The sequence below is a fragment of the Colletotrichum fioriniae genome, assembly GCF_027942845.1.
Source record: "Colletotrichum fioriniae strain IMI 355084 chromosome Unknown scaffold_21, whole genome shotgun sequence".
NCBI lineage: Eukaryota > Fungi > Ascomycota > Sordariomycetes > Glomerellales > Glomerellaceae > Colletotrichum > Colletotrichum fioriniae.
This window is the reverse complement of record NW_027076857.1, coordinates 3,946-106,404: the sequence shown is the minus strand read 5'-3', so window position 1 is coordinate 106,404 and position 102,459 is coordinate 3,946. Positions and strand designations below refer to the sequence as shown.

General features: G+C 50.0%; 16 protein-coding genes and 3 non-coding genes across 19 annotated transcripts; 9 read left to right on the top strand and 10 right to left on the bottom strand.

The window, feature by feature from the left end:
- Positions 1 to 3,188: 3,188 nt before the first annotated feature.
- N0V96_012078 (uncharacterized protein) lies at positions 3,189 to 4,784 on the bottom strand (the record flags this gene model as incomplete). Its single annotated transcript, XM_053193731.1, has 4 exons — positions 3,189 to 3,657; positions 3,740 to 3,950; positions 4,089 to 4,118; positions 4,355 to 4,784. The coding sequence occupies 4 exons, from the start codon at positions 4,782 to 4,784 to the stop codon at positions 3,189 to 3,191; spliced, it is 1,140 nt and encodes a 379-aa protein (XP_053048676.1).
- An 11,197-nt stretch (positions 4,785 to 15,981) lies between these two features.
- Positions 15,982 to 17,499, bottom strand: N0V96_012077 (uncharacterized protein; the record flags this gene model as incomplete). Its single annotated transcript, XM_053193730.2, has 1 exon — positions 15,982 to 17,499. The coding sequence occupies one exon, from the start codon at positions 17,497 to 17,499 to the stop codon at positions 15,982 to 15,984; it is 1,518 nt and encodes a 505-aa protein (XP_053048675.2).
- A 2,717-nt stretch (positions 17,500 to 20,216) lies between these two features.
- Positions 20,217 to 20,898, top strand: N0V96_012076 (uncharacterized protein; the record flags this gene model as incomplete). Its single annotated transcript, XM_053193729.2, has 2 exons — positions 20,217 to 20,446; positions 20,532 to 20,898. The coding sequence occupies 2 exons, from the start codon at positions 20,217 to 20,219 to the stop codon at positions 20,896 to 20,898; spliced, it is 597 nt and encodes a 198-aa protein (XP_053048674.2).
- A 472-nt stretch (positions 20,899 to 21,370) lies between these two features.
- N0V96_012075 (uncharacterized protein) lies at positions 21,371 to 22,681 on the bottom strand (the record flags this gene model as incomplete). The annotated part of the gene is made up of 3 exons (XM_065759491.1): positions 21,371 to 21,829; positions 21,968 to 22,414; positions 22,646 to 22,681. The coding sequence occupies 3 exons, from the start codon at positions 22,679 to 22,681 to the stop codon at positions 21,371 to 21,373; spliced, it is 942 nt and encodes a 313-aa protein (XP_065611874.1).
- Positions 22,682 to 26,988: 4,307 nt separating this feature from the next.
- Positions 26,989 to 27,942, top strand: N0V96_012074 (uncharacterized protein; the record flags this gene model as incomplete). Its single annotated transcript, XM_065759490.1, has 1 exon — positions 26,989 to 27,942. The coding sequence occupies one exon, from the start codon at positions 26,989 to 26,991 to the stop codon at positions 27,940 to 27,942; it is 954 nt and encodes a 317-aa protein (XP_065611873.1).
- Positions 27,943 to 28,659: 717 nt separating this feature from the next.
- N0V96_012073 (uncharacterized protein) lies at positions 28,660 to 29,989 on the top strand (the record flags this gene model as incomplete). The annotated part of the gene is made up of 2 exons (XM_065759489.1): positions 28,660 to 28,663; positions 28,776 to 29,989. The coding sequence occupies 2 exons, from the start codon at positions 28,660 to 28,662 to the stop codon at positions 29,987 to 29,989; spliced, it is 1,218 nt and encodes a 405-aa protein (XP_065611872.1).
- Positions 29,990 to 31,139: 1,150 nt separating this feature from the next.
- Positions 31,140 to 31,951, bottom strand: TFS1 (carboxypeptidase Y inhibitor; the record flags this gene model as incomplete). The annotated part of the gene is made up of 3 exons (XM_053193725.1): positions 31,140 to 31,177; positions 31,237 to 31,748; positions 31,821 to 31,951. 3 exons carry the CDS (start codon positions 31,949 to 31,951, stop codon positions 31,140 to 31,142), a joined length of 681 nt encoding a protein of 226 aa, XP_053048670.1.
- A 3,839-nt stretch (positions 31,952 to 35,790) lies between these two features.
- N0V96_012071 (uncharacterized protein) lies at positions 35,791 to 38,365 on the top strand (the record flags this gene model as incomplete). The annotated part of the gene is made up of 3 exons (XM_053193723.2): positions 35,791 to 36,620; positions 37,070 to 37,119; positions 37,392 to 38,365. 3 exons carry the CDS (start codon positions 35,791 to 35,793, stop codon positions 38,363 to 38,365), a joined length of 1,854 nt encoding a protein of 617 aa, XP_053048668.2.
- A 1,097-nt stretch (positions 38,366 to 39,462) lies between these two features.
- Positions 39,463 to 40,298, bottom strand: N0V96_012070 (uncharacterized protein; the record flags this gene model as incomplete). Its single annotated transcript, XM_053193722.2, has 2 exons — positions 39,463 to 39,751; positions 39,829 to 40,298. 2 exons carry the CDS (start codon positions 40,296 to 40,298, stop codon positions 39,463 to 39,465), a joined length of 759 nt encoding a protein of 252 aa, XP_053048667.2.
- A 717-nt stretch (positions 40,299 to 41,015) lies between these two features.
- On the top strand, positions 41,016 to 41,120 carry N0V96_012069. The gene has a single exon. It is a non-coding gene; the product is annotated as a tRNA-Val (tRNA).
- A 6-nt stretch (positions 41,121 to 41,126) lies between these two features.
- N0V96_012068 lies at positions 41,127 to 41,198 on the top strand. Its single transcript has one exon. It is a non-coding gene; the product is annotated as a tRNA-Ala (tRNA).
- A 909-nt stretch (positions 41,199 to 42,107) lies between these two features.
- N0V96_012067 (uncharacterized protein) lies at positions 42,108 to 43,406 on the bottom strand (the record flags this gene model as incomplete). The annotated part of the gene is made up of 1 exon (XM_053199426.2): positions 42,108 to 43,406. One exon carries the CDS (start codon positions 43,404 to 43,406, stop codon positions 42,108 to 42,110), a length of 1,299 nt encoding a protein of 432 aa, XP_053043135.2.
- A 12,068-nt stretch (positions 43,407 to 55,474) lies between these two features.
- On the bottom strand, positions 55,475 to 56,737 carry N0V96_012066 (uncharacterized protein; the record flags this gene model as incomplete). Its single annotated transcript, XM_053199424.2, has 1 exon — positions 55,475 to 56,737. The coding sequence occupies one exon, from the start codon at positions 56,735 to 56,737 to the stop codon at positions 55,475 to 55,477; it is 1,263 nt and encodes a 420-aa protein (XP_053043133.2).
- Positions 56,738 to 72,461: 15,724 nt separating this feature from the next.
- On the bottom strand, positions 72,462 to 72,542 carry N0V96_012065. Its single transcript has one exon. It is a non-coding gene; the product is annotated as a tRNA-Gly (tRNA).
- A 7,831-nt stretch (positions 72,543 to 80,373) lies between these two features.
- Positions 80,374 to 82,445, top strand: INDA1_3 (Amino-acid permease inda1; the record flags this gene model as incomplete). Its single annotated transcript, XM_065759488.1, has 6 exons — positions 80,374 to 80,641; positions 80,700 to 80,755; positions 80,809 to 80,985; positions 81,059 to 81,251; positions 81,302 to 82,116; positions 82,185 to 82,445. The coding sequence occupies 6 exons, from the start codon at positions 80,374 to 80,376 to the stop codon at positions 82,443 to 82,445; spliced, it is 1,770 nt and encodes a 589-aa protein (XP_065611871.1).
- A 1,237-nt stretch (positions 82,446 to 83,682) lies between these two features.
- N0V96_012063 (uncharacterized protein) lies at positions 83,683 to 85,017 on the bottom strand (the record flags this gene model as incomplete). The annotated part of the gene is made up of 1 exon (XM_053199422.2): positions 83,683 to 85,017. The coding sequence occupies one exon, from the start codon at positions 85,015 to 85,017 to the stop codon at positions 83,683 to 83,685; it is 1,335 nt and encodes a 444-aa protein (XP_053043131.2).
- A 1,197-nt stretch (positions 85,018 to 86,214) lies between these two features.
- N0V96_012062 (uncharacterized protein) lies at positions 86,215 to 87,123 on the top strand (the record flags this gene model as incomplete). The annotated part of the gene is made up of 3 exons (XM_065759487.1): positions 86,215 to 86,231; positions 86,328 to 86,884; positions 87,056 to 87,123. The coding sequence occupies 3 exons, from the start codon at positions 86,215 to 86,217 to the stop codon at positions 87,121 to 87,123; spliced, it is 642 nt and encodes a 213-aa protein (XP_065611870.1).
- Positions 87,124 to 87,760: 637 nt separating this feature from the next.
- On the top strand, positions 87,761 to 89,514 carry N0V96_012061 (uncharacterized protein; the record flags this gene model as incomplete). The annotated part of the gene is made up of 4 exons (XM_065759486.1): positions 87,761 to 87,768; positions 88,171 to 88,191; positions 88,369 to 89,006; positions 89,072 to 89,514. 4 exons carry the CDS (start codon positions 87,761 to 87,763, stop codon positions 89,512 to 89,514), a joined length of 1,110 nt encoding a protein of 369 aa, XP_065611869.1.
- A 1,519-nt stretch (positions 89,515 to 91,033) lies between these two features.
- Positions 91,034 to 92,895, bottom strand: N0V96_012060 (uncharacterized protein; the record flags this gene model as incomplete). The annotated part of the gene is made up of 4 exons (XM_053198745.2): positions 91,034 to 91,467; positions 91,543 to 92,142; positions 92,227 to 92,281; positions 92,533 to 92,895. The coding sequence occupies 4 exons, from the start codon at positions 92,893 to 92,895 to the stop codon at positions 91,034 to 91,036; spliced, it is 1,452 nt and encodes a 483-aa protein (XP_053043866.2).
- Positions 92,896 to 102,459: the final 9,564 nt, after the last annotated feature.

Below are 102,459 nucleotides of genomic sequence, written 5' to 3'. Positions count from 1 at the left end.
CTTACTCTCATATCTTGCAGGGCACTCAACGTGATCCCTTCGAGTGGAACATGTCTAAGATGTGGTTTTGACTGGTCCTCAATCGGAATTGCTGGTTATCAAACACTGTGCGAATGCTTGTTAAGATCTTGGCCCCTAACCAGTGATGATCAAGTTTTGATTTGTCAATGATATTCCGGATTCGAATTTGAAGAAATACAGGCTAGGGTGCCGTCTGACAAGAAATGGGGCAGATGCGAAGTAGGGCAATCAACATGAAGTCTTTATTCACTCAATAGTGGCTCCTGTATCCGTAGAAGAGAAAATGATTGCGCTTCGGACTCTGTTGCCCCTTTACGAATTCATTTCACAACTGCGCGCTCTTTGACTTGCAAAGTCGCGAACATTGCATGACTCGTGCTTTCGACAAGAGCGCTCCATATCTCGCAACATCTCAGGGGAAGGAGGGATTTCTATTACCCAAAGTCTGAAGTATAGAGTGTCCGGAACTTTAATGGAGCTTGGACTCCGTTGCATCTTTGGCAAACATTCGATCTGCTTGCATGATGTGCCGTCAAGGTGCTTTGCTGGGACCCACTGAGAGGGTTTTCTGGAAAAGGGCTGGAGCTGAAGTGAAAGATAGGAGTAAGTATTCTCAATCAAAGGATAGAGGTTTCTGGTAAAAGGGCAAGTGCGTAGATGAACACTTGGGTATTTTGCTGCTTCTCCGGTTGAAAGCATCGTGACTCAATTTTACTGTGGCCCTGGGCTACTCCGGCCCTTCTCCCAAAGCCAGGCCGCCATGGCCATGTTATTTTGTCAGCCTTCTGGGCACATTATCATCAACCTGAGTAATGAATCGAAGGTGCACATAGCCTGGAACTTATGGTCTTGTTCGACTTCATGCCACAGAAATATAGTCTACAGTTTCCTAATTTGTCAAGTCTGCATGTTTCACGACCTTCAGATTCTCAACATGCTATAATTTGCCGTGGAACTTTTGGAGAAAGACACATCATCAAGTGGAAGTCAGTGTATTATGACCGACTAAGTCGGCACTTACAAGGGGTTTAAGTGGTAGAATCAGATATTGACAAGAGACCCAGCGTAGAGCACCTGTGTTGCAAAAAGAAGCGCCGGTACTTTGCCATCCAGTCTACAAGGATGCTCGCAAGCTAAGCTACCCGCAACGCATTTGAGGTTAAACAATAGAGTCTTGCTACATGACCCTATCAAGATGCTTAGTGACTTCATGCTATCATTTACTTTATGTAGAACCCATCACCCCGGATCCTGGGTTCCTAGCCGGAGTACCTCAGCACCGACTGAGCCACAGATAAAATGGCGTTGGTCACGAAAGTGGTGCCTTTTCTAGGCACATTATCAATAACAGTCTCATTTTCCCAGGTATCACAGCGTATGATATTCAGAAAGCTCATAGAGAGTGAAGTAGTAGAAGTAATGAGAAGCAATATTGCGAGTGAGAGTTTTGGTAAGTGACAACTGGAACTTGGCACATGTTGAGCGGCAGATCACTGAAGTCCACTTGAGCATCCATCAGACGTGTTCGAGGTGAGCCAAGTGTATCTATCTGAGCGGTAATGGCAACAGCCAAGGGCCAACATGATGTGAGATGTTTTCCAGAGAATCAATGATGCAGCCATTCGTGGTACCGAGGAGTCTGTAAAACCAACGTTCAACCTTGGGCCAGGACAAATGAGGCAATCCAAATCAGTTCAGATTTGGACATCCTACTAACTTGACTTAATCGTACACAATAGATTCAAGCTTTGATCCAGCGAGCGTTTCTCACTCTTCAACAGTGAATCGTTTGAAGCCTACCTAACTTACATTCATCTCTCAAACATTCTTGAGGGAAGATACCTTGCTGGCTGAAGAGAAACCAATACTGGCACTCATGTTTCATGATGAATGAAGGCTAATTGCTTAGTATACATAATAATTAACGAGCAACGTGTATGTCCCAACTTCACATCGTGAGTTCCGATCAATACATCACAACAAAGTCCATGAAGGCCCAGATGCTCCAAGAGTCTGGGGCCTGGGCTTTCTACTCTGTAACCCATTCAAGAACTTTGAGAAGCTCGCCAGAACTTCAACGTCCTGACAGCAGTGCCAACTTTCGCTATAGTGGTACGCACTACGAAGCACGATGTTTGTTTTTGATTTAACATCCCCATCGCCTGAGCTCAAACCTCATATCTTATACTCAACGACACCAGTCAGGCTGACAAGAAACAATTCTTTCCAGAAACAATGAGAACAGCCTGATCGTGTGTTCAAGCCTCGGCTAGTGGCATACAGTAAAAGATAGCTTCAAGTTAACGTGACTTCATCGAACGCGTGCGAATCATCGTCCACGGACTCATCACCGTTTAGATAAGTAACTCGGCAACTAAAGTACTGTGTCTATGTCTCAGGCTTAGGCATATTCTCGTTTGACGCCACTGTGTTTCGAATATCACCATTGCACGTTTTTGTGGAATCTCAGAACTCCAAGTTCCTTTCGTTCGTCATAATTGAAACTTCTATGGTCTAATCAGAGAGGGATGGAAGTGTAGAAAACTAGCAATGAACCCTCGGGGATGAGGGACTTTGCGATGTATTTTCCTAGGTAATATAGACATACCACCTCCGCGATATTCATCCGAGCTCGAGGGATCTCTCTTTAAACCCCTTCGATAGGACTACTCCAATATGGCAGGATAAAACGATAAGGTACACTAGGTCTCAGAACCTGGTGTAGTTAATGAGGCCGCCATGGTCCTGATAATCTCATGACTTCCTCGAAATAGAAAGTCGGCAAAAAAAACTCCCCCATCGCCCGCTACAGTCCAAATGTGATGATGGCATGCCAAAGCCGAAGCTACCTCCCGCTGTCCGTAGACCCCAAAGCCCACCAAGAAACCCCCAAACCGATGCAGTGCCGTTGTGATGATGATGATAACGATGATGATGCCAGCCCGCCAGCTGGTCCCTTTGATGCAATGCCCCAGTTACACCAAAGCACATGCAATGCGGGAAAGGAGGCGTCCAATCCCAGGAAAATCAAAAAACCCAAATCTAAAAAAACCCTACATCGCCTTTAGCGGTATGCAGTGTTCTCATTCGTACTCGTCGCCTTGCTCGTTTCGTGTCGTCAGTCTTTGCTTCATGCCAGTGGATCTTTTTCTTCGTAACTTCGCCACTCATGGCTTCGGCGCGTCGAGCGGTTTTCTTCCATAGACTGTCCTGTGGTTGAGATAGGAGTGGAAGTCCCTTTCCTTGACGTGCGACCGGACATCCAACAAGAACATCTCGATCTGTATCTCGGTCCATCCCAGGGCTCTGAAAGGCCTTGTTGCCAGACCCTTTAGGCCTTCCAAGATCGTTTCCCGCATCAATATGCCACACTCGCGCAACTCAGGCCTTGCTGGCCAGTCGCCGATGGGACACTTCCTCCTGTCCTCTTCCACGTTTTCAAAACCAGCGGCCCGCATCTCATCGGCGGCGGCGCGAATTCCATGCATTTCTGATCCAAGAACTCTTAATCCGGCGTCGAGGTACTGCGTAAAGACTCGGAAACCGTACCCATCTCCATCTGGGCAAGACTGGTCGTCGCATAGAGGGAAGAACTCGAGTTCTTGTATTTCGAACCAACCGCCGGGCTTGAGGTGCCTATCGGAGTTTAGCCTCTCATCTTAAGGGAGCATTGTTCGATAACTTGAGGGGGGACATGAACATGAGATGAGGCGTTTACCTGTAGGCCCGTTGCATGAGATCGTTGCGGTCGCGAATAGAGTGCAGGGTATGACGCAAATGAATGAAATCAAAGTACTCCTCGTCTAAATCCCATCCATTTTCGTGTTCGATATCATCGACCATGAAGTGACAGTTGGGAGGCACTTCACTCGGCTGAATCGGAGACAAATCGATGCCGAGAAACGTAGAGTTGGGATGCATATCGGCGACTACGGGGTCACATGTAAGTTTTACCGCTTATCATAAAAGTAGTGATGATGGTGATGATGGTGGTGGTGTGAGAAGATTCGCGTGAAAATGAGTTATATAATGGGAAATGAAAATGATCTTGAGGGCTTGGAACTTACGTTCAATAGGCCAGTGACCGGGTCCAGTTCCTGTGAAGCATGGTGTTAACTAACTGCGATTCACGGCTTATCCCAATATGTAGATAAACGGCTTGGTAGTGACGTCGCAAGATTCTGCCGTCGCTCTCTTCAATGCCGAGGCATCGGGAATAACGTCGTAATGCGTCTTGCAAAAGATAGCATTCATTACGTGGCGGTAAGTATTCGCCACGATAATCTCAAGTACGTCACCACCATGGCGCCTCACATGAAAAGCTCTCACTTACCCAGATCCAGGACTTCGGCGCCTCTTGCCATCAGGTCATCGACAGGGGAATAGAAGTACCTCCCACTCAGCTCTATGCTGATGATGTGCTTCATCTCGTCGCGGTCTTGCTCAATAGCATCGTTGGGGAATGCATAACGTCCTGCGCGGTAGGCGTGATATCGTAGTCGGTTCTCGTACATGTGCTCTCTCACACTGTCGGTCAAGCTTTCGGTATCGTACTCATCGCCATTATGAGAACCGACAGTGATAGCTGTATCGGTGGAACCGGGCGGTGACATGACGGCCGGGCCTGATGTTGCCGGAGAAGGGGGGCCGCCGAGTTTAAGCCGCTTTTCGGGCGGTTCTTGGTCTGAAGGCGGGCCGCGAGCGGACTTCACCAAGAGGTCTCTCAGTTGTTCTTCGCGTAATGAGTTTGGCGGCGAATTCATTGTGGACGAGAATTATCTGCTTGGTGCGCTTCGTACCCAACAGACGCCAGCCGGGTCAACCTTTCGGATTAAGCGTACACGAAGTCGAATGTCGTCGGGCGTGAAGAAAGGTTCTCAGCAACAGGTGTTCAATTTGTCGAGAAGTTGACGGCGATGCGAAATAGCAATGCGAAGCGATCCAAATCCAAAACCTTGGCTTTCTCAACGTCAGAGAGCTTTCCAGGGATGGAAAATTCAAATCATGGACCCCTCCACCAAGACCAAAATGCCGGCGATGACGTCCCTAATTGGCAGCCAGGCTTGTCTGTTTCCACCTGTCAGATCAGAAAAGTCCCGAAGCGGCGTGCGGCGTGGGGAGTGGTCGAGCCGCTTGTGGATAGAGAGACAATCTGGATAGGGAGATGTTGGACGAAAACGTCGGTCTATTTGGTGGTGTGGGAGCGGGGAGGCGAGAACGAATAATGGGAAAGCAAACTTTGCGCTGCTTGTCTTGGAGAAGAGGAGGATACTGAGAGGGGGGGAAAAAGGATAAAAAAACCACTGGAGCGGATGACAAGGACAGACCCGAGACAATGGGAGAGGGTTATTTGGGGGTGGTGTGCGTGCGCTTTGTTCGGGACGAGGTAAATCGCGGACGCGAGCAGCGAAGAGAAGGATGGGAGGTAAGGGGATCAGGGATCGACTTCAACAACTGTTTGTTCGGGAATTCTGGCATGTCTTGCGACGGGACAGGCTTGGTGTTAAGAGAGAAAGGGTATGGTGGTTTGAATGGCTCGGCATCGACTTTGACATGGCCCGTGAAGGTGCCTCAGAAAACAGAAAGACTTCCACGACGGGGGAAACGAGAAGGGGGTCGTCCCATACCTGGACTAATAAAGTCGCCAAGGTACGTACTAGCAAGGTAGCTGAAGGAGCCCGGTACCAGAGGAGGCGGCGGATGGCGGACAGGCTGAGAATGAGATGGTGTTTGTGGGTGACCTTTTGGTATCAGGGGTGGGGGATTCAGGCTTCGTGTAGAGCTATGTAACCTGCAACCTGTCTAGCAAACTTCGACCGTCGACTAGCGTCCGTCTAGAAGAGCGGTGTTCAAGTCTGACGCGACAAGACTTTGGTGCGTTCTCGGCCGTCGTCGTCGTGGCTAGGGTGTGAAAGAGCAACGATTCGACGCAGCGGAATGTGGTGAGATCGGGTTGTTCGCCGAATGCCCTGTGCGGGGGAAGAGGTTGTCGACCCTGGCAGGTATCTCGAATCCTTCAAGTTGACAGATGATCGATAGCTCGACAACGCTCCCGGCAGCAGATCAAGCAAGACTGGGAGACAAAGGTCGCAAAACAAGTCGCAGAAGGAATCCTGGGCTGGTAGATGATGATGTGGGGAATCTCGAGGGCCCGACAGTATGGCAACGTTGAAGAAGACGACGGCGAAAACAAAGGTGAAAAGGGAGCGATTATGTATGTGTTTGGTGTCAGTGGTCCGAAGGCAAGGGGACAATGAGTGCGAGAGAGAGAGGCAGGCAACAGAATGTAGACTTGAAGGAAGCATGGATGTTCGAGTACGGATGATTGGCAAGGTCCAGGTCTTTACTGCTCCACGTCCCGTCCCTGCACAGGTCGCTGTGGCCCTCTCCGTCTCTCTGTCTCTCTGTCTCTTTTGCTCTTAGGAAGCACGGAAGTGAACCTACTAGACACTAAGGCAGGGAAGGAAAGGTACATGAGGGTCGACGGGTCAAGGGAATGTACATTGCTTCGCCCAGGTACAAGTGGGAGACTGGGAGTGGCACTTGCGCTCTGCTCTGCTTCGATACCTCAGATGCTACAGCAAGGCTTGGATGACTTATACTTGCAGGGGCGGGTAATGCTTTCCCGCTCGATACCCGGGCTGTGGTTCTTTGCATGCCAGGGTTAATATTGGCCGCTGCCTGACGACTCAATAACTATCTTTTTTTTGATGACTTTACAGCTTCACAAGAACGATAAAAACGAAGATGGATGAGAAAGAGCTCGAGGAGTGTGTAACCTGTCGACTTGGCAGTGCTTAGCACCAAGCGAGCTTACCATGCTTACTGCGCAAGACAAGACAGTCTCGACAGCTCTAGTGAGCTACCATAGGCGAGTTGCCTCGAATTTGGTTAGCTCGTCAGCCGCCTACCTACTGTTCCTCGAGTGTGCCTAACGCCCATCGCTCTGCCCCTGGGGCCTGGGGGCCACTGGGGTGTGTGAGTGTGTGTGTGTCTCCCGTTCAGATACGACGGGCTGGGCAAGGAACGAAACAGGCAGGGTACAACATACAGGCCTGGCCACTGTCAGTGGGGTGGCTGCGCACATCAGTGGTGCGGGCAGCGGGTGAGGAGGGTAAGGGCATCGGCGTCGGAGGGGGAGGGGAAGGAATCCTTCAAAACAAGCTGTCGGGTCAGACCTGAAGACGTGGGGACCCGGGAATGAGGAACGAAGGCGTCGTGACGGGCCTATGATTGGCTCGACTCAGGGATTTGGGGGTGAAGCACGTCTGTTTTGCACCAGAATTGGCATCACCCTGCCTTTGCGTACGTGCACAAGCACAGCGCATACATACAAATGAATACAGCAGCGGGACAGGCAGGAGACACGGCGGGAAGAAGAGACACGAACGTGGTCCCATGTGGGAGAGCACATGGTCCGTCACAACATCAGCTTATTGAATCGGTATACGACAGCGCTTCACGGCGGTTCTCCTATCCGTCTTCTCGTGCAGCGCGGGATAGGATATAATGGGCCAAGACCAAAGGGAAGGTGGAAGGAAGTGAACATCGTGAGGGGAACATGGGCAAAGGGTTCCAAAGAGGAGACGGAGGGGGGAACTAGTGTATGTAGACAGTCTACCACAGTAGAAGTGGGATTGGGTAAGGTCGTAGCTGAAGTGGAGGGGTGTAAAGCACGTTGAGGTCAAGGTAAGGTGACTTTTTGCGATAGGTATTACCCCAAGAGTCAAAACAACGCCGAAATAGCTCTTGGGCTGTGAAGATCGAGGAAGAAGATGGGGGTTGCTTGCGAGCACTTCTGGGACCTCATGTCCTTGAGAGGTCGCCAAACTGCAGCTCAGAGAAACAATCCCAATGTGCTGTGCGCTGGCAGACGTGGCTTGCCTTAGGGCTGCGACCATGGCCGCGGTGCCGTGGTGCCACGGTAGATGGGCGAGTCAGGAGCCGTCAAAACCCTTGATGAGACGGGTGATGATGTGCGGCAGTAGGGCTCCTTTTCGAACCGGAACCGCATGTTGTATCTGAGAGATAGCCGTTCACCGAGTGGAGATATATCCATTGCCAGCCGCGATGCTCTGTACATATCCGTACAGAGTGTAGAATATCCTTACTCTGCTAGGCACACGGATGTGAGCCAAGACGATGCGTGCGTAATGAGCGGAGCGTCTACGGAGTACATGGTGGCCTAATGGAGACTGGACATGAATCTGCATGTGCTTCGTGTATGCGCAGTGTCAAGGCTCGGGAGGTAGACCGAGAGTCGAGAGAGAAGAATATGAGATAGGGCGAGATAGCAACGGGAAAGAGGAGCCAGAGGAAGACTCTGAGAAGCACATGATGAAGCGTGGCCAGTCGTGATGCCAATGATTGTCGACATGTTCTGTACTGAAGAGGGGCAACTGGAGCTGCTGATGGGGAACTCTCCTGCGGACGTCCATCGACCTGCTTATTAGGCGGACTATCGTCGGAAGGAAGTCCTTCGAGAGTCAAGCCGCGCAAAGATGACCTAGGACTGCTACTGCTACATACTGCTGCTAGGACATCATCTCGCACCGAACCTATCGTGTACCTGTGTCTAGGGGGGCCCGCCGACCCAAGGGAATGGGAACATGACTTCCTCAAGCAGCAACAGCAGCAGCAGCAGCAGCAGCAGACGCAAAGCAAGTGCCCTGTCCTGTCCTGCCCTGCCCTGCCCGCCTCGCCTACACTCTACCTTAGCTGCGCTGATGCACTGGGAGGAGCTGCGGATGGGAGGAGCACAGGAGTAACCTCGACCTGGAACGTGCAGCGTCCCGGCCGCCTCTCTGCCCCCCTTCTCGTGGATCCGGGCAGGCAAGGCAAGGCAAGCCGCAAAGGTAAAGGCAAGGCGGAAGTACCTGCGGGTGTCGAGGTACATCGACCATCTGTTGACCACTGTTCTCTCTCTCTCTCTCTCCCTCTCACCCAAGGGCCCCCCTCCCCCTTCCCAGCCCTCCCAGCTCCCAGTCAGTGTCACTCACTTGCCTTGGGCCCTTGGCTCGGACGTTTCCATGGTACGGGGCATGCTTATCTAATCCACTTGTTCTCTCCACTTGTGCTGGACAGGTACAAGCTCATTTTCAAAGCCCGGAACCGGCAGGGCCCCCAACACGAATCGAGGATTTTCGCAGGGACATCAAAGTTGACGGAGAGTTCCGCAATAATCTTCCTGACTACTCTAAGTCTATCACGGTAGGTGTAACGAGTCTAGGACCTTTCTAGTCTGCGATGCTATCAGTACATACGTCTGTCAAAAGGTCTGTCCATCACTTTGGTAGTGTCGGCACCTTCGCGTCTGACCAAGTCTTGGCCTTCGTTCACTACGCCATGCCATTCGACATTGTGGCAGGTTTCGATGGAGCCACAAAAGGATCAACACCTCGTCAATGAACTCTATTCTGTCTCGAACCAAGCTGCTGGGATGAAGCGCCATGAACCTGCAACAAGCGGCCGACAGCACAGTCAAGCCGCCAACCCGAGAGAAGGGGAACTCCTGGGAAACGTAGCACCCCACGAATAGTCAAGACTCAAGACCCCAAGGCCCCAAGACCCAAAAGTTCAAGAGTTGGGACAAGAAGCACGGAGCACAGAGCGCCGAAGCTCGGTCGAAACTGAAGACCGGGGCCGTCAACCCCTCGGCACCGTCATGATGGCCGACCGTCTGACGGTCTTGTTTTGCGGCTCTTCGGTTTCTGATGGGGACCCCCCGTCTATGAAGTCTCCAGCAAGATCGAGCCCTGAAAGATCACACAGATGCATCCGTTGAACTACGGGTCCCGCAGAGATTGCGTGAGATTGCGCGACGTCCCGAAGAAGAAGTATGTATACCACCATCGCTGGACCCCACGAAGCCCGTCAACCCACAGGCGAGGATCTGGATGGGCCACAGCAAACGAACTTGAGATGATCGATAGCGTTCCACTTCCAGTGCGGCATGATTCTCTGCTCAAAGCTGCCAGTGTTTTTCTGCCCACCGACTTCCCCCGACACATTGACCGAGTGCCGAAGCTTAGCAATCCAATCCATCGGAAAGGGAAGAAAAGCAAGAAAGTGTTTCGATAACTTGGCGGCCTTCATCCAGCTGTCAGTGTCACAGTTCAATGTCCGTGACCGAGCCCGCCAGCAAGGACCATCCATACCATTCGTCGCCCATCAAACGGGCGCAAAGTCCGCACTACCATGGTAAAGGAAGGCTACTCAGTGATCGATCATTCGCGCGGTGTGAGGAAAGCCTCACTTCTGACTCTTCCAAGGTTGCTTTCAGAGGTACATGCTGACAGCGTTGACGCTTGACGGATGCTACAATGGCACACAGTTCAAAGCAACCGACGAGCAGGGCAAGGTTTGGAGGTCTTGGCTCCCGAGAAGCGGTCACTGGCAGTTGTTGACGAGAAACCCATGTCCATGCTCCCGGACCCGGGCTGCCCCTCCTCGTCGGCGCTGCTTGGGTCTTCCCCTCCTCCTCCCAATCCAGCAGAGCGCTGCCCACAATTGCTCAAGTCTTTGTCAGATATCACAAAAAACCTTGCAGCAGCGGTTACGGTCAGAGAGGGTGGAGGGAAGAAGCGTCGCCGTCTGGTCCGTTTGTCCTGCATCGAGCTCAATCCGTCGATTCGACTGGAGAGGGCAAAAAGTAAATATGAAGCTTTTCTCTGGCCACAAAGATTTAGGGAAGCCCAGGTTTTGCTCGGGTGGCCGGCCTTTCCTGCTACGTGGAATTCCCCCCCTCGTCTTGATGTTCCACACAAAGCATGCGTCCAACCTGACAGCCCGTAACTCAGGTATGACCTGATTGATAGTCACCCGCCGCATGGAGGTTACGTTCGGAGAAAAACACGAGACCCAGCACGTTTAAAGAGACTTCAATCTGTGCTGTAGAGCATATCCCGTCCGTTACGAGTTTGTTTGTGTGTGTGTGTGTGTGTGTGTGTGCGTGTACTGTATACGGAGGTACGGAGACTACATCAGGTGCGCAGTGAGCGCCGGAAGAACACACAACCCAAAGAAAGAGTGGGACTTTAGATTTCGGGATTTGAACTTGTCCCTTCTGTGGGGGCTGAGACCCAGATTGTCCTTCTTGGCGGTACAGGGAGGGTCGAGAAATCGAATGGGTTTTGGTGGGATACTCAAAGAGGGCATGCCGAGGTCGAGAAGAGAGTAGACAGGTACATGGACAGTACTTGGATCTGCTGCTTTCTCACTGTTTTCTATATTTCTCTCTCATGGATGAAATGTCACAGTCTGGTAACCCGATACCCCTTCCACTCCCTGTCCCCTGGATCCTCTTTTCCCCTTCCCCCTTTGCCCACGGCTAGTCCTGCTAGATACCCCCCCCAGAGGGAAAGGGATATGAGACGGATAAAGCGCTGCAACTCTACGAATACAGAGCATTTTGTCTGCATGCCTTCAGTGGACAACAGGGCAGCTAGGGGCCCCAGCCATCATTGTGGATGTTCCCAGAGGAATGGCACGCTGCGCCGGGACTCAGGAGGAAGCTTTTCTTGGGAGAAGGGGGGCCGGCCCATCGAGGTCACTCTCTCCGAGTCTGTCGGATCCGCATGTATTCCGTATTCACTGGCTGGGAGATGTTGACGTTTACGAGAGGGGCTGATTTATCGCTCAAAGACTTGCTCAGCATTAATTGTGGTCAATCGTAGTTTATTGTGAAATTAGAGACCTTACAAACTACTTGGTATTTACATTCTGGGTTCAATAACTCAGTGACTTCATGCATTCGTTAGGACTCCTAGGCCTGCGTTGGTAAGCGACAAGGTCTGTGGAGGGGCTTCGATTGTGTTTCTTTCCAACCGAAAGTCCTTCCTTTGCAGCGAAGATCGCTTGCCTCTACGCCGCTCGTCACCCGGCAGTCGGCAGTTGCATCGTTCTAGTCTTTCAGGCGAGTGTTCGTTTCTCCAATAGTCCAATCCTGTTCCCTTTCTACGTCTAGCGTACTGCATCAAGGGCCGAAGCAAGTTGATACTTGATGATTCAAGTTCTCTCTTTACTGATACAAACCGGAGTACGGAAAGCGACCGTGACTACTCTATTCCATCCATCCATGTAAGTAGTTTTGGTATCACACGTCGTGACTTCCCGCGCCATGCAAGCGATTGCCATTCCATTGCATTATTACAACCCGTTGAATGCCACGTTCGGATGCGACCTCCCGGATCCCAAACGGAGCCCTCCCCCATGACCAACAACAACAACCCCGTCCTTTCCCATCTGTTGTTACTCACATCGACATCCCGTCCATCGACCGACACAGGGCGACATCGTCTCGTCTCGTCTAATCTGGCGTCGACCCAATGGCAGTTGAGGTAACTGTAAGTCCCGGGCTTGACCGCTGGCCGCCGTTACGTCTGGGTGCCGCCAAGGCAAACGCCGCGACTCTCGCGAGTTGCGACTCGTCCCTGTTTTTTTCCCCCCCTCCAGGGCATCTTATTCCGGTCCCGTCTTCTCGTCCACCCGACCATCTCCATCTACCTACCACCCGGGGCGAACGGGCGTTCGGTCGTCTTTTAGCACCGGAAATAACGACCACCGCAGATCTCCCTCAGCTCATTTCTCATTTTGCCTTCACACCGTCGGCTTCAGATCAACTCTCTTATCCACCCTGGATGGGACAAGAGACTAGAAATCATGAGATGACCCAGACAACCAGACCAAATCAGGACCAGACGGTACTGAGATGGATGGCAAGCTGTGGTGCTCTAATCCAACTGTGAGGTTCATATGATCTCTTAGCGTCCCGGGCGTCCGCAGCTTTCGACTTGTGCCTGCTGGTCCGTGGCTCAACCTAAGCTTCTCTCTCTCTCCCGCAGGAGGGGGATTAGAGTCAGTTGCGCTACTTTGGCCCTAGGTTGCGCCCCCATTGTGTCAACTCATCTTTTGTCGCCATCGCGGATCTTGATTCGTAGAGCATAGCGTGGTATGTCGAAACGTGGTCGACAATGTGTAATTTGCAAAGCCATATTTCTTTGCAATCCCATCTCAGGCGAAACAAAAGGCCTAAGCTACCTTAGCTGCTTAGTCTCAGCCCCCCTCCCATCCCCTCGAATCCAAAAGGGCGAAATGTGCTCGTTCAAGGGGTCTTCTGAGAGGGAACTTCATGCTAGTCACCGCCCGTGAGCCGGGGTCCCGAGCAAGTTCCACAGCTTTGGACGCGACGATCTGAAGCCGTTACTTGTTGGCCTAGACTTTGACTGTCGATCGCGAACCACTACCGGGCCTAGCAATGCGCTGTCTGCTAGTAGCCACGACTAAGGCGGTCAAACATCGCAGCCGCCGTCTCACACCCATACGTGCTAGACAGCCTCAAAGGTTAGATACCGATTACTGAACATTATCGTACTAGAAACCATCGGAATGGTCTCGCGTCAATTACGATACCAGTTACGTTACAGCATATGAGGGCAACATGATATTTCGGCCGTACAAGCGCAAGCGCAAGCATTCGACTCTGGTCTGACCGCATGCCACCCGATCTCACTACCAGATAGGCTCTTTGGCGTGCTTATCCCACAAAGTTTGATGACCCGACGACACAGCCATCATACCTGTCTGGCACGAGCTTACAGATACGTAAGGACATACATGTTTCCATGCTCAGCCGACCTGCAACCTCTTTAACCTAGCTGTTCGAACAGGTTCCAAAACGCCACTAGCAAATCAACCCAAATTGGCGCATTGAAGATCTTCGGAATCATCGGGCACTACCATGGAGTTTTTGGGCCGAGGGATCTCTCTCTCCCGAGCTTTACAAATCCTGCCAGGTCCTCGTTATCCTCGGAACATGAGCAGTTGCAGCACAGCATGATGACAAAAGGGGCACCGTGATGCTTGTGACGAACGCACGTCAAACTACACGCGCGCTCAGCCTACGTGTATGCGCGCACATGTAGACATGACTCAAACGACAGACAAGACAAGATCAACGCTGGGTTTTCCCAAGCCTCACTATATGACCTCGCTCTTGCGCGGAACAACGCCCGGCCCCGACATCATGCAGCAGAGGCGCATAAAAACTGCGTCTCTTTCTACGGAGACCTCTGCGACGCTCACCGCATTTGGCGACGTGTGTGTGTGCGCACGGGGTCCCAATCGAAGGGCTATTGGGTGGTTCCGTGTCTTGTGCCTGCAATTGCGGGCCACTATCCCCTCTGTCGGGTTACCTGTAGGCTGTCCGCAGATTGTTGTGTGTGTGTGTGTGTGTGCTGGTTTCTCTTAGTCCTCTCGCTCTCTCGTCAACGGACGGCTTGGCTGCTCGAATCCTTCGGGTTTCGCAGCCTGTCAAAGGTCTCCAGAACGGTGGATCGCATATCCGTTCGTACAGCTGTGGTCCTAGCTGGCTGGGGTCGAACCAGCATCTGGTGCTGGGCAAGGAAGCCGGCCGGCAAAATGTTTGTCAAAGTTACCCCTGTCGTTCTTCTTGTCTTTCCGTGCTGCCGCGCCCGCGCAGTGCGCGCAGTTGCGCACCCGCGATGCCCAGGACCGCATTAAGCACCTGCCTCAATACCTTTGGTCGAGCGGGGTTTCCTCACGGCCATCTTGGTATCTGTACGCATCGAGTAGGAAATGAGGCCACGGCTGCTTCTCAGAGTCACATTCGATGTGTGTGTACGGTGGCTCTCTGCAAGTCGTTCCACTCCGACAGCTCTCTGGATCGAAGCTGGCCTCCCCCGCTGTATTCCACATGATATCGACCCAAGGCGAGCATTCACGTTTCTTAGGCTCTGCTCTCCCGGTAGAAGCACCTCACTCAGAGGCTTGGTTTCTCGGGGATGGTTCGTTGAGACAGCAGCTACCCGTCATAAGCTGTGCTGCCTGTCATCCCTTTCCACATTAACCGGACGGAGGGTTCACTATCCGCAGACCTAACGAACGATGGCTGAAGTGCCGTCCAGTCCTTTTATCCAACAGGACGGCACACCAAGAACGCCACAGCTCTGCCTCTCGGGTCTGGCCCCCCGGGGATCTCTGCCTCTCATTGCCCTCAACATCCATACATTTATCGTGACCCCCCTTTCCCCGAGTGGGTTATTGTTTCCAACCGAGTGGTCCCCCTTAGACCTGCACCTGCAAGCGATCCCGAGGCGAGCAGTACCGTGCCAACGCACTGGCGAGATTCTTCCCGCTTGTGCCGCTCGATTGGGATGACTCCATTTAAGCAGAAACGGACGAACATGGCGGGACCTACTTCGTACGTATCCGTAGTGTAATGACCTAGTGCCTCCATTCCGAGCTGTGGAGGCGTGCCGCCGTCTAGGTGGGGTTTTCGTCAAAATGTTTGCTGGTTCAGCGCATTGTGCGACGTACAGATGACATTAAACGGCCGCAATTACGCGCGCGATTTGGAACCTGGCGTGAGTGAATATTTTGGATGCAATGATATCCTTGACTTGTTCATTGCAACACAAGAGATAACACCGAATAGGAACGTGGCCGGCTGAACGAGGAACTCCACAAACCGCCACGATAATCTGTCACAGCCGTATTCTATCCAGACATGGTCTGGTAATGACCCATTCCATAGTGTGCCATGTAGGTAGGTATGGCCATGCACCTCGTGATCGTTTTCCCTGACGCCGGCTCGTGGGAGCCAAGAGCAAACAAGACAGCAACATCGTTTGCCTATTCGTACGTAGTTGCCTCCATACGGCCGTGGGAAGCCGCACGAGACGCCATTTCCCCTTTCCTCCTCCCTGGCATACCTGTTCATTCTTTGACCGCCAGAACGTGCTCATACGATAGAATCCGAGGGGATGGTTAAGCTAAGCGGCCAGGACTGGCGCGGTCGAACTCTATTCTAGCCGCAACGAGAAAGCAAGGAAGCCAAGTCAAGCCAGCCCGCTACGCGCGTCAGGTGGGCGTTTGCGAGTGACTCTCTCGAGTCTCAAGTCTCGATATTTCCATGCCTTTCCGTGTCTCTATGTCTCTATTTTATGTCCGATCAGCAGATCCAGCCGTCGAGTGATTCACTCCCCCTGCAAATCTTTGCGCCAGGCGTGCGGATGTAATTCTAAACGCGTCGGGAAACCAGCTGCCCAGCTGCTTCTCCGCCTCCTCCGCCTTCGCCTCCTCCCCGTTGTTCTTCTTCTCCTCCTCCGCCGCGCCGCCGTCACTTCCTTCGAGCATGACCGCCAGCGCCCTCGCGCACATCCAGCAAAACACCATACCGTGTCCCTGAAAACTCGCGCAAACCCACAGTCCGTCCTCGCCCGGCACCTCTCCCACGAATGGGAACCCGTCGGGGCTGAAGCCCATGATGCCCGTCCACTCGGCGCGCACCCTGCCGCCGCCCTCGCCCTCGGGGTCATCGTCGCCCCAATCGTCGCCGAAATAGCGCGGCGTCGTCTCGCGTAGGTAGGCGCTGATGACGGGGTTCAGCCGCGAGTCATCCGTCGTACCGTACTCGCCCAGCCCTTGGTCGGGAGCGCGGACCAGGCCGCCGCCAATGACGATATCGCCGGCGAATTGCGTGCCTGCCGGTTTGGGGATCATGTACTCGTAGCCGGCCTCGTAGATGAAGCTGTAGGTTGTCGCGAGGCCCGCCTTTGGCATGTTGGAGCCCGGGCGGTGGGCTGTGATTTGGCCTCTCATCGGGACGATGGCCTCTTGAAAGCGCGGGTGGAGGAATGCCGTGTAGCCGTTTGTTGCTAGTATGACGCGGCGGGCCTTGATCTGCCCCTTTGGTGTCTCGACTACCCAGCGAGGGTTGTCCGTGGAGAGACCTTGTTGGATTTTCTTGACGCTCAGTGCTGGTGTCTCTGTGAAGAGCTTCATGCCTTTGTCGACGCATAACTCCAGCACGCCGGTGGTGAAGCGGTATCCCGAGATGCTTCCGGCTTCGTATCCGATGCCTCCATATAGCCCTTCCTTTGCAACGTGAAACCGGGTCTTCATCTCCTCGACGTCATAGAATTCGTACTTTGACGCGTCGTCGTCGGGCATGGCTTTCCTCATCGCTTCGACGGCCTTCTTGTCAGCTTCCCACTGCGCCTCATCGTATATCGCGTCGACCGTCTGACAGGGTCTGCTCTCCGTCTCCTTGTCTTTGAGATGTGACGCGGCAAAGGCGTGAACGGCTCGGATGTTTGCGAGTTCGAGACGGGCAATGAGGCAAGCTGCGTCTGTCCCAAGTGTCTCGGCGTGATGAAGGAATGACCGGTAGGATGCGGCTTTTGTGTGGCCGCCGTTGCGACCCGTCGCACCAGAGGTGAGGGTGCGAGCCTCAAGCATGGTGATATCTGGGGGTGAAGCAGATGCATGGTCTGAGGAGAGGAGGAAGTGCGCTATGGCCGCGCCGGTGATGCCACTTCCTATGATCAAAGTATCGGTCTCTGAGGGTGGTGATGGGCTGGAGGTGTAGGTTGAGAGACGGGAGGGTGGCGAGTGCCAGTAGCTGGGCGTTGGGTTCGGGACTGGGAGAGTAACGGGGATGCGGGCTCTCTCGTCCATGTTTGATACGGACGGACGAGTGGATTGTATTATGTTATTCTCAGGTTTGAGCTCAGGCTTGACTAGTTCCTTGGGCGGATATAAAGGCGATGAGAAAAGGGCAAATAAAAACGTTGAATTAGATGCGTAATTGATCGCTGCGGGGAGATGTGCGAGGTTGCCTTTGATGTCAGACACGAGAGGAAGAGTTCCCCAGTCTCGTATTCATGTTCATATGCTGTATTATGTTATTCAACGTCCCTCACGAATCAGATCGTTGTAGATATCACGGCATCCGGGGGTTGCGTTGGACCAGAGTGTATGTCTCCCGGTAAGAATCTCATCTCCCCCACTCATTGCGATATGGCAAGTCTATGCGGGCGATGATCGATGCGGGGTTCCGGGCCCGGTGGTCCGCATAAACCTGCCTGTTTGGGTATCAGCGCATTCCGGCGATGGCTCGACCACGGCGCATCTCATATCGATCACGTCTTCGACATGACTGTGAGTACTCAAGGGCTGTGTATGATGTTATAATCGATTCAGGAGCACCAAACCTGAGGGGAGAAAGCTCTTGGTGGTAAAGCGCACACGAAACCATAGGAAACTAACTCCTGGACCATCCCAACATCTACACTGGGAATGCCCTCAGCCACCACGTACGACCACGCCCATTGGGAAACTCGGAATAACCTGCCACTTGACCGTTTCGGTAGGTTGGCTGATTAGCCTTGTGGCGGCGAAAATCTACCGGTTTTTTCATTGTCATTATTGTAAAAACGACCGCAAATCTGCCCTTGCTCGAGACCGCGTCGTCACCACCCTCTCTTTTCTGCCCTAGCTCTTCATCGCCTCTATTTCTCCTCTTACGACTCACCTATTCTCAATGGGGCACCTTCATCTTTGAAAAACAATGTCATTACTTGTTCCTTCGACTAGCCTGTCTGCACAATGTGCCACACCCACCCTATCCAACCGGTCTACATGTACTGTACTTCGTTGGTGCAATGCTGTGCCGTGGAGGCGCAGTACAGACTACTCTGACCAACTTCTAATTTAAAGCAGCCATAAGCAAGGCTGCAGAAGGGTACTTCGTGTAGGTTCTAGGCAGGAAGGCATGATCAGTTCCTGCTTTGACAGGAAGTCCTTAAATGATAGCACGAACTAGCAGAATTAGAGCTTTGAACTGCGGGTACAACATAACAATATGGTGCTGACGGGATCAACCTGACATACCTCATACTTCTCACCTATTTCTTCAATGCCATTAGGTACGGAAGGCTTCCAGATGGAGCCGACAAGGCCTTGTATGGGTTAACTGCGGCTTTGGGCCTGGCTCAGGGGCCTCATGCACAAGCTTACTGCCTACATGCATGTGTAGGAGCCCAGCACATCTTCGCCGCCTCAGCCCCATCTCGACTGAAACAGATAAAAAGGCCTGAATGCCACCTCCCCGCTCCGCATTTGGACATTCCATGTTCATACTCAAGGTCCGCCGGACAAAGATCTAGCGTGCTGCCTTCACAAGTCAGTCCAGTCGCGATGTCAACCTCGGAGAAGGAGGAGGCGTCGAAAACCCAACAACTATATGCTTGGAAGGCTCCGCTCACAATGTGCCTCAGTATGATGGGCGGGGTCAGCTTTGCAGTCGGTCATCACTGCTTCTACGGGAGCCTCGCCGGGACGCCGCCCTCATCAGAGACCTACTACGACTTGGGCGGCGTCACCAGCCAGCAACTAAACATCGCCCTAGGGACGCTGTTAGCTTCAATGTCCAAGATTTTCCTTAGCATAGCCATATCGACGGCGCAGGAACAACACGCGTGGAGTGTTCTGAAGGCCCGCCCTTCAAAGCTCCGTTCAATTGACGGCTTGTTGGCCTCCAAGTCTAATGCTCTGAACATTTTAGATGCAAGGCTTTGGATGCTTTACCCACTTTCCATGTTCTTATCTCTTCTCTTCTGGTAGGAAATCGACTAGGGAACTGATTTTGCATGAAATCTTGTCCTAACTGGAACCCTAGGCTGCTCCCGTTCGCTACCCTTCTCACACCGGCGACGCTGACCGTCAAGGCAGCTGTAGCAAGGAACGTGATAGTTGGACCGGTCCCAAGTATCAGCTTCACCAGTAGGGCTTTCGCACGACTCACAGATGGCACACGTACCACGACCTATTCTGGGCCAAGTGATGGAGTTAGCAGAGCAGCAATCAGCTCACTTATATCAGGCACGATCATTCCGATGGCTTCTATCTACGGTAACGCCAGTTGGTCCCTGGATTTCGAAGGGCCAGCCCTCCAGTGCTCTGCGTTAAGTCTAGATGACGAGTTCCGCATCAACGTTACCAAATCAGCAAGAGAAATTTGTTCTTCTTCTGGTTATTGTTATCGGTACATTTCCTGGATGCCGGAATCAATTACAGATCTTTCACCATTTTGGCCGGACAAGAATGGATCCACCAGGAACGCGATTTCTGGGCCTCGGGATGCCCCGATCTCCCTATACATCGCCGACAGCAAGGACGACGGATTGAACAAGCCTCAGTTTATTTTTGATTCGTTCACAAGGTGCACCCTGTATAGCGCCTCATACCACAACAAATTCATATACCGATCCGGAGTTCAGAAGATCGAGACCATCACAAGACTGAATAAGACCAGCGAACCTTGGCTCCAGGGCGTAGGTCCCCCATCGACAAGATCGTTCAGTGACGGCGTTGGTGTTCCCTTCCAAGCGGTCATGGATGCCTTCTCTTCCATGCTGGTTGGAAGCGCCTATATCAGCCGCAACGGTCCGAGCGCCCAGAGGTTCATTCAGACGCAGGTGGGCATAACAAACCTGGCAAAAGACTTATATTTCTTTGGAAAACAGTCAGACAATCAGTCAGAAGGTAATCGCCGAATTCCTACGTTATTAGAGGAGAAGTTTGTCAACATCACCTTGAGTCTCGTATCACAAGCGGAGCTAAAGTAAGTTGCTTGCAACACGGGCCTTAGAAATATACTATACCGTGAAGATCGTCCCTGAAAACTATAAACTGATAACGTTGGGTAGTCCTGACGAGCCTATTCAAGCCAACATCGATACGGAGGCGTACGAAAATATCTACACTTACTCAGTCGCCCCCTTGTGGATAGCCTACGGGGTCGCCGTGGGAATCACTATCTTGTCCATCACGATCGGCACTTGGGCTGTGGTCGTCGCAGGCTCTTCGTACAGCAGCAAGTTCTCCACGATCCTGCGTCTTGCCTTCAACGTCCAACTGTCCGAGTACGTCGAGCTTCAGGACACTGGCGGCGAAGATCCGCTGCCGGATCGGCTGGAAAATACGGTTGTTGCATTCCCCTCACGAAATGCTAAGGGCGCAGAAGTTAATGGCTCACTGTTGGATAATGGCGAAGAGAGGACATCAGGGCTTTGATGCAGTGGGTGGGAACATGGAGAATGGGCGTTTTTATCCATGCTTGATAATGAGTTGATATTGTGGTCGTTTAACACTAGGACAACGATCCCTACAGAGAATAAGACCCGATTGTTGTTTATATGCAAGCTACCTATCATGAGTTTTCCAAGACTTGATATATAAACAGACAGGTTACAGGAAAACGCCTGATCGGTCAAGCATATTGGGTTGTGATAAAGGAACAGTAGACAGATAGAATTCATTCTCACTGGCCCCGAGGCTGTAAGTCTCAGCCTCTCCCCTCAATAGATAAGTATAAGTTTACATGACACGTATGCGTAAGAGATTCTCTACATGTAGCTTCGCACCGCCATCCGATGGCTTCTTGACCACCACGATAAAGTCGATCATTGCATGCTTCGTGAGCACCAGCTGTAGTATAAATACTGCTACATGGCTCCCTTTGCTGCTATCAATGCGTTATGGATTGTCACAGTCCTGTAGCTCTGCTACTAGCCGCAGTAGTCGAGACTATCCCCTTGGGTGGCACCACAGCTGGGTAAGGGTTGATGGACCCATCACCCCACGCATTGAGGGCCCTCCCACCGTCTTCTTCGTATTTGGCGGCCGCTTGGAAGCCTCCGTTGAAGTTGTCACCCATGTCGACCCCGATGGTGTGCCAGGTGAAGATACCGTCCGCTAGATCATTCGTCAAGTAGGCATACTTGACAAAAGGATCGTAAGCCCCCAAGTCACCAACCGTATTGCCGTTGAGAGTCTTGTTTTCAGCCAGGATATAATCGTCCACATTTTTGAAGTTGTCCTTATCGGTGTTGGTGTTATAAGGCCAGATGGGGTCAACGGCATCACGAAGCTTCTGCTCGTAGTATAGCTGTCCCACGTAACGGATAAATGTGTCGTCGGTTGCGAGACCACCGGCAATTGTACCCTTCAAGTTGTTAGCTTCTTAAGAATGCCGATCACTTCCGCGGCATCTGGGCGATGCTTAGCGGAAAAGGAAGGAAACATGACAAAACATCGTCAGTGGACTTACATTGGCGAATGTTGTAGCGTTTCCCCATGCTACAATATGTGTATGTGTGGCGCGAGGGTAGTAGTGTCCGGGGACAATCAGATCGAAACTAGCCACACCGTGCTCGTCCGTGATCTGAATGCCTCGCAAAAAGGTGGAGTTGAGACCGCCGAATCCGCTGATGCCAGCGGGGGATTCCGCTCCAGAGTAGCCGCCTGTTGCATTGGCACCCCAGATGTCGATGAACAAAGCGGGGACTGGCTTGCAAGTGTTGAAGTCCACGAACTGTAGCTCCATGTGCATCGGAATGCCGATCTGGTCTTCGGTGATGTTGCTGCGAAGGAGCTCGCCCTCCACGTAGTAAGGACCGATCGTCTCAGCCCGACCCAGTACGCAAGAGGCATTGGAACCAAATAACTCTTTGTAGGATCCGCTCTTGACCACGGAAGTCTGATTGTGGTTGAGAGAGTCGTAGTAGGCCACCTCCTCTTTGTTACGACCCTGAATCCCGGCTGGGGATGCGAAACCCCTTTCTTGTCGTAGGCGCTCTTAGGTTGTAGTGCGTCGCTGAATGGCGCTTTTCCTGACGGTTCCCAGGGTATCGGCACAACGGCTCATCTTTACAGCCCCAGATTCAGCTGTTCGCCTATGGAAGGCGCGTTCTCGCTCTAGATGGGATATGTCTGGATGATGATCGCCTGGGTGTGCAGCCGTGCCATTGACGAGAAGCACTGCAAAGAGTGTGATAGATGTGAGAAGTCCAACCATGTTGTTCTGCTGTTTGAAAGAATGTAGATCAGTTGATTTTGCTCTGGTGATCTGGGCATGTGAAATGACGAGGGCAAGCCGCACCCTTTATACGCATCGCGAAGCAGCAGATTCCGTATGCCTTGACGTTCACCTTGACCCTTTCCTCACTCAATCAACTAGTCCGTTAGCCATCACGCTATTATCTTGTTCATGTCAGCGGGATCTGAACTCGCCGCGGTGCCGACATGACCCTGAATACAAAATCAGAAGGCTGAACTAGCTGAGAATTATTGTCCCCTGTTCGGCACCGTATATTGACGCTGGGCAGTATTCTAGTTGCACCGTGTCGTAAAGACGTATGACCCACCAGAATGTACCAGTCGCTCTACATACTTTTCTCCCTCCCAGATAGGGGAACATAAAGTAGGTACTGGTTGGTGGGAGTGCAAAAATCCTCGTTAGTAGCCCGCGTCTACTACAACAAGATTCAAGTTTTCATCATCATAAGTTCGTCTTCTCTTCCTTACTCCCCTGAAGTCTTCAGCTTAGCGTGAAGCTAATGTAACGCACGAGGCCGTCCAATGACTAGTATTTCTCATCCTCGGCCTTCGTAATGCTCCAGCTCCGCAAGACGTGCTTCGCCATTTCTAGTAATGCAATGCCGAATGCCACCTTCCAACGAGGACAATCTCAATATACAGGACAATGCCTTAGTATCGCACCTCCCGCGCGCTGCTTCTCCGTACTTATAGACTTCCTGTAAACCCCGGCCCCTTAGAAGGCCTTGCACACTATTCTGGTTGGGCACGCAGTATTCAAAAAAGATCTTTACCGTACTGCTTTTGAACCGTGCTACCGACCAGGCTAGGACAAAGACCATATTCTCAGGATCTGCAAAGCAATGCCCTTATGCCATCTGAGCCTACTTTACAAGAGGGTACGTTGAACTACTTTGGGTAGATGCAATTCTATTGTAAAACCTTATTCTGTATTCGCGGGAGTGATTGGTAAAGTAAAACCTCTGATTTGAGACGATGGAGCGTTGAGAGGGCTTATGCAGCGCGCGCTAGGATCGCAAGATGTGTTCCTTGCTGCGGCGCACGGCATGTGGGGTTGTGAGTCTTTCCAATAACGCCGGGCGGACTTAATCATAGCTGGCTATTTAGTTTCTACATCGCGGACTTAATCATGATTGACCACTGCACCTATTGTCCGGACTTAACATCGTGTCTGGTCACGTTTTTTCAGATTACCTGAAGCATCCCTAAGAACATCTCTGCTCCATCTGTCCGTAAGTAATGCTGGTAAAGGCTGGGTTAGGTAATCTAACGCTTGCCTGCTTCGCCATCCTCGATACCTGCATTCGGCCGAACTTCAATCATGGTTAAGCTGGAGCCGCTAATTGATCAATTCGAATGTTCATGTCGCTACGATAGCTCGACGTCTGGCGTCTCTTCCACGGAACTTCTCGGTCTTGTTCCGGGCCGATCTCCATCCTATACTTCCATGCATCCGGACAGTCAGCGATAACTCTGCCGTACTCTCCGCACTACGATCAGATCTCTCTGGGCGGACTATCTATTCCTCCATGCGCAGCTGCGCTTAAGCATTACCAGCCCCGCCCTTCCGCATGATCATCCGCCAAACGTGGTACATTCTGAACTACTGCTCCCTTCAACTGCCGGTGTACCCGATCCGAACGCGATCGTGAAGCTTTTCTTTGCTATAAGACATGCCAACTGCAAAGGTGCCACTCAGCCAACGGCAGCGGTGCGTCAAGGCATGTGGTCATTGCAAGGCACCCAAAGAACGCTGCGATGGCCAGCAACCCTGTGGACGATGCGTCTCACGGAAGCTTCAGGCAGGATGCAGCTATGCGAGAGTCGTTGCCCAACGACGGCTGTCTCGACTGTCGTGGAACTTCCTACGAGAAGCTTCCTGTCCTGAGAGCTAGGTTGTAACTTGTAATTATGTGTTCCTCAGAGTTCTTGGCTACCTATCAAGTAGCTTGCCGAGCCATCAGCAGACGGAACTCTCAGGTATACCAAAGGGCTGGCTTTACCCAAGTCAGTACCGAAGCAGTGAAGACTGCCCATCTGCGCCCTGCCTCACCTATTTGGTACGAGTTCAAAAGGCAGCAGCCAGCTAGGGTGAAGAGTAGCGTGAAGCTTCCGTCGTTGGGTTCGGGTGCAGTTGGTCAGCTCATTGATGTTTCCGCATTTTGAATGGCAAGAGAAAAGGGCATCGAGCCTTTCTCTGGGAAAGGGAGTAAAATGTTTAGCATGGTAATGAAGCAAGGACGTTGGCCACCTCAACTACAGGCCCGGGTGTCATTTCCATATGAGCTCGATCTTGTTTGGGCAGCTACAAAGCCACTGCCGTTTTCTCTGCTGCTCTTGCCGGCGAACATTGTTACATGTAACTAAGTTCCTGCCGTAGTCATGTGCCTCGTCGCGGATGCCGAGTCAGCCCAGCAATACTTTCCTAGATCATTACAATTCGAGAAGCAGGAAAGGACATCGCTACTTGATGACTAACAGTATTCTTTGGTGTGTGGCCAGAGATGGTGCACTTCTACCAGACCACATCATCTTCTGGATTCTCAGCATCAATCAGAATTGTTCGCTAGTACCACCAGAACTACAAGAATCATCACCAAATTCATCCTTCACCAAACACAAAGTTTCCACGCAACCTTCCAACAATGTCCGGCTCCGGTAAACCGTTCTCATACGCGAATTATTTGCACCCAGATGACGCGTATCTAAACGATCCGTTTGATGCCCAGCCTCCCGACGAAGGTGTTTAGAAAATCAAGACGGACGAGGATATGTCTGCGGGCGACCAAGGCCTCTCCGTGGAAGAGGGACTTGCTTATCAAATGCCTCCACCGTATCCAGAAGTTCCCAACTTGTTAGATGGAGAACTAGACGGCCTGTTTGATGAGCAAGAGAAGAAGACAGGGACGAATCAAGACGGGGCGACGGGCGCTACGGCAGCCGATGGCCCATCCGACAACCTACAACAGACCACTTCGGTGAATGACACCATCGACGATACTGCTTCGCCAAGTCAGGCTTCAACTGATGACACTTCCAAAAACACTGCGCCGGGGTCAGTCTTGTCTAAGGCCTTCCGTTCCAGTGATATCGAGGCAGAAGATAATTTATCAAGCCCAATGAGCTCAAGCAAGGCCGTTCGAATTGATGAGGCCATCGGCGCTGAGACTCCTGACAACGAGACATCTCCCGGCGAGACCACCGACGTTGAGATGTCCGACACTTTCACTCCAGCCTCTTCAAGCTACAGTATCTTGAACGATGGTATCTTGAACGATGGCATCTTGGACGATGATATCATTGACGAGTCACCTTCGAAGGACCCCAATTCGGACAGAAGGGCAGGGGGAAGAAAGCGGAAGTGCCCTTGTTTGAGATGCCATGGCCAAGGCAAGCCGAAAACCAAAGAGACCATTCGAGCACATTTATCGGCCGACAAGATTGAGGGGCACAACATGCTAGAAAAGCCACGGGGCCAATGCACAAGATGCCGAGGGATTGATAGGCGCAAATGCTATCAATGGGTGGAGAATTATAAGGCTTGCTCAGAGTGCACCAGGTACAAAGAGTCATGTTCATGGGAGTAAATCAGGGGCTTGGAACGAGTCTGAAGGGGTTCTTCTTGTATCAATACCCCATAGAGTATTGCTTGTGGGCGAGCTGGGTTAAGAGCTTTCTCCGTTAAGAACTGTCTCCGTTGACCTCATTGCATACCGAACCAGTGATGAACTAAAGGATACGTCAACCGCACACCCACACTACCTTTTCTGAATCTATCTCCGTTGCCTGATAAATTATGTCTGCGACAAGTGTCACATGTCTAAATAAAAGACAGAGCAATGCGTTTCCTTCCACTCTAATGTTTCACTCACCCTTGTCATCGACTACTCTGCGTATTCGGCTTCTCATCCAAACCATATTGTAAGAGTTCATCCCATTTTTCCTACTATGACTGCTTGCCTAGTACTCATATAGTCCCAACTAACACTATAACAGTCCGAACTCAGATGAATGGCTGTTTCTATCGCCTTCAAGCCCTTGTTCGCGGAGGGAGAGGAAGAAAGGCTCAGAAGTTTCGCCATAGAGGGGCTAGCGGCGATGTATGTTGTGAAAAAGAACGAGGAGCGAGAGGCTCGCCGCGTCGGTCTTGTCAGCTTAACCTCGCCAATTCAAGATCCGCCTATTGAGACGATGGCTTCCAGGACGCCGGCAACGACTATTGGTAGTCGGGCTCCCTCTCGGGAGAAGACTCCAAGTCCCGTCCCGATGCGCATTCGTGGCTTCACTGCTATCAATAAACCCGCCATCCAACAAAGTCGAGAGGTGGGCAGCAGCAATGGTTCACACCCAGCACCTCGGCACCCGTTGCCAACGGGCAAGCCCAAAAAGCAACAGGAACAAGAGGTCAACAAAGAAAATCAAAAACCGCCCTCGCCACCGGCGGTAGAACCAGCGACTAGATCAAAGGCCGTCCCAGCCGCGAGAAAAAAGACGCAGACGAAAGCTACAGCAGCTGCGAAGACTAAGACGCGGAACAACGCTGACACACCCGGGGACAAGAAGCCGCAAACGAAGGCCACCAGTGGCGAAAGGGAAATCTGCAAATGTTCCAAATGCGTGGAAAGCAACACCGATGGCATCGAGCAGTGCGCCAAGACGAAGAAGGAGCATATTCGCTCTGACAAGGAAAGGGAAAAAGGCATGAGGCCCCCCAAGCCCTGCGAACGTTGTCTCTCTAACAACAAGGGAGATGAATGCTTCTATAGCGGAGGCAAAGTCTGCTCGAGGTGTATGAAGTTGAAGGAGCGGTGCTCCTTGAATCCGGTCCCGGGAAGGGGAAGGAAGAGAGATCAGAATAAACTGAACCGGGAGGAGAGGGAGAAGACTGGGAGTCCTGTCGAGGAAAAGGACACGGACGAGGCGGAGGAGGTCTTGGAGGTGGTGGAACCGCCGAGAAAGAAGACGCGTACGAGAGCGAGCAAGAGGGGCTTCCCAGCTGCGCAACGGTCGTCTGTTGGTCCTACTTCTGGAGGCAAGGCTAAGGAGCTGCCTGTTGCCAGTGGTCGTGAAGGTAGCTCTAGCGACGATGGCTCTCGGACCATTGGTGGGAGTCCGTCCTCAAATGACGCCACAGCAGGCGAGAGAGGGAAGTCGTCTTCGAGTGAACCATGCAGTTCTCCCTCCGGAAGAGGAAGATTCCAGGACTCGCCTGATTCCTAGACCTAGACCCATCCTAGGTTGGGAAGGCAGTCGGGGGATAGTATATACAGATGGTGTCTGAGTATATTGTTCATGTAAGTAGGATTTGCGAGATCATAAGTCGCCATGATCCTAGAGCAATATTTCAAACTTCGTCTCGTAGAGATTCAATACAACAATACCAGTAAAAGCTTGCATAGCCAACATGTTACAACACTTCGTGTGCTTGAAATGAGATTCAGCATGAAGCAGTTCTTATTCGCTGGGGATCTTGTGTGTCACACAATACTATGTCACGGAGACGACCAACTGATGCCTCAGCCTAGAGCATGCTCGCCCCAAAGGGTCTCGCCAGTCTAGCGGAGGTGAGCTTTCTGTGGCTCTCTGGGGATGAACTAAAATAATCGATTGCATATCGGAGAAAGGATAGAGAAGTAGTTGTCTGAAAAGCTTGCGATCTTTATTTTACTAGCGTGAGTATCGGAGAAAGACTAGAGAGGTGGGGAACCGCTTTCGACGTTCAATATCACACACACACACGCATACACACACCTAACGGAGAAAAGATAGAGAGGTATCTGAGGTGACGATTTGAAGGAGATACAAGGCCTAACTATCTCCAGGCAGACCTCCTGGAATATAAGAAAGAGGTTTGTGTTCTAATTACAGGGCAGAACAGAGACAGAAACCTGTACATTTCTCCATCCCCATCTGGAACTCACTGAGAAAAGTTACTGCATGAGTACTCCCCCCTTCCCATATTCAGCTGCCAATCAACTAACTCATCTATCCGCCAGATCTCACACTCACCACAGTATTCCACATCGAACATCATAGTGAGACGTAGCCGACAGTAAGAGAGATGGCGCCGATTCTTATTGCCACTGCCACTGCCACTGCCCCTGCCCAGCAGCAGCAACAACAGGTGGAAAATAAGCCGAGACCCTTTAAACGGGACTGGGACCCAAAGTGGCCAATATCCGATATCATGACGACCGATGTGCCGCCGATGTTGCCCGGGCGGAAAATCAATCCGGTCATAGTTCCGGTCATGTCTCCGGCCCCGGTCCCGGTAGAAGGTTCATTATTGCAGGCACCTCCGAGTCCTGAGTTGTCGGCGCCTGGACCCTCGGAAATCCCTGGGCCGTCAACTGTACCTAAGTCTTCGGTAACGCCTACGCCCCCACCGATACCGAGACTGAATGCCAGAGGGCGGAAGCTACTCCCGGATGGCCCAACCAAGAGATGTGCGCAGACTTCGAGCACGCCTCAAAACGGTGCACAATCCTCGATCTCGGCGCCGAAACAACGTGCGGGTCTAGTCTCAGCTGCGACTCCCGCTCCTGCGGCTATCCAACTTATCGCACAACCAGCGGTGGTCGCAGTCGTCAGCCAGAAGTCGAAGCTGAAGAGGGAGAACGAGAAGGTACGCTGCACCTGCAGCTATTGTGTAGAGAAGCATGGGCCGAGCGGCAAGATGATTGCGGAGAAGACATGGAAGGAGCACAAACGTGCCGACACGACCGCGAAAGAAGGGACGGTGCAGGATCCCAAATGCAAAAAATGCCAGAAGCAAGGATACGTATGTATTCGGAAGGAAAATGGCCCCTGTCAAGTCTGCATGCGCATGTCAGACGTGTGTTCCTTCACTGGCGATTCTCAGAGAAAGAGGGAGGTAGCCAGGCGGGAGCGCCAGAAGGAAAAGAAGAAGAAGGTGGCGAACACTGTCACTGGTACTCCTGCTGATCCCGCTACCCAACACGAGAAACAGAAGCAAGGGCATGTGCCGTCTTCACAGAATGGGAAAGATGACGGCCAAGTTCCTGACCTTCCTGTGGGTTCCGGGCAGCAGGCAGAGCAGTCCATCTTCGAGGACAATGTTGAGGATGTCGGCGAAAACGGCAGCCATGCGAGCAGGAGCTCGGGGTTGGGATTGAGAAGCCGCACCCTAAGTATCTCGCCTCCTCCTGTCGTTCGAAAGAGGTCGGACGAAGTCGATGAAGATGTAGGCGGGGACTCTGGCCCGAGGGCGAAAAGACGTCGTATTGCCGTCGACAAGACCGATTGATAGTGCCAGAGGCCTTCTTTAAGCTGGCACGGTAGAGGAAAAGGCGTCAGGGAACTCCAAGGCAGCCGTGAACAGTGTTGCTATGCCTGAATGGCGATTGAAACGATATTTTTGCATCTACTGCCATCTCTCGAAAGTAAGTATGAAACTCCTCGCCGCCGCTCGATCGATACCTTCGTATTGAACCAGATATCTAACAGATGTTGTTTGTCCAAATAGTCCATGGACCTACCCAGGTGAACAACCATACCATCCAGGCACCGGAAGCCAGGTCCTTGTGCAGATCTTCGGGCAAACCTACATTGGTCATAGGGAGAAGATGATCAAGGATTTCCTTCAAGGCTACCCAGGCTTCGAGCAACATTGTCGCCGGGGGTACTTCGATCCCCATATCAAGGTCAAGACTGAGGATGTGCCGCAGTCGCTTCTCTGGGCCTCGCAGTTCAGAGCGTCGTATCCCATAGACGCACCGAGGAGACCGAGATGTGCCGAATCGGCCTGCTCCCTCAAGGCATTCTTTTCTGGCCTGTCGGCATGGGCATGGTCCGGTGTCATCCAAGCGTGGCCATGATGATCGACGCGAGTCTTGAGATTCTTTAGAGAGAACAGAGAGAAGCATTCGGCACCATATACCGAGATGTTGGTTTCCTGGGCGATCGATAGCTGTGCCAACGAAAAGCACGTTCGAGCGACTTGTACAAGGTGAGAATCAGGATTTGCCATGTTCCTCCTAGATTTGCAACTGACATCAGCGCAGATCATCGTTACTTCGCGAACGTGAGCTCGTGGCTTCAGTTGTTGCGTTGGTCGATAGATTTATATGTCGTGAGAGGAGTTCGGGGTGCCTGTGAACATTCCATTTGTACGATGGGTTTCTGGCGTGGCGCGATGTGAGTCGACAGTGCGCCCGCGTGTATACCATTTGTTTTCCATTGGTTACTGTTACTGCGTTGATTCAGATTGAGGCTTGTTTGCGGAACTGTTTAGTTTCCAAAGTAGTCATGATTCAATCTGTATTAATAGCTATATTCTCGCATAACGAAGTTCCTCATAGTGGCGATCACGAACCCATTCTGACTTTTGCGGTTAGGTGCAATCGGCATTAGGGCCACGTCGGGCTGACATCGAAACATTGCGTCACTCGTGTGCATCACTGCTTTTCGTTCTGGGCATAAATGAAGTTGGCACCTGGGTCGCAATTAGTCTTCCTTTTTTCACTTGAAGTATGTGTTTCGGCATCAACTCACCGACAGCAACGAGGCCATTCTCTTTAGCCCACTTCTGTACTCCACGTCCCTCCTGGCCTCCCCAATGCTTGCGCTCCGCCGGCTTCGAAAGTTCCAGCTTCTCCTTGGTTCCGTTGGCAGGCACCCAGGCGGTGAAGACGTAGCGATGCTTGCCAGTCTTGGGCGGAGGTCCCGGCGGCTTGTACTCGATAACCTCGTCCAGATCCGCCGGCTCGATACCAGAGGAGATGGTCGGAGAGCTGCTGACGGCAATCCAGTGGCAGAACTCGGACCAGATGGGGTTGCTGCGAGTAGGCGCGTCCGGGTCGGTGAGAGTCAAGACATACGTCGTGGCTATGACGCTGGTCATTGACGAGCCGCTAACAATGGCAACGGTAGGCGCAGACTGGAGATCGGCAGGCTTCAGGGTGTTCCCGAGATCGGCCACATTGGAGGAGGACCACTCGGCCGCGACGCCGATGATGGGCTCGAAGTCGTCCAGGACGGTAGGGATGACCTTGGCTTTGTCCAGCCTATTGCCTGCAAGTCAGCGAGCTGTCAAAGGCACACATGGGTAGGGCACGGAGTCGGAGAGAGACACGTACTCTTCGTGAACGCGAGTCAGATCCGCAGCAGGCCTGAGAACGAATTGATCTTGGCTCGTCGGAGCAGCGGCAACAACGGTGCCGCAGACAGCCACCGCGGCCAGGAATTTGCTTGCAAGGGAGCCCGCCATTGCGGGTGACGGGTAAGACGTTGCGCGTCCTTGAGACGAATTGCGATACCGTGGGTGAACACCGAATGAAACGGTGGATATTGGGGCAGGCAGCAGGAGCCAAGCTCAAGCAAGTTTGCTGTGGACGATTGTTTGGTTGAGTATTTCTTCTTTGACGATTGATGCGAAGACAAACGCGTTGAAGAATTGTGCCATTGTTGCCGCCCCCCGCCGGCTTCGGTTTCCGCAGGGAGGGAAAAGCCGCGGACGTCTTTTTTGGTGATGTCATGCCGCTACGCTCTGGCGTGCTTTCCCCCGCCCGGAACCCCTGCTCCGCGGCGCCAACTGCAACGGCGCACCGGTCGCGCACTAACGAACTAGATGGGTCTCGCAACTTTATTTCAGCCGCTCTCACTCGGCAGTCTCATTCATCTTCACGACTTTTCGTGATATGTGAAGTGATATATGAAGTATCAATTGATGATCCCGTCTCCATTTTCATGTCGCGATGAAATTACCTTCAATCATTCAACTTTCACAGTCGTGATGTTGAGCAATATGAGAACGTGAGGTGAAATGGCGATTTAGGCCGACATGTAAGGGCCGGCTTTCCATATCAAAGTCATATCTCGCCTACTATCACAGAATTTGAAATCGCTCAATTGATTTCCCTGGTAGTAAGCGACATCTTGGTTCGTTTAGCTCTACGTTAATGCCCAATGCTGACAATGCCATGCTAGAAGATGGGACGCATGTGAGAACGGACCGCTTGGTTCATTCACATTGTCAATGCCATTCCCTCGGGACACACGGGCACACAAGAAGCTCTGGCTCTTTCTCATATCAGACTACAACTTCACTCATGGGGGAAGCTATTGCGAGGCTGGTGTGTGATGAGCCCGCAAGGCATTGGATGAGCGATCCGACCTCCGATTTGGAAAACCCGCCATGAACTAGAAATGAGTGAGAGGTTCTCGTTGAATGTGACCAATACTCCGAAGTAAGTTGCCGGAAGAAAAGGAGAAAATAAAGATGGAAATAAGAAGTAAAGAGTCGTAAAAAGTGAAGCAGCTAAATAATGAGTTTGAATCTGCAATTCTCGTTACAAACCATTCATTTCTATAGACAGAAATAGACTTCGCTCAGAGAACTCGTATCGTTAACTCCGGATAAGTCATCAGTAACGGTGAGTGGATCAGATACGGAACGAAGTCAGTTCGCCTGATGGCAGGCATCAGTACATGTACTATTCAGGAATTAGACTAAGATTAATTGCAAAATCTAGTCTAACTCCGCACTTAAATGAAGTTTCTACCCAATTTGAAAAGAAAATCGGTCTGCGACGAATCTCGGTACCATTTTACAATTGAGTTCCATCTTTCCTGCCACTAAGTACCCATTTGCACCCCTCTCACGTTCAGGTTGGTCCTACCAGGACAAGAGTAATTCTGCTGCCTGAATTCACAGCCCTGCTAGTACGCCAACGGCATTTAAAGAATCTTATGGTATGCAATGACTGAATCCTTCCCCCGCTATTTAAGCCTTGTCTGCATGTCAGTTGAATAATTGGATAAAGCAATTGCTTCCACGTAGTGCTCGCTATCTGCGCCATGCCGTAAATAAGGGGCTGGCATGGAGCAAACTCAAAAGGCCTCCAGTGCCGATGAAATCGTAGATCTTAGCCATTCAAAGGCATTCTCTTCCATTGGCCGCCTAGGCATTTTAATAGTCTGAATAAGCCAACCGCTGAGAGCCTTGCCCGGTTCCGTTTTGCAGTCATAATGTAACCTCGGGCGGCGGCTCAGCATCGGGCATCACGCGACGTGCCGTAGGCTGCATTATTGAACTTCTCTGCGAAATTTAATTGGATGCCACATGTCTGCTGTAGCCGGTTGTTTCTTATTTCTCTGTAGGAAGCGGGTGAGAATGGAGCTTGATATGTTGGTTGTTGTATCCGTAGCTTGGCTGAGCTTGGCTCTGTAAGCGAGCTTGAAAGACTAGGTAGCAAGATAGGGGCTGGCATCATTAGAGACTCCGCATATGGAGAACCGTGATTTGGTAAGTTCTCGCTTCGCGTGTTGATATTACATATTATCTGTGGGTTCACCTTTTTGCGTTCTCGTTGAGTAATTTGACTTGTCTTTTCCAAACACATGCCCACTGTGCACAGCACAGCCGGGCGACAGCCAAGGTGATCCTACTTGTGGGCTAGCCATGTGTCACAGCATCATTTCTTCTGTGCTCTCAGCCTCGAGGATCCCATTTATACAGGAAAATTCCGTGGCATCTATCTACAAGGGTCTTCCAATTCGGGACTTTGGGGTCGCCCCTGACGTACATCGTCAGCACTGGGTAGTAAATGGTCCGCTCGTGTCGTTAACTCGAACACCACCATCTGCAAAAGTTCTTTTGACCAATTTCCGCCCTGCGCGCGCACGTTTACAGTTTTCTAGTAGAGCCTGTACCCACTCGGGCGATAGAATAATCACCCGCTTGAAATGCTCCATCTACAACTACCAATCAGTAATATAGAAACCAACGGTGTGCTATTATACGCAAACTAAATTGCATCTGGCAGAATCTTTCGAAGTCGATAACGAAAAGTCTGCTTTCAGGCTTCGTCAGTGCATTGGCAAGATTATGATTTTTGGCAGTTGATAGATGTTTCGCAAGTTCGTCCCTCCGGAACCCAAAGTGAGGGACTTCGGTATTGATGAGGCTGATTGGACGCTCCGCCAAGGCAACGCCTCCGCTGCGGAAACGGGCAGTGCATGGCGCGAAGGAACGCCCAACGACTGAGAGGTAACGTGTCGCGTGGCTTCATATTACCGAATGAAGGAACAAGGATGATTGAGGATCTGCATATAGGCGCGAAAAAGTGTTGTCTCCATCAACCACCCTTGGAAAACCCGGGGTGAAGAGCCATGGCATTGCGGAATAACACAGACTCGTAGAGGAAAGTCAAGGGAAAGAGAAAGAGAAAAAAAAGTTCTTGGCGGAAATGCCGATCACGTATCAGAATCGGGTGCCCGCGGCGCGCCCAGTTCAAACAGAAGCCCGCAGCGCATGTTGGCCTGCGCATACCCTCCACTACCACGATTACCATCTGATGAAGGGATCCCCACGAGCCAACCAAAACATCACTGCCTGCCTTCCTGTGGGCTTGTTTCTCCGGAATGTGACCGCATCACCCCAGCATGGCGGTGGGTGGCTGCCCCAGCGCTGAGCAGGCAGCCGTAACCGTTCCCGAGTGACTTTTCGCCCGATATAGTTGCAGAGAGGGTTCACAAAATCTTGTCTGCAATGTCGTGTATCAGGGGGGTTTGGGGTTACTTCCCGTCCACCCCAGCTCGTCTCAACTTCCAAACTCATTTCTCTCTTTCTTTTGACAGCTCTATTCATCCCAGATTTCTTCCTTACTTGCTATTGCTTCTTGCAGACCGTTTGCGTTCGCGCAACTGAATGAGAGTGATAGTTGAGAGAGAGTGTGTGTGAAAAAAATCATGGCTTCCATAGCCTCATGCTCGTCCATGGCGATGGCGATATGGACGTCGTTGAGTCGATGTATCCAGAGGAGGTTCTTCCGTGTTTTTACAATCTGTTCCATCTTATTTCTCGGCGTTACTTTTCACCTTACTCATGATACCCAACGACCACCTCACCACGAGCCGTTCAAGGCCCCGATCACGAAGCCTATCGTTCATGGCAACCCGGTGGACGGGCTTCCAGAGCCATTATACGACCTCCAACCTTTTCCGTATTCTCCTCAGCAAACAGACACAAACAGAACCGATGACAGTGTGCTACCGAGACCCTGGCTGGCGGCGGTCATTTCTACAGCATCAGACGTTGAACGTCGGATGCTCATACGATCCACGTGGATGAAGACTTTTAGCGATGTCCCCTTTGACGGACGCTTCGTGGTATCGAATCCTGGGCCGCAGTGGATGGAGGTGGTGGCCAACGAGAACCGCACCTTTGGAGACATGATTGTGCTGGATACCATTGCCGAGGACGACATCACCGCCAACACTATCAAGACACTCGAGTTCTACAAGTGGCTCGCCGACCACAATGTCCAGTACGAATTTGTCTCGAAGATGGACACCGACTTGTGGCTCAATGCACGAGGGTTCTGGGACCGTTTCCTATCACCGAGACTTTCGACCGACAGCGCCACTGGGCTCATAAAGAGTACGGTCCAGAAGACTGTTATCGGAGAGCTCTACTACTCAAATTATTGGGACCTCGTCTTCCCGCACGGTGCCATGTATACCGTCACGTGGGATATGGTCGAGTTGCTAGCGGACCTTCAGAACAAGCACCACGTGGTGACGGGCGAAGACATGGCCATAGCGACTCTCATGCTCAAGGGGCACGAGAAGGCCAACTTTGTAAACTTCAGAGGCTCAGAAAAGTTCGATTACGACGACAAAGACGCGCGGCACGACGGTACGGCGTGGGCTAGGAAGAAGACGCATCCGGATGCCATCCAGCACGCGCTGGTTGGTGACGAGGCCATTGCCGTTCATCAACTCAAAGATGAGAGCTTGTGGTTCAAGGTGGCGGACTGCTTCGATGAGCAAGGAATCAAGGACGCGCCAACGGCATACCACTCCGGACCGGAGACGCAGCGGCCCATGTCGATGAAGTGGGATGACTTTTGGTTCTGGATGGGAGTATCGGACCGGTACGACGCTAGATTCGACAGGATACCAGACTTTTTGTGGTCGAGAGAAGATGGGCATTGGATATGTGATGGCATATGGGACTTGGGAGAGACAAAGACGGGGTATGCGGAAAAGAAAGCACCTCATAATGAGATGCAACAATTAGATTTGTCTTAAAAGCTACTTATTAATGATGTCCCCCAAATTTCGGCCCCCTTACTCGTCCACTCCAACGGAAGATGGTTCCCGGCACAGGAATCAGGTTGACCGTGATCTGCTCCCCGAAATTCTGGTCGCCCAGTTGGAGAGAAGGGTCACCTGGCGTGACTTGGAAAATGCTTTGACCCATGGCAGTGCATGTAGGTGTGTTGTCGGCATTCCTCTGGCATGCATCGGCTTCAAAAATGGGATTGGTAGAGACCACAGAAGAAGCGATGGCGTTGGACTGAAAGAAATACTGAAAATTTAGATTCGCGGCGCCGCCAACCATGGCCAAGAAAGTACCGTCAGCGGTGGTGAGTGCGCAGTCGGGCTGGATTCTGAATTGTTGCGCGAGTTGTCTGGTGGAATCGAAGCGGATCTTATAGCCTGATCCAAAGGCCGGCGATAGCGCGGCAGACTTGCCGTCTACCGCAGCCTCCTCGGTACCAGAAGCTTGGAAGACGAAAGCAGCGTTATTGATAGCATAAGGACCAGACGGAGCCGAGATGTAAAAAGAGAGCGTCGAGTAGGAGGTAGACTGAAGACGACTCAATATGGGGTAGGCTAGGCAGTACTCACGCTAATGCTAGTACTAATGCTGGTGGAGCTGCTGGAGCTGCTAGAGCTGCTCGAAGTGATGGTCATGGAGGTGCTCGAACTTGAAGAACTGCTGGAGCTGGAGGAGCTACTCGAGCTTGAGGAATCGCTGGAAGTCGAGGAAGTCGAGGAAGTCGAGGAAGTCGAAGTGGAACTATCGGTAGAGGAAGCTGAGGATGTGTCCAATGAACTGCTGCTGGAAGTGGTGCTGGTGATGCTCGAGCTATCAGTGCTGGTACTGCCGGTAGTAGTGCTTGTCGGAGCAGAGCTTGTGGTGCTGCTACTGCCGGTAGTGGTGCTGGTGATGCTCGAGCTATCAGTGCTGCTACTGCCGGTAGTAGTGCTTGTCGGAGCAGAGCTTGTGGTGCTGGTACTGCTGGAGCTAGGAACGCTGCTGCTGCCACTGCTACTGCTGCTGCCACTACTACTGCTGCTGCCACTACTACTGCTGCTGCCACTACTACTGCTGCTGCCAACGCTGCTGGTCGACAAGGAAGTGGTAGGTGTGCTCAAGACACTGCTAGTAGAGGAGGATGTCGTTCTGACAGTGCTACTGTTCCCAAAGTTGAAAGTGCTGCTGCTCGAAAGGATAGGGGAAGTGGTGGAACTACCCGGCGTGACGACAGTCGGAGCGGAGCTTGTGAGCGTGGAGCTCGGCTGCGGTGGGTTCAAGGAGCTCGTGCCAAAGGTCGAAAAAGACGACGAAGCGCCGGGAGTGCTGGCTCCGCTGGAAGACCCAGACGGGAGCACCGACAAGGATCCGCTGCTCGAGCTAGCAGTGGTCGGCTGCGAAAGGATGCTGCTGCTGCTGGAGCTGAGAGTGACGCTGAGAGACGACGTCGGCGTGGACGAGATCCCGGTGACCGAGGAGGTCGGCAAGCTGGTGGTGTTCGACACGGCGGCAGGAGGCTGCACACTCAAAACGAAACCAATGTTCGGAGGGATAGCGGTATTAGTCGGCGCCTGAGCATTGGCGCCGAGAGCCAAGGCCGCGAGTACGGCCGCGTGTTTGGTCCAGACCATTATTTCGACGTTGGACTTTCCGTAAGCCAAGAGAGAGAAAGAGAGTAGTCGGCCAAAGAAAGCTTCTAGCAGAACGAAAGAGTGGATGTCCAACTTGACTGGTGAGGACTGATGAACAAGGGGGAAAGAGAGAGAGATGTGGGCCAAGAAATAGGATCAAGAAAGCTTAGAAGGATCTGCGATGTCCCAGTTATTTGGTCCAGCAAAGGGTCATACTTCTGCTTGGAATTCCCAACGGGCGACAGAGTCAAGAGGCTGAACACTTCAGTGGACGCCATCATGCCGTTGAGCCATTACCCACCATTCCTCCTATGAGGTAGGCTCCTAGTGCACAGTAAACGCGTGCCCGGCCCGAGACAGTCCTTAGAAGCCATGAATTTCTCTGCTAAATGAACACTGTGATAATCCGAGTAAATCGGCTCGGGTTATCTACGGGGCCCAAAAGTTAGTTGGCTTGATCACGAACGCGAAAATTCCAACGCTCGTCTTGGCACATGTGGGAAGGAAATGAGGTTGATGTGTGAAGAGGAGCTCTCACGGCACTTCAATACCGAGTCCCAGGGCGATGAGATATCTCGTTTTCGCTCAGATATGCCGTACGACATCGAGGTTGAGACAGTGCGCCTTTAGGATCGTGCGGCTGAAGGATAGGTAGAGGCCAAGCATTTCGTCGTCTCGGGCGTCTGGCTTAGGGTCCAAGGGGGCTTTCGAGGTTTTCGCCGTTACACACAATTCCAGTACGGGCCGAATGAGGAATTTAGGGTTGACGTTGCGTGGCAGTCACGGGCCGAGGAATGTACTGGCAGCCGAGAGGTAATGGCATGAAAGATGCTGCGGTTGCGTCCCAGGCAAGGGAGGGATGATCACGACATCTGGATGCGACTCCCTCCCTGTGCAGCCCCTGACGTTGTCTAACATACATAATCAGTCGTGATTCCAGACAACCTCACGTTACACCAGGTAAATGAATGCTAAATATTCAACCCAAAGCCACCAGTTTGAACGGGAGCATGCACAGATAAACAGACCTAAACTGACTACCTACCACCCCGGGAAGTCGCCATCATACGCCACCATCTTGCCACCATACTTCTCTTTGCTCGCCGCCGCAAGAACCCGCATCATACCATCGCACGACTCATCAACGCCAATGTGCGCCTTCTCCAGCCCCAGGCCCCGAGCACCAGCGTTGCCGAGATCGGTCTGGACCCAGCCGGGAATCAGGACCCAAGCGTTGAGCCAGTCCTCTTCGGCGTTCATCCTGATCGTGAGCCAGTTCACCGCGGCCTTGGACGGGCCGTAGACAGCGTTGGGGATGGGAGGTTGGTTCCTTTTGAACGGCATTAGCTGACCTGGCGTTGAACCCCTTACCTCAATTGTTTTATGCGAAAGATGCATATAACTCACTCTATACACCCAGCCGTCGAACCCATCGGCACAAACATGGGTTCCTTGGATGACTTCCGCAGCAGTGGTCGCGTAGCTTGATACAGCGCGACGACGCCGTAGACGTTGGGTTCCATGTGCGCCTGGAGATCGGCAATCTTGAGCTCGGCGACTGCCGGCCAGGCGTACGAGATGCCGGCGTTGGCGATAATGATGTCGAGGTGGGTGATGCCGTAGGTTTCCTGCAGCTCCTTCACGGCGTCCTGGGCATCTTTCTCGACGCAGGCATCGATCTTGACCACGATGAGCTTGCTTTCCTCAGCTCTGGGTAGGTCATTGAGGGCCTGCGATGTTGGTTGGGTTGGGTCGCGGTTGCCTGCGATCACGATGTGGTTCGGAAGTGCGAGGTACCGCTGGAGGAGGCCTTTTCCTAGGCCTCTGTTTGCGCCGGTGATGAGGACTGTGGTTGGCGCCATGGTATCTGGAGCCATATATATCTCCGCAAAGGATACTTTGATTCTTTTGCTCCTGTTGTTGTAGAAGGATGAGCTATGTAGGTATCAAGGACCAAGGTCTCATCAAGGCAAGACTTTGATATAAGGTAAGTAAATCACGGTAAATCTCGGTCTTGATCAAAGCATGATGAATCAGAGGCACGGCCGGGAGGTTCGCAATAGAGTGCCAACGTTATATAACGTTACGGGTATGTGCGGAACTCTCCGTAAGGTAAGGTCCGTTACGTACCCCAGCCAGCGCGAACGGTAAGCACTAGTTAAGTGACCGATCCTATGCTTTGTTCACTCCAAGGGCGGTAGACGGTAAGAGAACGTGAACCCGGAAGAGGCCATAGATCTTCACTATGTTCTCAACAACGAGTTCATGGCCTTTCGGTACTAAGCCAACTATGCGGAACACATGCGGGAGACTTGCGGGAGACTCGCGGGGCGTTGGCGGGTCCTCTGCCGGTAAGGTGCCACGGCCCCACTAGTCCCGCCACGGCGTCCGACAGCGCGGAGAATGCAATTTCAAAATCCCCCTAGCGCAAATCTCTGATTGGCGGTATCCAAAACCCTCACCCGCAACCAGCAGATTTTGCACTCGAACCAAACCCTCGCTTCTCGCGCGCCCCGTTCACCACAACGCAAAGTCGATCCGCGTTCCGTCTCGTTCATATTCGTTCTGGTCGCTCTGCGTCTTCAATAATAAATGGTCTGGTGGTGTAGTTGGTTATCACGTCAGTCTAACAGTTCGAGAGCCGCAACCTCTCTCGTCTGCCACACTGAAGGTCTCCGGTTCAAGTCCGGGCTAGATCATACCATGGGCGATTGGTTTAGTGGTATAATGACCGCTTAGCATGCGGTAGGTCCTGGGTTCGATTCCCAGATCGTCCATTCTTTTGCTTTTTGCGGCTGTTGATTGCTTTTGATGTCTTTCTCTGAGCGCTGGGTAGCTTGTTCGATTGGTTTTGGACCTTGGGAGGGCAGCTAGTGTGGACGGATGATGGATGGCGGCCGACGCATCCATTAAATTCATGTGACTCGAAGCGGATATGGATCCGGACGCGAGAAGAATAGAGTGAGTGGTATGACGTCGATGCATTGGCTCAACGGCCTCTCGATGTACGGCTCATTGCAACTGCATAGCTGCGTTGGTATATCGCAAGCCTAGTTCCCCTCATCGTTCCGTCCCGCGTGTGTGGGATAGCATTTCAGTTGCAGGCCTGCTGCGCCCCGAAGCCATCGTCGGCAGTCGATTCAATCCTCCCAGCCATCTTCGGGTATCAATACTCTTGGTTTCCCTCCCCAGGCAGCATCCCAATCTGGGCTACATCCAGGGAAAGAATGGGCGCAGCAATGAAGTAGTGTCCTAGCAGCGTATCGACTCATGGGAGACTCGTGCCCGTAGGCAGAGGCCGTCCATGCACATCTCCCACCAGGCTCACTGCAGTCGTCGCCGGATTGCGCCGGCCAGGCCAGTCCCTATTCGCCGTATAAGGATCTCCGGGGTGTAGAGGAGCCAGTTGCATCGATGTAGTGTCTCTGAGAGGACTGAGGCTTGTCGATGAGCGGCCGGGCGATTACGATTGAACGTGGAGCCCGCAGTTCCGCACATCATTGGTCTGTATGTCTGTGTCGAGCGTGTAACCAACCACGGCGGTTGCTCTCGTCCCAAACGCGACGGTCGCTACAAGCCGTGAGCATCCCATCTTCACAGCCCAACGGCCTCTCGTCATCGTCAGATGGGTCCTCTTTCCCTCGGTAGAGAAAGAAACCTTTCTCGAGGTAGTCCGATGCTGGCGACTATGAGCACTTCCAGACTCCTTTCTCCTCGTCCAGCACGAATTTTGTAGACTTCATGCTGAAGAGATACGTAAAGATCCTCTCCGTCTCGCCGCCGAGCACCGGCAGATCAACGACATCTTCTTCGTGTAGAGCCCACCCCTGGCTGTCGACCTGGTTCCAGAACTCATTCTCGTCCGGATGACGCTTCTTCCACGCAATGTACACCCACGTCCGGAAAGACTCATTCGCGCTTTTCGAGATGTTATGCACGTGAACCGCCGTCCAGGTATTCACCAGAGACGGCAGCGAGTCCACGTTGTACGTGCAATCGCTCATGGCGATAACGTCCCACGTCTTCGCCTTGACCAGCGGCCCAAACACCCCCTTCCGACCGTCGTCCCAGTCGAGGTTCTCATACCGCGGATGAATACTCGCCGCCCCATTTGTCACGAGCCTCTTGATATTTGCGCAAGCTCGGTGCTCGGCTTCAGGTAAATCCGTCATGAGGATGGCACCCTCGCCCTTGGGATCCGCATCCGACAAGAGCTGCGCCAACCCGTTGCCCAAGATGCCAACACCGCAGCCCAGCTCGAGAATATTCACCAGTCCGTTCCTAAAGAGCAGGTTGTGAAACGTCTTCATGAGCCACGGGTGCTTCTCCGCAGCGAAGCCCTCCCGCGTGTTCACCTGCCACAGCCCAGACACGGCCATCAACCCGGCATCCCAGATATGCCGTGCAATGCTCTCCCCGATATCCTCCTCAATCTCAAATACCGGCTCCAAGGGCCGATCTCCGTGGGAAAGTCTCCGGACGCATGTCGTCGGTGCCTCGGTGCCTGGCGTCTGCACATCTGCCCAGAGGGGCAGGATCTTGCCGCACTCGCCCTCGAACCCCGCGAAGCTGACGCTCGTCGCCGTATCGGCTGACTTGTCTCCCTCGGCGCGTATGCGTACCCTCAGCGGACCGAGGTTGTTGGGGTTGGGGAGGGGTCCCCGCCCGGGGAGGTGTTGGGCTGGGATGTCGGCTTTGAGGACGCGCATGCCGGGGGTCCAGCGCAGGACCTTTTCAGCGGCCAACATCATGGATTCGCCCTTCTGCCTCTTTGATGATTCCTCATTCTTTTGTGGTTTCTGTTTCTGTTTCTGTTGCTCCCATCCGGCGGAGACTTTGATCTTGACGGGGTCATTGTCTTCTGGTGCGAGGAAGGAGTCGCCGAGGTCGGTTGTGATTGTGAAGACGACGTTGAGGGACCAAGGGTGTTTTTTGTTCTCTTCGCGTGTGAACGTTGGTGCTCGGAGGAGCCTTATGTAATGCATTTGGGCCGTTGGTGTGGAGATTGAGTCTGATCTTCTACAGACTCCTTCGAGATCGAGAGTGTCATAAGGTATCGATGAGACGGCGACGTGAATGAGCTCGCGGGTGAGGGACAAAAACTGAGAAGATGCTTAGTCATTCGGCTTTGACCAGTAAGAGCTCTCCCATCGTGAGTAAAGTGGGTCGTTGGCTTCCCACCGAGCACCTCCTTCCGCTTCCGAGTCTGATGGGATTGCTGGTCAATAACTTTGCAAGATTTCATTCAATATGTATTAAAAGACTTTATGGCGATTATGTGTTTTAATCTTTTGGGAAGATTGAGGCCGCTAGGCGTGGATGACGCGTCGTGAAAAGTCTGCTATACAATCAACAACACCAGCTCAACTAAGACAGCAGCTGACACCCGCAACTCGAGAAATTTCCAGTCCATCTAGGATCCCCTCGACTACCTGGAAGAGAGCTCCGGACTAGATAGGTTCAATTGGACGCCTTGTTATCAGTGTCAGTTGACTTTGATGGCTGGTGCCTGCGTACTAAGTTTGTCTTTCTGGCGACGACGCGAGATAGGTATACAAGTTGCGGCAAAGTGCTTCTGGCAAGATGTTGAGGGCTTGAGGCAAATTTCGCTAATCAATTACCACGTATGAAGTGTTTCGATACTCTGTTGGATCCGATCAATGCCGAACATCACTCAGCCCACGAAGTAGGAGCCTCCAGGCAGAGATACGCTTACCCAGTTGGGAGGATCTGCCTATAAAGCCATCATGAGCTCAGTGTAAGGCTCTTTGCTCACCAGCCCGTTCTAATGTCGAGTGGCCGGCAGGTATGCTGCGATAGATTTTCTATCAGCTGAAGCGAGTTATGGTACCGAGCTGAGGTTGATATATAAACAGCACGACAACGTCCTCGCCCCGAGTTCAAAAGGCTTGAGATCTAGTGAAACATTTGTTCCAACTCATCTTTCTCTTTTCCTTCCATACTATGTCTCACGCTAAACTCCCTCATTCACAAGGCCAAAGAACGAAGACCATTCACTTATAGTATCGGCGATCAGTTGTTCTAACGTACGTATCGAGGGTCACGAGAGGCATCCAGTCCGGATCGACATTGTGGTGTTCAGTATCCATACGTATGCAAGTCAAGCCTCAATCTCGACCCAGGTGCCACCGTTGAGCTCGAACAAGATGTTTAGTATTACCATCAAAGTCAGCACAGCATTCCTCCCTCTCCTCTCCCATACAACGTAGCTTTGTCGCGAGCCCGATGAACAGAAATCCAAGCTTCCCATGCTGTGGACTTGGAAATCAGGTTTAGAACCAGGATCTTCTCCAGGTGACAGGACAGCTGAGGGCTTTCCTTTAAAAGCCACCGCGAGCTTCAGGAACAACTTGTTCACCAACTGGGTGCTCTAGATCTAGCAAGACGGGTACCCACTGGACGCGTCGTAGCTTCTGTATCCGACAGGTTTGCCCCCGACGACGTCACTCGGCCGCCCGTCAAGGCTCCATCATCTCAAGAACTTCTGGGTCATAGCTTGATGTCGTCAATCCACCAAACCCCGTGACTCTTCCTGGAATATTCCATGCGAAATACGTCAAGTGAGACGGTGAGTATAGACGGCTAGCGCGCGGTTTCCCGTAGTCTGAGATGCAGCGTGACATTCGCATCGAGTCTAGAGTCTTTTACTCAATCCGATCTGTAGAAAATCCAGGACGCTATCGATGCGAACACAGGCTTACCATATCAGCACTGTCTTTGGTCGAGAATCCTATTCCCCAGGCCCAAGAGTGTTGATTTTATATTGGCCTGCTCGAGGAAATTCAGCATAGGTCCATCATCTCTCCGCGGCCTCCGGTCGGAGACCGGCGATAAGTGGACCCCATCTTCCGGGTTTCACCCTTTAGGCTTCCCGACCGGAACCCAACACATTCTCACTAATTGCAGATGCGTTGCTTCCATGCCATCCTCAACTCACGCCGCGTACGCAAATCTCAGGTCTTGAATCCCAGCTCAAAAGAAACGTACTCACGTCTTAGCGCTCGGAACATCTCCCACCTCCGACCCTATAAACACCGCAGATATCGGAGGTCGCCGCTCCCAAGCCCGCCGCGACCGGAAACAGTAGAACCCCCATCCCGCCATCCCGCGCTACGGACGCCTCCGATGGTAGGAGGTCGGCGCCCACTCACACGCGTTAAGTACTTGGACTACCTTACCTTGCATCTAGACGTGCGCGTACGGATAGCATCTGGCGGGTTGCGATAAGCGTCGCGGGGTTGATAAAATCGCGGGTCCATCCCAGTTCCATGTCAACACCAACAACTTTCGACGATCAACAATTGGCAATCTACACACATCTCGCGAACACTCAATCCAACTCTGCCACCACAAAGTATCTCAGAGGTCAAGCAAGAACATCACCACATACAATGGCCACAGAACCCCCCTCCCAACCCGCGACCCCAAAACCGTCCTCGCCTCCCTCCTCTCCCTCACAGAAACCCGCATCGTGCCCCTAACAGCCCGCGGCGTCTCCTCCGGCTCAAAACTCTTTGGCGCCGCCATCCTCTCCTCCGACGACGCCTTATCCCCCTACACAGTCTCCACAAACGACGAACGCACCTCCCCCCTCCTCCACGGCGAAATAAACTGCATCCAAACCTTCTTCACGCGCGACTTCCCCGACCCCTCCACCCGCCCCCTCCCCGCGCACCGACTGCGTCTTCTTCGCCACCCACGAGCCCTGCTCCCTCTGCCTCTCGGGCATCGCCTGGTCCGGCTTCCGGGAGGTGTATTACCTTTTCACGTATGAGGACAGCCGCGATTTGTTTGCGATTCCGCATGATATCAATATCCTGCAGCAGGTCTTTCGCGTGCCTGCCGAGGGGGAAGGTGAAGAAGCGCTGGGGCGGCAGGAGTTGTATAACCGGACCAACGCGTTCTTCACGGCGCGGAGTTTGGGGGAGTTGGTGGAGGAGATTGCGGACGAGGGGGAGAGGAGCTCTTGGAGGGGGGAGATGGAGCGCGTCAAGGGGTTGTATAACGCGTTGAGTGAGACGTATCAGGAAGGGAAGAAGGCTGGAGCGGAGAGTTCGAGCGTGTGGAAGTAGAGTGAGGAAGCGGCAGGTTCGAGGTGATTCGCCAATGGGGGTGTTGTTTTACGGATACCTACTAGCTATTACTGCTCAGAGTTTTGAGTCCGCGTTGTGTGGTGCTGGCAGTGGCTGGGAGAAATCGACGCCGGTGATGGGGCCGGGCGATTTCCATGGTCGAGGACCGAGCTGATGAAGCTGGCGTCGTTGTCTAGCATCAATATGGAATGCCGCCGGTGATGACTGGTGTTCAGCTAGAGGATTAGAGATACCACTAGGAGAGACTCGTTCCCCAACTCAGCTATGCCTTCCCAGCCACTTCTATCTTGTCTACTATTTTTGAAGCGTTGAGTCATTGTAAGGTGTTTGAAGGCAGTAGGTGATCCAATCCAGTGCGTGCCGCCTAATAATCCTCATCCCGGCCGGCCGTGTACCAGCCGTGGGTGAGACCTCCGCAACGGCAAGGAAAAGGAATAGCTGCACCGATCAACGTCGCATAGCATAAGGCACTCGCCATCGGAAGGGGGGACCAATTCACAGGCCGGCCGAACCATTCGTGGCCGTGGCCGTGGCCCGTACCAAAGGCAGCAAGATCCTGCACTTTGAGACGGCCGCAACACCCACGATCCCTCGGCCCCCGAAGCTGAACCTCACCCGCCGTCCCGCGCCGGGCAGAACATCGGCCCAAACGCAACGCACTGTGCTGGCCGAAGTATGCTGACGATCCCGCGGCGGGTATGGACCAAGCAGACGAGGGCGGATATGCAGGCGCGGTGTAAAGCAGGCCGGGGGCGTGTAGGCTGCGGCACGGCGGTACGAAATAGTGTACAATCTCCCCCCTGCCGATGAGGTACATACATTTGGATTCTTCACGCCCCCCTCTTCAACGGGTCCCCTTTCATGGGGTCTGAAGCCTCGTCATTGGCTGGGTTCGTCTGGCTTTCCCATGTGGCCCGCTGTCGTTTTAGGCACATGCAGAGGCGGTTTTCGGCGTGGGGAGCACGTTGCGGAACGGAGTCGCCCGGGTTTAACGGGCCATGGACATGGGAGTGAGCTTCTGAAAGAGGGGAAAGAAGAAGCTGGGTCTTTGCCGGGTCGGCCGGGCATGGCGTGCGTCGTTGCCTGCCTGAGGGACCGGTGAAGATGCCTGTGACTATGGTATAGTTGACTCTCTGGTCCGTCGTCTTTTCGAGACGAACTGTTGATGATACTGCCGTGCGTGGGCGAGAAACAGGGTTTAGGGGGCTCTCATTTCGTTGTGCAGCGCATGACATGGCAGCGCAAGGCATCATCGCAGACTGCGGCTAGAATGGATGGAGTCAACTCCAAAGGGGGATCCATAACCGTGCAGCAACAGGAGACAGACGCGGCCGCTGCTGCTGCTGCTACTGCATCACATCACAGCTGTTGCTGAAGACCGAGAGACGCAGGCGAGAGAGAGTGTACACTAGGTATCCGTGTTCGTAGGAATGATGATGATGGGACAAAGTCTCCGCAACAGCCGCCCCTCCCGCGCATACTAGCAGCCTAGGGTGAGGGTCTCTCTCTTTCCCATTTTCCCCTCTCGGTTGTCGTTTGGTCATCTCGAAACCCCCCTCCTTGTTGGTTGCATGCAGACGCTATCCGTGGTATCCCGGCGGGTAGGGAAGAGAAAAAAGACGCAGTGAGCAGCCATGTGTCAGCACACCCGTCCGCTACGATAGCGTGAGATTGCAATAGGCGACGCGACAGCCGCGGGGACGGGAATCGTGATTGATGTACTTAGACACATTGTCACGCGCACTATCAGTCCATTCCAGACATTGAACAATGTGCTGAAGTTAAGTATACGGGCTGCTGTACTGTGTACAGGCGGGGTTTTGTATGACAAACAAGCAAGCATGCCCAGAGCCTGTTTGACTCAACTTTGACCGGAGCACGCCCTCTGGCCCTCAGGCCCTCATCGGGACCTCAAAAGGGAAACGGGAGAGCAAGGGAAACGTGGGCAGAGGGAGGGGGAGTGTGCAGCTGGTTGATGGATGATGATGGACGATGATGGACGATGATGAAGGATGACTGGCCGGGCAAAGGCGACTTTTCCCACTCGTAGTGATTAATGACCAGTGACAGGTCGCTAAAACAAGAGAAAAAAGAGGAAGACGGGAGTCTCGCGACGAACGGTCCCAGGTTGGAACGGGCCGACACAGCACTACCTCGTACCAACACTGGTTCTCTCTTCCCAAGTTCCTCTCATGGGCTACCCTTGCCTGGGTTCCCGGGAGGTGTGGTGGGTTGCATTCTCTGGTTTGCAGACGCGCAGGTTGGAAGTTGGAGGGTTCGCTGTGACTTCGCTGTGAGAAATGACGCAGGCTTCCAGTTTGGATACCAGGTTGCTGAGGGCTGAGGGAGGTGTCTCTCAAGTCCCCAAAAATAACGAGCTGCCGATGCGTCAATGGCTGTGCCGCGCTGTGCATACTCGTGCGTTTGCACCACCACATGCATTTGTAGTTGGTGTTTTCTGGATCATTGGACGCCGTGGGGGAGCCAGTCGGGAGGCTTGTCGATGGGACCAACTGGGCTATTTCCTGTCAATGTCGCCGTCTATTGGGTAGTACTAGTGAGACTGTCCGTTCACCACTGGGCTGAACTGAATGGCCTCCTGTGGTGCAAGGTCAAGCAGTGGTCAGCTTATTCAGGCCAATTTCGGAGGTTGAGGTATGACAGAGGCTGAGCAAGACGCGATGCCTCTTACTGCTTCCTTTGGATGACAGAGTTCCGGCAATTGTCGAACCCTCACGACAGAGGTGTGTATGGAGGAAGCATCTGAAGATTGACAGACACGGATGATCTGGCCAGAAGAGACTGGAGGGGAAATATCCTCGCATCCTCCGCTTCCTTCACCATTGAGTGACCTCGCAAATCTACCCCTCAATTGCAGTTGCCCCTCTTCGTCTCAATCCCATGGCTGTTTCCTTTTGACGGGTCCAAATGGGTCTTGTCATGGGCCATCGACGCCAACCCCGCCTTCTTGGTTTCTCACATCTGAGGTTCCAGACGACTTAGTTCACCAATTGGCTTAGCAATGTAGCTGTACGGATAGGCGTCTCAAAATCTGTACGTGGTTGGTTCACTGATTCGCTTATTGACGATGTAGCCGGGGCGTGTAAACCGTTCACTGCGATTTTGATCCCCCCCGCCAAAGGCTTCAGGTTTCCATCCGCCCCGGAGGTTGGAGCCTCGTTAGCTCTCTGCCAAGTCTGGACGCCAACCAATCGTCATTCCGTGGCAGTTTTCTAACCCATCTGCGAGTTAAACCAAGTTGTCTTGAGAGGCGACGTGCACTGCGATCGTGTTCGCTGCAATTTCAACCCACCCCAAGAGGCTGCGATCGTCTAGCCAGCGACCAACATAGGCTTCCAGATCCAGAAAGTTTTTGATACTAAGCTCGAAGAAATTAGATTGGCTCTTGCTTCAAAGTCCTCTGCATGACCACAACTAAGTTGTCGATTCTCTGTTTCGTAGATGGTTTTAATATGGAGTCAGGAAGCGTGAAGGCCCTGCACCTGAAGTTGGACATCTGCCTGCAGCCCAGCAAGTCAAACCCGAGGTTTGTGCTTGGGGCGCGATCACAATCCCAAGTCAATGCCAAGGGGAGGGAGTGTGCCCCCCCTGAGCCGTTGTGCCTGTGCAACTTTTTTGATGAGCCAGGAACTTTTCGTACCTACCGTCTGGTTGGACATTTAGTACTAGACAGCCAATTGGGCCGGAGAATAAACGCCACCGGACGAGCACCTTCACTGCAACTTTAACCCCCTCAAAGAGGTTACGGACCACCAGGATAACCACATTATCGCTCAACGTGTGTTTACGATTCATAACCATCTAGAACTCAGTATCGTGACCGGCTTGGACTACAATTCCTGGAAATTCAGCTGAACACCTGAGGATGACACTTCTTCATCGCTCCCAGGGAGCAAGAATCAAGGGATCCATAGCGCGTTGACCACTGTCTCTCCGCAACTCTTCAGCCTCATGTGAGCAACCACCACCGTTGCAAGGGCGCGTCAGAGACATCAAACACACGCAAGGGCGATGAACCAACGATTCGAGCACTTTGATCTGGATTCCTACTGGCTCTACAGCGGGAAGAGCGGCATCCTTTACACATCCCATTCCGATCGTCAGCCGTCCGTCATCTCAGACAGACGGATAGGCACCTACCTGTCATTCCTGCCTCTCACCTGACACCTCACTTGAATCTCATCTCACAAAGTCATCTAACAACTTCATCTCACACGAAGAGCCACTCACCCACTCACTCACTCACTCACTCACTCACTCCATTGCCTGGTTTCATGTATTCACGGCACAACCTCCGCCTCGTAAGGCTACCAACGGGCCTCTCTGCCCGCGGCCCATCTTGGCCCCCAATCCCGCCCGTACCGCCGATCTCCCCCAGCCCCGATCCAAGATTGTAAACTTCCTTCTCAAATCACACCAAACGCCAAACGCGGTCATCGTATCATTCGCTAGGCACGAGGTAAACGCAAGCCACCCGTACTACCGTCACACTGAGTCGCAGCCTGCTCACGGGAGTACCTTGCACTTTCACGCACCCCGTGTACCTCCCCACTGGGTACTGCTCACTTACCTAGTATTATAGGTTGTCAGTCACACTATTCAACGTAACCGTGCTGAGACCTCATGTGTCTATTCACATCCTCGGCCCCCAATCGACAACGAGTAGACGCGCCCAAGAAAAGAACGCCCACTGTAACCAACCTTCATAGCAAGCTATCTATCGTGTGTAACACGGCGCACCTAAAGTAAGCAGCAAACCAAGCCAAGAGGGGGAGAACGTGGTATCACTAGAGACTGCCGACGCCATGCACACCACTCGCGCTGCTGATTGGCGAGATTAGCGCTGAGGCCCGACATGAACGAACCCCAATTTGGAACCTGCACACTACGCAGTATGTGTGTATCCGCGCATCCCACGTTCACACGTTCACACGTTCACGCCAGACACCAGATCCCTACAGTACAACCTTACACACACACACACACACACACACACACACACATCACTCTCATCCTCCCTCTCCATCTTTCCAACCAGCCAGCCGGCCACCCTGATTCCCAGCCTTGCCATATTTCTTCTCCCTGTTGGATGCAAACCACCGCTCAAACCAACCAACTGAGACTTGCACGCCCCCTCCCCTTAGAAGGAAACAAAACACAATCCTGGATGTAAGTACCTACCGAGGAGTGCCAGGCGAGAGAGTGTGACTTCACGTTCGTGGAAAGCAAACGGGCCAGCCAGCCAGCCGCCGAGACGCCCGCCACGAGAAGAAACAAGGGCACTTTCCATCACCACTTTGTCACACCGAGAAGCCAGCCCCCTTCCCACCCTCCAGATAGGTGATAACTTCATTCCCCTGTTCACCTTTCTCGGTGCTTTTTGGTCCCCTCCGTCACAGGGAGGACCTGAAGCCGGCGTGCCTCCACACCCCGTCAGCTTCACATCCCCAAAACCTGGCTCACTCTAACACAAAAGTTCACAGAATTGCAGACAGTGCAGAATAGCCCCGTCCAAAGGGGGGCGTTGAAGACCTATCCAACCTAACCTAGTACCCAGTCAAAAGCAGGGTCTTATGCGCTCTTACTTGTCGGCCAACACCCTTCAACTCGATGGGTATATCTCTAGTAGCTTACACTGCAACCTGGAAGACACACCACCACCGCCCGAAGAAGTCCCGCCCGGGCCAGGAGGTGTGCCACACCAGCCGGCCGGCGCGTTTTCCTTTCCAACCTCACAGCGATGATTCCCCGTACACGGCTCGCCCCACGCTAACAGCCCCCTAACCCTCCAACCCCCGTCGCCGCCGTTGTTTCGTCTCGGCAGTGCCGTTTGGTTCTAGGTTTTTTTTTTTTTTCCCTTTCTGTTCTCTTGCCCTGTCTTTCAATTACTCGCATGTATCGCGAAAAAGCCTAAAGTAGAGCTAGAAAGGAAAAAGAAAAAAAAATGAAAAAATAACGCATCATCGGGAGTCATCACCTGAGTCTCAGTTTTCTTGAGATCTGATATCTTGAAAGATCACGTTCTCCGGTGTACAGACGAACCCCGCCTCTTCCTGAGGCACTTTCACGAAATACGATGCGATGCCTCGTTCTCGCATGGTCTTCGTGCAAATTCTTTCACACTCAATAGTCGAAACGAACAGACTTGCAAACAGGCATACAGTGACAGAAGCATGACTCACCCATGACCACGAACCGCACTCTACAGACGCGCCGTCATCATCCCGTCCCGTCTCATCTTCACCACCCAAACCCACCCCCCCATCCATCTCATCCATGCTCCCGGACCCCAGTGTAGGTAGTACAAACGCACGTCCGTAGTAAACCGGCTCTGCATACAGCTCTCTTTTTCCAAGAGGAGCATCTGAACTACTGCAACCTCAAAAGAGTTCAGACACTGTAACCGTGCCCTCAAACGACCCTGAAATTGAGAAGGAAGGAAGAAGCCGGTCTTATTCCCTTCCGTCCTATTCGTTAGTCTGGTCTATCTGCTCAGACCCCTATGCGCTGGCTTGAGCCTCTGAGGAGGGACAAGAAAAAAGTAAGAGAAGGAAGAAGAAAGTGTTCCCGCGACTCGTAAGACCTCAAGTTGCGGAACACCAGTCAAGCGCGTCTAGGACCTCCAGGAAACAGCCCTCCCATCTCTTCTCATTGTCGCCGATGACTGACTTCCAAAAACATAACGTTCACACACAGACTGAACGGCAAATCGCTTCACCCGATGGGAGGGAACCGCAACTCAATATTTTCCTTCTCTTTCCCTTTCCCTTCTCCCACTCATGGCTGCCCTGTCCGCCGCCTGACTCCGTGCCCTCGAGTCAAGACCCAAAAGTTTTGACAGTCTCATACCTAGACCAGTCTCACTGTCTTGCACTTGGCATACATCAACAAGAGACAGTTGTGAATCCAGCTCATGCAAGCCCGTTTGAGGGATTTTCCAGCACCCAAAACATTTGACACATTTCTCTCATAATCCAAATCATGGGTTTTCTTTCCGCTTCGTCCCAAACTCGACCTTGGACGCATTCCAGCCAACTCGTCGGGCGTGCGTGAAGAAAGAGAGAGGCCAGATTGAGTTCAAGACACCCTACATATCTTTACTCCGTAAACTTGCTAGGTATTTCGGCTTGCTATCCGTGCAAGAATGCACAAAGTACTCCTCCATAGACACCAGAGAGCAGAGTTCCAGTCCAGAGAAAACATGTCAAACATGGGGAAAAAGAAAAGAAAAGAAAAGTGGAGTTTAAAGAAAATCAGACCCGGGCCATGATATGCAAGTAATTACAGCCCAGATGACTTGACATTTCTTCCCACGGTCTCAACTCTCTCAAATGTCTCGCACTCCTCGCAGCCCTAATCTTCACGCCTCCCCCAACGAGAAGAAGAGTCCAGACGGGGGCACACCGGATGAACAATTCACACTCCAAGTCTCCGCTCCAGCTCCCGCTCCCGCTCCTCACTCCCAGACTGCCCTCCGCGCCGCATCATCCAGACTCAAACCCCAAGATCACGCATCCATGAGATAGCTACTTACCTACTTAACGATAATCGCCAGCCTCCAGAATAGACCATCATCCCCCGCGTGATGTCGCGCATAGCAGGACCCTAGTCGCATGGAATGCCCCCCCTCCCCGAATCGCCCCCGCGCGGAGCCCTTCGCTTACGAGAGTTACAAGGGTGGCTGGCTGGTCAAATGACCTCATAACTATCCTCACGATCGAACCACCGTCCGCCAAATCCCTAAGAATCGCACAGACGAACAAGGGTTCTTCTCTTCACGATGGGGTTCACTCTTCCCTGAACGGAGCCACGTGGGAAATGAGGACCCCGGTCATAAAAAAGGTAGATGTTGGCCGAGAATGACGTTGATGTCGACCACGTCCCATGTCACTTCGCATCATTTGTGGTCAATCAACCACGCACATGTCACTCTGCAAAATCAAAGAGGGCACAAATGTTAAGAATGATACTGATTTGATTTCTGCAACTATTTCTCAGACTCGCTCCCCCCGCGGAGCCAGTAACAAGGAAAGGAAGGGGTATATCCAGCTCCTCCGTGATCTTCCTACCAGTTCGAAAGGAAAAGCGTTTCGACTCTTGTAATGATCGAGCCGTGTGAACAGTAATAATAAAAATGACGAGCTGCGCTTCCAGTGCGGCGTGTAGTGGATGCCGTAGTGCAATCCAAAAAAGAAATAGAAAACAAAACCAAACAATCAAATCCCGTGCATCCGTCTAAATAAACTCAACTTGTCGAGGCTGCGTCCTTGCAAATCAACGACCATATTACACATAAAAGCTGTTTCCCTGTTGTGCGCGCAAGCGTTGCGATGGCATGGTTCCAAATAATGTCGAACCGAGCCCAGAAAACAATGAAGCATTCCTGATAAAAGCGCAAGCACGCTATCCTTTTCCATGACTGAAACGTGTTCCAGTCCCCCGTGGTAATCATTTCGCAACCAAAGCATGCTTTTGATGTCCATCCCTGTAACACAAGGTCGATGATGCCGTGCGTTCGTTCGTTCGTGTCGTTCTCGTCCCGTGTAGGTTCGGGTCCGTGTGGTATCTTGGGTATCGCAAAGAAAAAGTCCTTGGTGTGTATCCCCGATGCATAATAGCTTGCGCCAGATTATGTTTATGGTGATGAATAGAGGGAAATCCAAATCCGTCGTGTTTCAATGAGATGGTAGTGGATACTCCCGAGGAAAAATGAGATCCGGAAAACAGATTCCTAATCGTACAATTGGCAACTCCATCCGTCGGTTCGATATTGGGTTTTCTTGTTTTTTTTTTGGTGGTAATGAGGTATGGCTCCAATGGTTCATCCGTTGGCTTCCTTGATGGTATTCCGTCCATGGAATGTGGCAGTGTAGACAGAAAGGAAACCAAGGAAAAATTGTCCGAGGCCAAGGGTCCATTTACTTCTCAGGGTTCTTGAGGATGTCATCACAGTTGGCGTCGAATCGAAGAATGAAGAGACGAACACCCTGCATGAACCGCTCAGTCTTGTCCAGCTCGCGTTCGATGCCGAACAGAGTCTCGACAAACTGAACACCAGCGTTCTTGCCGAGAGAAGAGGACTTCTTGCTGGCCTTGAGCATGGGAGCTTCGCAAGTCTTGAGAAGCTTGCGAAGCTTGTCAGTCAGGCGCTCACCAGCATCGATAAAATCATCGAGGATTTCCTTCTTCTCGATGCTGCGCACGCGTTCGATAGTCTCCTCTCCACGCTTGAGCTTGCCAGCCAACTGGATCAGTAGCAACCACAGTTCACCTGCCATGTCAGCAATGGGGGTGGCAGGTCCATGGTGGTAGACGGTCCAGTCGTAAATCCACTTGCCCAGGGAGTTGGAGTCAAAGACACTGCCCAGGAGAAGAATGGGCTCTTCGGTGGGATCCCAGTTCTTGAGTGAGTAACCTGGGGGAATCTTGTGCTTCTTGGCGTCTTGATCAGTAGCGGCGCGAGCGACTGGGGGCGGTGGGGGCTTTCTGGCCTCAGCCTGAGGCTGAGCCTTCTTGGAGGCCTGAGAACTGCTGCCCGGGCGAACGGTGGAGGGCCTCTGGGGAACCGAAGTCGACGCACGGCGGGAGTGGCTGTTGGCAGGGGTGCGGGAGGGGCGAGGCTCATACGCTGGGACATCGCGCTCAATGTAGGCAAAACCGCTCTGTGCATGGGAACGGTAATCAGTGGGATATCCTCGACCATCCTCATAGTAAAAAGTCTCCTGAACAGAATGCCTCTTGCTCCTCGCCCGTGACGACTTGCCCGGCACCAGATAAGTACGGCCATCCACTTCGATGATCTCGTCGTCGGATTCTCCGTGGGGCGTAGCGGCCCGTACATAGACAAAAGAAGATCGGCGCTCGCGCGTTGGGTGCGACGGAGTGGCCCATGAATGCTTGCGCGAATGATGACCACTACTCACATTTGCCGTGGCATAGTAGCCATCGCTCGTGTATCGAGGCGACGCCGTCGGCGGACGGGGACTGTACTCGCTGAAGCCACTGCTGGCGTTGCGGAAGTGGGAGCGAGTTGCCGGGCGCTGGGGGGTTGAGCCGGGCGGGTAGTAATAGCTGGTGGGACCCCGAGGGGATGGAGTTGGTGTTGCCGACTGGAATCGTTCCCGGGCGTAGAAGTACTCTTCGCCGGGAGTAGATGCAGTGTAAGGGGATGAGTAGGCCATGTTGACTGATGGCTCTTTGTGACGAGGTCGGTGGGAGGCGTCCACGATGTTCTTCAAATCTGTCTTCTTCTTTTTCTTCTCTAGCAGCTTCCTCTGCTAGCTCTCACGACTCCCCCCAAGATGTCGTTAGGTTGTGTCGATGCGGATGGTCGGTTCCAGGGCGAGGGTATCGCGCCGGTGTCGAGGCGCGAAGAAAAGGTGAAGCAAGTCACCTTGGTATGCGGTCGGATGATAGAGGAGAGGAAATTTGTCTTCTGTGCCCGAACATGACCAAGTTTGATATAACTGCTACAGGTTACCCTCGATGACCAAGGATAGAAACCAGATTACCGAGCTCGGGAAGGAATCTTCTCGACGTCGGTAGTGTGTGATGGATGGAAGTTGCTGGAGGCTTCTCGGAGGACGCCAGCGAAGCAATGAATGGACGACTCTTTTGTCGAGGTTGGGTTGAGAGCGGTTGGTAGCCGAAGCCAAAGCTGTGAATGTCAAAGAATATTCATTGATTGGCAGAAGCCAAAAACATGAGAAGAGAGGAGAAGTTCAAGAGCAGTGGTGAGGGCAGCGTGGTATTTAATTACTTGGTGCGTTTTCCCAGTTTTTGTGGGAGAGGAGAAGGGAGGAGTGGAAATGCACGCGAAAGAGGTCCACAGGGGGTGGTAGTCCAAAGTCTCGCAGTCTCGCACCGGGGCGTGGTGGCCTGGCCGGAGGAACTCAAGCAGCTCCCTTTTCTGATCCCTGTCCCCTGCTGCAGAGAGGGACAGGGGTGGCAGGGGTGGCTGGCTTGCCTTAGCGTACGAGCACACGGAACCTGGCTCCAATTTAGAACGTCCCCTCTTGGGAGGGAACACAGACGACAAGTTCCTAAGGGGGAGGCGTGTCCCTATTGCTCGACTTCCAACAAAGTACCTCGTGCTCGCCGCTGTTCTGCGCTGTTCTGCTTGCTCAGCTTTGGTGGTGAGTAAAGGGAGAGAGGAGAGGGATTACTCACACCTCGGGACCCCGGTCAGCCCGCTGCAGTGGGCGGATAGATAGATGGATGCTTGATCGAGAACAGTACTTCGTAGATGGCGCTTCCCAATGAGAATGCTGATGCTTTGCCGCTGCTGCTGGGTGCTCCCTTTTACAACACCAGCCACCTGCGCGAAGACCTAGCTTACACCGTACGGTGTCGACTGGACCCCTTTTACACGTTGGGTGAACGCTTGTCTCTCTCCCTGGCTTGTTCACCTCTCGGCGATAGACCAATAGACAGTCCGTTGTCTGGCCTTGCGTCGCTGTTCGTCCTTCGTTTGTGCGTTTGTTCAAAATCGCGCGGAAGCAAGCAGCGACTCAGATCCTCAGACCGTCCAAGCCCGTCAAGTCCGTGGTTCAGCCAGTCGTCGCGACGCACCAATGCGCAGTCCACCTTAGGCTGCTGCGCCGGGGCTTTAAAAGTTGCAGTAGTCGTGGACGTTAACAATGACGATGGTGATGACTCCATTCTCGTTAGCCACGCTCTCGGTCAGAATATGTCAATCACCGTCGTGTAGCGTACTCGTGGCACAGCTTGACCCAAGTGCGCTTTGGTTCGCTGCTGACTCGAGAGAAGCTCCTGGAAATAGAAGACACACACACGATCGCACCCCCAAAGGCACGTCCGTGGAAATAAGGGGTGGCAGTGAAGAATGCACCTCGTCGTCCAGGCAAGACCACTTGCGTTTGCCTGCAGTCGCCCAGTAGCCAACTGCAAGTTACTGCAAGTTGCAACTCGATTCCCAACGTTGGGCACTGGCGCTGGACCCCTTTGATTGCTTTTCTGATTGTTCGAGTCACCGTCGCCGAGAAGTGACACACACTTTCTATCCTCTCTCTCGGCGGTCCAGGTTGATTCTGATCAATGTCCTAATTTCAACCTTCCACATTGGTCCTCCGCCGGGGTTGGAATGGGAATGAGCAGGCCCTCGCCCACCGAAAGGTGAAGATCGATATTCCCACCTTGACGCTGAAATTAGCCACACCAGTATCAAAATCCGGTCACCGCTTATGATAGTGACTCCGGCGCCCTAACGACCGGGGATATTTAACACCCTGACTACACAGGCAGACTCAGGACTGGGAGGCCTTGTCGTTTCAATGAGTCGACGCCAACGTCCGTGGGACCCCCGGCTGGCGGTTCCTAGTCCCCGGGCGCAACTTGTTCGTGGAGGAGTAAGAGGGGCGAGGGGCAAAGGTTCCAGAGATAAAGCCCAGTGATCCTTGTGAAAGTAGGCGCTGCCGTGTGGGTGAATTTACCGGTGACGAGTAAGCGAAATTGGGTCTTCGCACGAACAGGCGTGGAATTTGAATTTTGGAGATGACTTCCACCACACCAACAGAGACGGGAAAAGGTCTCCAACGGTGCTACGGGGGAATCTCACCGGGCCAGTGCCGCTAGAGCATCCTATGTGAAAATTTTTCTCGTTCCCCTGGCGTAACGTGGCTGGCCGCAGTTTGGTCCTTGATCACCCAATACAGGGTTGCAATTGTTGGGATTCCGAGGGTGAATCACACCGTGTCAAGGTGAAGGCCACCGAAACACGAGCCCACCCGCCGACGACGAGCCGAAAAGGCTTGGAAAACTCAAATGTAGTTGCTGGTATGGAGATGATTTGGTGGTTTAGCTTTGCAATGTCGACGTGATTCCACAAAGGATCAATGGGATTCAAGATAGGATCGTGTACGACGATAGTCAATTCTTTCGCTGACCTTGACTTTGCGCCCGGCTAGAGGTGTGAAGAGGATCGGCCCCCGAATTGCTCTGGGTGAGTCTGGTGCGTGTTTTTGAAGCTGGCGGTGGTGATGTTGTTTGTGTGGTCGTGGCCAGGTGCTGCCTGCTAATCTTGCTCCGTGCGCCCTCGGTGAGGCGGTTCGGACGAGCAAGGCAAGGTTGGCCGTTGTGGTAATTAGAGAAGGACGGGGGTCTCGCGCTTGACGGATCCCAGTCGCGACCCTGGAGGATGGATCAGAATTTTCTCTTTCTGTGCTCGATCCCCGGCAGCCGCACGTCTCTCGCGTCGGCGTCGAGTCGCGGTCGATTTGATGTCCCGAAGGTACTCCGTAGATGAGATCTGCCGTTGCTCGAAATGAGCAATTTCAGTCCGTGGTTTTTTGTACCCGTATGGGGCGGAAGTTGGAAGAATGAAACTGGACAGAGACGGTTCACGGTTGGTGGTTGCACGCCAAGAGTGCTGCACGACGGGAAGACGCTAAGAGCTGGGGTTTGTAGTATCGGCTCACTCTCTTGGTAATCCTGCCTCGAGTGAATGCTGACTAGGTGCTGACCGCTGACGCGACCGCGACCAGGCAGAGTAAGGTAAGAAGCCGGCTAGCCTGGCCAGTTGATGGCTCAAGAGACTTTGGAAGCTCTCTGGAGAAATGTGCCTTCTGGTGCAACAGTCGACTTTTGTGTTTGGACGTGTGTTGTGTGATAAAGATGACGGTTTGTCGCAAGAGCAGGCAGCGGCGCCTTCACCTGCTCCGTATCAGGTGCCTTTTCTGGTGACGATGAAGCTGCAAATGGGATGATGAAGCGGGAATAGAATAGCTGGATGCAGTCTAATGGTGAGAATTGGGGAGGAGAGAGAGAGAGAGAGAGGGAGAGGAAGAAGAGGAGTTTTGAGGAAGTTGCGTTGCATGTGAGGGGGGGAAAGCAGTCAGAAGGAAGGAACGTTCTTGTACTTTGACCAGGCAATCGCGCAGTGAGGCAGGAGCACGTCAGATGCAAGAGCACATGAGGACCATTCTGAGGTTGAAGCTGCAACAACGATCTACGGATACCCCAGAGCACGAATAGCTACCCGTACGTACACATTTGAAGCTTGCCCAGGGATTGCATGCATGATGGATCACGTTGGCATGGGAGGGGGAGGGGTACGAGTGGCTTTTGGGGATGACGGGCATCAAAGTGCAACTTTTATCAGATGAGATGCTTTGATGCCATTTGCTGCTTATTCCCTCCCACTTTGCTTCCCCCGCATCGCTAGTGTAGTCACCTGGAGATTCAGATGGGCAGTCGGCGCGTGCATAATCAGAGAGAAGGATAAGCAGAGGCTCAAGTTTGAGGAGTATTCTGTACGTGACTGATAGTAAGGTGCACGTATTCACACCGTTGTGAAATTCACCAGTGAGAGGAGGGAGGCTCGGCCGAAATATGAGTATGAGGTATGATATGGCAGGTGATGGGTAGCATGTATCGCAGCCAGTGACCTACGCTGTTTCCACCAACGTGCAATGTCAAGTGACTGGCGAACAAGCGTCCATTGAACGTGAGGGTGAGCACCCTCTTGAATATGGAGCATGACGATTGGGAGGGACGAATGCGTGACAGAGTGACATTGCGGAGGTTCGCATCTTGAGTGGAGGAGTTCGCCCATCACATGCACCCCAAGTCCCCAACGCGGGGTGGCGGGAGAGCGGAACATGCAGCAAGAGCCCAGTGATGGCCAGAATTGGCATGGTGGCCCCCTCTCGACTTTCTAGAACGGCCGTCCCTTCCCTGCACTTCCACGCCTTTCGAATTATCGTAGGAGCCAATTGGAAGGAAGCGGTTTCTCTACAGATACGCGCTTGCCCTCTCCTGGTTCCATTGCTGTGATCTTCACCTGCATCACCTTCCTCACCTTGAAATCTCACCTAAAAGAGGCAACAACCACGGAGCATGATGGACTACCTTAGTAGAGAAGGCAGCAAGGAGGGGGAGGGAAGAGCCCCAATGCGCACCTTCCAACAACATGACACTCAGAAATGTACATACCTTATCATGTGGTCAACCGCTGTCGGGTGCCACCTCACCTCAGGACATCAACGTAATTCTCTTCACGAACATGATTGGAATCATCGGCATCATTATCGAACACCCAACCAAACATACCAATGGGATGCATCGTTCCGGTCTCCAGCCAGAGGTTCGGGTGGCCACATCCTCAGACGACGGCTAATGTCGACACAAATATCCGTATTCGCACATGCCCCTGCGTTAGAGTGTGCGCCACAGCTGGGATAAACCCGAGAGCATCCCCAACTTGAATGTCAATCACGTACGTTCTTGGCATGCTAAGTTACAGTGCGTATGCAGCTATTTTGCCTCCTCCTGTCCATCAATCCTTCTACATAGTATCCAACCTCTGGTCCCTGTGCCCGTATTCGTCACTCTCGAACACTAAATGACTCTTGCTCAGGGCCCATATTGCCTCTCCCGCTGTTCAGCTCCGACCGAACGGCACTGCTTGTATCAGACCCCACAATCGCCGGCGCTGACTCGAAGTCGAACACAAATTGCAGGCCAACCGACGGGACGGAAGACCGGCGGCGGCGACCAGGAACGACGCATGTGGATACCTTACTGTCCTTGCTCTGCTCCATCGAATGGGATTCATTCCAGGCCCATTGGCCATGACCTCAGTCAACCCCATCCATTGAGTGGCCCAGAACCGGCACTACATCGCCAATCGCTAGCCTTTGGTTTCCTTTAGCCCACCAGCCCTCTGGAGTCAAATCCACCATGTTGGGCCTTCCGGATGAACTCGAATGCCCTCCCCGTTGCCCCTCGCCCCTCACGCCTCCATCGACTACTACCTACCGACCAAGTCTGTATTTCGGCCAGACCCAGCCCGTTATTTGTAGCGCCCTTCGAATGTTGGGGTTACTTGCCACGGCTTGCCTCCATCAAGACTCGGCCCGCCACCAGCTCGTCATGGCGCCCCCCCTGTTAGCGACCTGCTTGTCCCAAATTCCAGCCTCCAGGCGGCCTCACTTCACCTTGTTCACCGTGGCCAAATTTCCCGGTGTACGGTGTACGGTGTACTCGGTCAAACATCTCCCCCAATGGTACGTGCTGGTCGACAAGGGGTGAAAGGGGGAGGTGGCTGGAGAGGCCGACGATGGTCCTGTCTCACCTTGACTTTGCTCCCTACCCGCTGGCCGACTAACCCAAAATTTGCCAAATTGTGGTCGCTCTCGGGCCTGGTATTTTTGTCCGGCATCTATAATTTCGCCCACATTCATTGGCTTCTCACCTCACATCCTCGTTTGTTTTTATTGATCTTGCTGATCTCAGAGGGCAACGCAATTGGCGGGCAGTAGGCAGTGCACCACAACCCTGGTTCATTGCGGCCCAAGCAGCTGCTCAACCCAAGCATTGGGTGCCAACAAAATTCACTATCGACAGGCTGGATTTCGCGGCAAAAGTTCTGACCTCGTGTTCGTCATACCATCCTGGACAAACTATCGGAGGGATTGTCCTAGGATTCTCCTGGGAACATGAGGCTGGTTATCACCAACTCTATCCACACATACACCTATTGATACGGATACTCACTTGGCTGTTGCAATAAACTCCAAGTGCTACGGATATTGGTCACTGAAATACAAGTCTAGTGGTCTCTCAGCAGTAGAGGAGCGCTGCAAGGGATAGCAAGGGCGTCTGCGACTCTGCGACTTTGCGTTTGTCAGCCTTCGGAAGCGACATGCCCTGATGTGTCCCGTCCTAGCGGCAGGCTCAGCTAATGCAGCCACTGAAGGAAACCTATACCTCGATCCTACGCGCGCTCTAGTTGATGATAAGCTGAGGCCAGACAGGCGCTGCGTGCAATACAGGCGACAGGCGCCCTGGGATCGCAACTGAAAACGATTTGAACCCCTGGAATGTCCATGTGGTCTTTTGCCCGATGCGCCGCCCTGTGTAGGGCAGGGCTTGCCGGGAGCCTCTGCATCGACTCGACTCACCCTGCGAAACTGCCGCCGCCGTCTCATCAGCCATTGCTTTCGTACGCATATGCACTACCGTTGTCGTGGCTCGGCCTGGCCTACAAGCCATCGGACGACCTGAGTCGCGTCGTGTTCTGTCTTGTCGTGTACCAAGCAGCCTCATGTCTCGGCCGATATCTGTTTTTCTCTTCTCTTCTCTTGCCGTCCGTGCTCATCCGTCTCATCTCTCACCCGCTTCACGGACAACTAAGTACGCTCGACTCAAAACCTGGCTATCTGTACGCAGTGTACACGTCCAAATCAAGGGGACCGTCCGAGAGTAGGCGGCAGGCAAAGTCAATTCAACATCAGCATTCCTCGGCCAGTCGAGTCTCAAAGAAACATCTCACCTCAGAGGCAACCGGCATCAACTTGAATTCTTTCCGGTTCCTCACCGATGGCCACCGGCACCCCGGCATCGTCAGGACTGACCGAGATCGACTTACATGTCCATTTCATGATTCGTCAGTCATATCCGTACTTCACCACTTGTACTGCTCCATACAGTCAGTGCTATTGTACTCAAGATTTCAGCGTCCTCGACTCCATCAGTCCGGTTTCTTGACCGCATGGATACAACCACTGTATCGGTTTGCTCCATCTGTCGACAGGCCACCTGTTAGGTTGAGCCACTGAGATGGGAAGATGGGCCTTTTCTCTCGCCTTGAGAGGATATCGCCAGGCCAAAAGCTTCTGATGCCCTTTTTCTTACACGCCCCTTTTCCCTGCTCCCTGCAGCGCAGGTGCATAGCGAGCGAGATAGCGTCACACAGGCTGCTGTTCCTAGCGTGCCGGGTGGGGTTGATGGAGGTTGCAACATTTCGAACACCCTGCTCCGGCTCCCCTGTTGCAGTTGGAATCGGTTCCACACCGGTCCAGCGTCTCCCGTCTCCAGCATTGAACGTCTTCTCCGAGTCCTCGACCTTGTCTCTCCTCCACCCTTACCCAGCCGTCTGGCTAGATGCCGCGCGCGCACGCTCTGGCGCTGGCTTGTGACGACAGGGCTTCGGTGCGTCCTGGATCTCGCTTGCTAGGTTCGCTTCATCCCACCACAAGGAGAAAAAAAATACACTTTTTCTTAACTATTATTTTGTTCTAGAAGACCGCAAACCTCTTGGGCCCTCCCTTCACCTGCACTTCACCGCGGGCCGCAATACTCGGTCAGTGGCTCGAGGCCGCGTCTTGACCGTGACCTTGGCTGTCTGTTTGTTTTTCTTTCCCCTACCGCACTATGGATTCGTATAGTTGCAGGCCGAAGACTTGATTGCTTCCCTGCATATTGTTGTTATTGTTGTCATTATTGACCCCCGTCGGCTAGTGTCAGTGTCGGGTGTGTGCGAGTGTGCCCTGACTCCAAGACTCCCGAGGTGCCATGCGTGCGTGCCCATGCGGCAGGTTGCGCCAAATGTTCCGTGTGCGTACTGTAATTTGCTTTTTTACCCGGCATCGATGTGAAAAATTTTCATCTCTCACCGAGAATAGAGCACGTCTCATCTCACTCCCCGTCTCTCCTCATTCAAGACCACTCTCCCATCATGCCAGCCCTACTACCATGTCATAGCACCAGAGGTGGGAATGGGACGGTCGCTACGGAGTGACTCATAGGAGTGCTCGTCAAGGCAGGCCATAATACACCAAAAGAGGTGTGCAAAGTGTGCGGTGTGGGAGAAGGAGTAGGAGTGTATGAGAGAGAGAAGGAAGACTGAGAGCGCGCTACGGAAAGCCTCATGTCGTCGGTCCCAACATTCACGAGTCCAGCTGCACTGCTGTCCAACAGCCCAAGGCTGTAGGCCGTCCTACTGCACCTATCAAACTTCCTCGAAGCCCTTTCGAAGGTCATCCAAGGGAGGGCCTTGGTTCTGATTGGGTGTCAATGAACACGTCGCACCGCGAACTTGACAAAATCCCCTCCTCCTCCTCCGGCGCACCAGCCCGCATGGCCAGTCAAGTTTGATGGTCGAACGGCCAGGGCCGCTGGGAGGGGACGCTACTGCACTACGAAGGGCCGCATCCGCATCCCTAATCCTGCGGCCGGCAGGGGTCCACCGCATTTTGCATTGTCTTCCCGGCTGCTTCATTCATTCCCGTCATCTTCGACTCTCCGTCTCTCCGGTCACTGGCGTCTCCTGGTGTTGCTCCCCTAACCCAACACCTCCGATGCATTGCAACCATTTGACGACCAGCTTCGAATCGCACACACCCACCCTTTCGATATCGAAACACGCATCGAATACCCACTGGCGATGCCCTCACTGACGTCTATTCGCCTATATGCCCACCGCCATGCAGTCCGTCCATGCTGTTCCATGATCGATGCTGCCGGACTATCAAATGTACACCGTACACCACGGCCCTCATACACCACTCCGCCCGTCATACAAATCTCACGCCCTTACTCGGCCAATACCGTTGAGACTGACAGCCATTTTTGGCCAAAAATAGGCAAGGACTCTGGCAACCGCCTTGTTATTCTTCTTTTCCTTCCTTGCTATTTTCTGTTCCCGGCACTCCGGGCCCAGACCGCAAATGTGACAGGCGCAGCGCGAAAGCCCCTCCTCACCGACTCTTTGCGTCCATGGCAACCGCCCTCCCATTACCGCATTCCACCTTACGGACTGGCGGGGCACTTGCATGGCATTGCATGTCGTTGCAGACGCGAAGGAGGGAAGAGGAGGGGTTTCTGCTGCTTCATGCCCTATTTTGACTTTTTCCGCGTTTGTTTCTGCTTTCTTTCTGTTGCGCAGTGGTTCAAACGAGGCCAAAAAAAATGTCCGCTGCCCCTGGTTGGGTTGAAGATGCCGCATGCGCCTGATGACCATTGACAGGGTCAAGTTAGGGCTCAGTGACGTCGGCGATGCGCACACAAACATCACTTTTTGGCCTGTACAATTGTACGATTCTTCGAGCCAGTATCAGGTGGTCCCCAGTGAGGCTATCGCCATCACGAGACGGTGTGGCGCGTATGGCCTCACTCAACTGTGGTGGTATCTCGGACGTATGACACTTGGACAACACATACACATGGTCACTCGGAGGATCAGCTCACCTATACGGAGAGCGATACTAGCACAGAAACCGAGCTTGTCATCTCCCTAGGGTTCTACCAAGCTTCTGGCTGATCCTGTGATGGATTCGGACTACGATCGCCTTTCACCCCGGGGCTGCGGTACAAGCGACAAGCGAGAAGCGAAGAAAAGCGGGATACAACGTCTTCCTGCTCGTCTTCTGTCTTTGCCATGCATCTTTGCCATGCAACCAAGTGGGAACGAGCATGGTGGGAACTGGAAGAGAGTCGCGCCTGTTTCGACGGTGGACCGCGTGTGCGGAGGAGCGGCACTGGTTTTTGCTCTTCTCAGCTCCTTTCCTCCGCTTCGGTTGGCGGAGTGCATTATCGACGGCCGATCATGAGCGGTAAGCGGCAAGACCGCAACGGATAAAGTTGTCCGTCGATGTCCTATACTTCTAGTGAAGAGATCCTCGGCCCCTGCCCCAAACCCCCCTTCTGGCTGGATGTGTAGACCGATAGGAAGGGTGGCCGGCCGGCCGGTCGACCAGCCCTTGTCTGTTTTCACGATGTTTCCCCTTACCAGGTCCCATGTCGGGGGGCTCTTTGATCGTCTTCGCATCCACGTTGTTCTAGATTCGTTGAAGATGCTGAAGATTTCCTTGATTTTCAGTGCGTTCGGAGCTGCGAGGGCCTGGCTCCGTAGACCGTGGACAACGCATCGACGGACAGGGTTGCGGCAACGGGCGAGCGAAGCCTCACCACGCCGTACGCCGCACGCCGCACGCGCTTACTCCTGCGCCTAGGGCCATGAAAACAAGGAGGAGGCATATGTACGGACTACGGAGTAATGCTTCTTGAGGGTAGGGGACGGCAAGCCAACGGATGGTGCCCTGGTCCCGTCTGTCGCCCTGCGCTGCGCTGCGGTCTGCACGCCTTGCCGCAACGCCACGCATGTCTGTCTGGCTTTTTGGCCTTGGCTCTCTCTTTTTGCTTCGACTGACCTTGATGGGCCCCGCTCCATTATCATCCCGGTCGCGCCGGGCGGTGGCACCTTATTCCAAATGGACTTGGTTGCGTTTGCCGGGCAGTACGCAATGCACCACTATGTAGGCATCGAATCATGCCCCCCCACTATTCCAGTCTAAGAGCAGCCAGCAGCTTTATGGGCCAGATTACCCTATCGAGAGAGAGAGAGAGAGGGATGGGGATGTCTAGTGTTTCCCTGGGCGAAGGCTGCGGTGACAGACTTGAGCTGGAGGACTGGGGGGTTTGAAGCTAAGTTGGTACCGAGGGGGTGGGAGGAGGGTTTCTCGGGGGAGTGTGCATGGCCAGGGCTTTTTGCAGAGGGGTTTCGCTGAACAAGAGGGGCATTTGCATTTTAATTCCACTGGTGAGTGTTTATAATTCGTTGATGGAGGTTTTTGGGTTTCCGTTTTCTTCAATTTTGGGGTGCATTTGAATTTTTTATTTATTTAGTTTCGAGAATTCGCGAATCAGTGTAGCGAATTGCTGTGCATCGGAGGAGGGGTTATTTTGCAGGAGGGGGTTTTTTTGATGTCAGGGCTGGTGATGCGTGTGAGGTGACTGGTCCGATGGCATGGGATCTGGTTGAGCCAATGAGGGTTGTTCTATATGGATTTGGGACTTGTGGTTTTTGGATATCCATCCGTTGTCTTGGAGATGCCATCGACTGGTTGTTGTACTCACCAGCTGCGGCCAAAGACGAAGCTGTGGCCGCACGCCAGAGGGGAGTATCGTTGAGGCCGAGATGCTCGATCTGCTCGATCTTCATACTAGACAAGCTCGGAAAGACGATGACTCCGTGGGATGAAAGTCTGAAGCCCCTTATGTGACTTCAGCTCGCACTTCTTCCATCGTTCTTGACGCAATCACGAAAAAAAGAGCGAGAGCGAGATGACGGAGAACGCATCATCACCGCGAAGCCCCTCATAGTCAGCAGCAATCGTAGCGGCATGTGTAAAGTTACGCAGTATAGACCACAGCCTCGAAATGGCATGTCGTTAAAAGATACGCGCGTACGGATACAAAACAGGTACACTGGTGCACCGATGGCCAAACTAAGAGAGAAAAGTGCAAAAACCCAGGCCCCGACGCCACAGCCGGCCGATGTACCCCAAGCAGCTGAGCCAGGATAGGTCAGTCAGGGATATGGTGAGGTAAGCAATCCCTGGAGACATGTGGCTTAGCCTCCGGCTTTGTAATCCTTGTCGATGTGGCACAGTGTTCCTTCCTTTCTCTTAAGTTCCAGGGGACCAAACGGTGATGATGACCAATGAAAAGCTCGGATGGGATGGGATTTCGAGATTTTTCGCCACTTTGTGGCCGGTCGCCCCCCGCCCGCCCGTCCGTCGTCCGGATCTCTCGCGTGCGAGGCGGGTCCCCGGGGTCTCGGGTCGCGCTGAAGAGAGAGACACAAGGGACAAGGGACGAAAGCCTGTCCGGGCTTCAACACCCCCCTTTGAGATGTTGTGACTCTTATTTTCTGCGGTGTTCTATAGAGAATGACAAATGGTGTTATCAGGTTGCGATACCCAACGGAATGGAATAGTTGGTGGTACTTGCGATACAATGTATCTTTTCAACGATGAGGGAAAGGACACGCCCCCTCTGGTGGAAGTCACTCAAGTACCTCCTTTTTTTTTTTTACTCTCCGTTTTACTGGTGAAATTCCCACCGCGTGGGTTATGACGCAGCGCTTCCTGTTCCCGCAGCAGAAGTGCGTTGAGTGCGTGGTGTATATGTATGTGTGTGTGTGTGACTGTGTGTGTGCCATGTGTGGCGGACTCGGGCTGCACTGCGAAAAGTTCCAATCAATCTTGGGCAGCAACTGAGCGTGGGAAATCATGCACAATGAGAGCAGGCCTGCACGCTGCACCATAACCAGGCTGCGTTTTTTCGTAGATGCATGTTGATGCAAGGTAAATCGACAACGCATTTCATTGGAAATTTGCGGGCTCTTTTTTTTTTTTTTCTCTGCCCTCTTCTCTTCCTTCTTTTCTTCTTCTTTTTTGGGCCCAAGTGAGTTGAGTCCGAGAGTTGAGGTAAGGTACGTGAGGTTTTTCGTTGGGCGGCCAGGAGGGACCAGGGATCGGGGGGCTAGATCGGTCCATCCACGGTTATCCATCTGCTGACGAAATGTCGGAATCTGGTACATTTTTCGATTGCGATTTCGACAATTTGGGCGATGGATGGACAGCTGGCGTGAGGTGAGGTCTGATACTGTGCGTTGGCTGTGTTTCTTTACCATGCTTTTTGATTCTCTCTTTCTTTTTGAGTTGGTCCCTTTCTTGGGTGACATCTAAGTGGCCTCACTGGTGTGTATCTCATCGTCGCTGCACCGCTGACGCTGGCGCCGGCGTCTTATCTGCGACTTTCTCACCTTTAAACGCCCCCCCAAATCTCCGAGGCGTGTGCGTGTGTGCGTGTGTTTGTATCGGCGACGGTGTGTGGTCCTTTCGGTATAAAGCAGCACCACCACCACACAACCACCACACCCGAAAACTTGGGTGTGTGATTTGCTGGCGCTTTCGCGCACACCTTGTGACTCACACCTGGGGGTTTTTTTTTTTCACTCCGAGTTGCCCGATTCACCACTCTCACTCTCTCTGTAACCTCTTACTCGCTTTCCCTCACGCTGTGTCGGCACAGGGGAAGAAGGCTGTGCAAAGTCCGATGCTGTATCGGTTTTGATTGGTTGATATTGTGTTCCGGGAGTTACGGGGTGGCTGGGTGTAAGCAAGCTCCTGGGACATATGACAGGAGGTTGAGGCCACGGGGAGAATATCGCCACTCTTCTGGGGATTGGACGCGGTGGTGAGGATGTTGCTTTGGGGGCCAGGCACCGGGTGCGATGACGACGATGATTCCGTTGCCTTGGGATGGTGGATGTGAGACTAAGGAGGTTGGGGAGTTGATGAGAGCGAATCGTTTTGGTGAAGCTTTCTTCTTCAGGGGATGAGATTTGGCCTTGGGGGTAGGCAGCAGTTGTGGGTATCGACGAATTGCAATTGATATTACGATTACTTGTGCTTGTATGGGTGACCAGACCCGGGCTAGTGGTCTAGATCAAGATGTCTATCGCCGTGATGCATTGGATGTAATACATGAAGAAATGATTGATACTCTAAAAGGGTGACTCGTATCTTCATGTGCCGCAAGTTTCCAGTGTTCTTCAAATGATCATGACCGATGCCAGTCCGCCCTGGTTCACATGGCTCACACCTTGTGAAAGAGACTTCGCCCATATCTCGCGATACTTGATAGATGGATCTTGTATGAGTCTTTGTAGCATGTCCGGCACTCCTGAAGTATTACACACACCCCTACATCATCGAGATGTCACATCCGCGGTCTACACTATTGTGGAAGTCCTATTGGAGCATCAAGACCTCTAGATATCGAAGATCGAGGACAGTGTCTACGCACTGGGCGGCCGTGAATCTGCAAGTCGGATATTTGATAGGTTTAGTTTACGAGCTAGCTGTTCCCAGTCTACCGAGTAGCTAGTGAAACGCAACGCGGGAGCCTTGAGGCTCAACGAGATGCTGCTGGAGGAGTCGTGATCATCACGAGCCTGAGGCAGATGACTCCTCATTTCTCAGGATGTATCCTGAGGGAGGCCTCCAATGTGCTCAAAGGCTGTGAAGAAGTACATCTAAACTCTTTAGCGAACTTCAATGTTGAGCATGTGATCAAGTCTGAACCTCAATACCTTATTATGGATGATGATGTGCTTCAAATACAAGAAAATCTCGTAGATTTTGTAAGATGAGTCATAGTGATGCTTGCGTCTACAAGGTTGTGTCGCTTTGTCTACCTTATCCAGGTTTACAGCCTCAACGAGATGACAATGCCTAGATACCTAAAGCGTCAGTATTCCAACGTCCATATCATGATTCGTGAACCACCTAAATTGCGTACACCGAACAATGAGGCTCCTCGACTAGATGAGTCGACATGAGTGAAGAGTCATAGATCATCGACGCATTCGCTTGTGTCAATGGAGACTCTACGAGTGCCACACACATCGCCATGCCATTGCAAGATGTACAGCGTCCCACGTCGGGTTACTTCTGCCTACCCTGTCACCTCTGCCTCCGACTCGAATCTCGTGTAACCCTTGAGCTTTCCAATCGGCACTGATGTTCGTGTAGATCTGACAGGCATGCTTACTCGATGTGAAGTCTTGCTGGCTGAATGAACTCCCTTTTCGTTATAGCAAAAAGATCTTCCGCTTCCTGGCATGCCACACTGATACGAACAAGCTCGAGACAGGTCGCAAGCGGCGAGCGACTTGTTCGATACCACGATGATCCTTCCTAGACATACAATCTACCAGAGACAGAAGATAGGATGTCTTTCTCGGCCCTTCAACTGCGGTTGAGAATCTAAATTACGTCTACCTGACATCGGGATTGCTTCTTCCAAAACTAGGACGACATTCGTTTCTAGATGGAAGTCTCTGAAATTCAGAAACATGGGGGACTGAGAAACCATAGCAACTTGAAGAGATACGCTCTGCAGATTTGTGGTTATGAAGGCTACTCTATTTCAGATCTCGAGCGGAGATCACTAGGACAATATGCTAGGACAAGGAAGGATGCTGAGTGAGTCAAGGTCTTTGACGGGCTGAAAAGCTTGTCAGAACAAGGCTGATGGGGAACAAGCATTGCCTCAGCATCACTCAATGTCTCATGATTCCCAGAAATTCGAATTCATTGCCGAGAAGTCGAAAGGGGTCGTCGCAACGAAAGGCACGGGACTACCGATACCCCTACCCCCCCTTCCTTTTCTCTGTTCCCATCAGCATCAACATGCCCCATGAGATTTCTTTCACGTTTATTGACCCCAGATACATAATCGAGTGCCAAATCTGCTCGAAAATGACAAAAAAGGGATCCTAGTCCAAGGAAATCCATCACAATAGCAAAAGATTGCGTCGAGGGGGAATCGAACCCCCGGCTCCCCGACGCTGCTTGATGGCAACGGAGAATTTTACCACTAAACCATCGACGCTGGAAGCTGATGAGCTGTGATATTCTGGATGACAAGTCTGTGTCTTGAGTAGGGATGTGGTGCGGGTGGGTGGATTGTGGTTAGATTGGTGAGGGTTTTGGGGCCCTTATGTGTGTGGAGCACCCGCCGGTGAACAGGGGTTTGGGCCGCCAAAGATGCTTCTGCATGTATCTGTGATTTGATCTGCAATCTCTAACCGCGTTACTCAGTGTTGTAATGTCTTGGGCTCAGGCCTGGATGTCAAATGTGAAAGAATTGGATTCATTTCAGTGAATTTGTACAGAATTTGGACCGTATTTTGCCTCCGTTGGACGATTGCACGTTTGCCGCGTCTTCCAACTCGGGTCCGTGCCTTTGCTGCAGGTTAGAAACCATCATTTCAACAACAGGACAAAATCATTAATACACAATAGGTCCTCCAAGTTGAACTTCCCCCATGAGTTTGCGATTTAGCTTGCTCTTCTTATTCTGCAGCATTCAACGGCAGCGCGATTCGCCATGTTGCTCACGTAGCCTTTGGCAGCTCCCACTAGGGTGTAATTTATCTTCACCTTGTGTCGTGTCTATCGGCTTTGTTGAGGACTCTAGAGACTACGCACAGGTCTGGGGCATGAACATTTTACTTTGTTCGAATCTGTTTCTCTATCTGCTTGTGAATTCCTCTTGACTTCCGTAATCGCCTAAAATAGTATCCCAGACAACCCATAATTGTTCCCCTTTCTAATCACCATATTTGGCCACTTGAAGTACATTCTCTACTGAACACCCCCAAAGAAATTTGGCCCCAAAGAAATGCCGTGCTGAAATTGGTACTGAAATAATGGGAAAGGGGCTGGGAAAGGCCAAAGCAAGAAGAGCAATGCCAAGGCATTACGGTACATGAGTCTGCTGCTAAAACAAACCGAACGCTGAGTCGGCTGGAAAGCCCCAAGCCTCTCAAGCTGCTGTGCCTTACCACATGTCTGTAGTGGGGTAGTTGTTTTTGTAGTCTCCGTTCCTGATTCAAGCGCCATAGCCCACGGCAATTTGATCACACCTGTGACCCGGCCATGTCTGGGCCGTTATCAAGTAGGAGGCAATTGCCGTCAGGCTACTATAGCTGAGCGCCCACCGCAACATTATCTCAGGTATGGCAACAATCCATCATTGCTTCGCCGAGATGCCCTCAGGTGGTACTTAGATGTGGGCCAGATGAAGAGTCGAACCATCCATCTTTGACACCGAGAGAGTTTCTTGCAGCTAGCACTGTCAGAAGTAAGCTGTTTCCGTAACACTTGAATGGTTCAAAGCTTAGGCTCTTGATACTTTGATAGATGGCTTTGATTGCCTGTCCTTGAAGAAGGTTCGGAAGGCCTCGCCGGCCACAGTTACGACCACACTCGGTATTCACGCTGGCTGATGGGCGCTGAGTAGTCAGAATTTATCATCAAGAATTCATGATGCAGATCAAGTATCAAGTCTTCCGTTTTTAGAGGTGAGGCCCAAAATCTTTTGTAGCTTTCATCCACCAAATCCCGAGAAGGCCCCCAGATATCAAGCAGCTAAAGTGATACCCCCGGAGTTCTTTCTGATGTAGGGCTTTTGTGCTGCCTGAGAAGTCATAAATCCACATGGGCGGTTCTTCCAATAGCGAACATTATGCTCTCAAACAGACGGGACTATTCTTGTCAATGCCACTTGAGTCTACCTTGACTCCAACGAGTAAGAGAGGGAACAGGGGTTGCAAATCTTAGTTCACAGCTGCCACCTCGCACATCATTGACTTATGTTCTATGCTTTGTTGAACAAGGTCCAACAACGTGGGATGTAAGAATTAAATCTGGTTATGGACTCAACGAGTCATCGGGTCCAGCTTCACCGATGACGCAACGTTCCAGCAGAAGCGGCCAGTCAATACCTGGCCAAACCACGTGATTACGTGTTGTAAATACTTTGATCATTTGATCGGCAACAGACTACGTACTAGCCTTCATACGTACATCTAAATCTTCCAAATTCATTGGAGCATGTTGTTTGACCTGGCTTAGGATATGTAAGGAGCCACTAAGTACTACTTTCTCTCACCGAAGCCACGTTACACCAGACTGGTCGAAGCCGGTTCTGCTGGAGACACATCATCCCGAGGTCTCAATGTTCCATATAACATGATGATTGGTGGTGTAGATCTGAATATGTCATTTGTACTCGCCTGTGTCTCAGGCACCTGACAGTGTGCGTTACGTGTCACTTGGCACAGAACATACCCTTTGGGAGTACCCGAATTTCGAGAGGCTTATCAAATACGCGACTGAAAACATATAGATGCTGCCTCACTGCTAGCACAGTAGCACGACACTCGCCTCGGGGACTCTATTCCAAGTAAGATTTCAAGAAAGTGTAAACATTCCGACAATCGTTCGCCTAATCGCCTTCGACGCCCAACCAATCCACCGGCCATGTCGACATACGAATACAAAGCACTACCGGATCCAAGAAAATACATGAGACTGCTAAAGCTTTCATCAGCCTCCGATGCTGAACCAACGAGTCTTTGCGCCGAGGTGATTGTCTGTCGACGCGAAGAAGCACCATCATACCAGCCCTTGTCCTACACCTGGGGCCAGCAAGACGCATCATGCTCAATTTGGCTTAGAGATACCGGAGATTCTGCATGGAAATCTTTCGCCATAAGACCGAATCTCGAGTCGTGTCTCAAGCAGCTTCGGAAGAAAGAAGCCCGCATATTATGGATTGATGCGATCTGCATCAACCAAACGGACAACGTCGAGAAGGGCCATCAGGTCGCGACTATGGATTTGGTCTACAGATCGCAAAGCATCGTCATATGGTTGGGGGAGTGGTCAGAGAATAGCGATGTTGCCCTTGATCTCCTACAGTCATTTCGAGACTGCCTGGTCGAAAACGGGCACGAAGAGTTCGCTTGGTCTAGCCCGTTGTCCGACCAAGTCGCAAAAGCAGGGGAGCGCTTTGGGGAAACCCAAACGGACGAGTCATGGGCAGCATTTGTTGATCTGATCAATAGGCCTTGGTTCTCGCGGCGTTGGGCGGTTCAAGAGGTTGTTTTATCTAACCAGAAACACGCTCACTTGGGTAGCAGGACCTTTCGTTTAGGCTATCTCGTGTGGCTCTGTGGGTTTCTTCAACTGAAATCCTACCATCTACGGAAAGAGTTACCAGTCTATAGCGAATGCCGAAGGGTTCATGGAAACCGTGTTTACACTCATAAGAACACGGCACAGGTGGTTGATCCTATCGACACTATTTTACGAGTCTGGCGAGCATATAGTGCAGTCATGAGAGGAGACAAACCATCTCTCACTTTGGAGAGGCTTTTAGACAACTTTTCGGGACTCGAGTCTTTCGATACCCGAGACGGTGTTTATGCCTTCTTATCGATGGCAAGTGACATTGACACGGAGGAATGGTTTCCAGACTACTCAGACAAAGCCACGACCACGGAAACCTTTGCAAAAGCTACATTGCATATCGTACAAAAGACTGGCAGTCTAGACATTATCTGCAGACGCTTACAAGACAGATCCTTCTCTCTCTCTGTTAATCATCCTTCCTCCTGGATTCCGTGGTATGGTCTCCAGACCATCAACTTTACGCCCGACCATTCATATCGGTTTCATGGATACAACACAAGATCCCTAACGACATTCGGACAGCCCTTATCCACAGTGAGGAGCGGCCAAGAAGGTTATCGTCCAAAGCCCTGCCCGACAGGTAGTATTACCCGCTGCAGAGAGACGCTCTTCTGCGACGGATGCCACAGCAAGATACAAGGCACCGGGTACGAGTGCGTTGACTGCGAAAAACTCGATTTCTGCTACAAATGCATTGGAAAGGCCAGTAGCGTGACAACTCATCACAGCCCGACTCATCAATTCAAGGCACACAACAACGCGGTTTACTTCGCATCCGGTCATTCCGTTACATTCGTGCAAAGGTACTCTTCTTTTCAAGACAATCTTCGTGCCGCCTGCTCAAAGTCAAAGAACCATTTGCAACTCGTGGTCGGAGGCTTCTTCGTGGACACAATAACGACCATCGGCCTGGGAGGCGTTGTTCAGCGCCATGTCAACGGATTTAGGATCGAACTCCCTTGGGAGAACTGGATTCGATTGCTAGGATTGGATGAGATTACTGGCCTCACCAATGAAAGCAATCTGAATGGGGCATTTCTTAGAGCGCTAGTGGGAAATAGGCTGTTATTAGAAGGGGAAAGGGGTGCCTCCCACTTACCCAGTGAGTTCGTGAAGATATTACACGCGAAATCCAGCGAAGGCAAGTGGGCGTGCGATATGAAGCACACAGCTCAACTTCTGTCTTCGATGGAGGTCATGGTATCTAATGATCGAAGACTGGCAACTTCAAGGAAGTATCTGGGTTTTGTGCCCCCGGATACTGAAGTAGGAGATCGCATAGCTATTCTATTCGGCTGTTCAGTGCCGGTTGTACTAAGGGACGCAGGACTCTTCCATGGAAGGCCCGCGTGGGCCCTGGTCGGGGAGTGCTATGTTGATGGTTTAATGGAAGGGGAGTTCATGGAAGTTGTAGACAAAGAGGAGCTTGAAGCAGAAGACATTGTTCTCGTGTAGCAGGAGATCTAGGATAATTGTCAAGGGGATAGCGAAGTTATGCTGCCAGAAATCTATACGCTATTACGTCACTACAGACTCAGTAACCCGTTCTAGCTCACCTCATACCTGAATCCAGCGTCCTATGGCACAATTTTTGCCTTTGGTAAGCAGTTGGTAGAATAAAATCAGCTCTCAAACCTTGTGTCAGTCATTTGTGTTGATCCCTCCCTATCGTCTGAAGCTCACTGGTTCGAGTATAGTTGGTCTGGCCCCCACTGAACAAGGTGTGGTGGAAGTGAAGGGGAACCACTATTGGGCGCCCAATCGGAGGGAAACTTACAGGGTAGTTTCCGGCATGGCCGTCCCAAAGGATCCAGTTCAGTACCAATTCAGTGCTAGTGATGCCCTACGCTGCTGTTTGCCCCTTGTCTCGGTGATATTTCTCGAAGTCGAAGATGAGGCCGAAGGCTGGCTTAGTGCAAGACGCCCGGCCTTGGTAGACGATTGGGAGCTGATGCTTCGGTTACGATTCGTCTGCTGAAGGACCCGTCGGCTCGGCAAAAAAAATCAGCTCGTGGCTGCAAAATGTAACAATACCGAAACCTCTCGCAGGCTACCATGATTTGTATCTAGTCTGTAAGTCTCAAGGGAGCTTCAAGGGTGGAAGACAAGGCGCGGAGCCTGAAGAAATGTTGCTGCGCGTATCGCAGCTCGTGACTGGCGGGAGTCCCATCCAACTTGTACAAATACCGTTGCAAACACGGAAAGTATCGGCCGAGGTTTCGTTTCGGTCGAATGAAGAATTTAGGTATGCGTGGCGCTCCTCGGGCGGCAGGTCGATGCTAGCTGACCAGGACGGAAAGAAGAGGTGAACGAGGTGGTGTTACCGGTGTGGCATGGCGTGTTCGATGGGCAGAAGTCAGCAGGTTGGGTGCTACCTGGGACGGCCTGCGGGTGTGCTAGCAGGTGATCCAGGTGCGGGGGAAATCAGCCTCTCTCGTACCCTGACGACGTGGCTGACGTGCCGAGACAACGACACCTCCTAGAGAAGGCTCAATCAGCAGCCCTCCAAGACCAAGCAGGCGGCGCAGCCTCTCGATTCAAGAAGGTCGTAAGGGTCCAGAGGGTCGATGGAATATGTCGGACTGAAGTTAAGAGATAGGCGAAATGTTCGCCTTGGATTTTTGACGAGAGCTGCTGGTCCAAATCTGCGAACGAGGCCCACGAACCATAGGTTGCGTAGTGTTATGGTCGGCTCAACCTAGATCTTGGTGCTATCTGGTGCTCTTGGTGCGATCCGAAATGGACTCTTGGGCTCGTGCCTTTGGCAGGTGCAAAGGCCGGTGGAAGGCGTCCCAAAGGATGGCGTTGAGGGCTTATCTTGCCGTGGCGAGGGTGCCAACACCGATATTACAACTTGGCGGGTGCTTGGTACCAGTCGTGAAGTGTCGATAGAAGGTGCCAAAAATTGCCAACCTGTTGGCGATGGTTGGCATTTCTCGGCTGGCGAGTGAGATGGCGCATATTTGTGGATTGTGCATCGTTTGTCTCTGGGCGGCTAGGGGAAACGAGAATGCAGGCGGCGCTGCTTGGGGAAAGCTGTGGGAGTCTCGGGGAAGTATCGGTCATGTACCCGCTCGGAAGAGTTTGTTCGTTCATTTCAATTTGCGAATACGTAATCGCGTGTGTGATTCTGTGCTGCCAACTTCAACGCTGACTGGCCTGGAGGTGATGTTCTTGGTTCGGCCAAGGGCTCGGCAGGCGTACCAAGTCTGCAACCGCAAATGAGAGGCACTCGTGGAGAAGAGAAGCGTGGGAGGATCGAAATGGCAGTCCATCGAAGGCTTAGAGTGTCAAGCGATCGATGTGGCTATCGTACTGGTGTTTCCCGTCTTCTTATGGCGTGCGCGTGCCTGAATACTGGATATGGAAGAAAATGAATTATTGACGATGAAATGCTATTGACGGTCATTGATGGTGCCATGGGCGGCGGGTGAGCGCAAGGACGGCCGGCAGGAGACGCGCTTGTCAGACGGGAGTCATGCCGGGAGAGGATGGAAGATGGTGGTAGCATTTGTCCGAGGCTCGATTTTGGTCGAGTATTTCAAGGCATGAGAGCGGCACAGTTGATAGAGAATAATTTCTTCAATTGTTCCAGTGGATGTCGTGAGTGGAAGGTGGGCGCGGCAGGTGCGTCTGGGTCCTTTCGCGCCTTCCCTTTCCTTTCCTTCTACTCCTTCCAGGCCCCCACCACCCGCTGGTTCCTCCTTCCTCCACGTCCGCCGACTGCCTTACCTAAGCAGGCACTAAGGTACTTCCGAGGACCCACACCTCTCCGCCAAGATCGGCGCCCCCCGACGCCCCTAGAAGGCGCGGAATGACCTTCCATGCAGCTGCCCGGGCGGGCTCCGCTGATAATGGCAAGCTACGACTCCGGTACGTAAAGGTACCTCTCATGATGTTCCATCATGTCTCCTTCTCATGGCACCGACATACCATGTTCAAGCGACATCCTTGTCGTATTCCTCTCTTCTCTTCCCCGTCGACCTCCAACGCCCACGCCCACCACCACCATCCCATGGTCATTCTAGTCTCCCTCTCTCGAGTCCAGCTTGCCAGCTCCCAAGACTCTAATCGATGAGCCCGCAATTTGTCAATCATACGCTTCCATGGAAAGCTCGACTTTCACCTTCTCTTCTCGTCTAGCACCCCGTCTGCTTCACTCCACTTCCCCAACACTTGGCCTTCCTCTGGCCCTTGGCATACACCCATCTTACTCTCTCCGGATTGTTCATCTCTCCTGTGAGGACTGTCACTCGTCGATTAGCGCCTTCGACTTGCGTTTACGTCGCCCTGATCCCACCCGCATACCTTCGCCGCAGATAGCCATGTCCAGAAGTAGCTTCTCGGCGCGACAAGGCGACGCCGAATAGGATGCGAGCATGCGGAATTGCTGATAGGATGGACGACGAGGTTGAGGCGGTATTACTGATCGGCCGCGTCTTCCTTTTAATACACCGCGTCCCCCTATCGACCGCAATCGACTTCCTCCTCTCCTTGTGCTTCACCACAATCTACTACTTCAGGCCCGCCTGATCCCTCCCTTGCACTTGGTGCCCCTGGGCCTCCCAATCCCATTGTTCGATCCACCTCAGGCTTTTGTTTTCTCAAAAGGCCCCAAGCCATACCAGTATCATTCTCTGCTCGAGGATTGCGCCGAAGAACAAGGTAGACATCTGCCCGACATGGCGACCGAAAAGGACGTCCATGATGGCGTCTCGACGCCCGAGACTACCCAAGTCCAACCCGAAAGTCATACTGTGGGCGTCCCGAGCAAGCCTGGAAACGCCATCGGCGAGGGTCATCTCAGCCATGGAGGTGCGAAGCGCGACGAGGACTTCTACACTCGCAATGGACTCAACTTTGAGTCCTTCAAGCGCCGAGACTATGGACATGGCATCGTTGAGCTCGACCGTACCATGAAGACTCGTCATTTACACATGATTGCTATTGGTATGGAAACAAGACATCGTCTCTGCAGACATCTTTGCTGACCTTGCCACCCGTTCAGGCGGTTCTATTGGTGCCGGCTTTTTCGTCGGATCTGGAGGTGCGCTAGCTACCGGTGTTTGTTCTATCATAACCTGCATATGTTCGAGTATCGCGCTGACCAAATACAGGGTCCCGGCTCTATTCTTCTCGATTTCTCGATTATTGGTATCATGATGTTCAATGTCGTCTACGCTCTTGGTGAACTGGCTGTTATGTACCCTGTGTCTGGTGGCTTCTACGTATACTCGACTCGGTTCATTGATCCTTCTTGGGGCTTTGCGATGGGATGGAACTACGTCTTTCAAGTAAGCCACTTTACCTCTCGGACCAAACAAGCCTCTTCCGAGTATAACCACGTATCTAACCTACAAATCACAGTGGGCCATCGTCCTACCTCTCGAGTTGACGGTTTGTGGTTTGACAATCAATTACTGGGAAGGAGCCAGAGACATCAGTCTCGCTGTTTGGATCACAGTTTTCTGGGCTGCAATTACCTTCATCAACATTTTCGGAACTCTGGGATATGCCGAGGAAGAATTCTGGTCGTCCCTCCTCAAGCTCTCGGCCATCGGTAAGCTCACACTCTTTGTGACCTTTACAACGTACTCACACCTTCTGCAGTCATCTTCATGATTGTGGCTCTAGTGCTGGTGTGCGGCGGTGGCCCTGCCGGTGGCCGCTATGACGAGTACTGGGGTGCGCGATACTGGTACGACCCTGGCGCATTCAAGAACGGCTTTAAAGGATTCTGCGCCGTATTCGTTACTGCTGCATTCTCATTCGCTGGTACCGAGCTCGTTGGCTTGGCCGCTGCCGAATCCAGTAACCCCTTGAAGTCCTTGCCAGGTGCCATCAAGCAGGTCTTCTGGCGTATCACTCTATTTTACATCCTCGGCCTCTTCTTCGTTGGCCTCCTCATCAGCTCCAACGATGAGAACATTCTTGGTGCCGACAACCCTTATGCTGAAGGTACATCGCCGTTCGTATTGGCCGCCAAGTATGCTGGCTTGAACGGCTACGATCACTTCATGAATTCCATCATCTTGGTGTCAGTCCTGTCCCTGGGAGTTTCTTGCGTCTATGGAGGCTCCCGCACTTTGACGGCTCTTGCGCAACAGGGCTATGCTCCAAAGATCTTCACCTATGTCGATAAGTCCGGCCGTCCTTTGCCCTCGGTTGCTGTCCACCTTGTCTGCGGCGCCCTTGCCTACATCAACTTGGACGCTAGTGGCGAGACGGTCTTTAACTGGCTCCTTGCCATGTCGGCACTCGCTGCCCTATTCACATGGGGATCCATCTGTCTGGCTCACATTAGATTCCGCAAGGCTTGGGCCTACCATGGACACACTGTCGATGAGATCCCTTTCAAGGCTGCCTTCGGTGTTGCCGGATCCTGGGTCGGGTTGATTCTCTGCATCCTTGTACTCATTGCTCAAGTAAGCTTTCTTCTTTCCATACATCGCACGACGCTTCCTCTTTGTACACGGTCTAACCTCGAACGCAGCTCTTTGTTGCCATCGCGCCCGCAGGACAAGGCAACGAGCTCAACGATGCCGCTGGATTCTTCGAAGCCATGGTCACTGTCCCTGTTATCATTGTCTTCTGGATCATTGGCTTCGCCTGGAAGCGCACTGGTTGGCTCCGGACCCATCAGATGGACGTTGATACTGGACGTCGCGAGCTCGACTGGGAGGAGATGAACCGCTACAAGGCCGAGGTCGCTTCTTGGCCTACGTGGAAGCGCATGTACAACAGATTCTTCTAGACCTGTGTGCAAGCGCCATATCCGAAGACACGCCTGTGTTTCTATATCCAGAAAAGAAATAGCATCTCGCGGCTCAAGAAACAGGGAGCAATCTGGGCGAAGTATGGTTTCAGTATTTTGTCCTTACATACCACAAACAGCTTATCGCCTTAACCAATCTGAGTTTTCATCATCATAGAAGTCAAATGTTTTTGTCCATTCGTAAACTTACTTACCTGTTATCTTCGGCTTGTATTGCCAAACATGGGTGGGATCCATCATCCAAAGTGCCATGGGCCTGGAAAGAAAAGCGTACTCTGTTGCCAACCGCAATAGATGTAGCTGCGGACCGCTCGTGATCTTGCTGTTGCGAACGACATCTAAAACAGCTTATTCCGTCAAGACCTCGAGCACCCTGATAAACACTAAACGGTGACGAATTTGTAAGACGGTTGATCCAATCTGACTACCAGGAGCCTCCTCCAATGCTGGACATTTTTTGCGGTACGTATTGTATGGGAGCCTTCTCGGAGGGTGTGCAAATGGTATGTTGGTAGCCTATGCCCAGTACTCAGTGTTGCTTGCAGTCTTGGCTCACATGCGAAAGAAGTAGTCTAGAATGTTTCGGAACCCCGCTGTTCTGGGTTCGAGGTAGCTATCCGTATCCTGCAGGCGATGCGGCGAACGACAAGGTGGGCGATCTCGGCGCCATGCCCGGGCGCCTTGTCAGTGCTAGGGACCCAGGGGACCAGTCATGGCTGCCAGTAAGCTTGTAATTACCCAAATCCGGCTGTCATGTTTCATTTTTGTATAGAATGCAGCTACAAAAGGGTTGTTACTTGGACTTCTCGACCAACATCTTCCCTTCTCTCTGTGAATCTTGATTGTACGTGTCAGGTATCGTGTATCAACGACCAGCCATCCCAGCGAAAATTGAAAATAGCTAATGATTCATCTGCTTCTCAGTACCAAGGAGTCACTCAAAGAAAACGGAACATATAAGCTATTCAACAACAGCCGGCATGATCAAGTCAAGCCTCCATTTACTCAAGTGAGAGACCGAAACCACGGAAAGCAACATCCTTACAACGTCTCAAGAAATCCAGGACATCGGCTTCAGTATGCCATGCATCGTTAAACGCAGCGCTAAGGCACAGCTCGCCCCGGAACGTGCCCAAGAATAAACCTAGCCCGTTACCCAGCTCCTCACCAGTCACCCACGGATCATACGCCTCGATGGCGCCCGTCTTGGGGGCGATTATGCCGTCGACGCGGCCCATGCTGGAAATTGACACCGAAGGGTGTTCCTTGGGCGGCGGCACGGGGAGAGGGGTTGGGGATAGGGGACTGTGGGGTTTCCTGCAGCCCAGATTGTCGAGGCGAGGGCGTAGTGCTCTTTGTCGTCTTTGACGCTGTGGTAGAAGTCTTTCATTATCTGGACGACGGGGAGGAATTCATCTTTGTTGGCGTTGTTGTTTTTGCTGCCGTCGTCGCCTGAGGCGGGCAGGTCCATGTCGACGACGAGACTTTGCCCTGGCACGGAGTGGTACAGCGCAGCGGGGTGTTGAGAGGAGTCGTACGGCGGCTGGCAGCTTGCACGCTCGTTGCGTAGGATGTAATTCACGTATCGCACGCGTTTCGTTTCGGGACCGCGGATCGACGGTGGTTGGATGTCGCGGACCACGAGGGCGATGGCGGCGTGAAAGGCGTGCGTCACCGTCGCGCCGGCGGATTTACACGCAGCGGTGAGGCGGGCTGTTTGATCTTGCGTGAGGGTGATTGCGACGCGTTGGTGCCGGCCGGGGAGGAGCTGGCCGCGGCGGTAGGGCATGTCGATGAGTTGGGTGCCGGGTGGGGGATTCATTGCTTCGGACTTCTGGGCGGCCATTGTGGCTAGGCGTGCGGTTTGGGATTCGGTGAGGGTTGGGGGCACGTTTGCTGCGATCCGGTAGGGCGGGCTGAGGTTTGCTGCCTCAGAGCCGGTGAAGTTCAGGGGATTAGGGGTGGTGGGCGAGGAGAATGCTTTTGAGGCGTGGGTGATGAGGTTGTTGAGGAGGGCGAGGGTGCCGATGCCGTCTATGATGTCGTGCGGGGAGCGGAGGACGAGGTCCCGGCGGATGAGGTTGATGGTGGTGGATGGTGGGCTGAGGATGAAGAGGGTTGGGATCTTTGGGGCTGGCGGTTGAGAGTTGGCCCATACTACGCCGGTTTGTCCGGTGGAGATGGAGACGAGAGTCTTATTGATCCAAGACTGCTGGTCAGCTTCATCTTGGAGTTGCTGGTACGTCTTTGTCCATTTGCCCGTGGTGAGGTCCCGAGTGACTTGGGAGGCGATGGTGGGATGGTCGTGACGCAGGGCTAGCCAGGCACTCTTGAGGACTTCGTCGACGCGTTTAGCAGCATCGGAAGACTCTTTGATACCGGCGGTGTCGAAGGTCAGAGAGATGTGGCCGGTGATGGCGAAGAACATGAGGCCGCTGCCCTCGTAGAGGACGGGCATGGAGGCGTAGAACTCCTCGACCTCATCGATGCTGCGCTGCCATGTTCCGGGCGACGTCTGAATCCAGACGAGTTCGGGGTAGGGTGTATCCATGACTGGCGAAAGAAGGCTTCGAGATGTTCTTGTCCACGACGAAAAATGCACAGGTGATGAACGATGACAGCGGGGTAATTAGATCGTCAACCTAGTAAAGTCAGCTTCCTGGACATCATGGTTTTTATACATGGACGTACCCATGCCAGCTAGATTTAAAGCCGCGATGTCGGGACAGCAGCCGGTGGCCAAACCCATCGGACTATCATGACAATACGTTAGACTTTCGACCGGACGTGGGGCGTATTCGGGTTGAGAAGTCACACAGCTCCCCGTTGCTGGCTGTGATGCCCGATTGGGACATGCCCCCCGCAGACCCCTGGTCTCACTAAACCGCGCTACTGGTCCACAACGCCCCGGAGTTTAGCCACAGCGGAAAGCATGACCCGCCCCCGCAAAGGACCGCCATGAGTGGCTTCTCCAGAGTTTACCCGGCGACGACTTCATCCATCCTCGAGACTGGCCATCTCTCCTGTGCACCCTGTTTCTGGCCTTCAAGAAAGCATTCACAAGGTAAATATTCCACAAAAATGCGGGGAATTAGACCTGGGAGTTCTGAGTTTTGAAAGTCAGGTAGTCAAGAATCTGACAGACATCTTGGTTGTCATGAAAAGGGGCTGGGATGAGTTGCAATCGTGACAACGCCCATTATCAACTGACAGATAGTCTCGTAACATTTGCTGTACTGCTGTATTGATGGGTAAAGTACGTTCCCAAATGATTGCTCCAAGCATCATGGTCGGTCCATGAAACCATTCGAGCTCGATCAAAGTAGCGAACGATGAAATTAGAAAAAAGAAAGAAGCAATGCCCACATGATGACTCGAAAGTAACAGCTACAGCACTCGGTAGCTCTGTACTTCAGGATTAGGGGTATAACCATCTTAAGCTTCTGGGCAGGAGTGCCTTTTACTGCTGATGAAAACTCCGAAGGTGAAGCAGCCTATATCCTGTCCATCCCGCACCATGTTCATAAGCACGTGACTGGCCTCCGACTTCACCTTCACCTTTCCCACAAATGCCTAACAGGTTGCCGGATCTGGAGTGATTCACTAGTAGCCTTTTCACCTTGATTGTTTCCTATCCGGAGTCCAATTTCATCGCGTCGACCCTCCATCCTCTCCATTGCAACCATCTTTTCTCTTCCAACTCGGCTACCTCATGAGAGAAGGAGGAATCCAAACCAACAACACCACGATGTTGGCGGACAAGGAGTTCGCTCTGCCATTGCGCCCTGGAGAACCTGGCATGAACATACTGTACGCCCATGCTGCTACTCGCGACTTGATATGATCTGACCTTCAAAACAGCTCGGATGCCGAAGCGGACAATGCCTCGAACGAAGGCAGCCAGGGAGATGACCAGAACGGCAATGACACGAAGCCATCTCTCACGAACTACGCCAATCATCCCAACATTAAGGGCCTCCCAGCCTTCGATTTCGGTGTTGCGGATGATGAGCCTATTCTCCAGCAGTGGTACTCGGGCCTTCTGCGGAATATTGTGCTCCCATTCGATACCTTCAAGAATCCGCGATCAGCTTCCGGCATGCAATCCGTCGCTCGCCGACTTCAGACTGTTTTCCGGGTGGCTCTTCGCTCTCATGGGTTGAACGATGGGACTTCGCAGATGAAAGTTCTCTGGATCTCGACCTTCCAGAATCTCCGTCACTATGATACCGATCAATCTTGGAATTTCGAAGTCTCCCACAAGAAAATTCCTGGCATCATGTTCAAGTTCACAGAAGCCCGTGTTCGCTTCCTGAACGGCAACGCCGACAAGTCGTCCGTCCCATCGGAGTTTCTTAGCTTCCTTCAGACCGTCGATGCCTTCATTGCCGCCGTGGAACCTAGCGTCCGAAAGTACAGTAAGTTTCACGACATGAACGACAAAAGACGGATGGCTAATAGCTCGGACAGGAAGCGATCTGGACGAAGGAGCGTCACCTTGAGGATGATGGGACGGAGGGGATCCAGCACACGATGCAGAAGACCCGGATCGCGGATGTCTACGAAGATATTGAAAAAAAAGACTCCAGAAGAGCAAATTCGCTTCTGGAAAGAGCAGTCTATGGGCCACGAAAAGGAGCTTGAGGCCAGGGAATAGAAGCTCAAGTGCCAAGAGGAGAAGATCAAATGGCAAGATAGACTGATTCATGAGATGACAAACGTCAAGAATTGGACCAACATGGAGACAGACTATTCATCCGTCATCTTTGGGATGCTGCTCTTCCTGAACTCAATCGACAGCAGAGAAGCCAGGGCCAGGCGGCGTGGGATTCATCTCAGATTCAGGAGTACTTTAGGGCTAATGGAATGAGCTCTGTCACCGATGCAATGCTTGGCAAAGGCAACTTCATGGGTCTTGACCGGATGTAACTATATAAGGCTGGAAAGTAGGCGGATTGTTAGATAGTGACTTGAGCCGCGCTAAGTTCGTCAATGGAAGGGGAATCATCTCAGAACGCAATACCTCTTGCCATGATACTATAGAAAGTCTCCCCGTAAGTGAGCCTCGTTTCCCCATTCAACATACCAAAGCTCGTGATTAAAAGGAAACGCGCAACACGGAGGCTCTATGACTCGGGGACTTTCAACGACGCAAAGGCACACAAAGATCACCAAGAGAAGAAACGGCAAGGGTGCCCCCGAAAAATCGACCAGACGTACAGGCGACGCTCGAGTCTGGCTTGGGAAGTCTCGAGTTCATCTCCCCTAAGCTAGCCATTTCCCCCCGTCTTCTGATGGTCTGGTAAGTAAAGCGATTGTGAATAAAAAACAGACGTTTCAGTTGGAAAGTAGTTGCTCACTTGAACAGCGTTCAGCTACTGCCAAATATACCTTACCTGGCTTCACCTTCAAATTTCCCCAGACCCAGCCATGTGACCCTCAGACCCTCTGTGGGCCGAATACTCCGAGACTAAGAGCCGTATTCCATGAAAAGAGAAGTTTTCACCTGACGGAGAGTGAGCATACTCTTTCTCCCAAAGCTTTTTCTTCCAGGCGGGCCAACATTGCGAATCGTCTTTTCCTAACAGCACCCCAACATCGCGTCTCGACCGCGACATACATACATTTCATTCTTGCAACCAAACGAAATCAAAGCCTCAACAAAGATGGCGCTGCGAATGACACTTCCCTTACGCCCCCTGAGGCCCGCACCGACCTTCGTGCAGTAAGTATCTACCTTTTCTTACGAGAATGCTCCGTTCCCATCCGTTGAGTTTTTGACACTTTCTCAACGCTTTGCCCGAACTCCTTACTTGACTGTTTCATGATGTTTCCTACTAGAATCCCTAACTTCCTTCATGATACCATCTTGTATGTTGTAAATGAACTGACAATTTTGCAGTGAGCGCGACACTCCAAAGAGTCCAGTTGGAAGCGAGGATGAGAATGAGGAGGAGAAGAAACCCGGTGCGACCATCGGCGCGCAGACCCCAGTCGACAACAAGGAGAGCGTCATAGACATATCCTCGCTGAACAAGGCGCTCCCTACCCAGAACTACACCGGCCACTCCAACTTGAAGGGCCTGCCCGGTCTCGATTTCGGCGTCGACTTCCACGCCCCGATTCTCGCTTACCGCTACTCCGGCCTGATGGCCAACATCATCTTCCCCTTTCAGGAGAAACGTTTCGAGCCCTCGCAGGGCGGACAGATGCGTGCTGCTGCGCGCATCAAGGAGGTGATGGATGTCGGCGTCCGAACCTTTGAGGAGAACCCCGAGATTCGCACCTTGCACGAGGTCTGTGAGCAGACTTTTGGCAACCTGCGCATGGTTCAGCCGTCGTGGAGATTCTCCTTCTCCCTTCCAAAGATCACGCAGATCATCCGCAAGATCATTGAGGCGCGCGAGCGTCATCTCGACAAGAATAATGGCGTCACTGAGACTGCCTACTTCTTTTTTCCTTTCTTGAAGGCGATTGACAATTTCCGCGAGAAGGTCTATGCCGTTTTGCAGTACCGACAGCAGGATGCCGAGGTCAAGAGTAAGTCACCATAGAAACAGGACCGAAAACTTTTGAATTTTGATGAATGAAAATGTTTCAAACAGAGAATGCGAAGCAGTCCCGTGGCCTCAAGCGTTCCCGCGATGGCGACTCCGATGCCGAAGAGATTGCGGTATCCATCAAAAAAGCGCGCCAGGAGAAGGAGGAGGAGGAGGAGGAGGAGGAGCTCGCGGCCACGCCGCCCGAGGAACAGGTCAAGATCCTGAAGGCCAAGAACAAGACTCTTGAGACCAAGATCCACGAGTACGAGTACAACTATCGTCATGAGAGAGATGCTCGCGCTCAAGCGGACAAGAAGTGGACATCCCATGTCAGTCACATTTGGGAAGTGGCTCGCCCTGCCATCAACAGAGATCTGAAGGCCCAGGGAAAGGATGAGGAGTGGGAGGAGGGCCATTTGCAAGGATTCTTGTGTTGGGATCATCTTGATGATGCTGCCAATGCTCTGCTTGGGATTGAGCGGGAGGAGCCCGGCTCCCAGCGATAGCTTGGGTTGCTTGGCGTTGCCTAATGTATTCATGACTGGCATGATTTAGAAGCTTTCATAGAAGTGGCAAAGAATTGTCATAGAGTTTGGCTCAGCCTCTACGGAAAGCTTTGGTGTTATCGTGTGTCGTGGGATTGAGTTGCGCGTCTTGCGCAGCCTTGGTAATTTCTTCATCCCAGAAGATTGATAAATCGTACAAGGTATATATCATATTGTAATTTCTTTTTCATTCTCCCAAAACCAGGCATTGCATTATCATACATGTCGTGCGCCTTGACTCGTGGATGTGGCCCTCTTGGGCCTTTATGAGTTCAGAGGATGAGGAAAGGTATAGCGGAAAGATCGTCCATCATTGAAATATTGCCTGTTAGTGCGGTAGGGATGTGTGGTGAATGTCAAGAAGAAAAGAAAACAAAAAGAAGAAAAAAGACTCCATGATAGGGGATCGAACAAAAGATTAAGCGATTGATCCGCTTGGCTCTGGAAGAACGGGTTCCACTGGCGCCCCCTTAACCCCTCGGCCAAGTGTCACGAATCACTTGTATTGATGACAGGCAGGGAGGAAACGAGATCTTAGTACCCTTGACGGTATTCGTTTAAGGTAGGTAGGTAAGTTAGTACCTTAGGCATATTAGAAGAGTCATGTGATCAGTCGGTAATCCTAGGCATCCTAGAAGGGAAGGGAGGGCGGCAAAAGGATAAAAATAAGGAGTGAAAAAAGATCTTCTGTTCCTCTATGCAGAATTGAACAAAAGACTAAGTGATTGTTCAACTTGGCTCTGGAAGAACGGGTTCCACTGGCGCCCCCTTAACCCCTCGGCCAAGTGCGCTGAATCACTTGTTTTGATAACAGAGACGAAGAGAAAGGGAACCAAGTACCCTTCCCGAGTGCCTCAGGTGTATCGGCATCAAATAATCCAAAATTATCATCATTGCCTATTGTCACAACCGGTTTTATCATGATGACTAGGTCCGTAAGATAGACCTCAAAGAAACCAGGGAGCGGTACATAAACAAAACAAATAGAAAAAAAGGAATGATCTCTCTCCATGTGGAATTGAACAAAAAGTTTTGCGATAGCTCGATCTCGTGGCTCTGGAAGAATGGGTTCCACCGGCGCCCCCTTAACCCCTCGGCCACGTTTCTCATATCGCTTGATGACAGGAGGAGAGGAGAATGGACCCAAGTACCCTCTCTCGTTGGGATGGAATGTAGTCGTCTTGAACAGTGCAACTATTTCGTCGCCCCGCCCGTATCTGCAAACACTGTCTTGCAGGTATCACAAGGGCACCAGGAGTTTGCTTGCACGTGGAACACAACATTTGACGAGTTTTGCGCCTCGTACCAGTAAAACGCAGGGAATTGAATTGCTGCGACTTCAAGTAAAAAACATCTAGTGATCTGACCACTATTCTTGCAATCTAAGATATTAAGGAGGCGCGCGATATTGTAAGTATCATTTCCATCTACAACGGAGTAGAGAGTCTAGAACCATGGCAGAACCAAACCCAAAAGAATATCAACACTCCAACGAGTCCAGATCAAGCTCCTCCTTCCTCCTACGAATCAACAACGTCGCAGAAGGATCCGGCAACAGCACCATGCCATGCGGCATGGTCTGCGGCTTGAACCCATCGGGGAACTTCCAGTCGTACTTGAGCAGCAAATGCGCCAGCGCAATCTTGACCTCATTGGCGGCGAAGAAGCGACCGGGACAAGCGTGCTGACCGTGGCCGAAGCCGGGGTGCTTAGCACTGGTGCTGACGAGGTGGGCATTCTTCTCCTCGTCGGTGCCGCGCATGTTGAGGAAGCGGTAGCCGTCGTAGGTGGCCGGGTTCTCGTAGTAGTTTGCGTCCCACATGTGGGTGTTTGTGGCGATGATCTTTTGGCCCTTGCGGAGGACGAAGCCGTTGGAGAGGGTTACGTCTTTCTTAACGAGGCGGCGCCAGGTTGCTGGTAGAAGAAGACGCTGTTAGGAATAATCCTAGATAGTTTGTGGTGATTGCTGAGGGGAAAGACTGGACTTACAGAGAAGGACGGGCTTCATACGCTGCGACTCCTTGATGACGCTGTCCATGAGCTTGAGGTTATACAGCGCCGTCTTCTTCAACCCTTCCGCACTGAGCACACGGACGAGCTCATCGCGCAGAGGCTGAAACAGCTCAGGGTGCTCCGCCAAATCAATCATAGTCTGCGTAAGCAAATCCGTCGTAGTATGAATCGCGACGAGCGAGAGGGAAATCTGCTGCGTAGCAGGGTCAGGCTTGCGCGAGGACTCCTTCTCGAACCACTCAATGGCGTCGTCAAAGACGGCGCCCGTCTTGCCGGCAGCCAGGGCCTCAGCCTTGCGCCGTTCGCGGCGCTCCACGTGCGGCTGGAGGGTCTTGCGGCACTCGGCGAGGAGAGCGCGGACGCCCCAGCACGAGGGGAGGAACCAGTGGACGATGGGGCGGGACCAGCGGGGCCACTGGCCGACTTCGTAGCCTACGCCAAAGGCGGCGGCGGTGTAGTCTGACGAGACGCGGACCCATTCGTCGTCGCGGCAGAGGTCCTCGCCGGCGAAGACGCGTGAGGAGAGGCGGGAGACGATGCGCATGATTTCCTGCTGGGGCCTGATCTTGTGCCATTCTGTAATACAGATCAATGGTTATTGATAGCTCTAAAATGAAGGTTCTGGATACGGTGGGTAGAAGGTTTGGAGGTTATGCTCACCAGTCGAATCAGTGAGGACATGGCGGAGGACGAGTGTCGACTCTTCGGAAAGGGGCTTTGTAAGTTTTGCTGTTTGAATACAAGGTCAGTAGCGTCCTTTCAGCAGCGACTAGGGAGTTTTTGACTTGCTCAAAGCCTTTGTCAAATACTTTGTGACGACCCTCGGAAGCGCTTCGTCGCCATCAAAGGTCTCAAAACCGGGAATATAGCCGTGGGAATCCTTCCGACAAGTCAGCCCCCCCATCCATCACTAGAAGAAGAAAAAGAAAGGCAAAAGAGAGATGAGGACGGAATCTTTTGCCTCACATCTTTGGCAGGCTCCTCAAAAGCCAAGTTGGGATCACTACGAAGCTCGTGGATAAAGTCAGGGGGCAAAACCAGAACACTGCCCCATTCCGTCATGAGCTTGTACGGGCTGTCGCCAAACTTGGCTCTGCCCTTGAGCATGAGCTCCTTGCTCGTCTGGAAGAATTCAAGGATGCGGCGCGAGTTGGAGAACTCAAATGGCTTGAGCGGGTTGATCTCGGGCAGCTTGGCGCCATGGTCGCCGAGGGCGTATGCCAGAATGACGAAGAGGACGACGGTGGCGACATAGGCGATGGGCTTCTCTGTGGGCGAAGGGATGGTGTACGGCGCCCCGCCCAGTTCGAACGAGAAATTGGATGACATGTGTGCGCTGAGAGCAGAGTGTTTGTCTTCTGTTGTTTGGCTTGTGTCTTCGATGGGGGCACGGTTGCGTTCGTTGATCTGATATGGCTTTGGTTGGTGCGGTTGATGAGGGTGTTGTCTGGATCGATCATCCAAAGCCGGATGAACCACTGTCGGTATATATCCCATCCTTTCCTGTGATCGTCGTCGTCACGGCGGACCTTGGCGAGTCCGCCTTTGTGCGAGATGTACGACGGACGCGAGTGCGAAGTGGATGAATGTTCTGGTTCAGTCTCCAAGGGACCCATCATAAAGACTGAACCCCGTCAACATACATAATGCGTACAGATTCATAGTTACATGTTTCTCCTTCACCTGTGTAATAATACGCCGTGACGTCGCAGAGCTAAGCTTTCGCGCCACAGGGCGGGTACGCTAGGGCGTCCCGTTGTTCCGCCCGCCACCCGAAAGGTACTCGGAGGATTGAGCTGCATAGCTGCAAATCACACTGAACTCTGGAAGATTGTTATGTACTCCGTGACTTGCTTGACGGAGGTTAGTGCTGTATCCGCGCTTCCCACGCATCCCGACTCGCGTTCGTTGAGTGGACTTTCCGGGACTACTAGTCCACCGTCCATCCGCGGTGGTCGGGCCTTGGCCGCTGTGCAGCGTGGAGTTCAATCGGCAGTCGTATTCGTATCTCGGGGGGTTCATTGCGGTGGCCGCAACTGCCCGATTGTGGGGTAGTGTCGATCTGCCGCTGGTTCATGCTTTGCCTTGCGATTTACGACGCTATATTGTTGTATCGACCAACCAGCGGGTTCTGATTTTCTGGCTTTCGATGCAGGTCTCGTGTAAATTTGTGGATTTTCTGCCTTATCCTTGGAGGTTATCTTACCTTGACGAGTCGATAGTAGTACCCAAACCTGCTTGTCATGAGTCGAGATCATGAAGACACTAGGATCGCGATTCTCGTTTTGCGATACCTGCATTTTACACACAATTGATGCCGCACAGCCGAGTAACTACAGGTGAATAAGCGGCATCATCGCACATTCGGATAGAAGAGGTCAAGAGAAGCCGCCAAATGAAGTCCTACTTCGTGTATGCGTGCTTCTGAAATTCATGTTCGGGACTTGAGACCCGAGGTTCAGCAATCACGAAATTCCAATTCCGCCGATAATGATCGGATCTGTCTTGAAAGACCGGAAGGATATCATCACTGGCGACTTCAGGCCCTGAAGTCACTCAACACTGCATTCCTACCTAAGTGGAAGAAGTCCCCTACAGTAACAGTGCGATAGGATGTTACAACCAGGCACATGTGAAACTTTCAGCGTCACTTGCGTCATAGAGGCAATGACTGAATGAAGCAACTCCCCTCGGATTTGAGAAGGACGCCGTTGGCGGATCGGCCCGTGATACACGTCCCTGAAAAGCATCCTTCCGGCACTTGAGCGGACATGGGCGATTACCAAAAACTGTATCGGAGTTCATTATGCAATCGCGGACTTTGGCTAGGGGTCACATAACTGCCACCTTGCATTAGCCACCATCCGGACTGTGATGCCGTCCGGGCAGTAATATCATATGGAGCGATGAGGACATCGGATTACATTATCTGGTGGTAAGGAGTATTTGCAGGTTTGCGAATACGTCGGGACTCGGGATCGAAGGCGGCATAGGCGCCCGGGGTTTAAAAGAACGGCATTTGGTCTTGAACAACGCTACGCTAGTCATGATAATCGCGGACTTTGTCAAGACATTGAATGACACGAAGGACTGAAGAAGCCCCGTTGTATTGACCAGATAAACATGCACCTGTGTTCACTCTTCGGCCTTTAATCAATTCCTGGTGATGCAAGTCTCTCAACTGATATGCTCTCAGAAGAACGACATTGTTACGATGACGACTGGATGTTAAATCTGTAGTAGGCTTGACAATTTGCCAGGCTTTCGGTTCTATCTACCTCGCACACGGTGATATGGCGCTTCTCAACCGGCTTCGCTGGACTAGCTCTTTTGCAGTTGTCAAAGGTGCAGTAACCGGGGGACTCTTAAGCCCGACTCTAGAGCGCGCCACTCTTACAGCTAGGTGCGTGGATGCCGAGTTCCTCTGCCATGCAACTCGCAAGCCCTCCGAGCATAATCTTCTTGGACATAAGCACTCACCGGTTGAGAGTTTCACACGAGATGCACTAGTGAAGAGCCAGCCCACCGAGCGGGCTAAAGTAGTGTCCATTATACCTACCGAATGGGTTACGTGCCCGACCTTAGCTATCCGCAAGAAGAACGTAATTACAAGACCCCGAATTAAAGCTTTATCGTATAGTCATAAATAGGGGCATCGACATTAAATATAGAGAACGGTTATCTATTAAAAATAAGAAATAAGCACGAGGTTTGCCCTAAAATAAAAAATATAAGCGAATATAAACCTTAAATAATTATATAACTAAGGTTATATAACATATAATAAAACTATAAATAATTAAAACTATTATAATATACCCCCTAAATAAATCCTTATTTAGAAAAAAGCGTACTAAACTATCTATATCGTTATAAAAAATATTACTAAATATATAAATCTAAATAATACTATATAAAAATCTATTTATAAAAAAAAATTATAAAATAAATCATGCTATATACTAAGTTATAAATATAAAATAAATAAATAATAGTTTATTAGCCGTATTCGTTATTATAAATAATCTCGAAGCTCCTCTATTAATAATAAGTAAAACTAAGGGAATAGCCTCTTATTAATTAAATAATTAGCTTACGGTTTAAAATAAATAAGTAAATAAATTCTTTATAGCCGCCTACTACTTTAATTTTTTTTCCTTTTTTTTAACCTATATTTATATACTAATTATACGTATATACCCTCACTTTTTATTTTTATACCCGTGTTTATATATATACCTATTAATAAAAATAAAAATTATAATTAATAATATTATTTAAAATAAATACCTAAACGTATTAAAACTAAAAAATATATTTATATTATTATAATATATAAAGCTAAGTACTTTAAAATAACTTTAAAAAAAAATAGCAGCTCCCCTATTTATAATAATAATCTATTTATAAATAAATAATACCTTTTTTATATTAAATTCTAATTAGCTAAGTAATAATATTATACTATAATTTTATTTTTTAAATTTATTAATATTCTTATTTATAAATAATAGCTTTTTAACTAAAAAAAACTACTTAAGAAGTAAATAAAAATAAGAGTAGTTTAGAGCCCCTCCTTTATTCCCTCTTAGTAAATATAAAATAGTTTTTTATAAATATAATATCTTTTTTTTAATATTATTATTTATAATTCTAATTCTTAATAACGTACCCCTCTAGTACCCTAGTACTAAAAAAACTTTTTAAATAAGTACTACCACCGTTTAATATTAAATACTTAAATTATATTAAAAATACCCTTAATAAATAAATAGAGGAATAATACTTCCTAAACTTAAGTACTAATAATAAATATATATATTATTAAACTAATAAAAAATCTAATTACGCTCCCCTCTAAGGGTATATATATAAACTAAATAAGAAGTTCTTATATTTTAAATAAATAAAAAAAGAAAATTTAATAGAGACCCTATAAAAAATTAGTTTTTATATATACTTATTATTCTAAATTAATTACTAACTATTTCTAAGACTTAACTCGTATAATAATAATATTATATAAAGCCCTAGTAACTAATAAGTTATTAAATAAAATTAAAAAATAAAATAACTTATATAAATAAAGTTTTAATAAAAAAAACGTTTATAAACGCTCTTTTTATACTCAAAGCCTAGTTAAAAAAAGCTTATTAAAAAAAAATACTAGCTACCTCGTATATAAAAACTAATAATATTTAAATTAAAATTAATACCCTCGTTAGTATTTATATCCCTATAAATATAATACTTATATTAAAATCTTTTTTAAATAAATATATGCTTACCCTTTTAAAGTAAATAATCCTTTTATAATAACTTAATAGGGTTATTAAAATAACTTTATACTCCCTAGCTATAAGTTACGTTTATAAATTAAAAACCCAGGCCCCTAGGGGCGTTTTATTACCTCCTTAATATTCCCTTATTTTATATAACTATTCTTTATATATCCCTTATATTTAAAAAATAATATAAAATATTCGAACTTTACTTATAAAAAGCTCTTTATAAGACCGTTAGCTAGTATTTTATTTATTAATATATAAACCATTTTAAATAAGCCTTTTAAATACTCTTAATATAGCTATATATTCTAAATATTAATATAATAAAAATAAAGTTAAAATATGTTCCCCTTCTTCTATTATAAGCCTTATTATTTAATAATTATTATAATAAACCTTCTAAACGTCCCTAAATTTAAATAATATATTACTAAAAAAAACGTTTTAAAATAAATATCTCTTTAATAATATATTTTAAGCTAAGTAATTTAGCTTTAATTATTAAAATTATTACTATATTCTATTTTACGGCTTTTTACTAAACGAATTTATTAAAAAAAAATTATATATCTTTAAAAAAGATTTTTAGGTCTTTTTATTATTTATAAATAAAGCGTTATTTATAATTATTAATACTTATTTACCCCCTAAAATATTAAAATATATAGTAAAATAGCGAATATAAAAAAAATATTATATAACTTAATTTATAATAAAATAGTATTAATAAGACAGGGTTTGTAAAAAACTAAAATAGTAAAACGTATATAAAAAATAATATTAGGTCGTATTATTATTATTATATATAAGATTAACCCTATTTTTTTTTAGAACGACTTAGTTTTGGCCGGTAATACGACTCCTAGGTTCTTTTTAATTAATACGGCCTAGTTATTCTTTATTTTAAGGTATATTTTAAAAATAACTTATTTTATATAAGTAGTCGCATAGTATTAGTATTTTTAAATAACTTAGTCCCTTAATCTTTACTCCCCGAGTAGTTAGTACGAGTTTTTTTAAGTATTACTAATACGAGATATCTAGACTAAAAAATACTAGAGCTATACTAAATTTATTTATTTACCCCTTAGTTAATACGAGGGACAAAGTATATACTAATTATAAATAAAAATCATATTTATTAACAAAAAAAAACTTCTAAGTAATAAATAGGATAAATAGGGCTTATATTTTAAAAAGATTAAGTTAACCTTTTTAATAAGTTATTTTATTACGACGTTCTTAAATAAGTTATTAAAATAAAAAATATAGTTAAAACTAAAATATTAAATACTTATTTTTTTTAAAATAGGGCTTTTAATACGACGTTAATATAAAAAATTCTTAATAAAGCCGATATTATAAAAGGTTAAGTTTTTTGGTTTTAAATCTTTTTATTCTTATAAAAACGTTTTAAATAATCTTCGTTTTATAAGCGAATATAAAATAAAACGCTGTTTTAAAAATTTATATTCTTAATCTTATCGCACTATTAAATTAATTTAGGTTTTAAAAATAATTAGTTATTAATAAAATAAACTATGCCGTAATTATTTATAACTATATATTTAAAAAAGAGATATAAGCTTATAAAAAAAATAAAAAAAATAGTAAAATTAGTATTCTTATTATTTATTATATTTAACTTTAATAATAAAGTAATATTAATAATTATAATTATAATATTCGAGAAGTAAAACGCTTTAAAATCCTATTTTTTTTATTAACTTTTTTAGTTTACTTAGCTTTTTACTTCTTTTTTAATTATTATTATTAAATTTACCAGAGGCTCTCGCTTATATTTATCTTTTCTAAGCGAGGTTAGTATAAAAATTAATATATTTATTAGTATTTAAATAAGTAATTATCTTACTAACTTCGGTTCTATTTAGCTAAATATATTCTTATTTCGTTTTTTTTAATAAGGGTAAACTCTACTTTTACGTACTTAATTAGTTTTTAATAATAAGTCCCTTTATAAGGGTAGTTTATAAACGAATTAAATTTTATTTTACTTTACTTAGGGGAGTTTAAATAACCTACTAATATTATAAAAAATTATAAAATTTTATTTATAACTTTTATTATATACCGCCTTTTTTATTATTATGGCTAGCTAATCGTAGTAAGTATATTAATAAAAATTAAGGCTACGAATACTAAGTAAATAGTATTATAGTCGTAAATAGCTTCCCTAAAACTATATTTATAAATTGTAAAGTAAGTAAAGCTTTAGTAATTAATTATAGTCTTATTAAAAAGGTTTTTTAATAAAAAATAACTAAAAAGCGATCGTAAAATCTAATACTAAGTTAATTATTAAAAAAATTATAAGAAATTTATTTTTAAGCCCAGCTTAAATTTATATTATATATAAGTCTTATTTATAAATATATTTTTTATAATATTATTATTTATAATTACTTAACCGTTTATTAAACAGTTATCCGTTTTATTTATATATAATCGTTCGTTTTATTTTTTTTATAAGCATCCGTTTTTTATTTTATTATATAATCGTAATTACGTAACTTATTTATAATTCTTTTATCCTAAGAGGAGTTATTTTAAGTTCGTTTTTTTTATATATATAATATAATAGCTATTATAAGTTTTATAGAGCGGCCCCTAGCTTTATTATATTTATTAAGTTATAATATTAACTTTTCTTTTTAAAAAGTCTAGTCCTCTAAGTTTATAAATAAGTTATTTATTTTTAAGTTAGGGAATTGTTAAGTTTATTTTATTAAAAAATGTACTAATACGATATTAGGTTAAATTAAAAAATTAAAATTTTAAGTAGCCGTATTTTATTATAAATTATTACGTATTATTTCGTTTTTTTAATAAAAGTATAGAAATAATATTTTATTTGAAATTATTACTTGTATAGTATTTAGTATTTAGTTCTTTTTTAATTTTAATATTTATAGGGATATATTATTATTTAAGTATATTATATAATATTTTTATTAACGTTATTTATACTCGTAAATAATCGTAGTTCTTTATTTAATAATCTAAGCTAATTTAGCGTAATTAATTATTTAGTAATAGAAATTTAATTAGTTAGATCGTAAAGAATAAGTAAAGGAGTTACGCTTTTAAGAGGGTTATAGAATTATAAAAAAAAGCTAAGGCTTATTAAAGGGCTTAAGCTAAGTTAAATAAATTATTATTTAAACTAAAAGCGTCTTCGTACTTAAAAACGAATAGTATTTAAAAAGAGTTATATTATATTAAAAGAATTTCTTAAAAATATTAAAAATACTTTTATTAATAGCCCGCAAAATATAAGTTAATAATACTTTCAGGGGTTATTAATTAAAACGTTATAATAATTAAGAGTTTTAGTTTTAATTTTAATTTTAATACTCCTTAAGAAATTATCGAAAGTTCTAAAAGTTCGTAATAAGTTCCTATATATTTTTTTTATATTTATAATTTTTTTATTTAATTAAAAATTCTCGTATTTTATTCTTAATTTTATAATTAATAATTCTTTTAATTTTATATTCTAATTTATTAAGTTCTATAATAATATAATTTTTCTATATATAAACTTTTAGGTACTAGTTTAAGAAATAAAATATAAAAAACTAAATAACACTTTATTATATCTAGGAGTCTTAATTTATAATTAACGTTTAAGACTTTTTAAATAATTTTAAAAAGTCTAAGTTTTTTATAATCTAGTTTATTGCTTAGTTATTTTGTTTTAATATTATAATAAAAAAAATAAGTATTATCCCCCTTTTTTAAAAGTTAGTTTTCTAATCCTTTAATTTATTTACGTTTTTTTTTATATATTAGCGTACAAATTTGAAATTTAAAAAATACTTTTTTTTAAATTTTTTTTAAGTTTTATTACGTTTATTATTATTTTAATAGCCTATAGCCCTTATTTTATTTTCTTTTATATATTATTAGTTAGTATTTGTAATTTAAGTAAAACGAGGATTTTTTTTATATTTTTTGCTAACTATATTATTATATACGAATTAGGTTATTAATAATAATATTACTTAGTTATTTTAATCGTAGTTTATATAATATTAGAAGTATATCTTAAGAATTTAATTAATTTTTTTTATTTAACTATTAGTTTGCGAATAGAAAGTAGTTAATAATTTATAATTTATATTAAGTTATAAGATTAGGGATCTTTAAAATTTTAAAATAAATAAAGAGCCTCTATTAAAGATAATTTCTTTTAGTATACTATAAGTAGTAATAATATTCTTTAAAGAACGTATATATTAATTCTTTTTACGTTACTAGCTTTTTTTATAAGGTATAAAATAGGCGAACTTAATAAATTAATCGATTATAATTAAGATACTATTATATTATATATTTATAAATAGTTCTTTAGATTTTAGTAGTTTAATAATAAAATCCTATAAAATCGATTATTATACTTCTATAAGTAGTTATAATAGTTATAGCTCGTTATAAAGTTTATACGGGCTATTTTTATTTTTTTTATAAATTGCGTAGTTTTTAATTACGTTAATAGTTTTAGTACGTATAGTAGATTTATTATAGTATTAATAAATCCGTTTTTATATTTTAATAACTTTTTAATAATTATATACGGGTATATTATAAATTTTTAAAATAAGCTTAGGGATTATTTTTTTAGTTAGGCTAGTATTAATCTTTTTTAGCTATTATAAAAAGTTTTATAATTAATATAAAGTTACTGTCCTTTTTTTTTAAAAATAACTTATGTTTTTTTAGGGACTATAATTTTATAATTAGGTTTTTTTATTAAGAACGTCTACTCTACTATTTTTTAAACTTTTTTTAATAAATAATTTAGAAATTATATTTAAATAAAAACTCGCTCTATCTAACTTATTATTTATTTAAATTCTTATTTATTATAAAATTTATAAGGTTCTTATAGTCTATATAAATTATAACTTTATATTTAGTTTTAAATAGCTATAGTCTCTATTCTTAAAATATTTTAATAATAACTATTAGTTCTTTATTATAAATTTATTAATTTAATTTTATTTTATAAAATACTTTAGAATAAAAATAATATAAATAAAGTTTTCTTTACTTATCTTATTATCCTAAAACCGCTCTTATAATATAGTCCGAGGTATTAGTCTCGACTTCAAAGGGTTTTTCGGGGGTTTAGAATTATAATAACTAATTCGGAGATGATTATATTTTTTAATTTTAATAAATACTTTTTTATATTTAAAGTCCTAAATAAATAAGTTATCTTTTTTATATTAAGTTATTAAAAAGTCTAATAATATTAACGTAATCCTTAAGGAATTATTAATAAAAATTAACAAATCTTAAAAATCCTTATATATCCTTAACGTTCTATAGTATAAGCTAGTCCTTAACTACTTCTATTTTAAATATTTATATATAGATTTATCTTAATATAATAATATATCTAAAAAAATCTACTTTCTAAATATAAAATTTGTATTTAAAGAGTTCGGTATATAATTTAGTATTTTAAAATTTTTTAAAATACTATATAAATATACTTCTTATATATTTTAAAATTGGGAAAAAAGATAAAAATATTATTAATATAAATAATAACAAAAATATTAACGAACTCCTAGAA